The 144,179-nt window shown below is 36.4% G+C and overlaps 4 protein-coding genes, 1 long non-coding RNA gene and 2 pseudogenes across 14 annotated transcripts in view; 2 read left to right on the top strand and 5 right to left on the bottom strand.

The window, feature by feature from the left end:
• The window catches only part of LOC109075091, a 228,828-nt pseudogene extending 228,450 nt beyond the window's left edge, over positions 1 to 378 (bottom strand).
• Positions 379 to 12,647: 12,269 nt separating this feature from the next.
• On the top strand, positions 12,648 to 58,171 carry LOC109104613 (trafficking kinesin-binding protein 1-like). 7 transcript variants are annotated; one of them, XM_042740483.1, is made up of 17 exons: positions 23,183 to 23,423; positions 27,949 to 28,143; positions 42,115 to 42,191; positions 42,523 to 42,639; positions 42,945 to 43,045; positions 44,022 to 44,130; positions 44,808 to 44,886; positions 45,143 to 45,273; positions 46,742 to 46,816; positions 47,036 to 47,173; positions 47,346 to 47,422; positions 47,625 to 47,849; positions 49,222 to 49,553; positions 52,126 to 52,461; positions 54,316 to 54,418; positions 54,855 to 54,943; positions 55,586 to 55,723. In XM_042740483.1, the coding sequence occupies exons 1-16, from the start codon at positions 23,420 to 23,422 to the stop codon at positions 54,925 to 54,927; spliced, it is 2,172 nt and encodes a 723-aa protein (XP_042596417.1). In that variant the 5' UTR covers positions 23,183 to 23,419; the 3' UTR covers positions 54,928 to 54,943; positions 55,586 to 55,723. The 7 variants fall into 7 exon arrangements, with proteins under 7 accessions (XP_042596416.1, XP_042596412.1, XP_042596417.1 ...); XM_042740482.1 differs by lacking the exons at positions 23,183 to 23,423; positions 54,855 to 54,943 and adding an exon at positions 12,648 to 12,857 and having other exon boundaries at positions 55,586 to 58,171; XM_042740478.1 differs by lacking the exon at positions 54,855 to 54,943 and having other exon boundaries at positions 23,179 to 23,423; positions 55,586 to 58,171.
• A 7,337-nt stretch (positions 58,172 to 65,508) lies between these two features.
• Positions 65,509 to 67,639, bottom strand: LOC109104617 (cholecystokinin). Its single transcript, XM_019117897.2, has 3 exons — positions 67,490 to 67,639; positions 66,260 to 66,502; positions 65,509 to 65,942 (listed from the first exon to the last, which is right to left on the bottom strand). The coding sequence occupies exons 2-3, from the start codon at positions 66,498 to 66,500 to the stop codon at positions 65,812 to 65,814; spliced, it is 372 nt and encodes a 123-aa protein (XP_018973442.2). The 5' UTR covers positions 66,501 to 66,502; positions 67,490 to 67,639; the 3' UTR covers positions 65,509 to 65,811.
• Positions 67,640 to 96,754: 29,115 nt separating this feature from the next.
• On the bottom strand, positions 96,755 to 100,256 carry LOC109084149 (annotated as a pseudogene).
• Positions 100,257 to 102,528: 2,272 nt separating this feature from the next.
• LOC122140087 lies at positions 102,529 to 103,775 on the bottom strand. Its single transcript, XR_006156803.1, has 3 exons — positions 103,660 to 103,775; positions 103,351 to 103,557; positions 102,529 to 102,671 (listed from the first exon to the last, which is right to left on the bottom strand). It is a non-coding gene; the product is annotated as an uncharacterized LOC122140087 (long non-coding RNA).
• A 7,753-nt stretch (positions 103,776 to 111,528) lies between these two features.
• LOC109084152 (CCR4-NOT transcription complex, subunit 10) lies at positions 111,529 to 123,844 on the top strand. Of its 4 annotated transcripts, none has more exons than XM_042740489.1 (19): positions 111,529 to 111,707; positions 112,051 to 112,145; positions 112,232 to 112,393; positions 112,478 to 112,628; positions 112,797 to 112,936; positions 115,270 to 115,347; positions 115,606 to 115,689; positions 116,447 to 116,564; positions 116,744 to 116,893; positions 117,051 to 117,256; positions 117,736 to 117,857; positions 118,169 to 118,345; positions 118,509 to 118,589; positions 120,935 to 121,048; positions 121,515 to 121,645; positions 121,734 to 121,769; positions 122,691 to 122,815; positions 122,963 to 123,038; positions 123,192 to 123,844. In XM_042740489.1, exons 1-19 carry the CDS (start codon positions 111,689 to 111,691, stop codon positions 123,356 to 123,358), a joined length of 2,232 nt encoding a protein of 743 aa, XP_042596423.1. In that variant the 5' UTR covers positions 111,529 to 111,688; the 3' UTR covers positions 123,359 to 123,844. The 4 variants fall into 4 exon arrangements, with proteins under 4 accessions (XP_042596423.1, XP_042596421.1, XP_042596420.1 ...); XM_042740487.1 differs by having other exon boundaries at positions 117,054 to 117,256; positions 122,688 to 122,815; XM_042740486.1 differs by having other exon boundaries at positions 111,530 to 111,707; positions 122,688 to 122,815.
• A 6,183-nt stretch (positions 123,845 to 130,027) lies between these two features.
• The window catches only part of LOC109084150 (E3 ubiquitin-protein ligase TRIM71-like), a 36,733-nt gene continuing 22,581 nt past the window's right edge, over positions 130,028 to 144,179 (bottom strand). The window contains exons 2-4 of the mRNA XM_042740490.1: positions 140,954 to 141,121; positions 135,120 to 135,254; positions 130,028 to 134,995 (exon numbers count right to left, since the gene is read on the bottom strand). Coding sequence (XP_042596424.1) covers positions 133,544 to 134,995; positions 135,120 to 135,254; positions 140,954 to 141,121 — 1,755 coding nt within the window. The 3' untranslated portion in view covers positions 130,028 to 133,543. The remainder of the gene's footprint in view (positions 134,996 to 135,119; positions 135,255 to 140,953; positions 141,122 to 144,179) is intronic.

Below are 144,179 nucleotides of genomic sequence, written 5' to 3' on the forward strand. Positions count from 1 at the left end.
AATTTATTCATACTACTATAAGAACCCTGGATCTCACCTGTGCACATCTCCGCCACCAGCCACAGATGGTTGTTGGTCTCATACCATTCATAAAAAGACACTACATTGTCGTGCTTAACGTCATGAGCAAGTCTCACCTGTGGAGATAAGGTGACATTTATCAAACAGGAGTTCTGTGTAAGGTAAACACTTTAAAGTGCATGCAAAACATTGCTTAAAACAAACAGCTTAACAAGTGTGCTTGTACACACGTGGTTTGTGAGTTCGGGTCTCTTGGATTTGTCACTGCAGATGATGGCCACGAAATGTGTGCTGCCCTTCATTCTTCACCGATCTGCTACCTCTGCCGATCTCTTCATACAAAATAAAGTTCTCCATCTGTGCTGTGATGGAAAGCATGAACATTAAAGCCAAAACAACCATCTAAAACACATGCCGGTTTTAAAATGTAGTTTTCAGATGCAGAAACACACCTGAGACTCGTGAGATTGAGAGCTCGAGCTCACCGGCGGTTTACAGCACCAACGTTAACTACTAACACAACTTCCTGACCATAGGGACACCAGAACAGGTCAGTATTACAGACACGGATCGATTAAAACCATATTTTAAACATTTAAACAATATATTGGGTTTAAATACAGGGTAATTGTCTTTTGCATAAATTTTCTTTCGCGCGGTAGACAACCGACAAACGGACACAAAATTGGAAGCGCAACCAACTCGCATGAAGGGGAAGTCACCTCAGCCATAAAAACAAACCATTTTAAAATGGCATTTTTCATTACCATTGTATAATATAAATGCATTTTTTACATAAAATATATATTGAAATGTTCAATATGTAAAAAAATATAAAATATCCAAGTGCCATTTTCTCATCTATTTTGAACTTTGCCGTATTACACACCCCTACTATTGGACGGTCCCTCGTTGCTAGGATACAGAAGAGGACGCATTGTTGCGTTTAGGAAACAGTAAGTTGCACTGACCATGCGCACCAAGAGCACCAGGCATTGGTTGAACACCAAAATCTTATCCTGTTACATACACCTGCTTCATTTTTAATGTTTGCATTATTGCTAAAATATTTTATTAATTAGTTTAATATTATGTAACCATATATATTAATTCGTTTTGTAGTATGACACAGAATATTGAGAATGGAATGTGTGTACAGTAGACTTAAATGTGCATTAATGATATTATGAAAGCTTATTTGAATTTATTCGTTTTTATTTTTTTGTTATTTTTTTGTCACTGCGTGTATGCAAAACCAATCATATCAATAAACTAACCTATTTTTAAAGCTAAAATGTAATGTCCACTAAAGAGAATGAATAAAAAAGTGGAAACGGTGTAATAAGCTGTCTTCAGTTGTGAAAGAGTTGCAAATGGGGAGTGGCGTCACGCTGAGAGAGAGATAAACACAGAAAAATATATACATAAAGAAAGAGATAAGCTTGTTAAGGGTCCAGTAAACGTCTGTCTGGGGCGGAGACCGTGTAGCGTGTGATACCGGCTTTTCGGATGAGATTCTGGGCATCATAGCGTCCTTAACATTGGAAAGAGTTCACCTTCTTTCGCCCAGAGCTTCGTTGAGGTGAATCAGGCTACAGATGCTCAGATCTCCTAAAGAACAGAAACACCAAACTGGGCAGGATCGCTGTGCTACTTTTCATACAGCAGGTCTTTCGAAAGTGAGCCGGTGATCACTGGCTTTGTTTTCCGATAATTACGAAATAATGTCAACTACGTTACGTCGTAAAAAGTTAATCTGTTAAATAGCCTACCGAATAATTTGGTTCAAAACTAGCTGATTTAGAAAAAACGGGATTGTCTCCAACGACTTTAACGACTTTTCAAGTAAACCTGCATCTGATCTGGACTGTTTACTTTGGCTTAAAGGACAACCTTCGTTTTATGGTAAGATCATGCATCCATATATCCCACACACACATCGCTGTTTATAAATATGTTTAGCCATTGCAAATGACCAACATTGTGTAATAAGGCTGTCCAATAGCCTACACCTCCTGGCTGTGTCCCAAAATCTAGTGAGCTGCCTAGCTGACCGGAACTTGTCTAACAATGGCCAAACGCGTTGCACTCGTTTATGAAGCCGGGTCATATTTTTTTTTTTTTTTTTTTTTTTTTTTTTTTTTTTGAGACACATTAACTTTAGCTGATCCAGGACCAGCCTGGTTTGTTAGCTTGTTTTTGAGGGACTTTTAGGGCACCTTTCAGCTGACAGGGAAGAAGAGAAAAGAAACACTGTATGCTGCCTTATTTTTTTCCTCTCCATGGAGAAACATTTATCCTAATACTTGACTTCAAGCCAAACTATAAACTTAAGCAAGCAACTTTTAATAAGATCATGATACAACTCAAGCAGATTATAGAATCTGATTGCATGAATCTAATTTCTTTAATACTTTTAAGACTTGATTTCATTCATGTTACAGCAACCCATGGTGAAACTGTGACCATATTTGACCTTTCGAGTAAATGAGTGACAAGAAGCATTTCTTGTCCTTCATTTGTCTAGAAGTTCTGAGTCCAGATTTGCTTTTGAGAATATATTGAGGCTCATCAGATGGAAAACATGCACTTCTAAATCTAAAATTAGTTTTTCTAGGTAGTGTAGTGAAGAAAATGACAGTGATACCCTATACAAGCAGATGCAATAAAGTTCATGACCCCTTCATCCTACTATTTTGGTGATGATATCACACAAGTCATGTGCCCATCAGAAGACAGCGTTACTGCCCATGCAAAAATAAACATGATGAAATGTAAGACGTGAAACACTATTTTACATATCCCAATGGACTCCTATAAGTATCTTACCATAAATATTTCTAAAAGTACTGTTCAGTATGCTGCTTAAAAGTTTATTTGCAAGTCAGTGATCCAAAACCATGTCATATTGTAGAAATTCCACTGATTTATAATGTTAACAGCTGAATAAGTATTATATGTATAACAAAAACATAGTGTTCTGTCTCATAAAACATTAAGTTTCTTTCACAGCTGACTGTATCCCAAAGTTCTGATCTCAGGTCAGATTTAATCTATGTCATGCATGTACTAAACTTCAGAATATCATTGCTTATGCTCTGCTCATATACACTATGTTGTAATGAGGGTCATGTAGAAAACTGAAGTGAAACAGAAAGTGCATGATTTCTAATCCTATCACAGATTAAATTATTGCCTAATTTCTTCTTATTGCATCAAATGCCTAAATATAAGAATGTCTCACTTTGTTTCTTAGTTGTACGAATTGCAGACAGCTGGGTCTTCCCTAGAGACCAAGAAAGCATCTGTAGAGAGATGCATGAGTGCACGCTGTCCTCCAGGGTTATTTGTTTCTGCATGTGTGGTTTGCTTTCATGAGCACATGTGCTTGAGTTCATGCTGTAACCGCCGAGATAGATACGCTCAGTCATATGTCCTCTCTCACAGAGGTCAAGATCTCTTTTGCTCACAATAACTACATCTTGATTGATCTTTCTATACCTTTTCTGTATTTTTGGTATGGGAATGTTTTCTTTGCTCTTGTCTCTTCTGACTTAGTGTTATTTATTTATTTATTTTACACTGACGTTATTAAAGTATGTACTTTTGAGTGGCATGTACATTTGCAATGCAAATTTTTAAGAAATATTCAAATTCTAGCGATTCATATAGGCCAATAAATACTTTATTTTGACCATTAACAAATAAATGTTAAATATTACAATTTTGTGCTCTTTGGTACAAATCTATTTACAAATGAGACACAAGTCAATTTAAATGCTACAAGTGAATTTAGTCTTCACAACAGAGTGAAAAAAATGATATTGTGAAGTTTGCTAAAGATTACATTTTATTTTTAAATATTGACTTTAAGTGAGTATTAAATGTTGGCAAAAGGTGATCTAAATGTAAAAGTAGGGTAAATGCATGTGCAATTAAATATCCAATATTTGCTGATAACTGATAAATAAAAAATATATAAAAAAAATCTAATATCGCCTGATCTGTATCTTAATATATCATATGTAAATGACATTATAATCCATGGCATGTATTAAAGTACCATGTTAGGTTGTTTATTAATTTTTACCCATTCGTGAATTACGAGACATTTTAGAATTATCCATAACCTATTTGGTAGATAGACATCAACATTTTTTTATAATGAGCTGCTTTTAAATAATATAAGCAGTGTAAGTGATAACATAGGTAATGCCCCTGTCTGCTCAGACAGCATTGAGAGCCTTTAAATGCACTCAATTGATTTTTCTTAACTGGATGCTCATTGTTTTCTTGATTGTAGTCTCATGAAGGGCACATGTTATCTCTATAGAAACTCTGCTCTTTCTCATTGTGAATCTCAATCTAGAGGGAATTGAGTCACTTAGTGTGCACTTAGACAGACCTCCTCCACTATCTGTTGTATGATATCTGCCATTTGCTTTGACAGCACACGATAAAATGCTGGATATTGGATTTGTTAGTATGTGTAATCTTGTTATATTTGTGGCTTTTCAAACATCACATCATGCTGGGGTCTGTTTTAGATTTCAGAATCTCATTTGTCTGATGGTAGTTATCATAAAAATTGTATACATCCTCACACTCGTGCACCAGACCTTGGTTTGATGGAATTTTTTGCTTTATCAAAGCAGCTAGCTAATGCATGAACAAAGTCATAGCAACGCGGCAAAAATACAGTCATGTGCTATTAATAGAGCTTACTTCCTGTTCCTGTTCTTGTTCCGTTACTTCTCAGATGATTTAAAGAGTTTTAGCTGAAGAACCATAGACTAGTCACACACCATTCAAAGGTTTCGGGTCAGTTTTGTTTTTATTCATTTTTTTTATTTATTTATTCATTCATTTATTCATTCATACAAGGATGCATAATGCAATTTCTATTCATGAAAAGACTTCAAATCTATAAAAATATTTCACAGTAATACTATTTATCTATTTATACTTTTAACTTAACTTTTGAGTTCACTTTTTTTGGGGGGGAGGCATCTTACCTCATTGTAATTTTTATTTTTTTTTATTTTTATTTTTTATATATAATTATTATGTTTCTCTCATAGGGTCTTTGGATTTCTAAGACATTATGACACATTTTGGCAGTCTAACCAATCAGTAATTCTGGGTAAATAATCTGTAGTCAACACTTATCTTTTATATTTCCTTCAATCACATAGATTAATCTTGAGAGAGATTTCACACAGGGATGTTTGCAGATGATAATAGATCCATTAGATCTGTGAGACTGTAGAGATACATGCTGAATAAATCAGGAATTTGTTTAGTCAAGTATCCAGCTGAGGTCCCTTACAGTGGTCTCCTAGCAACCGTAATCCAATCGGAATATTTATTTATTTATTTTCTGTAATAACATGAGGCCTCCTCATGTTTGCATTGTCTGTCCCGTTATGAATAAAGGAAATAAGCCCAGATCTGTGTTAAATGGACAGGATGAACTGTTGTTTCTACTGTATCTATTGAGCTTTATTCATGTTTTCCAAAGATTCGCTTTTGTGCTGAAGCTCTGCTTTACTGTGGATTCTTTCCCAATCACAAAAACCCAGCAAAAATGACCTAACACAGAGTTCACGCCATCCCCTCTCTCTCTCTCTCTCTCTCTCTCTCTCTCTCTCTCTCTCTCTAAGCAGTTGTGAAATACAAGGCCTGAGTGGAAGCCAACAAAGGCTTGAGGAGGAGATCTGAATTTTGCAAATATTTTCCACATCATTTGCTTGTTGAATCAGCATGCTTGGGAAATTAAGTGGCAAAATGACAAGTTGAGGCAGCAAGGAGGGGCATTATTGTGATGGAGGTTAATAAGCTACAGTAAGCCTTATCTATTTATCATAAAGAGTACTCCTTTGTGTCAAGTGAGAGGGTGTGGAGGGGGTAGGGCTTTAGCCTCTGCCCCGTGGCCTCCCGCATGGCCCCTGCTTTTAAAGACGTTCCCAGAAACATAATGAGAGGAGACTGCTTGCCCGAGATAGAGTTTGAGTATTAAGGTTAGGCTCTGTCTCACTTGTTAAACTTTGTTGGAGCGTTAAAGCTTTTATGGCATTATGGATAAAAGAACAGCTGATTCTGCTGTGAATTGAGTAGTCACTTTATTAATAGTTTATGGACATCTTTCTGCACATGGATGGTGGATAATGTGTTGTTAGGTCATGTGATATTCCCGAAACAGCCTTTTAGTTTTTCTGTCGGGCAGATTATTGATTCCTGCGTGAGTTTCAGTTAAACTGATGAAAATTGAATATTGTTGCATTATACGATATATCTCAATTTTAGTCTTTGATCAATTTTATCAAGTTTATTTAAATTATTAATAAAAATAAAATCTTTGTGTCTAGACAGGATGATTTTTATTACTACACATTACTATATAAAAGATAATGTCACAATGCAAAACATCTTAATAATCCTAAAAACTGTCATTTTATTTATTCAATATATTTGTAAATAATTAAATATATTTTAAACTTTTTTAAATGTTTAGGGTGAAATATTTGATCAAATTATTTATTAATTAAATGTGGGCAAAGACGGGGAAATATTCAGTCATTTTCTGTAATGTATATTTTTAATTTAGTATCTTTGGAAATCACTCGAAGTTGCTTAATTGAAAAAAAAATATTAATTTCACATTATTATATTTGTTAGTGGTTTTTAAAATGATAATATAACTGTTTAGTGAATTAAAAGTATTATATTTGCTTTTAAAAACACTGTGTTGCAGGCATCATCAACATCTAGAATGATAAAGTCTGAAATCCTGAAGTCTTTATTTTACCTATTAAAACAACCTAGCCAACAACATTTTAGCGGAAACAGTGGGTAGTTATGGAGGAGATAATGCAGTCTTCTGGTTGTCATGGGAACTAAAATTCTCATGTGGCGTCATTTCTGATCTGTGGTCCTGTTGAGTCAGCAGGTGTTTTGTTTTGAGTATACACTGCTTGTTTAATAGAATTTTTTTGATGTGTTTTTCATTTGCCTGCATCTGATCTTAATAGCTGGGCTTTACAGACAGATGAGAGGTTAAAAGCATCACATAACCCCTTTAGAACATGAGACGGGTCTGGGCCGCAGGGTGTGGAACAGTGGTGTTGAAAGGAGACCGAACCATTGAGCCACCTCAAGGGAGCTGTGGTCAATATAATCCATTACTCACACATTGACTGAATATCATATGATATTCAGAAAGATGCCAAAATGTTCGTTGAAAGATGACAATGAGATTTTCTAATATACTGTAAATGCTGGTGTGATGAGAGGGGCGGGGCCGGTGGAGTTGATGTTAATGCACGACACCTGCGCCACTCACCGGTCTCGAGTCCCACGGAGGAGCTCTGGAAGGATAAAAGGAGCCGTGACGACAGTGAAAGACGAGAGAGGACCAGGCCTGGACTTTATTTTGTGTTTTGATTTCATTTGTGTCAGCCATGTAATAAGTGAATATAAACAGTTGAGAATGAAAATACTGTACATGCGTAATGGTAAATTGGATCCGTGCAGAAAAAAACTGAAAAGTCCTATACATTTTTGCTAACATTTTACGCTGGACTTCCTCACAAATGAGGGTCAGTTCAGCGCTGGAGTTGTGCAAAGATTGCTTCTGAAAGAGGGATCGATACCAGGACTTTGTGCGCAAATGTCCAAAGTAAGCATCATTTGTTTTCCAAAAGAGCTTCTTGGCTCTCTGTAAGGCTAATGTTGCTAAAGCTACCATTGTCTGCCTGTTTTCACTAATGCTGCCTTCACGTGCTACCAGAATGATCTTAAATAGGAATGTGGTAGTTAAAAATTGCATTTGGAAGCAATGTGAGGATCAGTAACACGGCCACCACCAGTTAAACCGTAACACCGGTGGTATGCCCACGAGCATGAGCTCTTGAAGCTCTGCACTCTTCTGAAAAGGGAGGCGGGAGCACCAGCTTATTTTCATTTAAAGGGGACAAACACAAAAAACAGTGCGTTTGGGCTCATACTTAAAAGTGGCAATTTTAGCAAGCTATAAAAATTATCTGTGGGGTATTTTGAGATAAAACTTTGCATACACACTCTGGGGACATCAGAGAACAATTTAAAATATTGTATCAATGCATTCTATGGCACCTTTAAAGTGACAGCAGGCTAATATTCCTGCTGCGGACAGTGTGCTTAATATTAATCAAACAATAAAAGACAAATTCAAAATCGCACTGTTTTTGAGTGAAGGAATTTTGTAGCTTTAATAAGAAACAAAGAAAGTTTAAATCTTACTCCCACTATGCTGTTTTATTTTACATTTGATTATTCATTTCTATCAACTGAATGAAAAAACTTTTAGGCACAGATTGTTTCATTTGTATCTTTTTATTCTATTGCATTTGTCTTTTGCTTTTTTTTATTACTGACAGTTTAATTATTTTCAATAATGTTGAGGACTTTTTCTGTTTGTTTGTTACTAATATCAATTACCCTAATACTCTGCTGTGGTATTGAGAATTGTGACACTTCTCTGGTCTCTAAAACGTAAATGTTAACACTTATTTGTTTGTTTTTTTGCACAAAAGACTTCCAAAATCACTGGATGGCATGACCTTTTTTGGTGCATTCACACGGGGCATTAGCACTAACGCTTCTCGTTTACTTTAAATGGATGGCATCATGCGTTGCCAAACTAAATTGTGGATCCGCTGCATCATGTCACTGGTGTTGCTTGTGGCAGAAGTTGAATTTTTTTTTACATACAGGCATCAATCAGATCACCTATATGCAAATAACCCATTGTATCGCATTCATGCAACAACGGAAAAGTAATGTGATTGGTACCAAGCTTCAGGCACACCCCCCGTCAAGTGTCAACGCGACGCCCTGTGTGAATGCACTGTTAAGGCAAACACATAATAGGAAATGTGCTCTTTCAGCAAGGGGTGTCTCTGTAAAAGTACAACATTGTGCATTGTCAACATTCAACTACACAGCCCAGCATACAGGAAGTCCACTTTACTGTAGTGTTGTGTTTTATTCTGTTCCCATGCGGTTCGACAGCAGGAGCTGCTCTGAATGGTGTAATCAGCAGAACCACAGGGTGGTCCAGGCCATTGTTTAGTCCAAAATACAACAGCAAATCTGATTTAGAAATTTAGGGAGGTGCAGTGAAAGATCATCCCTCCTTATTAATGACTAAATAAAAAACTATTCTGAAAACAAACCCTACATTTACAGCATTGGTATTTAAGTAGATTTTCTTTTTTGGTAGTATTATAATGGCAGTAGTTTGCACAAAGGCTTTAAGCGCCAATGCTTGCCCATGGCAGTTGATTTATTATGATGTAATGTCAGTCCATTCACAGTTTCTTGGATTCGTTTACGATTCTTTGAAATCATTGCCGTCAGCATGATTAGGCAATGCCTCTTTGTAAAAGTGTAATCGCTTGAAGACAGACAATTTATGGCCTGTAAGGGGTTGAATTGACTTTGAAATGAACAAGCAGAATCCTGTTGCTGCAGGCACAAAAACGGTTTTGTAATCCTGTATTTTGTTTTCCATAAGGTTGGATTTTAAGGTGAATGTAATTTGCTCATGTTGAGGCAGGTTTGTTTGTAGAGCAGATTGCATTCACGTGTTTTACAGCGAGCAGTGCCCATGTGACCACAACGCAAGACCTGCCCCGGGCTGATGATGTCATGAAAATAGTCCTGACAGATGGATGACTCTATGTGCTCTTAATTTTTTTTTTTTTTTTTTTGGGGTAACAGAACATCTTGATTGCAGTTGTATTATTAGGGTCAGGTTTAGGGGTAAGTATTATTGTCAGTATGTTAAACATTAATATGCATTTCCTGTGTTGAACATGGATGGCAAGGAGGATATGGGAGGTCAAAAGTACCATTGATCTATAATTTGTTGCAGAAACGGAGCAGTTGGTTAGGTTTTATTTAAAATGATTATAGTTGTCAGATAGTGGTGAAAACTAATTGGTTTTGCATTTCATTATTTGACTTTTTTGAGTGCAATTTTGTTACAGTATCTTGATGCATTTCTTAGTGAAATTTGGCATTGGACATACTTAGGGTCTAGTCCATTATTTTATTTATATATTTATTTATTTTTAAATAGCCAGCCAGTATAGCCAGTTTCTTTACAATTATATCACACATACAACCACAATTCTTTTTCTTTTTCTATTTTAGATGTGTTAAATTTATTTAGTTTAAATTTAGATAAATTTTGTTTAGTTTAATTTTTAATGTCAATTGTGTGTGACAGGTTTCCTTTAGATCTCTTCTGCAATGTGAGGTTGCTAAAGAAGCAGCACTTGGTTCGGCTGCCAAACTGAAATGATTTTACAGACGATCTCACATAGATCAGAAAATCTCTTTTATTAGAACTAGAAACAAACTGTATGCACATTATAAAATAATGAAATGAAATGCAAAGACACAAGTTACAAACCATAAAACAAATACAGATTATATTTAAATAACTGCACAGCTACTATAGGCCTATTTAACCACAGCATCTAAGAAATTGAATAATGAAATGTAAAAATAAAAATAAAGTAAAGGCTGTGTAGTCATTGCTTTACGAATTCTCATTAAAGCTACAAAAATTATTCAGCTAAAAGCAGTGTGTGTGTGTGTGTGTGTGTGTGTGTGTGTGTGTGTGTGTGTGTGTGTGTGTGTGTGTGTGTGTGTGTGTTTTACTGCCACCTTATTCACGATATTCAGAAGGTAAACTGTTTTCATTCATTCATTAACCTGTTAATCATGCACTTGACCTTTGCACAAAGTTTGACCACCTCATCATGAGTCTTAGTGTCGATTTACAGTACCTTAAAAGGACTCAGTTTTGATTCAGAATGCTTGTCTGAATTTGGAAGCCCTCAAAAAAATAAATAATAAGTCTAAATGATGCATTAGATTGAAAATCCATGTTTCCAGAGAGAATGTCCACAGTAGGATGCACTGTTGAGTATCATTAGGAAAGGCTAGTTATGATTGTGGTTCTGTCAGATGGTAAGAGTGAATGCCCCCGTCATGGTCGTGTTCCTCATGGCATCATATTGCATATGAGCTCATAATTGGCAGTGATTAAAGTAAAGACTAAGAATGGACACCAGTGTTTTCTGTATGGAAATATCTGCTTTTATGGGTGGTTTCCTGCCATCTGAGTCACATTTTAATTCTTCCAGTCTAGCCTGAAATGAAATGTTATCGCAGTTCCACTTTTTTTGTAACACTAATGGAATTGAAGTTAAGTTTGCCAGAGCCATTTTTAAGAAGGTGTAGAGGTTCTTTGAGTGTGTTTTATTTTTCAGATACCAAAAATAAGTGTGATGACCTTTTAAAGGGATAGTTCACCCAAAAGAAAATCCGTCATCATTTACTCCCTCATGTTGTTCATGTAAGACTTTCTTCTGCGGAACACCAAAGAAGATGTTTGTAGCCAAAGAAGAATGTTGGTAACCAAACAGTTTTAGTCACCACTGACTTCCATTTGTATCTAAAAAAAAAAAAAAAAATATACTAAGAATATATCTCCTTTTACTGTTCCAGAGAAGTAGTCATACAGGTTTGGAAGGATATGAGGGTAAGTAAATGATAAAATATCTTTTATTTTTGGGTGAACTGAACTGTCCCTTTAACTAAAACGTGTTCAATGAACTTAATGAACTTACAATTAAAGTTTAATGAGAAAGGCATTCATTGGGTCTGGTTTGTCTTGCCGTTAAAGCACCTAAATCAGTAGAAAAAAATGTTGACCGTAAAGTTGATCTATAAAGTTCGAACACCTTTTTTAGCTGGAAGTATGTCTAGTAATGCCTTATCAGTGTAATTCCTGTGGGTGGATTTTTAGATGTAAACACTCACTGCCAGCTTCTAAAGCCAGCTTGTCTCTCTTTCTCTCTCCCTCTGTGTGTGTGTGTGTGTGTGTGTGTGTGTGTGTGTTTGTGTGTGTTGGCTCTGACACTAGGAGTCTGTGCCTGAACATTCTAGACCATTCAAAGATACATCAACAAACTGCATCATGCTTTTATGTTTATTACACACATTATGTTTCTCTGGCATATCCATTTAGTAAGCTCAGTTGTAACTTTATCAGCAGTAGTCTTTGTTAGCGCTCCAGTGCTTTGAGTGAATCGTGTTGTGTGTTGTGGCCTTGGTTGACCAGGGCTGCGATTGATTGCTGTATCGTACAGCTCTGGCAGACATGGCAGTCCTAATGGCTTTGTCTAGTGCTCTGCTGGTTTGGGGTTAAATGATGATCCCAGTACAGCAGTAAATCAGAACTGATTGAATGGAAGTGCGTGCTGAGAGCAGACTGGTTTTATTTTTTATTAGCAAAATGAATTGTTGTATTGATTTGAAGGCTTTTATGAGAATCTGTGGTGTTTACTGAGCTGAGTTTTTAGTGGTTATGTTTATGCAATTTTCAACAAACATTTAAATGTTATGACAACTAAATGTAATTGGCTTTGCGTTTCTTACCTCCCTCTTCCTCTCCAGATCCGTCCTATCAGAGATGCTCTTGTTTTGCTGACGTAGAGCTAACACCTATCTGCCCAGTTGGACTGTTCTCTCTGGGCGCTGCCCTATGGCTCCTGGGGTTGACCTGTGAAAAGCAGCCAAGCTGGACACCGCAGTATCGCCCACCACTGCCACAGCCTCAGCCCTGCCCATCCCGCTCTCCCCCCAGAACCCTCATCCTCACTGCCAGCACCTCTGGAACCCACCCACCACTGCTCCAGACCACCAGGAGAAGCAGTATGTAGGCGAAGCCACTGGCAAAGATGCTTTCAGGATTTGCAGAGATGCAGAAACTATCACAGGTAAGAGTCTGCAAAGTTCAGGGACTGTACAAACTGCATGGGTTCAACTGTAATTTACACTTTTTGTGCGCAAAGAAAACAAAAATAACGACTTTATTCAGCAATTTCTTCTCTTCCGTTTAAGTCTTCAACACATGTTCACAAGTCAAGAAATTGTTGAATGAAGTTATATTTGTTTGCTTTGCACAAAAGAAGTATTCTCATAGTTTTGCAAAATTTTGCAAAACCACTGATGTTACTACTGTACCTCTCTAGGCCATGAACGTTTCAGTAGCATTGCTGTCTATGCAGAGTCAGTCTCTCTTATGTCATCAAAAATATCTTATAAATATATTTGTGTTCCAAAGAGAAAGTAAGTAAATTTTATTTATATAGCACATTTAAACATAGCAAAGCTATCCAAAGTGCTGAACAATGTAAAAAAAAAATGGAAACACAGAAAAGAGGCAAACAAGACAGACATTAAAACAACAATGAAATGAAATTAAAATGCTAAGGAGAAAATACACGTTTTCAACCTCGATTTGAAAATGGTAATGGATGGTGCAAGGTGGCAGTCTAGAGGCAATTGGTTCCACAGACAGGGCGCAGTGACTGAAAAGGCTCTGTCACCCTTAGTTTTCAAACAGGAACGAAGGACAGATAAAAGAGCCCTGTCAGCGGATCTTAAAAGTCTGGTAGATGGCAAATGGATAATAAGATCTATAGATAAGATGGAGCTTAATTGTTAAGAGCTTTAAAAACAAAGAACAGAATCTTAAATTGAACTCTATAATGGACCAGAAGCCAGTGAAGTGAAGCTAAAATTGGAGTGACATGGTCATATTTCTTTGCCCCAGTCAGCAGCCTTGCGGCTGCATTTTCTACCAACTGGAGGCGAGAAAGCGATGACTGAGGAAGACCTGAGTACAGTGAATTACAGTAATCTAAACGTAAGGTAATAAAAGCATGAATAACCTTCTCCAAATCCTGAAAAGACAAAAATGATTTCAGTTTGGAGATGACCCGTAATTGATAAAAAAAACTGTTCCTAACGACAGAATTAATTTGTTTGTACAAACTTAATTCTGAGTCTATGATAATGCCCAGGTTTATAACCTGTGAGGAAATGGAGGGGAAATGATTGCCCAGCTCCTTAATAATATCCATTCTCATTTTTTTGTTCTCATTGAGTTGGAGAAAGTTATTTGATAACCATTTTTTAATATCTGAGATACATTCCAGCAATGGTTGAATGGAATCACCAGCTTTTAGCGGGATGTACAACTGTGTATCATCATATAAATGAAAATAAACTTTGTGCACCCTGATAATATCCCCCAGAGGGCGCATATATAAGTTAAAAAGAAGCAGTCCCAGAATAGAGCCCTGAGGTACTCCACTAATAATAGGGGCAGATGATGAGGAAAACTTGTCTACAGTAGCTCTACAGAAAAAGACCTATCTTTGAGATATGAGCTGAACCATCGTAAGGCTGTGCCTCTGATACCGATCAGATGTTCTAAACGGCAAATAAGAACATTATGATCCACAATATCAAAGGCAGCTGTAAGATCCAGTAGAATCAATACCGCATTTTTACCACCATCAACTGCAGCCAAAATATCATTGAACACTTTAAGCAAAGCAGACTCCATACTTTGATAAGTAGTGAAACCGGATTTAAAAGGTTCTAATAAATTAGCTGTATTTAAGAATGTGATCACCTGTAATTGCCCAAGTTTTTCCAAAAGCTTTGACAAAAATGATAACTTTGAGACAGGCCGAAAATTATTAAAGCAACTTTCATCCAAACCTTGTTTCTTAAGCAAAGGCTGTACAACCGCATGCTTAAAGCAGTTCAGATCCACACCAGTGTCCAAAGATGAGCTAATAAACACTTGAACACTGGGAACAATTACTGGAAAAGCTGCTTTTATGATCTCGGAAGGAACAACATCCAGTGAGGAGTTAGTAGACTTCATTTTGTTAATGAGATTGGTTATTGTGGAGAATAAAACCATAAGTCTATGACAGTGTGCAGTAATCAGTTCTGAAAAATATTTTGATCTAGCTGACTTTGCAGCGCTCTGTAACTTAACCAGAGAATCTTTAAAAATCTCAAGAGACACAGTAAGACAATCATGCTTCCATCTCCTCTCTGCTTTACATGCCGCCTGTCTAAGAGTGTGAGCATTGACTTCCAACCAGTAATAAGATTTTATCTTTGGTTATTTCATTTTAAAAGGAGCAATAGAGTCTAAAATATTAGAACAAACTGTGTAAAACAAAACGTCGCGACAGGTGAAGACCCTCCAAGCTTATACTATCCAGAGAAAACTCCATCGAAGACTGTATGGAAGACGCAGTTGCCCTTCTGATTCTCACACGAACACCACCATGATTACCTCTCTTCCTGCGGCGCTTCCTTAAGAGAGGAACACAGCATGGTAACTGGTGATCACACTCCAGCGGGGGTTGTTTGAACGAGGATTGAGAATGAGAATGCAGAATGGGGCACAATCCATGGTAATCTCCCATACAACTTTTGATATTAAGCAAAGCTTGGCGATCATAGGTGAGCCATGAGACTCCATGAAACCAGTGCAAAAGCATGCATAAAACGAACTGCACAGATGTCAGACAATCAGGTACACCAAACTTAGACAAACATGAGACAGAGAGATGGCAAGCCGGGTACACTGAATTAACAAAGCTTTTACAGGTTTTGAAATGAAATGGGGGTAAGTGATTAATGACAAAATTTGCATTTTGGGGTGGAGTATCCCTTTAATTACTTTAAATAAAAGGTATGGTTCACCCAAAAATGAAAATTCTGTCATTAATTACTTGTTACTTAATTACTGCACAGAAGAGCGTAAGCTGCTTGCATTCAGCTCAGTTTTGGGGCGGAGTATCCCTTTAATTACTTTAAATAAAAGGTATGGTTCACCCAAAAATGAAAATTCTGTCATTAATTACTTGTTACTTAATTACTGCACAGAAGAGCGTAAGCTGCTTGCGTTCAGCTCAGTTTTGGGGTGGAGTATCCCTTTAAAGGAATGGGTCACTCAGAACTGAAAACTCTGTCATCATTTTCTCACATTTAAGGTGTTCTATACAAATATTCTAAAGAATGTTAGTAACCAAACAGTTGCTGGTAGCCATTGACTTCCATAGTATGGAAATAAATACTATGGAAGTCAACAGCTACCAGCAAGTGTTTGATGAGGAGCCAAATACTGTATTTCAACATGACATCACTTTTAGGCCTGTTTGTGGAATAAGACCATTTTTTGCATAAATTTCCTCATACAGATTATTTACACACACAAAACACATTGTGTTTATGTTTGGTGGTCCATATATGCACATAACTTTTGGAAAAAACTGAGAAATGAAAAATGTCTTACTGAAAAGTAACCTGTTGCCTCTAATAAGCCTTTCTGAAAATGACTCCTACAGTAACTCCCCAGTTTTTCAGCATGAGTAATGCTGTACGGACAGCCTACACACACACTGGCTCTATTATTTATGAAACTAGGCCACTTCAAGAGTCATAAAGTTTATTATCTGTGCTGTGTAATTCTAAGCCATTGCTGATGCCTGGGCTGTGCTGTTGTTAGTCTCACGTTTCTCTAACGTCAGTGCTGGATTCTGTTCTTGTCATCTTAATTATTATTCTTATGTGACACATTCAACCGGTCTAGGTCATCAGTAGAAGACTCCTAAATTTTTTCTCTCAAGACTGACACAAACCCTTTTTCCCCTTGGTCATACATTCGGAAAGAGCCGACCCACTAATTCTCTCTCTCTTTCTCTCTCTCAGAGTCAGAAGTTTTCCACTTAAGAGTGTTAAAGGTAGCTGTAGTCTGGCTGGAATTGTGGCCCTTTGTTCAGTGATGATATGCAGACTGTTCTGGCTCCACTTTGTCAATACTGACATTTAAAAAAAAACGTAACAAAACCAGCTTTTTCAGCTGTACAGTATGAAATATTGAGCATTCTAGCCAATTGATTGCATGAAAGCAATGGTCAATCAGAGGTGTTTAAGTTAGTCAGCAGTCATCATAATAATAATTAACTGTTTTTTATTTATTTATTTATTTATTTTCAAATGGGGAATCCTGTAAATTGGTAATATCGAAGGTTAAAATCAACAAATTCTTTTGCCCTTTTTTATGTAATAATCAGCACTCAAAAACAAAAACAAACATGTAAATTGCACATAAGGCAGTTTTAATTGTTCCTGTTGGATTTGCTTTTTTATAGTTATGGTTTTTAACTGACTGTCTCTACAGTGGTGGTCTAATCTAATCTGGTCTGAACCAAGCTTTTAAAGTTCAAAGATCTTGTCATGTGTCAACGTTCATGACTAGCATGTTCATCTGGACTGCTATTCATCATCTCTTTTGCAGTATGGAGTACTCATCATTTTCATTGTAGAAGTACATTTTCATCAGGTAAAAGCTTCTCAATCCATCTGCGCAGTAATGTATGTGTGTGTGTGTTATACTGTGGATATATATGGGCAATAGTACAGCAGTGCATTTGAACAGGACTGCACATCCAACTGCTTTCATTCCATTCACTGGAGATAAATGCCTTACTCCAAATTAACGTAATTGGCAAGTGTAACTGAATTTTTGGCACCAGCTTTAGGCTGTCGTAGTTTTTCTGTGTCGCCTCCCTGGAGCCCTTGACAAAGAGGCTCTCATGAATTTTCACTGCTCGTCTTTAAGGGTTTGTAGTTGTGTAACCCTATTATAATTATGTGTGATGAGAATTTAGACTAAATATGACTGTTTTTGGTCACTTCCTTAGTTTGCAATGTCCCCAGATAGAAAGAAAGGGTGGGAAAGAGACCTCGAATCGGTTACTTTTTTAAAAGTTGTACCAGTTGTACCAGTCTTATTTGTTTTAGTTGATCCCACAGTTCAGTCATGTACTGTGAAAGCACCTTTATTCTAGAAGAATGAAGCATTTTAGTGTAACTGTCTGCTGGAAGATCATTACATTTTATAATGTTATTTGTTAAATAAATAAATATTATCATTATATTTAATGTAGACAATTGTTTAAACAATTATACATTTAATTATTTAGACATTTACCAGTATTTGGCAATGACATGAAAATAAATATCAGCTTATCGAAATTAATTTTAATATGCATCCATTATGTTGACTGAGATCCCATACATTTAAGTTTCTTTTGTGCATTAAATGAGTTTGGTGGCGGGATGGTTTTATCTACTTGAGCTGTAATCACTAACTGTGATATAATCCATTCAAGGCCTTCCTGAGATTTCCTCTGCTGTTATCACAGACTCTCAGTTGCCTGAATTTGCATAGTGGAAATACTAGGCTGCCACTACCTCCTGCTCCTGACACATTGTCTTTAATGAAACAGTGCGAGACTTCCTACGCACTGCCTTCTTAAATGTACCATTTACCAAGATTTTAGATTCTTCCATTGTTTTACCGCTGTAATCATAGTTCGATTTAAATTGCATTTAATGGTCTTGGTTTTAATGACTGTGCTTTAATATTTGAACTACAGAAAGGCTAAATAAAACTAAATAAGTTTAAGTGTGAATTGTTTATTTTGTTTCTATTATATACATGTTTAATTTAAAGTATATTTTTTTTATGATTTTAGCATTAGTTTTAGTAACTGTGGTGCCTGGTTAGGGTACTCTATAAGGTAAATAATTATGTCTACATCCAACTTGATAATACATTGCTTTGAGGAAATGTGGAAGTTTGGTGTGGTTTGGATTTTGTGACCAGCCCTTCCTCCACTGAAGGACATAGCAGATGATGAAAGAGTGAGATAATCGCCTCACCCACCTCACAACATTGTTTCCAGTGTTTTGCTTTCACATGTGATGAGATACAGTATGTCGGTTAGAGTGTTGTAATGCTACATGCAGCTCATAAGCATATGAAACGCTTTAGGTCATCTAACCTACTTTTTCTTTAAACTGGATGGACACAATATCGTGGCATGCTGCCATCTAGTGGAGGTCCAGAGTTAGTTGCATTGCATTTTCAAACATTTTTTTTACAGCAGTACTTAAACACTGAACATTGTAACCTTTGTTTGCTTGCTTTATTTAGTAAGTGTGAGATACAACAGTTACACTTGTCTGAAGAGCAGGCTTGTATTTGATCTCTGAGCTGGATTTCATTTATGAACTTTGACAAATATGTATTAAATAGTTCAAATTGAAGATTTGAAGTTCAAATTGAGTTTAAATAGAAACATGTTTTGTTTGTATGGTTCAGACAATTTGCTAAGGACTTCTGCATAAAATGGAGCTTACTGTTTATGAAATGTTACTTTTGAGCTGTGTAACATTTTAAAACAATATGCTTGTGTTGCTATTGAATGTCAGAAATAGGGATGCACGATATTGGATTTTTGCCGATATGCCGATATTTTTCAACTCTTTTGGCCGATAGCCGATACCGATATATCTCCTTTTGCTTGGAAACATCACCAAGGGCCCTATCATACACCCGGCACAAAGCAGCACAAAGCGCAACGCAAGTGTTTTTGCTAGTTTCAGCCCGACACAGGACCCGGGGGAGGCTGGTGCTGCTGCCGCTGCAAGTGCTGTTACTGTTTCACACACTGAATGCGTCATTCTGTACATACATGCTCAGTTTAAATGATCCAAATCCAAAACAGTGAATCTAATCACCATTCAGGCAAAACTTCAAAAGCTTTAAAAATGAGTCACAATGCTGACATGATCTAATCGTAACACACCCAGAGCACATGTGAGTTAACCCATTCCTCTTATCGGCAAGACATATCGGCATAATTTTTCATATCGGGCCGATGCCGATATGTACATTCAAAGCCATTATCTGCCGATTCCGATATCAGTCCGATAATATTGTGCATCCCTAATATCATATTTTGAGAAATAATCTCTGACGATCTCTGTAACGTTATTACTTATAGCTTTTAGTATTTTTTTAATTACATCATCAAAAATTAAAATCAGGTGTTTTTAATTCTTATGCGAATGTCTTTTGTGTGGTTTGTGTCACATGATGTACAACAGTGAGATGTTGCAACATTAAATGAACCTGTGAAGCAGTTTGTACATTGCTCTAGTAACACCAACATTAGTGTTGCAGTGGAACACTTTACATGTCAGACACCAGTTATTGTGCCCAGACCACATTTTCAAGTCCGTTTTAGTTTGTTTACTTGTTGAATTACATTAGTCTTTGAATTTTTCCACTATTGCCAAGGTCAGGTTTGTGTACATGTGCATGTTTGAGGGTTAATACAGTTGTATAGTCAACTTTAGTTTTGATGCAGTCGCTGAGGTCACTCTGCCTGTTCTGACTCACAGAAAAGATTATATCAGATTTTCCAAAACAGAGAGACTGTTTTACTGTCATTGCCATAGTAATGTACCACTGTTTGTGTGGTTTGGCAAGGCTGTGCAAATGTTATAGGGAAGTGCAATATATCATATTGGTTATTTTTTATTTTATTTTGGCTTTTTAGGCTTGATTTACATAGAAAAAAAAAAGTGGAAATGGGATATGACCCTAGACAAATTTAGCATTGTTCCCTGTGTATTAACAGCTTGTTTGTTGAGAACAAGCACTTTTGTGCCATGACTCCATCAGTAACTGGCGATTTTATTGGCAAATCTTCAAAATGTATTAGAGATTTACAATGAGATGGTATTACACTTTATTTCAGCAGCTGTCGTCTGCCATCTGATTGGCTCTTTCCCAAAGATTCCCGTTCATCTCCTTATGCCAGTCATCTGTGCATGTGTTGCAATGCACGTTGGCCTTTCCCACATGTCCTCTCAAGTTCTTACCGCTGAGTCATGAAAACCTTTTGTTCTCAAATGAAAAGAGAACCCAGGTACTTTTGGAAAATAACCATGCAATTAAAACTGGACTTAATATTATATGATTTTATAGACCATATTAAAAGTCCTGTTTTGACTTTGTTCATCTAGCTTGTAAATGCTGTCATTGCTTACGGCTTTATAGTTTTATAAGTAATGAGGTAATAAGGTAATTACTTTTGCTTGGGTAATGTTCTCTATCAGGTAGCTTTCTGAATTGTGTGCTTACCATCTGTCGACCATGTCAGTGTCACGTGTGAAGCTAAAGCACTTGTGAAATAACTTTTCATGAGAGTATCTACTAAAAACTGTACCTTGACTGTAAAAATACATAGTTTGAAGTTGGTTGTGTGCGTGTGTGTGTATGTGTGTGTGTGTGTGTGTGTGTGTGTGTGTGTGTGTGTGTGTGTGTGTGTGTGTGTGTGTGTGTTTGAGTGTTTTCAGCTGTCTAAGAGTAGTCTGCAGCTTGTGGCCAAAGGTTTCACCCAGTTCTGAACTTCAGTTCTAACTAAAGTAGCAGCCACTGACATTAAAGCACCTTGATATTCTCTGTTTGACTTCTGCTTGTACAGAGAAAGAGAGAGAGAAATTCTAGTCAGGTAAAGTCCTTGCTGCAAGTTTTTGTCACAGTTCATCTTCAAAACTTTTTTTTTCTTCTTTTGTTTACTCACATTTACGTTTTATGTTTTTATATTTTTATATTTTTAAATTACATATTTATATTAAAGATATAAAATGTAAAGTTAAATATACCCTGCCGTTCAGAAGTTTGGGATCAGTAAGACTTACTGTAACAGTAAGTAATGTTGTTTAAAGAAGTCAGAAGAAGACTCTTATGCTCATCAAGGCTGTATTTATTTGATTAAAAATACAGAAAAATAAACGTAATCTTGCAAAATGTTATTACAATATAAAATAATGGTTTCTATTTTAATATCCTTTAAAATATAATTTATTTCTGTGATGAAAATGCTGAATTTCCATCAGCCATTACTCCAGTATAAAGTGTCACATGATCATTAAGAGTTATTATTAGAATTATCAATGTTGGCAACAGTTATGCTGCCAACAATTTTTTTGGAAATTCCTATACTTTTTTCAGAATTCTTTGATGAATAAAAAGTTAAAAAGAACAGCATTTATTCAAAATATAAAACTTTTCTAACAATATAAATCTTTGCTATCACTTCTTAGTAATTGAACACATCCTTTCTGAATAAATGTTTCAATTTCTTTAAAAAATTTACTGACCCCAAACTTTTGAACTGTAGTGTATATTGTTAGAAAAGATTTCTATTTTAAATAAATGCTCTTCTTTTTAACTTCTTATTCATCAAAAAATCCTGGAAAAAAGGTTACAAAAAATATTAAGCAGCGCAACAGTTTCCAGCACTGATCATAAATCAGCATATTAGGATAATTTTTGAAGGATCATGTGACGCTGGATACTGGAGTAATGATGCTGAAAATGCAGCTTTGCATCACATGAATAAATTTGATTTTTAATGTATATTAAAATAGAAAAATATTATTTTACATCATAATAATATTTCACAATATTATTTTTTTTGTTTGTGTATTTTTAATCAAATAAATGCAGCCTTGATGAGCATAAGAAACTCCTGTAAAAAAAAAAAAAAAAAAAAAAACATTAAAACTCGTTCTGATCCCAAACTTTTGACCAGTAGTGTATTTTCAATTTTTCCTGCATATATATGCTATTGATTTTCATCTTTGTATACTGATGCTGCTATTTTGCTTTTTCAATATTATCTTTTATATTATCAGCATAACAATTTGAGTGAAATGTAATTTTTGTTTAAATGTAAAAATTTCAGTAATTTCAGTTTTGTTTAATATTTGATAATATATTATATTATTTGTATACTATTTACAATTTGTTTAATTATAATCAGAATAATAATTGTGAGTGTGTACTGCAGATTACCCTCTGTGCTTGAAGGTTAAGGCCAAGTTGTTTGTCTTTAGGGTTCATTATTAAAATATTAAAATATTCATTGTTTAAAAGTTTGTTTATTAATACCATAATATTTGAGCATTTTATTATTATTATTACTATTATTATTATTTGTTTATTATTATTATTAGTGTATTATATATTCAGCTTACTTTAGATTTTTTGACCTAAATGTATTTTATTAATAAAAAAATAAAAATAAAAAATGTTTAAAGTACTGTGTACATTCAAGCATGCATTGTCGAGATAGTGTTGCTTCTCTTTCTTTCCCTCTTTTGCTCACTGACAGCTGTTAAACTACTAGACTTATCTCTGAGCCAGTTCCCCTGAGGCTGTCTAACTTCCTGCCTAACACACGCCCCCAAAAACCCCTGATCCACAGCCTGTTTTGCATGAAGTACTGTAAGTCACATATGTTGTTTAATAAAAAGAGAAAACTGATCCAGGGTCAGGTGGACAAGAACAATGAGCACTGAAGCCGACTGGCCTGAGAGAAATTCAGTCTATGTTTGGTGAGGGGCCATGTGACTGGTGTCATCAGCATGCCAGACATGGCAGGGCTGTGTCCGCGTTTGCTCACTGCCTCCTCCCTCGTTTTTCACTCTTCCTCTCTTCCTCCCATAACCACTCGTTCTGTCGACGCCGTGTCTGATCCTGAAGACGTGGAAAATGTAAGTTTGGGCGAGTGAACAGAGAGCCCGTGGCTGCAGCACCATGAGTGAGTACTGCTGTTCTTCACGCTCACTGAACTTTTATCAGACTTTTTATCAGCGGTGTCCAACTGTAGGCAGAGATTTTGTGTAGATGACCTTCTGTGCTTCAGGGTTAAGGCTAAGTTGTTTGTCTTTAGGGTTCATTTAACTGTGTGTTTGTAAGTTGGCAGTTTGTACTGCCTTGTATCAAAAAAAGTACTAAACAACACCCTTTGAACTAATTTATTTTTTGTTTAAATGCCTTCAGGTTTTCATGATTTTAACTTGGATTAGAAAGTTTCATTCATTTTCTTTGTGTAATTTTTTTTTAGACAGTCAGTGTAGTTTTTATTTTGCCAACATGCACACACAAAGTGTGATTCAAAAGTCTGTGATTCAAAATCTAAATTAAAACCTTGAATTAAACTACCACTTATTTACTGTTTAAAACAAAAAAGAAAAAGAACAATATTTTAAAAAATAAAACAAGCATTTGAAGCATTGCCTATGTTGCTTACTTTGTGTAGAAGGTCAGATTTGCATGCTTCCATGGAAGCACAAGATGCTCTTTGGATCATTCTCAAATCATGATAAATTATGTTATACAAGCTTGATATGCATGCAGCTTATGCAAACCAAGTACTAATTGTTTTTATAAGGTTTTACACAAACTTGATACATGCAACACACAGTATAAGCCAATTACCTGACTAATTTCATAATATTTGCATATATATATATATATATATATATATATATATATATATATATATATATATATATATATATAATATATATATTAGTATTTTGATAATATATTTTATTTCAATAAAATTGAGCATTTACAAATTGTTCCCCACTGTACATACACTTGTACAATCGAACTGCAATTCAAAATGAGTTAATAACTGAATACACAGGTCTGTTACTTTCTGTAAACCAGTGTATTTCGTCAGGTGTCTGTAATAGATCTTCTGCTAATGTTCTGAGTGGAACAAAGGCTTTAATGGTGAAGGAGACTGGAAGGGCAGCATGATTTGGTCACTAATGTTGTAAAATACAAGCCTGAAATAATCCCTCACACATGCAGTTGCTTTCCAGAGCAGACGGACACTGTTTCAACACAATGCTGTCCCCTGTCTTCAAAAGAGGAGACCAGTATAGGATGTGCATATGTTTTCTTTGAGGGTTAGGTTTAGAAGTAGGGCTGGGGAAGTAGGGCTGTTTTAACAAGCTCTCAGATTTTTTTTGCCGGTTGGCTCAAGATAAACAAAGTGTGTGTGAGTGCTCTTTAGTCAGAGTTTAACTGAACAAAACCTTTACCCCATACCTCTATACTAAAAAAACAACATAATCTACACTTTTTTTTCCTACTGTCTGAATAAATGTAATTTTTTTTCTCACTTGTAAAGATGTGATATTTATTCTCAGTCTATTTATGTGGCTGATATGTGTTGATGTCATTCTGTATAATACAGAGTAAGTTTCCCTTTCAGGGGCCTCATGCTTTCCAGTGTAGAGTAGAGAAGAGTGCCTGAGCTATACAGGACTATTAGGGAAGTTAAATCATATTAGTTTTCTAAATTATTCTTAAATATTTGTCAACAAACTTTAAGAAAGACTTAAGATAAGATCAGAGATTCATACAGTGGCAGTATCGTGTTTAATTAAAAAAAAAAAAAAAAAAAATGATGAAAAAACTACACTACCCACAATCCTTGAGTGAGCTCCACCAATCAGAGAAGTCACTGTTGCTGTAACGTGGTTTAGTCCCATAAAGCATTAAAAATGACAGAATATAATTTTGTTTTCCTGTGCTACACACACTACATAAATATTTGTTTATTGGAATATTTAGCAATAAATGTGAAATATATTGTGTATATTAATTGTTTGTATGTTGTTTTTTTACACTTATAACCAGTGTTTTGTGTTGTGCCATTTGCAGTGCTTCTTATGTCATTATTTTTTTTTTATTTTTTTTTATTTTTTTTATCTGGTTTTAATGCACATTTTTTCTAAAAACCAAAGATGTTGGTTGGTCTGGTTTATGGCTTGTATTTTGAAATCCCTATAGAGAAAATTATTAGGAACAGTTCTGGACAAAGGCAGTTAAAAATGTAAGCAGGCACGATTTTTCTGTTGCACTACCTGCTACCCTTTAACACACAGCTGAAACTGTTAGTGAAGGTATTCATCGTTTAAAAATTACCATAAAAATCTTGCCATTTTTGGAGTTCTTTAACTGTTACATTCCTAAATCGCCTCTATTTTTTTTCCGTTCCGTTCCTTTCCTTTATTTATTTATTTATTGATTGATTGATTGATAAATAATGCTAAAAATAATAACAGTTGGCTACATTCACACAGAGAGCATTTGGAACTGAAGATCATGTTTCAATCTCAAACTGTCTCATTCCCACAACACCTGTAGTATTCGAGTTGCTACAATGAATTACCCAGAGTCAGTCCCTGTTTCTGTTTGCGTAATATCCATATTGCAGTGACGAAAGTAAATATCAAAGATGAAAACGTGTGTAACACTTAAACTTGTCCAGGGCTTTTCCGTTCACACAGTAGGGGTTTGATGAAAATATGGTTGTGAATCTGAAAATGTACAAGTCTAAGTTTGGTTGTAGAATGTGATTCTCTCTCTTGTAAGTAATTGAACTCTGTGTGAACCCAAAGCTGAAATACACTACATGACTTTTGACCAGATTTTTCCCCCGGTTTGCAGTCTGGAGAAGTTGACACTAGTTGCTGAAAGTCAGAGCCAGTCTGCAGATTTGAGCTGACAGATTTCATCAAAAATTTTGATTTTCAGAACACATGGTTTTCATTTGTCGCACACAACAAAGCAAATGTTTCTGTTTGATTTTGTTGTGTTTGGAATGACTTTAAAATCTGGTAGGGTGTGATCCTGTCATGGGTTAGTTAGGATGAAGCACACGGCAAAGGGTTAATCCAAAATAGAGTCTTCAATTATAAACCCAAGAGCAAAACACTGGAGAACATAGGAGACAACTGCCTCTATACAACTTCAACACAAGACAAGGGAACTGAGGAAAACACCAGACTTCTAAACACAGGGAACGTAATCAGGGAGAACCGAAACAGGTGTGAAACTAAAAACCATGGAAACAAAGCAGGAGAACAGAAAACTAAACCAAAACAGAACATACATTTGACAGATCCTCAGTTTATAACTATTTACATTGTCGGCAAGTGCATTATGTCTAGTGTCTCTAAAAGTTGTGTAGTGTATTCCAGCTTTTACCTGTATTAAGCACTCAAATACTGAACTGTAAACTACATTCTGCTGCTTCATCAATGTAGCCATTGTGATACATGTGTCTTTTCTTTAAATTGATATTTATCTTTGAAATCACAAATGACAGATTCAAATTCATGCAAACTTCATGTGGAGTTGCATTGAATCTGTGGCGCAAACTTGGTGTCCTTGTATAAAGGTGAACACTACTTTTATCCTTGCTCAAGAAGCCAGCACTGTGCCACATGCCATTACAGAACTCAAAGTTCACCTAGATACTCCCTCACTCACTCACACTCTCTCTCTCTCTTTCTCTCTCTCGCTCTCTTTTTTTCTGCTGACCATCAGTGGTTCATCTCTTTGGCATTACAGCTGTAATGGGAGCTGCATTGTTGTTGCTTAGTTAAACACAAGCATGCAGCTTCCGTCACACATGGTGGTCGACTCTCTAATTTGCCACACATTTCAGCCCTACAATTCTGCTCGGAAGCTATTTAGTCATTACTGTACAGAAGAGAGTTGTTAGAATGGTATTGGTGGTTTGGAATAAGGGCTGTTAGGAAAGGCTGCTGTGTTGAACAACAGTATGTTTTATGAAGGGAGGGTGGGCAGATAAACATATTCTGGTAAGACAGTGGCTGCTTCATAATTTGCTTGAACATTGAATCTCAGTATTTTTCCACCATCTATGTGTTTTGTCATTCCAAAAACATGTGGATTGTAATTTGCCATTTATTTGTCAGTTTATTGATCAACTGTTTTAAAGGGTTTTGTGCAGAAAAAGTTCCACTTGTATTGAGTAGTGTAGTTGCGTAGTTCTTCATCAGACCACTAGAGGTCAGCCTAAACTCACACTTGATGCATTACAATTTATAAGTGCTTATTTCCGTCCCAAATGTCATCCTTTGTAATGATAGTAAATTATCATATTATTACACTGTTATTATACAGTTATTACAACCATAAGTTGTAATATACACATTTTTCAGTATTTCAGTATCAAAATTCTTCCTTTCCTTTTTTTATTTTCAAAACTTTGATTGGAAAGCATCCTTGTGCCTTGTCTTTTTTTTTATAAACATTTAAAATATTTTTTAATGTGTTTTGTTGTTGTTGCACATGCATTAACTTCTAGGCACTTCAAAGACTGTCATCATACAAAAACGTAGTTGTACCTGGGTTATTTTTAGTAATGTGTTTAGTAATAAACATACATGTATGCTTGTGCATGCCCAACATTTTTCTCACCATTCTCTTTGCATTCTCTCTCTCTTTGTCAGATGTGTGTAACAGCACTGATCTTCCTGAGGTGGAAATCATCAGTTTGCTTGAGGAGCAGTTACCTCATTATAAGTTGAGAGCTGACACAATATATGGCTATGACCACGACGACTGGCTCCACACGCCTCTCATCTCACCCGACGTCAACCTCGACCTGACCACGGAACAGATCGAGGAGACCCTCAAATATTTCCGTAAGCACAGAATCGCTCTGATATTATTCCTCTACTTTTCTCACTTTCATTCCCTATTTTTCCTGCCTCTCTTTCCTGTCACTCATAATGAAGTTGTCTTTTCCTCTGGTTATATTATCCTCAAAATAGTAACAACAAATATCTCAGACATGCACTGACACACATAAATAAGCATATATATGCATACACTCTCATAATCACCATTCATACACATTTAAACAAAGCTTTAACATAAAGATGTGTTAAATAAACATTTGCTCTATGATTAGTTTCAGTAAACCTAGAATAAAGTATAAAACCATTTAAATATTTCTGGTATTTTTTTCTTTCAATGCTGCATTTTTGTACCCTGCTTATTTGGAAATATGTGTGTTTTATGTTCAAGTTAAATCAGAAGGTTCTTTTTATGATCCTTATTTCTATATATATATGAAAAGTTCTTTTGAGACTTGTGATACTTAATATATAATAATTTGGTTAATACGTGTACAGTTGTTCATATGTGACAGCTGTGTTTAGTAGCCACAACACTGGGTTGCCAGGTAACCGTCCTACACTGCTGGTCATTGGCTGAGTCTCCTGTCACTCAGTGTTTATGGGAGCAGCTGATAGGACTCTTAGATCAGTTCCTTATGGCATGATCTGTCCTTGAGTTTGATTGAGGTCGTCATCGTGACCACATGCAAAACTTTATTTTTATTCCGTATTTAACAGACAGATCTGCAGTCGACCTCACATCCTGCCAGACTTGTACCCACTGAGTTGAAATAGTAAAATGATTGCAGTCAACAATGTAGAGATCACGTTTTGGCCTCCCTTGAAAATTATTTTACATAAATATGCAAATATGTTCCAAAATGTCTAGTTCTAAAAATAGAGTGAAAAAAATAATATTCAGTTCCCTTGTACTTATTTATGGTAGATTATAATATTATTTCTTGCTTTATTTGAAGTTGTTCACCCTTCCGGCATTATAAATGCTGTTTTTGATAGCTATCTTTCAATATACAATAGTCATCAGAGTTTATAGATCATAGGAGTTTTACAGTAGAGTGTGTTTGACTGATACTGATTCATTTTGATGCCCTGGATCTTATGAGCTGTCATGCAGGTCTTTCATATATTAGCTAAAAATAGTTCAAACTGAGGCCCAGCTCTGGGTTGGGGAGGGACTGTGGCTAACATGATTTCAACCAAATCTCTCACAGTGCATGGCGTTGTTATGTAATTTATGCAAGCCTTAGTTCCAGTCCTCGAATTGGCAATGTTTTTCTCCTTGAGTGGCGTTTCAAGAGCGTTGATTTAGAATACAACAGCATTGGTAAATTTCATTTTTCATTTTCATTCAAAAAAGTATGTCCTTCAGAGCACATAAACAATATACATTTTGGAAATGCCAGGTATGTGATGTTCATTTATATATTTCAACATGACACATGAGCCTGCATTTATTTGATCCAAAATACAGAAAGTTGCATTTGCTAAAGCAGTAATATTGTGAAATATTTTTACTATTTAAAATAACTGCTTTCTATTTGAATATATTTTAAAATTTAATTTATTCCTGTGATTAAAGCTAAATTTTCAGCATCATTACTCCAGTCTTACTCCAAGTGTAACAATATACTCTATAACATTTAAAAGATGGGAGTCAGTGTGTGTGTGTGTGTGTGTGTGTGTGTGTGTGTGTGTGTATATATATATATATATATATATATATATATATATATATATACTTATTTAGCACACAAGTGATGATAAATACAATAATCATGTTAGAAACGATGCTGTTCCTTCAATTAATCAAAAAAAAATCTCTTTTCAAAATTAATAATAATAATAAATGTTTTTTTGAGTAGCAAATCAGAATATTAGAAGGATTTCTGAAAGATTGTGTGACTGGAGTAATGATGCTAAAAATTCAGTCAGTTTTGATTGTTCCTAATGAACTGTTTAACTGCACTTGCAAGTGAATCTCAAGTTATTTTGTGGGATAATTAAATATATTCTAAATAGACTACAAACATAAAAATATATACATTTATTTTGTCCTCACATTCTTTCTTATAACTCTTCCCTCTCAGTCACACACCTGGCTGAAAGGCTCATTATGCAGCTCATTATGCGGGCCTTTGTCTTCTCAGGTGTGAATCACACAAATATTCATGATAGTTGACGCCTGCTTGCACATGCCCTTTTGAAACAAAAAGTGTCTTAGAAAATTTTAATCAATCTATTGTTTTCTGTGAGCGAGTAAACAAGATGATTTTCACATCATATTGAAGCAAAAATTCTAGGCTACAAGCTCCAGGTTTGACAGTCTTGTGAACAAATGTTCTCTAGGTGTTTTATGACCTTATTTCAGTGACTTCAAAATTGTAGTTTTTTTACTAACCATGCATAAACGTTGTTTTCTCAAAAACACAATCATGTACATACATGCTATTTACATATTATTGTAGCCCAGTTTGTACTGAATACAGTGTTATTAGACTTTAGCCATGTGTCTGTTTATAAGCAACTGAAAAAAACACAAAGGTCAGGGGATGTCAAAACTTCTCCAGGCCACCAAAACCCCTTAGACCCCAGAGGGTTAATGTGAGTTACTTTAATATTTCTAGACAGTCTGCTCTTCTCATCTCCCTGTCAATGAATGTCAAAGTCATTTTTCACCACAAAAACACAAAATACGAAATTATGTTTTCATAGAGAAAATTAAGCTAAAACATTAAGCTTCATTTTTATCACACTATGGTGTGGTAATGTCATGTTACAACATTATTTAGACAGTTTGGCACACACCCCCATTGTCTTTATCCTTAAATAATAATTTACTTTTTCAGTAATGAACCTAACTGGTTTCTTTTTAACCAGTACTTAACTGTCATGACAAAAAAAATCTCTCTTAATTATTCTTAAAAATCTTAATTGTCCTTTGCGCATTTTTTTTCTTTTAATGGAATGGAATTCATTGTGACATTACTAATCGGGTCAGAGGTAATTCCTTCATATCACTTCATATCACACAACTCCATAAATCCATTGCCCCACCAGCATGATGTCATCAGTATGAGCCTTTCACCAGTGAGCCGATGAGCTGGCAACTGGAAAGTCATCAGCAGCAGGTCCACGGCACCGTAAAATGACTTCATAGCTGAACGCAAGCTTGTGATTGGATCGTTTACACCATTCAAGAACTATGGTGTTGAATAGAATCACATAGCCAGTTTTATCAAATTAAATCAGTGTTTAGTTTTCAAAGAGTATGAATGACAAACAAAGCCTTTGTATAGAATACTCTGTGGTCGATAAAAATCCAGGACCACTGCAGATTAAGTGTGTCTCCTTTTTTTCCACCAGCCTATTTGTAGCAGTTCTTGGCAGTGAATTGCAGAGAGTCAGCTGCTTCTTTTGGCAGGCAGACAGAAGCAGAACACCTGCAGTGACTGTACCAGCTGCTTACATGTGAGCTGACTACCAAAATCAAAGATTCCACGCATGCATTGCTACCACTGGCAGAAAACATCAATGGGAGAGTGATGGAGAAATACAGAGGGAAGTTAAGCAATAAAGCATTATACAGCCTGGAGTCAGAGCCAGTTGCCATAGCAACCTTTCTAAAGGAGACTGGGTCGGGCTGTGACGAAGCAGCTGATGAAGTGCGCTCTGATTGGCTGGCTTTGCTGGTAGGCCCCGCCCTCCAGAGTGTGATACAACCTTGACTATAGCGGTACAGTTTCCTGCGCAACTCTGCTGGCATTTAGAAACACTGCAGTTTTCCCTTCATCTTCTCTTGTTCTTTGACCTTGTATGTGTAGGATGTCTTGTGACTAGTTAGTGGCAGATCAGTAGATCAGGCTGCCGGGCTGCTGGGAGAATGGGCAGCCGTGGGTGCATGTATGTGTGTGTGACCTCAGACGCCGGACGGGAGAGGCTGCAGCTCAAGACTGAAGGATACTGAGCATGCAGAGGTTTGTGGAGGCTGATTACTACGAGCTGGACTGGTACTATGAAGAGTGTGCTGACGGTAAGACCATGGTGGAAAAATCTCATCGGCTGCCACTAAGGGGGAGAGAGGGGGCAGAGGGGTGGGGAGAGGTACCCCAGGGAATTAAACCCTTTTAGAAAGTTGGTTAGTAACATGGTCTGCCGTTGACAAGACTGGGAAAGGAAATTGAAAAAATATTTGGGCCGAGGCATGTTTACGACAGAGGTAATGTGGAGAGTGACTATAGGTGGCCTCTTAGCTCCTGTGTTGCATCAGACTCAGCACCAATTTACTTTGGAGGGTAACTTTTTAAAATGCCTTGGCTTGCATTAATAAGTCACAAACTTTATATAGTGTGTAAATAATACTAAGTTCATATGCAGTGCATATATAAAAAATATACAGTGGGGTCAAAGTCTGAAACAAATGTTTCTATGTATTACAGTATATTATTCATTTTTAATAACAATAAATAATAATTTAATAATAATATTTATTTATTTTTCTCGAATTGAGTGAAAAGTTAAATTGGAAAAGGAGCTTAAAGGGGTCATATGATGCGATTTAAATTTTTCCTTTCTCTTTGGAGTGTTACAAGCTCTTGGTGAATAAAGAAGATCTGTGAAGTTGCAAAGACTAAAGTCTCAAATCCAAAGAGATATTCTTTATCAAAGTTAAGGCTCTGCCACAGCCCCCTAAAACAGCTCGTTCTAACATGCCCCCACATCTCTACGTCACTATGTGGAAATATTTGCATAATGCCGCCCAAATGTTCAAGGAAAGAAAGAAGGTGTGGTTTCAGTAACTGCAGTTAGTGTTGAAGCAGCCATGTCAGGGAGATGCTGTGTGTATCTAGGCGGAAAAAAAAGCACTTTATTTGGTCTTCTGAAAGTAGATGCATTTAGGAAGCTTTAACATTACTTACAACAGAACAGCAATGCATTTTATGGGTGACCGTTTCGTGAAGCTAGTCACAGTCATCACTGTGTCTGTCACGTGACTTTGTTCCCCTTTTGGGCTTGAACTGATGGTAAAACTAAGGACATTATTAACTGTCTTTACATTTATTTTGAAAGATGAAGCTCTCGATTGTTCGGCTAATCACAATGCACTGGGTCAGTTGGCCAATCAGAGCAGAAGGAGTGACTTTGTAGAAAACGACGTGTTTGAGAGAGGCGGGGCATAGAGGACCTACAATAATGTACATTATTTAAAAAAATAATGTGTTTTTGAACATTAAAGCATGTCAACATATTCTGTTACTCCAAATACACAAAATAATGATCTTTAAAAAAGCATCATATGACCCCTTTAATTTTTATGATGTCCTTTGCCTTAATGATAGCACCACTCAAACTGAAATGCAAAACCTGATGATCATGTCATCCGAAATGTTTCAAGAATGTTCCAGACAGCATCTTGTGGGCAGGCAAAAAAATTACATTTTACAAAGGAGTTCACATTCACATACATTACTTTTTTATTTTTTTTATTTTTTTAAGTATGACCTAGAAATTGTTCAGTCTTGAAGAAATTGTAATCATTTAATGTCAGTATTTAATTATTTTATTTATTTATTTATTAATTTATTTATTTATTTATGATGATCATCAGGTTTAAATTACATTTTAAATCCAAAATTTGCAATGTAGTCTCAGAATTTTGGACCCTCAAGTCATGACAGTTCTTGCTATTTGAATGCATTATATTATGAACTGCATTGTATTTGTTATGAACTTTATCAGTAAAGTGTAACCCATAAGACTTCTAACAAAGTGATTCCTAAATTTCAGCAGAAGTGTCTAAACCATAGCATTCATTCACTCATTTCATAGACTTAAAGCAGAGAGACAGCAATTTATTACTGGATAGATCCAGGTTTAAATTGCATTCATACCCCAGTCACTTATATCTGAATATACATAGACATCAAATCTCGTTTGTCTGTTGTCCTTTCAAAAAAAAAAAAAAAAAAAAAAAAAAAGTAATATACTGTGCAAATCAGTAAAATTATTGTGCACACATAGTCTCAGCATTCGCCACTGATGATGCTCATATTTGTAGACATTATGAAGTCACAAGCAGCAGGTTATATCACAGCACTGCACTCTGATCTATGTCTGCTGGTCGCTGCCTTATCCTTCCTTCCTTCCTTATAATACTTCTCCTTAAAACTGGGATGCTTACGTAATCCTGCATGAAACTGCTCTGTTTTGATCCCAGTCATTTACTGCAATGTTGTTTCACCATGCATATATGCAATCAATAATCAATTAAATCATATATACAATGAATATCTATTTATACAAACACTACAACTAATCTCTCCCTGTCTCAAAATGTTATCAAAATTAGGGTAGCAAATAGAATAAAACCTCAACTGAGTCACAGAAGTGGATCATTTTAATACAGTGTAAAGACAGTGATAAACAGTACAGAGGTGTTAGACAGATGCGTACGTGTTTTCAAACATGCCGACTGTTGTAGGCTGTCACTCTTGCAATCAATACGGGAGTCTCTCAGGCTGAGACAATGCTGTGAAAGAGGAGTCAGAGACATGTAAATATTGTATGTGTGTAATGGCTTATTGGCCAAATATGAATTAATGATTCTGTTTCAACACTCTATACTACATTGACTCATGTTATTTTGTACCAAACACTTCATCATAGCACTTAGACATCCCATTATTAATAAAAATGAACAAGCTATCAGTTACGGATCATGAGTGCAGAATATAAGCTCTGTTTGTGGTTGATTCTCACAATGCATGTTATATGTTATGAAATGTACGTGAATATATACTATTCAGTTTTCGTTGACCCACATTCTGTGTTGTGCTTTGGGTCTCTATTCCTCTCGCACAGCATATTGATTTCTTAAGTGGGGGAGCAGAATTCAACACACACACACATTCTTTTTTTTATTCCCATTCAACCTGTTTTGCATTTCCCACTCCCATTCTCACTTTCTCCTCCCCTCTCAGAGTTTTCCCAGCCCTTTACCATATTCTTCACCATTTTCAGCCTGTCTTTTCTTGCTTTTCCATTTAGCCTCTTCTTTCCATTTAGCCTCTAAAGCACAAAAGCTCAGCCATGGTTAAGCTCACACTAAGGAGAAAGCTGCCTCCTTCACAGCCTCGGCCATTGTGCCATCGTCTCATTCCTGTCACGCTATTGTGTTTCCATAGGAATGAAGGCCCTCAACAAACCTTTGCGCTGCAGACTCTATTGCAATTATAAGCAATCTGCATTTGCTCAATGAAATGAAAAATAAGTGATAACAAAACAAACCCAGACATTGTTAATGTGTGATTCATGAGACGTTGCTAGACGAGTTGCAGAAGTGTAGAAATGTAGGTGTTCTTATCAAACACCAGATGTCTTTACACTCCAGTTATCAAGCTGTTGAGTTTAAAGGGTAAAGTTTGTTACCATATAACGCTATCGTAAACTAAAAGGATTCAGCACGTTTTGATTAGGTTTAAGTTTTGTGAGGCAACTTAATAATCAGACTGGTCTAAATTGTTTACTCATTGGTACTTACAGGTACAAAAACAGTTTTTTGTAAGCTTGGGTAGATGCTTAAAACGTGCAATAATAATATATGTACAAATGGATGTATGAATCCTTTGCTAATCAAAATAAAGACATTACATGATCAGTAATTTCTAAATGATTACAAGACATTTTAATAATTCTAAGGTTTAAAGTGTAGCTTGGTTTAAAATAATATAAACAAACTACAACCAGAACTCAACCAGAACAGAACAAAAGTTATTTCAGTTAAATAAATAAGCCAACCGAGTTAAATAAATGTGATTGATTATGGCTACTAATTAATTAATAAAAAATGAATACAGGTTTGTAAACATTTGTATGCCTGTTAAGTTGTTCGTTCATAAATTATTTGAGTTTTAGATGATTAATATTGTAAGTTTTAGGGTCTGTTCAAACTTAGGTAAGTGTATGTGTGACAGAATCACATTTCAAAAATACATCAAATAATCATGAGATCAGATCAGAATTTGTTTTCTAGTTTTCTAACAGAGTACATCTCAGAAAATATATCATTGTATGTACAGTATGTGTATATATATATATATATATATATTATATATATATATATATATATATATAATATATATATATATATGTGTGTGGTGTGTGTGTATATATATATATATATATTATATATATATATATATATATATATATATATATTAGTTAATTTATTTACTTATGCAAATTGTTTGTTCATAGAAAAATCTATGTATTTTAATGGAATGTTTTTAACTACCCTTATCAAAATTAGTTACATTTTGTATAAAAATATTTATCTCATTTTTAGCAATAGGTGAGTCATTTTATCCTTTGTTTGGCTTCTCTATGGCTATGTAGAGTCTTTTCATCAGGGAATATGCATAGGCTCCACCCACACAACAGGTGTAGTCAAACATGTTCACTCGGTCACGCCTTGATAGGTTGCCATGGTGTGTGGAACGTACCATTCTGTCCTCTGCAGAAGGGGGGCCAGAATTTCTAATTTCTAGTTTTAAGTTAGTCCAATCTTATAAAACCTAATATAAATCGAATATAAAACATTCGGTAATTCCTTATAATTTTATACATAAATGCATGTTAATTTACAAAAATGTAGTTGGGTCGTTTTCTTACTTAAGTGACACATCCCCTGCTTTTTCTTATGTGAGTAGCATCCTACCATCAATTATTCTGCTACAACAGTTTTTTCACAGTCAGAGACGCTCTATCTGATCTTTAAGATAAGGTTATATGTCCAGACCAACATCATGGTCTCACAGATGGCTGTGGACGTGAGACGGCTGAGCCAGGGACAGCATGGCAGTGACTCTTGATCACTCTAAAGAGGAGTACTTTGAGTTTGACTCCTCTTCAGAGATCCTGGAAATATCTAGCACATCTTACTTTAGCTCAAACAGTGCTGATGATGAGGATGATGAGGAAGATGCAGAGCCATACACCCTGGAGGAAGGTACAGTACCTGTGACCTGACATTTTGATCCCTTTAAAAGTCAAAAGTCTTTGGCACGTGCCATCACAGTAAGTCAGTGTCTTTGGCCAAGTGTCTTATTCTGAAATCTTAATGATCTAAACAGGTTTTTCCATCCTTGGTTGGGGATGACGTACCTGGTTAAAACGTTTAAGATGTACACAATACATCAGATTCTTCTTCTTGTTGGGTTTCATCTTCTCTCTGATCTTATCACTATTTGTATTTTTATATAATTTGGTGTGAGTGACACTTAGGCTGTCATTAGTGTTACTAATGTTAGTGCTGAAGGAAATTTGTGAGTTACACAGTTTGAATCATTAAGTTTCTATGTATTAATCATACAGCTTCAGGAACAAGTATTAATGTTTAAGCTTTTATTGTGACTAATTCATGTCATGGCCTGCTGTTTGGATTTATTACTAATTTGTAATGTCCCAGAATCTTCCATAAGGTTGATCATGTCAACACTGCACAGACCTTTCTTATATTGGTGCAGCATGCATGGCAGCATGCACTGCAAGTATGCCATTATATAACTAGAGTAATAATTAACTATATCAACCATGTTTTGTTTTTTTTTCTTGGCGTAGCATTTACTTTTGAAATTTTTTACTCAGGGATTGCCACTAAATTTACAAATAATTACGAAGAAATGGTATGCACCACATTAAATTAAATATCAAATTTTGAAGTAGAAAGAAATGGTATATTCTTGTAAAACATACTCAAATAATCTTTATACTTTATTTATAGCTATGTTTTTTTTTTTTTTATACAGTATCCTTTGGTGTTAAATTCAGTATTAATAATAGAGTAATAATAATAACAATATCTATTATTATTATTATTATTATTAATTGACAATAGTAAAAAATTGAGTATAGTTGGAGTATAAATATAAACTAGTAGCATCTTAGTTGAAACCTGAATATATAATTAATTATTTATAAATATTTTATTTTTAAATATATACACTACCTCTTGAACAGCAAATGAGCATATTAGAATGATTTCTGAAGGATCATGTGACAATGAAGACAGGAGTAATGAAGCTGAAAATTTAACTTCGATCACAGGAATAAATTACATTTTAAAATATATTCAAATAGAAAGCAGTTATTTTAAATAGTAAAATCTAATTCACAATATTACGCTTGTGCTGTATTTTGGATCAAATAAATGCAGGCTTGATGAGCAGAAGAGAATTCTTTAAAATACATTTTACTGGTAGTGTATATGTAACCTTAATTATTACCTACCTAGTCACCCCACATCAGTTTTAAGAAGGTACAACACACTCAAATAAAAAGTTTTATAAATATATAAACATGATTTATAAATAAAACCAAAATGATTATTCTAGGGTAAGTATGTTTATTCTAGGTAAGGTTAGCTGTGCATTTTAGGTTAACATTTTTATAATCAGTTGCATGTATTAATAATTGTGACACTGTTACACTGTAATATAAACTTACTTTATTAATAGATATGCTTTAGTACTATTCTTAATGCAGTAAAAGGAGGAGTACCAAATTTCATGGGTTATATATTTCATATACTAGCTATATTGCATTGTTCTCTATAACAGTGTAGCAGTCAGTAGGTAGATTATACCTGCAAAGTTACATTACAGTGTTCATTTTAAAGCATACTGTATATAAAACAAATAGCTTTATAACTCACCAACAATAAATGTATAATGCATTATACATACAAGCTTGATTAAAAGTGCTATTCAAATGCTGGGAATTGACTTTTATCTAAGCTTATTTCAAGTCCAAGAAAGTCACCTTTATTAATGCACTAGACAAGACATGTGGGAGCGATTACTGCCTGACTGTGTTCTTTGTGTCCACTATACGCTTAGGGAACAATTGTCTCTGTGCAGTGGGAGCTGGTCTGATGGCAGGTCATTGTTTACGGTTGCTCTTAGTTTGTTGTTTGGTCTGGTGGTGAGCGTCATGGTACCGGGGTCAATGAAGTGTGTGTGTACCCATGCTGGTGGACGGAAAACTTTGTTATCAAGTGTGAAGCACCCTGTCCTGGGAGCTTAGACCAGCAGCTGTTAATAGTCTAACCTGGCCTTTAATGAGTGTTTACCCATGTAAATAAACCTTGCAAAGGAGGTTAATTAATTTGTGATGGCCATTGAACTATGAAAGGTACATAATGTGATGTCTCTCAAATGTGGTATATACTGTATGTGGTATATATTCTGTTCAGTGAGGTTTTTAGTTGTCTCTATTACATTTGTAATCCATAACAACATGGCATTTATACTGTCGGTCAATAATTTAAATTCTTTAATTTAATTCTGCTAATCCTTTCTTTACATTGGCTGTTTTTGAATAATAGCAATTGTCTAAATATGTTAAAACATTTATAAATGTATAAAATGTTATTTATCTACCTTATATTATTTAAATTTTTTGATTACATAGCTTTCTCCAAAATAGCCAACCATTAAAAAAAAAAAAAAAAATATATATATATATATATATATATATATATATATATAAATATATATATATAAATATATATAAATGTGTGTGTGTGTGTGTGTATATATATATATATATATATATATATACACACACACACACACACATATATATATATAAGAATAATAATAATAATAATTCATATTATATATTAATTATAATTATTTTTTAAAGAAATTAAGGCTTTTTATTCAGCAAGGATGCATTAAATTGATCAAAACTGACAGTAAAGACATTTACAGTGTTACAAAAGATTTCTATTACAAATAAATATATATATAGCATCACTACTGTTTTAAACATTAATGTTAATAAATGTTTCATGAGCACCAAGTCAGACTTAAAATTCATCTTTTCCATCACGGAAGTAAATTACATTTTAAATTATTTTAAAGACAAAACAGTTACTTTAAATTGTAATAATATTTCACAATATTGTTTCACAATATCTATTTTTACTGTATTTTTTATCAAATAGCCATCCCCAAACTTTTGAACAGTAATGTATGTTTTATTATGAAATGAAATACCATTTATTTTATAAAAAATAATTTGAAGCATTTAAGCCATTAGATCAAATCATGAGAAATAGTATCATTTAAGTGACCTTTCTATCTGATATTAAGTTAGTATGGAAAGCTTAAGTGAGACTATGATTTTTAACATTATGATTTTTTATATTGATTTTGGTGGTTGAATTATTAAAAACTATTGGAGGCTGGCCTCCAACTTTTAGGACTTGTTCAGTTTTCAGTTGTTCGCAGGAACATTAAGAATTGTTCTTAAATGAGAATATTCTCACACAGCAATAACACTGCTGTAGTTTGAGATGCATTGGGTGGGTTTGTTAGGTTTACCATTCAGCCGTATCCTATCAGCCATTGTTATAGTGTGACTCACAGTTCATAACAACATCTACAAGTCTAAGTTTAACCTATACAGTACAATATAATTAAACCACGCGTCAAACTCCTCGATAAATATTTTCATCCTTAATCAAATAATATCTGTATTATTGCCAGAGTAGATTGTTTAAGAGAAGAGTACAGTATGGAGCTGATGTGTGTTTAAATGAGTCCTGCTCCAGGAATGTTTCTGTGTAGTTTATAGCTGGGTGTTGGATTCAGGTGCTGGGTAGAGTCTGTACTCTCTCTGTACTGAGTGTGACGCAGATGGAAATGTCTGCTTTGCATTTGATTCTTTAACTCCTTAGTTAACTCAAAGAGTTCTTTTTTACTTTTTGAACAGTTGGAAGCATTATCATGTCGTCTAGTGTCCTTCTCACCAGCAGTACAGCGATTATGCAAATGTAGTGTTTACTGTGTATTGCTTATTGCCCTAATGAAAAAGTGTTTAATTGTCAAAATACTTTATTTTCTATACTTAATATATTATACATTCATTTTTAAAAATAACTAAGTTAAGCCATTTGAGTTAGATTACCTTCAAAGTGTAAACACTAATAAATAACATGGAAGTTCCCATAATGCATATTTAGTTTATGATTGCTCAGTGTTATTTGTAAAATTGGTCATTTCATCTTTGGACCACATTATTGCACCTTTATATTTTAATTGTATTATATTGTACTAAATATGCTTTGCTTCGAACACGCAGGCAGGGTGGATCTGTTAGATGTGGCTATAATACATCCACTGAGATATTTATGAGCTGCAAAATGCTGACCTGTTGATAATGAGAAAATATGATGGTGGTAACGGTAGTGTTTGATCTCCATTGTTTTCCCTGGAGAAGAGATCTATTAGAGCAAAAATTAGATTCAGGATGAAAGTTAGTTAGACCATGTGAACAGTGTGACCTGGAAAAGAGCCAAAACATTGGTTTAATGTCAAGTCATCTCATGTAGGTCATTATTTGATCATTTTTTATTCATTGGGATTTTGGAATCAATGCAAAGAAAATCAGAATCATGTCATCCCTTGTGAAAAAGTAGTGCACTTAATTGTATTGAATGCATTAAATGTATTTAAATTCAAGTACAATAAATTTACTTGTAATATGATATTAATGAAGCAAAAAGGCCATTTAAGAGTACTTAATTATTTATATTTATGAAATAACATACAGTACCTGTATAAAGATTGGGTATTAAAAATAACTCTAAATTTAAGTTGCATTTAATTTAAATTTAAACTATAATATGTTTTCTTTTAACTGTAGTTAATATGCAGTTAAGTGTGTGAAAACCTATTTGGTAATGTTATATTCATTTAAAGTATATTATTTTTTATAATAAGTGCTCTTTTTAAAAGTATGTTCAAGTTTACTTCTTTTTTGCAAGTAATAATTATCCATATGTGTTCTGAGAATGTAGGCACCTCTTATGTTACATACTGGTACTTCTGTGTTTTAACACAGTGTACCTTTAACTTCGAAATGTTTATTTTGAGTTTGTCATATTCATTTTTTATTCCTCTGTTCCCACAGTTCTATGTGCTGATCGAGTGGGCCAGATGACTAAGACATATAATGATATAGATGCTGTGACACGTCTCCTGGAGGAGGTAAGCCGTGGGAAGTGCGAGGAAGGGTCATAGCAGTCATTTAAAAATAAAAAATAGAGTGGAAGTATTTTTTGGTGTAAAGCATGGCCCACATGTTGTGATGTAGGTCTTTCAGCGTACCATAATAGTTCACGATTACATAAGTATCATCCACAGAATCTTGATGAGAGATTATAATTATTGTGAACTAGATATAATATCCAGGATTCTGTAAAATGTAGTCTCTGAAAGTCTCAAGCTATCCAAAATGAACACAGACTAAGGAATTATTTGATTGTGAATGTGAGCTAAACGGAGAACATATAGGGTTACTTTGTGTTCCTCAATTCAGAAAGAGCGGGATTTGGAGTTGGCGGCTCGTATTGGCCAGTCTCTGCTGAAAAAGAACAAAACCCTCAGCGAGAGGAACACCTTTCTGGAGGAGCAGGTGGAGCACATACGAGAAGAGGTAAGAGAAGAAAACCGAAAAGTGAGACAAGCCTGTAGGCTAATGTCATTTTTGTAAATGAAATTTAGTGCTGAAATGACACTGGAATAAATAACTTTAACTCAAAAAATCATGTCCACATAAAATGTTTTTTCAGGACGATAAGGTTCTAAAGTATTACTATGTGTAAAGAACCTTTAAAGAACATTATTTTTTTAGCAGCATACTGATTTAATCTAAAAACATTCTTATACAAAACGACAGACTATTTGAGTATACAGTTATTGTTGCGTGCAAACTGTGAGGGTTTGTATGCTTCCATGCAGGTGTCTCAGCTGCGTCATGATCTCTCGATGAAGGATGAGCTCCTGCAATTCTACACAAGTGCAGCTGAGGAGAGCGATGGAGAATCTGCTTCTACCACACCGTGAGTCCATGTATTAAAGGGATAGTTCACCTAAAAATGAAAATTCTGTCATTAATTACTCACCCTCATGTCGTTCCAAACCTGTAAGACCTTCGTTCATCTTCAGGACACAAATTAAGTTATTTCTGATGCATTTCAAGAGCTCTCTGTCCCTCCCATAGACAGCAAGGATCCTAACACAATCAAGGCTCAGAAACGTAGCAAGGACATCGTTAAAATAAACCATGTGACATCATTGGTTCAACCATTATTTGATGAATCTGCGAGAATACTTTTTGTGCGCAAAGAAAACAAAAATAACTAATTTATTCGCCTTCTCCGCATCACTCTATAGTGCCATTTTGGAGAGTATCACATACGTAAATAGCATATGTTGTTTTGTGTCAGCAGCACCGTAGGCGGATACGTTGTTTACGCTTTGATCTGAACGTAAACACTGTATCCGCATACATACATTGCATACGTTGTTTATGTATGTGATACTCTCCAAAATGGCAATATAGGATGACGTGGAGGAAACAAATTGTTGAATAAAGTCTTTATTTTTATTTTCTTTCCGCACACAAAAAGTATTCTTGTAGCGTCGAAAAGTACGGTTGTACCACTGATGTCACATGGATTATTTTAATGATGTCCTTGCTACATTTCTGAGCCTTGATCATGTTAGGATCTTTGCTGTCTATGGGAGGGTCAGAGAGCTCTCAGATTTCATCAAAAAATATCTTAATTTGTGTTCAGAAGATGAACGGAGGTCTTACAGGTTTGGAACGACATGAGGGTGAATAATTAATGTAATGAACAGAATTTTCATTATTGGGTGAACTACTGTATTCCTTTAAGTTTGAATGATACCTCAAACTGTGGAGTTCTATAATGTTTCTGTTTTGCCTGAAAATGTTACAAATAGTTCTTTTCAGTGAGGAGATTTCCATGTACTAAAGTAGGCACATCTGTCTACGATTTTTTTCCTTTGCAGTATTCGCAGAAATGACTCGTCTTTCATGGTCCCCAATTACCTCCCTCTGGATTCCCTACAGAAGAAACTCAAAGACCTGGAGGAAGAGAACATCGTCCTGCGATCAGAGGTGAGAGAGTGAGGCCTGACCTCACATCCTTCAGCTGCTCATAACAAAGCTTTGCATAACATTATTCAAAAAAGCCTCCAATCAAACTTATCAGAGTTTCAGGCAGGCATATATATCCAAGACAAACACATATGAAACAGCTTCATTCTCAGATAAAGATATTTGCAAGTTATCTGTGCACTTTAGTCAAATAAAACTAAAATACTTTAGTAATAATAAAAAGCAAATATACACACATCCACATAGATATGTTGTTAGTTGAAATATAACTTAACTTTTAGTTAAGTCAGAAGTAAATTCATACTATGAAATCTACATCCACAACTTCACAAGATCTATTCAAAACAAAACATTTTAGAAACTTCCATAACAATAGATGAATGCAAATCGTGAAGACATCACAGTACAGCATGACATTTCTCGGTTTATGTGAACCCTGTTAAACTGGGCCATGACATGAAAACAACAAGCTTGTGTAACAACTCCATATCTTTGCTTTTTGCTGTAGATTAAATTCAAACGTGATTGTTTTGTTCTAAAACATGGGCACTTTAGACTTTAGACCTGTTCTTCTGACAAGAACACTGAAACAAGTAAAATGATGCCTCCATTGTTTATTCAGATCACGTGTGTGTGTGTGTGTGTGTGTGTGTGTGTGTGTGTGTGTGTGTTTATAGGCAGATCACTTGGAGACAGAGACCATCTCGTATGAAGAAAAGGAACAACAGCTTGTAAATGACTGTGTTAAAGAGCTCAGTGAGTAGATCCACCTATTACACCATCAACGATCATATTCCCTCGAAATGTAAACTGATATTACATAATCATCCTACACTAGTTAAATTCATGCATGCTATTCATTACCTTATTGTTCCTTCCTTGTAGTTTAACAGTTTAGTTATAAATGACACGAACTGCACATACTGAGCGGCTAATCAATAACTTGCTTTGAATGGGGACTGGGGACTTTCCATGGTTTTTGTTTACCAAGGGTCTATCTCTTCCCCCTTAGGAGATGCTAATATACAGATCTCCACCATTGCGGAGGAGCTGGCTAAGAAAACAGAGGATGCCTCTCGCCAGCAAGAGGAAATCACACACCTTCTCTCTCAGATCGTCGACCTGCAGAAAAAAGCCAAATCTGTGAGTTCTCCTCACTGTACTGTAGACGTGATTAATACACAGATCTCTGGTTTCAAATTGGTCATATAACACATAATGTTATAAATCTAAAACTTTATAAAAAACTTGGCAAGGTTACTTTAGAAATGTAATCGTTTACATATTGCAAGTTACCCTATTTGAAATGTAATAAGTAATGTAACTATTTCAGTTATTTTATTAAAGTAATGTAACTGATTACTGATTACATTTCTAATCAGTGTTTTCAACTGTTAATCATTTTAAAACATTTAATCATTTTAGTACTACCATCAGACTTTCCAAATCCTTCAACACTCGAATTAAGTTAAAATTTTAAAGCACAGCTACCACAAAATCAGACTTTAGAACCTCTTTATACTTTCAGATGCTTCAGAGGTTAATACAGACTTAAAATTATATTAGAAAACGGATAGTTCCGGTCCTTGATTCTGATTGGTTGAGCCGCATTCGAAGCTGTTGTAAATTACACTACAAACATACACCTTTGTTTCCTTCTGTGTGTTGCTCGGCAAACACTTTGTTGCAACCACAACTGTTTCTGAGGAACGACATTGTTTGGTGGAAGAATACTGTTTTTATTTATATCATTACACTTTATTTGCTCTGTTTTATTTTGTGAAACCTTGCTACGTATATGGAATAACCGTTATATAAAAGCAATAAGCCCTGTGAGGCCGTGGTTTACAGTGAATTTATAACAGCTAAGTGGGTTTTAGGCACTCCTAGCTGTTATAAATTCACTGTAAACCACGGCCTCACAGGGCTTATTGCTTTAACAAGAAATAATTTAATAGCTATGATACTGTTGTTGTTTTTTTTTTAATCTAATCACTGCATAGCTATGTCAGGAAACACTGGCATCTAACAATGCCTTGGAAAACAACAGTTAATCATAAAAAAGCCATTGGAAAAAAAGCCTTTTTAATAGCAGAAGGCATCATGCACAAGAAAAACAGGCAAAGCAACAAATTAATATTATTCAACAGATTACAGTTACTTTTAATTTGTAACTAGTTACTCCCCAACACTGTTTGCAAGATACAACCATTTAACACAGCCTGCTAAGAGAGCCAGTTATGATTTTTAAGGAATTCATCACCTGCTGTTTATTATTATTATTATTATTATTATTATTATTATTATTATTATTATTATTATTGGTACATTTTAGTAGTAATAATATAAAGATTGTTTAAATATGAATATTATTTATTTGTTTGTTTATTTATTTAGCTTGACAAATTTTCTGTCGCGTGATACTGTATAAGAACCAAAATAAATGCTGCAGTGTTCAATATTTATTGCTGCTAAGAAATGTATTAGTGAAACATAGTCTTGACTGTTTTGTCTTTGGTTCTCATTTCAGTTAGTTTGTTGTACTGTCAGTTATAGGAAGCATAGTTCTGTCTTAGTAATCAAGTGTAATATTATTATGTTATTTGTTCAGTATGCACTAGAAAACGAAGAGCTCACTCAGCATCTGGGAGCTGCTAAAGACGCCCAAAGAGCACTAACAGCAGAGGTAACACGTGCACTCAAACGCACCAGCATATTCACATGCTGTAATTCAACTAAAATGCCACCATATGACAGTTAATGATTAACATAGGTGTGTATTATAATCCTTTGAATTGCTTGATTAGAATTGAAACCCTGATCTGACTGATTAAAATTAATTTTACTGCTGTTTTCACCTGCTGTCAGTCTCTGTATCTCAGTCTTTATCTGTTTCTTTCTGTAGCTGAGGGAGCTGGAGGATAAGTATGCCGAATGTATGGAGATGCTTCATGAAGCTCAGGAGGAACTGAAGAACTTCAGGAATAAAACGCTGCCTCTCAGTACACCGCGACGATTCCACTCACTCGGCCTCTTCCCCATGGTGAGAAATGGAGATCAACAAATTAATCGAATGTATTATTAATTTTCACAAATTGTTCACTTAGTATGTATTAAACAGCAATCAGTACACTAGTATGCTAAATATACTAATACACATACAATATCACTATCATTCCCTGGCTAATGGTGTGTTTGTGCCTTGTGTGTAACAGGACTCTTTAGCTGCTGAAATTGAAGGAACCATGAGGAAAGAGATTCAAATGTCTGATCCAGATGTAGAGGAACAAAGGTGTGTTAGTGTGTCATATCCTGCATGAGTAACGAATTTGCATGCTGAGTCCGTTTCAGAGGGATATAAAATATATTCTAGTCTCTGTTATAAGGCCTTTATGTTTAATTTTTTTAGAGATCTAAGCTGAGAACAGAATGGTTGTAGGTTCAAATCTTCTAAGGATGACACTAACCTCTGCTTGTCTTCTCCTTTTGTTCAGGTTGCACCCTAAACGTGTCTTTGCGACAGTGCGTAACATCAACCAGACTGTTCGGCAGCGCTCCATGGGCCCGTCCCCTATGAACATCCCGGGGTCCAATCAGACATCCAGTGTGAATTCCAGGCGTTCTAGTTGTCTGAGCACACCCAGATCGAGCATGTACGGAGGGGATGGTGTTGAAATGGACAACCGCATGCTGATGGAAACCCAGTCAAATCAGGATGGGTAAGAGCATCAAACGTGCTTTTAAACCATAAATGTTTAAGCAGTATGATAGAAATGCGTTGTGTGTGTTTGCTTACTACTGTTTGTTGACCAATTTTTGTATGGGGCTTGGTAAATGCAAGTATATCAAAAATACTATAAAAACATATTGTAAACTTAATATTTATATTGTTATAGTTTAAAAGAACAGGTTTCTATATTAATATATTTTCAAATATATGAACAGCATTTACTGTATGTGAACTTTTTTGTCAATTTAACGCATCCTTGCTAAATAAAAGTATTATTTTTTTTCTTTGGAGAAAAACAAAACAAAAAACTTTTGAACTAGCGTATATACTGTACACTAAGTGTAGTTTGTCTGTTAACCTGTAGTAACTATAACTACTATATTGCTTATTTATTCAGCTTTAAAAACTCTAATAACTTAAAATGGATAACCATTTTTCCATACCTGTAGATTGTCGTTAGTGTAACTAGTGTTCTATTTATTTAAAAAATATATATATAGAATATAAGCCTTTTGTCATGTATTGCAGTTATACTGTAACATGAAAATAATTATCAGCTTACTGTCTTTGTTAAGGCAAGAACATTAATTGATTTATTGGTTCTATTTATAGTGCCTCTATTATGGGTGATGAAAGGTTCATATTTTGGTTTTGGGAGTCCCCAACATCAGGTTGCATGCATGCAAGGTCAAAAACACTTTCATTGTCTTATAATATGCATTTATTTTTACCTTACTTGCTCAACAACTCCCAAACGATTCGCTCAATGATTCATTTATTCCAAACCCCTCCTTTGCATGAAGCTAATCTGCGGTGATTGGTCCGATTGGTCTCATTTTCATTTAATCATGCCTGAACTGTCTGAGATAAAGCGGTGTTTGTGAGCGCAGTGCGGCTTTGTGTACAGCGTTACCGGGGAAACCACTATTTTTACCACTCCATAAGCGACACCTAGTGGCAAAGTATGAATTTGCATTTTTTTCATTCAGAGCAATGTGAAAAGACCAAGTAGGCGGGCAATATGCTAATTTTTCATGTTGACATGAAATGGCTTGGGATTCATTTTAAAAATGACTCGTTTCAATGATTCAAAGTTGACTCTTTCTTTTGATAGACAATAACTTTATACACGGAGCACTTTCAGATATAAAACTTTGCAGGATGTTTTCATTCACGTATAGCTGTGTTACACTGCATAAAAGGTAATTTTCAAAAATCCATAATAGGGGCACTTTAGAAACAATAGAAATTGTTACATTTAGGGATGTATGTGTGTGTGTTGGGGGGGGGTGAGTTCTTTATTAGTGGATATTGGACCACACTGTATTGTTTGATTTTCTTATCTGTAATATTTGTTCCAGCTCTGATGACTCCAACAGAAAGCCTGGCACGCCTGGCACACCCGGCTCCCGTGACCTGGAGGCGGCACTGCGGCGTCTTTCCCTTCGACGGGACAACTACCTTAGCGAGCGGCGTTTCTTTGAGGAGGAGAGAGAGCGTAAACTCAACGCGCTGGCAGAAGAGAAGAGCGACTTGTACGAGGAGAGAGATGGTGGGAGTGGCAGTGAAGACGGCGGCCCCCTCACTCCGGCAGACAGCATCATGTCTCTGGGAACCCTGCACTCGGTTTACTCCATCTACAGCACCCGATCCTACCTGCCGGAGAAACTCCAGATCGTCAAGCCTCTGGAAGGTGACCGAGCCCAATCCAGGCCTTTCACCCTCTTATTGTTTGATGCTCTGTGGGTGTTAATGCACCACAGTGCTGAGGACCTGTCTACACAGCACTCCTTCTATTTCAGACACACACAACCTCGCTGCTGGTTTGAGATTTAGATGCGTCACACTATATATACACACTAATGCTCATAAGTTTGGAATGAAGATTTTTTTTTTTTTTTTAAAAATCAAAAATAATAATAAAATGCTCACCAAGGCTGTGTTTATCAGAAATGCAGTAAAAAACAGTAATATTGTGAAATATTTAAAATACTAGTAATACTCACAATTCTCACTATTACCTAGTTGATTAATAGCATGCCTGTTATTAACATTTTGGCTGTTTATTAGGGCTTATAAAGCACATATACTGTATGACCATATTCTACATCACTAATCCAACCCAGTACCTAAACTTATCAACTACCTTGCTGACTATAAATAAGCAGCACATTAGGAGTTTAATGAGACAGTCGTAGTTAATGGTTTGCTAATAGCGAGAATTGGACCTTAAAATAATGTGTGACCCTACTTTCTATTTTAATATATTTTAAAATGCAATTTATTCCGTTAATTTTCAGCATTCCGTATATTTTTATATATATATATAGACACACACACACACACACACACACACACACACACACACACACACACACACACACATAATAGCATTTGAAAATTTGGATTTAGTATGAAAAGCACAAATCTATTCATGATGCACTTTATGGTCTCTCTCTCTCTCTATGTATATATTTTTTTTTCATAAAGGTACTAAGGTGTATTTTAAAATAGTGTTTTTCAATCACTAAAAGTTATAAACATGCTTGCTTCTTCGAAGCATATCTTTGATTTTTTTTTTTTTTTTTTTTTTTTTTTTTGTGAGGTCTATTATCACGTCAACAACAGGGTCACTGAATTCATTTAGTTTCGAATATCACTGCTGCAAAGATTGTTTGTATACTGTTTTTTAATATTAGGTAACTGTTAACCAAACCAGTCACCGCCTTATGGTCCATAATCTTATTTTTAGCGACCTCTACTGGTTATAGTTAAAAGATAAACTAAGCAATGTGACATGACTTACCCAATAGTAACGCTTATTAGGAATTGCAGAAAACTCAAAAGCATGCTGACAAATTATCAATGCTCTGATTTCATTAACATCTTTGAGTATGTTTTACATACAGGATATCTGATAGATTAGCTCCGGAGAAAGGATTTGTGAGGGATAGTTGGCGCAAAAAATAAAATTCTGTCATCATTTGCTCACCCTTATCACATTCCAAACCTGTATGACTTTTCTCCTTCTGCAGAACACAAAAGAGCTTATTTTAAAGAATGTTGGTAACCAATTTATTTCGGTTACCATTGACTTTGATTGTATGGACAAGAAAACAAGAGACATTTCTTTCTAAATATCTTATTTTTAGGGCTGTCAAATGATTAATCACATCCAAAATAAAAGTTTTGTTTACATAATATATGTGTGTATACTGTGTATATTTATTATGTATATATAAATACACACACATGCATGTATATATTTAAGAAGAATATGTTATGTTTATATATTAAATATATTTATATATAATATAAAATATAAGAATATAAATATATAAATGTATATACATGTAAATATTTTCTAAATATATAATTTATGTATGTGTATTTATATATACATAATAAATATACCCTGTACACATACATATATTATGTAAACAAAACTTTTATTTTGGACATGATTAATCGTGATTAATCATTTGACAGCCCTACTTATTTTGTGTTTCACAGAAAAAAGAAAGTCATACAGGTTTGGAACAACATGAATTTTCATTTTTGGGTGAACTATACATTGTTATATCTGTTTACTCCCAACATCTGTCAATTTTAAGTTTGTGTGTTTGCATCCTTCTTTTGTTTTCGTACCTGTCTGATTTTAGCTCTCTAATAAACACAACTTTAATTTCCCCCTCCTTCTTTTCTCTTTCTTTGCTTTAGTCTGTCCACAACAAGAGTCAAAAGAGTATCACAGCTTTGGGTATATATCATGATATCTATTTCTGAGCCATTTTCAAAGGAACACATTGTATTTATAATAAAATGGATTGATTAAATGATAAAATGATAACTACAAATTAATTTAATCCAAGACTACACACTATAATCTGAAAGGAACCCATAATTTACTCAGTTCTTAATATTATATAGTTATGTACTGAATTATTTTTTTATGATCATGTTATCAGTTAAACATGTATCTGCTGAACATCTGAACACATACTGTATATAATATAATATAAAAAACATACTGAGTAATCTGTTATTATAATTTGATCCCTAAAATGTAATGCAATGCAGGCATGCCTTAAATTACAAAGACTCTCATATCAGTTCTAAGCGTTGAAACTATGTCTTGTATCTCTTGATATTACAGAGTTGCTAAAGTGTTTCTGGACTAGCCACTTTAGCAGCATTTAAAATGCTGAACAGAAAAAATATAAAAAGTATATCTGATCTCCACTCTTGTTTCCTCTACTTGTCAGGTTCGGCGACTCTGCACGCATGGCAGCTGCTCGCTCAGCCCCACCTGGGCGGCCTCCTGGACACACGGCCGGGTGTCGTGACCAAGGGCTTTCGACCCCTGGAGCTGGACCTGGAGGAGGTGTACCAATTCACCGACCTGGAGGAAGATGAGCCAGGACAGCATTCCCAATCCTCCATCTCTACCTCTTGCCTGGGCTCTCTGCCTTGTTCACCTGCTTTGCGACGACCTCGTGCCAACAATCCTGATAACCAGGAAGAGCAGCCCAGAGAAAATGGAGGGACCCCTGGAGTGGGGCCAGATCAAATGGAGGTTGGAGAGGAGGTGGTCTCATCTGGTGAGGGACCCTCATAACCCCACTAACCCTCCGGACAGGCTTAGGGGAGAGGGAGCATAAAGCCTCACTATAATCCTAGTGGAGTACCCATAAACCCCAGTTGTACTGTGCCTGTGAGGGCCTAGGATGAGCTGGTTCTCTCCTTGTTCAGCTGCAGGCACACACCCACTGCACATCATCCACTCACCCTGAAGACAGCTCCCATATTCTTTTGAGTATAGTCATTTTTTTTTTTTTTTAAACATTTTACTGTCATTCTGCCTGTGACCTGTCAGTCATCTCTCTGGCTCCTCGTGCTGGAAAAAAAAATGAGAATTGAGCCTTTGGAAAGTCTTGAATGAAGTAAAATACTTTTAATAATAATAAATGTTAATAAACAGTATTTTTGAATCAAAATAATTTTTTTGCAATTAAATTTTTATTTAATTACTAAATACAATTTAATAACATAATTCAATAACAACATAATTTAATCATTATATTTATATACGATTTGCATATATGTAATATGCAGCATATATTGTATTGTAGTAATGGGCAATCTGAATTAACCTAATATGCTTTCATTCATTTATTTATTTATTTATGTAATTTTATACATTTATTTACTTTTATTGTAGACCCAGACATGGTCTTGACAGGCCTTTATTCATCCTTTAACAATTCACATCAAATCATTGATATTATATAAAATTGGTAGATGTACTCTAAGATACTTATACTTACAAATATGAGTATGATAATGTGTGATAATTAGTCTGAGCTTCTAGACTCAATTCTCATTTTCAGCACTAGTTCATTTCTGAAAGACTCTTCTTAGTCTCTCTTCTTATCTGCATTACCAGAACACTGTGTCAGAGAGTTTAAGGCCTGGGGGAAAACAACATTAATTCACTCACTCTCTCCTCACACTTGTCACCCGATAAACCCATATGGGAGATTTAGGCTGGTGTCCACCCTGAGGACACAGATTGTGATGTTTGATACTAAACTGTACAACATACATACACATCCCTGGATGCATTTAACACATCGTCACACATTCCCAACAGGAGCCCCAGCTAGAGTTCTGAGTGTGTTTAAAGGATAATGTTACAGAGTTCTATTAAAAACGTGGAGGTGTGAGCCACTGTCATGTGAGTGAACAGAATCTAATGTCACTGGAAAGAGGTCACATTGACACATGTACCCAAACACATTCCACATGCTTTCAAAGTCAAGCTTGTCTACAACACAAACACAGAAAGCCACAGTTTATGTGTTCGACACAATGCTCACATACCTTCTGTGAATATCAGATGGCTTGAGTTCACATGTAAATATCTAAGATCATACAGACAAGTGTTTTTTTGTTTTGTCTTGTTTTGTTTTGTCTTGTTTTGTTTTGTTTTGTTTTGTTTTGTTTTGTTTTTTGTTTTGTTTTGTTTTGTTTTGTTTTGTTTTGTTTTGTTTCGTCTCGTTTCGTCTTGTTTTGTTTTGTTTTGTTTGGGGTGAAGAACCCCTTTAATCATAACTGACCACTTTCTGCTGATAATTATTGAAACAAAATGCCAGCTGCTGCATTCTTTAGCTTGTCTGTAATAATTGAATTCATCATTTGATCTTCCCTCTTTCCCACTGTTCTCTCCTGCTGTTGTTAAGCCATTTAAAACTGCATCAGGATGTATCATATGATTAAAACTTCATAATTTGTATGTAAAGATTTTACTTTAAGCCCAATAATAGCTTGCATTATGCCACATTACATTGCTTAGATCCTGAAACAGTTTTAACTACCTCTCTGTGTTTATATACTGTAAGTGTGTTCGTGGCGTTTTGTACTGATGTTTGTCTCTCCTTTCTTGCTCTCCCCAGTGCATTTCCCTGGTAAATGTATGTCTCACACCAGCTCCACGTATACCTTCACCACCTGCAGGATCCTTCACCCTACAGATGAACTCACCAGAGTCACACCCAGGTAAATACTGTGTGCTCTTTTCACAATACCATCTTAAGAACGTGTTAGTATACATTATTTTATGGATCATATCAGACCTTTTTGGCAGTACCCTTATATCTACCCTTATATCTACCCCTGAAAGGTACTACTATGAACCTTTTAGGGGTAAATAAGGTACAGAGTTGTCCAGTTGATGCCAAGCAAAAAAGAAAAAAAACAATGGTCACGTAAAAATTGGACAAAAAATCTATTCCTTTATGAAATCTGCTGACTTCCAAATGAGGACACATTTATCGAAGGGAGAAGCAACCTTTGGAACTGTTAAGCAACAAATAGGATACCCTATGGTTTATTGGACAGTCTTAAATCTGTAAACCTGTCTGTAAGGGTTCCAGATAAATAGCTTGTATCTATAGCAAACATACTGTACAGCTGTGTGACTGGCTCTCTGCAGACCATATGACGAGGATGATGAGGCGGCTCTCTATCATGTTGTTCTGGTGGCGGGTTTACAGCAGAGTCACTGAGCAGAGCCCCCTGGGGGTGAGGAGATATAGCATGACCAGCCTAGTGCTGATCAGACCTTGTGTCATGGGAGTGTGCTGTTCTCTAACCAAACACAAACCACTCTAACTGACCTGAAGGATTTTCTCAACCTAACACCAGAACTTTTTTTGTGGAAGACTTTATGCAGTAAATGCTGCTATTAGTATTGTAATTTTACAGGTGTATAATATGAAATGTAATTATTATTAGTAGTAGTAGTATAATTATTAGTAGTAAGTGTTTTTTTTTTTTTTTTTTTTTTTTTTTTTTATCTTTTTAATCAGAAAAATCACAATTTGATTTTTCCCCATATTATGCAGCAACAAAATGTGCCTAATTCATATAGTATTAAAGTTTTTTTTTTGTTTGTTTTTTTGCAGCCACTATATATTGTATAGAAATTCAAATGAAACCTGCACCATCAAAAACAGATTTATCCCAATCAAACTGCAAACACACTAACCACATTAGTGAACAAAATTTCCTGCATTTGGATTGACTTTATTGACTGGATTGATTGACGTACTCACAGCGCTGTTGGAATATTTCAGTTTGTTTAATTGCATTCACAGAGTTGTCAGTGCACGGTTTGGCTTATATAACTAGATAACTCAAACTAATAAAGGTTCACTTTTTCAGTCTCTTGTCAGGTCCATCACTAGCTTCCTGTGTGATGTCCAGCAGCAGTCTGCGCTCAACCCCTGTGTCCACCCCCTGCACGCCTCGTCGCCTCAGCCTGGCGGAGAGTTTCACCAACCTCCGTGACTCAACCAAGACCACCAGTACCTCTTTGGGACTAGTGCGCCTCCTACAGGAGAGAGGTATATCTGCTGCTGTCTATAACCCTCTCAGTTGGGACCGGGCGGACCGAGCCCCTCCACCAGACCCCTGTTCATCACACACTGCCACCCCCACGCATCCCAGCCCGGACACGCTCCCCTCCACCCCTCCAAACTCCCCCAGCAAGTCCAAACCCAGTAGTCTTGTGCTTCCTGTAGACTACAGCCCCATAACACCCCCACTAAAAAACCCCCGGCTTCACGGCCAGCCAGCTCGACGAAGGCACAGTGCTTCACGGAAGTGGCAGTGTCAGACTGCGGACGAAAGGGCTCGGACAGATACGCAGTGTCAGACTGAAGTCAGTGTGCAGAACTTGAGACTGGTGGACAAGGTGAAGAAGTTTAGCCTGGCTCCCAGGACTTCGACCCCTGGGATCAGAAGGCCGGGACCGTCGTTCGGGGCCCACGCTGTTGTGACTTCCCCTATCGGGGGACTGCCAGTGCTGAACTCAGGGATGAGAAGAAACCGCAGTTACCCAGCTATGGTTGGGGCTAGTATGGCTATGAAGGGCCCGGGGCCTCCCAGCGAGGACCTCCTGTTGGCCCCTGGGCCACCCAGACAAACTAGCCTCAGTGAAAAGTGAATGTTGCCTCTCTGTCGTCAATTTGGCCTTTATTTAAATTTGCATTGATACAGTATATCATCCCTGCGACAACTCGAGTGCCTGTTAAGATGATATTTGTATAGATTATTTTGTTATAACAGTTGCTATAACAACCTATTTTTGTCTATTTCTCTGTCCATCTGACCAACATATATAGAATACAATTCATTCAGCATTGTCACATGTCTTGGTATGTTCCAAGCTTTTGTCATTGTGTGTAAAAAAAAAAAAAAAAAGTGAACAATTTGCACTTGCTAGCTGCGAGAAAATGTAGCATATGATCAAAGCAGAAAATTAATGCCCTAAAATGACTTTTAATTTAAGCACTTTTTGAATTCAAAAACTTTTTTTTTTTTACTTGTGTAAAACTGGTCTTCCGATGTGACATTTCAAAACTGATTAATTTCATGATGCTAGCAAGAGCACTGGTAGCAGCTTAATGCTAATGGTCGCCCAGACATTAGTGAACAATGAAGTTTTGTCATTTATTATTGATTTTTAGGTCAGAATTTACTTTTTAATGGCCATTGATTAGTGCTTTAAATCAGCCCCTAGTGTGCCAAAAATCTGTAAAACATGCTTTTATAAGCACAAATACCTTCACATAAGCCTTTTCCATCTAGTCCATCCAATTAAATAATTGCAGTGTAATGTTAAATGTCTAAAATGGCTTATTAATGCGTAATATTATAGTAATTACAGTGTAATAACAGAGTTCAACGATATGACTCTCAATAGAGGGCGCTGTTGACATGAATTGGTGATAATTTGCACATTAGCACAAAGTCTCTGCGCTTTACATCCTCAAAAGTCGACTGACTGAACTACTTCAGAGAGAAACCGAGACCACGGGGCTGTGAAAGTCTGCATGAAGAATTGCTGCAGGTTTAAACTTGAAACACAGTCGTATTCATGTTAAGTCATCATGTGACGTCCTTTTGTTGAGACCAACATTATTTGTAAGTGTATGTGTGGATGTACATGGCGTGTGGAATTGCAGTATCGAAGACTTGAGGGGAAAATTGCACAACTACAATTTCTTTGGTCAAAAGGATGTCAGGTTCAACTGAAAATATATACTGTACATCTGCTGTGGTTTTGGAACCTACTGACTGATGTGTGTCGTATGTAAAGCAAGTGAAGTATGTATTATAAGCTTTAAAGATATCAAGGGTGCAATAGGAATTTCTAGTGCCTGATTTTTTGTTTTTGTTTTTTTTTGGACAGACTGTATCATAATGGTTTTGCCTGCCACAGTATGCACTGACATAAATACTGTAACAGTGTGTGATGTTAACTTCCCAATTAAGATATTTGAAGGATATATTATATTTGATATACTGCAGAGGAAGCACATACAGTTGAAAGTGCATGAGTCGTTCTAAAGAAAAGGTCTGTGTTTTCTTTTAGTTGAGGCAAGTTTCATTTGTCAGGTGTAAACGTGTGTGTACTGTATGTCTGTGTGCGTGCATTTAATCAGCATGACATTTGTTGAATGTGTTTCAGAACCACAGAGGTATCTGCATTGACTGAACATTGATTTCAATGGTGTGTTTATTTCATCAGATTACTGAACGGACGTTTTACTTGTACATTGTAAATGGTAAATAAGCAAAGGATTCATACATGCTAACTTTTATATATAAAAGCAAAAAAAAAAAAAAAACTAAACTTGAGGTGAAAAAAAATGGAAAAGTGATGACACTGGTGAAAAGTGGAGTTTTGGTTCATGAATTCTAGAAGCTCCCCTTTGCAGAGGATCAATAAACCAGTTGTGATAATTTTGTGTTGGTTGTCTTATTTTGCACTATTAACTAGATGTTTGTTCAAGTACTGTACGTCCATGAATATCCAAACACATTTTCAAGATTCATGATACACACTAGCCTTGTTGACCTCAAGAGGGCGTGCTTCACCAACACTGAGCTTATAGAAGAGCTTTACATTTGTGTTTGCAACACCAAATCAGTTCAATTCTCATATCCATCTAGATTCAGTAGCATATGCGATTCTGTTCCCTACAATCTAAATAACCCAGCAACTCCATATCAGTCTAGTGTAATTCAAACACAACATGTCACAAAGAAACTGCCAGAGCGGTCACAACAAGGGGGTCCTTAATATGCCAGTTCACGTTTCTGATCTTGAGCTAACAGTAACACTTTAGGACCCTTATCTTGTAAATTTGCATGGAGTGAATAGATACTTGTGTCCAGACTTCAGCTGACTGATCAACAGACCACTCCGTGTGAAGAGCACCAGCTATTTACTAACAATGTGATGATATTCAGATGACATTCTCTAGCTGAAGAGGGTTTCCATAGAAACACTACAATTTTTTTGCAAACACAAATCGAAAACAACTTTGTTCCTGCAAGACTATTGAGTGGGCCTGTTTTCTCCTTAAACTTTATATAGCTTCATTTTGGTTGTAATTTAGTCCTCTTTACTCTAAACTGAACCACTTTTCAACTAAAAAGTTTATAGGCAGATAGTCACAATAATTATCTGTCTATTAGTGTTGTAACAGTACACATATATTTGTACTGAAAATCTTTCCATGTGTACCGAACAAATACAGCATTCTTTTAACCACTGCATGAGTGGAACTTTCTTTGGAAACTTCTAGTTTTTAATATTGTTATTTTTGATAAGGAAAGTCAAACAATAAATGCCATTATAACACTCTTCGACGTGACACAAGAGATGCAGAGTGGCGCACAAGTCGGCCTGATCATCCCTTCCTCTTTACTACTAATTTTAACGCTAAATAAACATGAATGAGCATCTCCTGCCTCATGTAATCAAAGTGTTTTAACCATGGTTTTAACCATCCTGCCTTGTATCAGTGGTTCAGATTGCTGCTGGTGGTGTAATTCTTGTGGGGATATTTTCTTGGCACACTTTGGAGCCCTTAGTATCAATATTTAAACACCACAGCCTGAGTACTGCTGCTGACCATTCCTTTATAACCACAGTCATCTTGTGATGGCTACTTCCATGTCTCTGAGGAAAGTTTCCAGCATCTTGTTGTATACTTTTCTTCAGTAAAGCATGCATCATCGTGCTTGTCTTTATCATGACCGCTATGTTACACAAGGACAGCAAAGGGAGTTTAAAAGCTTTATACAGGGGATTGCAAGTCATGTGACCATGCAGGTGAAACAGAGTGGAGCTGGTAGCACACTAAAAATGAATTGGATAATTGTGATTGCCTCATACAGGTTGCCTTTTACACTTTATGCAACTGTGAGGTAGGGAGAGACAAGGGATGCGTTCCACTTTGCTTTGAGAAATATAGCTACATGCAAACTTACCTAAACACCAATCCCCACCTCCATTCAGAAGTGCATTCCACTTTATCAAGCGCATGAGGAAAGGTTGTATGAACATATCCTCAACCATCGATTTTGATCAAGGAAATGAGTGGACTCATATGTTCACACTTCAGGCAGCTACATACAGTATAACACGATGCAACATGTTTGTGATGTCACAGCATCTTAACGTATTCCTAGCCCACACAACTCTAGTGTTAGATACAGTATGAATTATTTTGAGATTTATACACGTAATACTTGTAGTTACCTTAAGATGATTAACAGTTAGGTTTTGTTGTTGTTTTTACCTTGAAGAAGATTTCAAAATTATGGCTCAAAAATAGACTGGAACACAACCATGGCAGAACGGGAGTGACACTACAAGCTCATTCACAGGTGTTCTGCTTGTTGAGCAGGAAAAATACAAAGAAAATCAGGCAAAAATACTTACAGAATTAGGCTAAATTTGGTTACTTTTAATATTTTTAACTTTCACTCAATATCATGGTAGCCATTTGAGCTTCCATGATCCACACTGCATTTAAATGAGATAATATTTAGTAAAAACATTTTGTTGCAAAACCACCTTTCCAAATATTGCATCATTGCCATAATATCTCAAGAACTGCATAAATAGGGAAGACTCGGGCAAGTTGTTTAGAAAGTCTATATCTAAATAACTGGTTTAAAATCAGTTAAGGAAAACATCTGAAATGTTTAGTATCGTGGGAAAGAGGATTATATTAAACTGAACAGAAACTCAAAAACTAATTTCTTAGAAAATAGCTAATTACACTACAAGCTATGTTTAAAGGGGTAATGAACTGCATTTGTTTTATTTTTTTAACTATTTTATCTTTCCTGAGGTGCACCTATAATGTTCATGTAGGATTTTTACATCATTTACTGTCATAATTTAGAAATAAAATGACATTTTACCCTGTTTTAGTCATTTAATTTCAACTGTTTAAATGTTCAGGTCTCTTTAAAGACATGTAAATATTCACTGCTTATGATTGGGTGACATCTTTGAATATGAAATAAGTATTAATGTGGAACTGTTTTGAAGACTTTTGCAATATTTTTTACAATTACAGCTACCGTGAAAAATCGTTAAAATGCTGATTACAGCCTTATATTAAGATTTACTATATAATATACATATATAAGATGTACAAATATGATGCACATTACTTACTTGCAATGCACAATATGGCTAACAAAAGTTATGTTCTCATTAGATCATGCAATGTGAGCTAACAAACTTCTGTGTTTGTGTCCATTGAAATTTTTGAACTCTTTGAACATTCCTAGGCTTTTTTAAAATAATTATAATAAGTGAAGATGTCCATGAACAATTGTGAGGAATATTGGCTATTTTTTAGAATGTTTGTAGACTTTATGATGTCGTGGAAACACACCTTACTATAACAGTGGTGGAAAACTCTAATTCTGTGTAGTGTGTGAGGAGTTGATCAAGAGCTAATAGACTGTGTGTAGAAAGAGTGGAAAGTCTAATACGCTCAAAGTGATTGTTTTATCCAGCAATGGTTAAAATTGCAAGGGATGTTGAATGTTCTCAGTTTCAAGAGAAACTGGAGAACTGGTTTCCAAATTTTCATGGTAAGAGCACCGAAAATAATTAATTCTGGATCATGTGTGGACATTTGACAACATTTTAAAGTACATTTTATTTATACAGTAAATAAGGACTCTTGAAGTTGCACCATTTAAATAAGTAATTGTTTTTTTTTTTCTTTTTTTTTTTCATTACATTAGCCCTTTTAGTAAAACCATCAGCTAAAGGGAATGATGAGTTCAGCAAGAAGTGTCAGATCTGGTTTCCAAACCTGCAAGGTGAGGTTCTTTTTAAACATTGTCATACAATGCACAGTAAATATACTGGGTAGCGAAAACACAACATGGGAGTAGGACTGACTTCATATATCCATCAAAAACATCATAGAGACTAATAGGTTCAAAAATGTATCTAGGTTCAGAAAAGCAAAGTTTACTTTAATTTGTTTACAGGTGCCAGCTTTTTTATATATTAAAATTTAATGCAAAAAACTTTATAATATTATGTTTTTTAAATGTGGCATTTTAGTCCAAAATTGTCCAAATAATTTTAGACCACTGTGTCTGTATATATATTAGATTTAGTTAATATTAATATTCAGAATACTGATTGGACCCCAATAATCTTCAATAACTTGTTACACATTAAAGTACCTGATTTGAAGCAGTTATCTTAAGGAACTATCTCTAAGATTTCTTATTTTATAATTTCTGCCAATAGCCAACACTAAGCCAAGTACAGAAGAGAAGGCTGAGTTTGGAAAACAACTCCAGACATGGTTTCATGACCTTCAAGGTAAGACTTTCAGGAAAGGTCATGACAACCATCACAAATTCACAGAATCACATGTTCTTTAAGTTTTGCTTCATTTTTTTTTCAATTCAGCAAATAAATTACAATTTTGTCTTAATTTTTTTTTTTCGTTGACCAGTAGCTGACTCTAAACCACCAGAGGAAGAGAAGTTTCAGTTCGTGACAAAGCTCCAGGTCTGGTTTCCTGAATTCCAAAGTATGAACCTAATCCAGGGCCACAATAAATAGTTTTCTCTTAAAAGGGTGGTTGCCTGTGTTTTTTTTTTTTTTCTTTTTCAAGGCTTGATTGTGTATATGGGATGCAGTCTAAAGTGTTAATGCTTATTTTACACATAGTTTACCTTTATTCCACACCACTCTGTCACTTCTCCTTTGAACGCTCTGATGATTTCCTGGTTTTTATGAAGCCCATCCCTCAGAAATACACAATGGGCTCAGATTGGTCAGCTGGCTCAGTATGTTGTGATTGGCTAAACCGTCAGTGTGTGTCTAAACGTCACGCCCCTCACCTCAGTGGCATGTGCTCCGGTTGTATTGTAAACAATGACATTGTCAAGATTGCTTATCAATTTGAGCCCGAGACCCAGAGAATATTAGTGAAGAGGATCGTGCAGAACATGTGCAAGCACGGCTCTTACAGGATGCATGCGGGTCCATGTTTAATGCTTCTCATAGCTATGTGAAACAAATATATGTCTGTGTACACACAGAAAGTGTATAATTGGAACAGTTTATTAGAGCTGATGAGCTGATGATCAGGTGAGAGAAAGAGATGCAGAGCAGGGCGACATCACGTGAGGATTAAGAACCGTTGCTTTATAACATTGATTTTGAAACTTGTGAATCCATTAGAATCGTTAGAAGACAGTATCGTGATTCATATATGAATAGATGTTTTAGTGCACCACTTGTTTTGACAGCATGGCAACAACATGGCAACAGCTTCCTCTTCTCTGTAAAAACTGCGCAATATTGCCTCGCCCCCTTTGTTACATGTTCCTGGGGGCGAGCTTTATGTACATTTCTGGGTTTGTGATGTCACAAACCCGGGAAGTAACTTGTTGTAGTCCATACGAGCCGTTTATGTAGGCATTAAACTGCCAGAATTTTAAAGACGATATCTCTGTTTGCAATTACAGTAACTTTCAGCATTGTAACTTTGCAGATATTGTTTATGCTCAAACAACCACGTTACACACTAATGTTAGAAAAGTCCTGAATTCCCATAGATAGCAATGTAATTACCACGATCAAGGTCCAGAAATGTAGCAAGGAGATCGGTAAAACAGTCCATGTGACATCAGTGGTTCAACTGTAATTTTACGAAGCTACGAGAATATTTTTTGAATGCAAAGAAAACAAAAATAACGACTTTATTCAACAATTTGTCTACTCCGCGTCACCCTATAGCTCCATTTAAGAGAGTATCCACTGAACATACTGTAAACAGCGTATGCTGTTTTATGTCAGCATCGCCATGCGGATACATTGTTTTCGTTCAAATTCCAAATTTACAAATTCCGTTACTCTCCAAAATGGTGCTAGGGTGACGCGGAGGAGATGAATTGTTGAATAAAGTCATTATTTTTGTTTTCTCTGCACACAAAAAGTATTCTCGTAGCTTTGTAAAATTACAGTTGAACCACTGATGTCACATGGACTATTTTACCGATCTCCTTGAACTTTTAAAAAGTTTCTGTGCGTCGATCGTGATAATATCATTGCTGTCTATGGGAGATACAGAGAGCTCTCAGAATGCTTCAAAAATATCTTAATTTGTGTTCCAAAGATGAACGAAGGTCTTACGGGTTTGGAACGACATGAGGGTGAGTCATTAATATCAGAATTTTCATTTTTGAGTGGACTATCCCTTTAATCATTTAATCTTCTTTTTAATTTCCGACTCTTGAGTATGCCCAATCCTGTACCTGGAGATCTGCCTGGCTGAAAAGTTCAGCTCCAACCCAATCAAACACACCTAAACCAGCTAATTAAGATATTCAGGAGCACTTGATAATTACAAACAGGTGTGTTGGAGCAGGGCTGGAAACTAGACTGTCTAGTCCTAGCATTCAATCATGTGGATTCTAGCATAAAACATAGAATATTGAACATATTGACAGCATCTAAAATATTCTATATTCATTATTGTGCAGCAGTGCTTGCTGAGACAAACTATTCAACATTATTATTGCTCATATTTTAGATAAGGGTTTTGAATAAACTCCTAAACAATAAGTAATAAACCTCAGTTTATAATCCATTTCTGCCAAATAATATGTCAGTTCATTGCATACAGTCATCATAATCCATCGTGCCAGTCATCATAATTCATTAAATTAAGTAAATATTTCAAAAGAGTAAGTGAATTGTAAATTAATTATATCAGGATTAATGTGTTGTTATATAATCCAGGAAATTTGGGTACAATGGAGTAAGTGTCATTTTAGCACCAATCTAGTTGCGAAACAACCATTCTGCATTATAGGACTTGAAGTTGTCTTACCTGTGTTCAATAAAGCAAAACCAAACTCTTTAGTATCCGTCGGTGAAAAACACTTCAAAGATGCATTTGTCTATGTGTGAAGAAGGGGGGAATAAGAGAATTAGCTAGTTGGCTCAGACAATGTATCTACATTGCCAGAACACATTTAATTGCCCTGGTTGCAAACCTTTTCATGTTTGGCACTGTGTGTGTAAGCGTGCATTTATTGGTTCACTTTATATTGTCTAACAGAATGAAATCTCTTTCACTAAGGCACACCTGTGGCATAATGGCTCTTTTTGTTTGGTGTAGCCCTTCATTCGCTCGCAATCATCAGCCTACGATTCATCCATTATGTGATAACTCAAGTGTTTTGCGCAATAAACCATGGAGCGTCGTCTCCCTGTCTAACCATCTACATGTGTTCCTCTCTCCGTCTCTCACCCTGTTCTGCAGAATCCAGTATTATTGCCTGAACTCTAATCTGTCCCTCAGGCAATGGGAAGAGAATTGGATTTGAAGGCTACTCGTGGCGCTAGTGCTGTAATGCTAGCCATTCAGCTTCGGGGGGCCAATAAGAGAAAGCTTTCATAATAAGATCATTAACTGTAATCTGTTAGCTTGGTCCCTCAACGCCACACGAATGGCTTTGCTGAGCTGTGGTGGATTCAGCTAAGATAATAAAACCAAAGCTACCTGCTAAGAAAAGCTAAAAGCTAAATGGCCTGTTGATTTAGTGTTTCTTAATCCACAAGTTTTCTTCTTGTTTTTTTTCTTTCTTTCTGTATTGTAATTTGTTTGTGTTGTTTAATGGTCCAAAATGCACATAATACTGGTCAAACTTGAATATTTCAATGCCACACAATTTGTCTTTCTGCATTTCAAGTGCACAGTGAGTTATGATAGCCATGAGACTTCGGATGAGTGAGTTAAGGCAATGATTTATTCGCAGACACCTGTGATTTGTCTAAAATGAGGATAAAATCATATATACATGAGTTATGAGAATAAAAGCAGTTGAGACTACATTCTCACTCGTTTTTTTTCTGCAAAATAAATATATATAGATGGACACATATATTTATATATTGCATTATCTCCATTGTACAAACAAATTTACATCAGACCGAGCTCTCAGACTGTGATTTGATTGACATTAAAATGGGTGACTCTGTACAGATGATTGGCTAATCAGGTTGATTAACATAATTTGTTGAAAAGATCTTACGAGGAGTATTCATACTCCTCTGCGCTCCGTCGGCCAAAATCCATCCATCCCAAGTAATCTCTGTCCTTTATTCTGTGATTGTTGCCCATGGACCTGCTTTTTGGAGAGGGGCTTCTGCGATATGTGCCTGCATGAAATGTACAAAGACATATTAATTTATTTATTTAAGCACAGGAACCTTTGGAAATTGCTTACATGTCTATCTATTTATATGTATAATTCATTAGTAGAAGTATTATTTATTATATTCTTATTATGTAATTCTTGTTGCTGTAGTAGAGGTTCAATAGAAATCTCAAATAGGAAAATATAACTCTAACTGACCAAAGTTAATGCGATTGAAATGCTATTGAAATGGCATGATCATAGTTTTTAAAGGGTATAACATAATATGCATTAGGGACAATTTATAAAAATTCAGTTCATTTGAAAGGAGAATTCCACCTTTGGTGGAGATGATTCTGGCCAGTAGTTCAGTCAAGCTGCTGCGGGGCACTTCATCGTCCTCTGCTTTGGACAGCAGGCTGAGTTGTTCTCTGGAGGGCGCTGCACGGGTGTGGCGTGTGTGTTCCACTATGGTCCCGAGATCAGACTGACCCCCATCTTCTGAGTGTGTGGGGAGAGAAAGGCAACTGCTGGTGGAGAGGGCAGCCAGCAGCACACACACACAGAGACCAGCGTTCATGGCTGAAATAAACACACACACACACACACACACACACATGTTAGAGCTTTAATATTGCTTCATTAAAATCCTATTCATTTGAGCTTTTGCCAAATAAACCTTAATGAGTAAAAAAAAAGGTTCTAAAATTCATGTAAGTCCAGCAAACAGATTTTTACATGATTTTACACCAAACTTCAAAATTTTCAAATATACAATTCCATTAAAAGATCCTCCATCAAAATAAAAAAGATTGCTAAAAGAAAGAAGACTGAGACTTTCCTGCCTCCATGCAAGACACGAAACCCAGTTACAGAGAAAAAGTGTAAATGTGTTTGAATTAAACACCAGATATACGAACTAATTGGGCTGCAATGTGTAACTTTTTTTTTATTTTTTTTTGGTCTGTGTGTTGTTGTTGTCACTGTGTACTGAAAGCTTATGTCACTAAAACAAATTTCTTGTATGCGTAAGCATACTTGTTGGCAATAAAGCTCTTTCTGATTCTGATTCTGAATCTGATTCGCCTTCTGAACATTGGTAGATCTCAAATATGGGTTTTTCTGTTTATTTCACCAGTTTCAGATCAAACCCATTTGCCAAAGAGGTCCATCTAACTCATTTCTGGGTTACAAATTTTGACTTAATGACAGTTTCTCTCTTTCAAGCAATGATTTAATTTAATTTAATTTTTTTTTTTTTTTTTTTTTTTAGTAGAGATATTAATACTTGGATTCAAGCCAAGAAACAACAGCAAAAGGATCTGAAATGGAAATTTCTGTCGAAACTGCATCACTAATAGCGCATCTCATTCACTCAATTCATATCCTTTTTGTTTTATTTAAAATCTACAAACTAAAATTCAAAACCATGGGACATATTGCATATTGCACAATATACAATATTACACAAAATTTTACACAACTGTAGCCTGTGTAAAAAGAAAAAGTGATTTTACACAGAAGCATGCAACACTCCACATTCAAATATAAGAAAGATTGAGATCATACCTTCAGGTGAAACTCTGGCAGAGAGGAGGAGGAGAGAGAGAGAGATGGAGAACACACGCTGACTGCAGAACAAGTGTGTGTCTGAAACTTCGCTGCACTGTGCAAGAGAGGACCTTAAATAGAGCTCTGAGTGGGCTGGCTCTGTTTGACCCACGTAGTGAAAGGCGCAATTCCACTGTCTGTGTATATGAATGAGGTTGTGTATTTGCGCAAGTTTGACGCAGAACCAAGAGCAGCAGGGTATTCTCACAGGATACAGATTGTGACATTGTCATTCAAGGAGACCAGGGGATCTCCAGAGGTCAGACCATCCTAATTCCAATTATGCACAAACCTCCATCCCTATTTGGCCATGGATTATAGGATGCACATTTTGATGTTATGGATGCTGATGTCTTTAATGTGCATTGTTTGACACTCTGTATTCAAAATGTTTTTTTGTTTTTTTTTTCAATACCCAATTTTACATAAGACATACAATTGATGACCCACCAAAGTACAAAAACCATGCAAAGTAAAAAAAATAAAAATAAAAAAATAATAAAAAATTCCTCATAGTAATAACATTTAGTAATATAGTAGTATAGTAATATTTTACTTATGCAAAGAATAAGCCCTTTTAAACCAACTTATTGGTATGAACATAATGATATACTACAATAACTACAGTATCTCTGTAGAAACAATGTTGAAGATTTCAAAGGTTGTACCAGTGCCCAAAGGGTTTGAAAGAAAGATGCACAGATGTGCATTAACAAATATGTAAACATGTCTTTATTGTGTATATATCCCTATTGCCCAGTTTCTTCAAAATATAAGAGCTGAGGTTTACAGTAAGTCTTCTAATTATGCATGATAATGTTTCATTGAAATATCCTTCTGGAAATTACATAATTTTATTTTAATAGCATAATACTCACAGGAGGACAGAATTGAAAGACAACTACCGTAATAATGAAAGAAGGATATGATAGAAGGATTCTTTAAATGCTGTTCTTTTGAGATTTTTTATTTGATGCTGTGTGGGTCTGTCATAATTACATGGTGCTTATTTTTTTCACTCCCTATCTCCTGTCATTGTATGGAAGATAAAGATATCATCAGACATTCTGCTAAACCTCACTTTTTTTTCTTTTTTATTTCCAAATTTTGCCATAATTTTCATTTTTGAGTAACATTAAACAACCCTTTACATAACATTGCGAAGAGCTTTCTAGAGTGTATAAGTAAGAAAAAAAAAGTCAGATACTTGCAACTGATGCAAATGCCTTCTTGTGCTATACTGCATCTGTAGCATATGTAAGATCCTAACACAACAGAAAGTGAACATAACAATAAAGAGAATCAAGAAAAAAGAGAAAGAGAAAGCACTCAGCTGGGACCAAGATGGATAAATTTGTCCGACCCTGCCGATCCTTTGCTCATTGAATTCTGAACACCCACTAAACACCCTGCTATGAGAAAATTCCTCACAATTCTCTATAAGGCTTCAGGCAACCACTCAGTCTGTCTTCAAGAGTACAGATTCCATCATCAGGATGCAGGTAAATGCAGTACCTATAGCCCAGCTCACACGGTCAGCCTCAAGCGTATGTCTCCTTCAAGCTTAGGATTTACCTTTGCCTGACAAATGTTTCACAGCACTTTCAACTGGTTGAGCAATAAAAAAGAAGAAACTGACTTGGCTATTACAGGCCAGATACAAGGTAAACACATATTTTTAAAAGTTCTAAATAAAAGAATGATTACTGGAGCACAGTTTACGAGAAAATACCATTTACAATTTTCTACTTCAACATTTCATGTTCAATTCAATGTGTTACTTGTTGTTTCTTTGTAATTATTTATGAAATTTACTATCAAAGAGAGATCTTTTACAAATCCTGTACCTTTTTTATACTTATTTATTTGTAGTTACTATCATTGATTCCTTGCTGAGTTTATCATCACAGGTGAGTGAACATTCTGCTGTAATAAAAAATCTAACAAAATCTCAATCCCCATAATAATTTGAACACTACTATAGCATATACTATCCCAAATATATTTATGCACAATTACAATGGGTTTAGATAAGGCATCAATTCTCATTATTAACTAGATACTAAATTAGCGTGCATGTTAGCACATTGGTTGTTTATTAGTACAACTGCCCTTACTAACTATAAGCATTAAATTAAGAGTTTATTGAGGGGAAACCCATAGTTAAAGAGATAGTTCAACCAAAAATGAAAATTCTGTCATTAATTATTCACCGTCAAGTTGTTCCAAACCTGTAAGACCTTCGTTCATCTTCGGAACACAAATTAAGATATATTTTATGCATTCCGAGAGCTCTTTGACCCTCCCATAGACAGGAAGGGTACTACCACAATCAAGGTCTACAAACGCAGTAAAGACATCAGTAAAATAATCCATGTGACCAGGTTCAACCGTAATTTTACGAAGCTACAAGAATACTTTTTGTGCACAAAGAAAACAAAAATAACAACTTTGTTCAACAATTCTTCTCCTCCTCATCCAGTCTGCTGTGGCTTGCCTCCATTTTGGAGAGTATCACGTCGCATGCGCGCACTTCCGCTTTGTTTAAACAACGCATGAGCGTGCCGCATGAAGCAGAAGTGCACGCATGCGTCCTGATAATCTCCAAAATGGCTTCGTAAAATTACGGTTGAACTACTGATGTCACATGGACTATTTTACTGATGTCCTTACTGCATTTCTGGACATTGATCGTGGTAGTACCCTTGCTGTCTATGGGAGGGCCAAAGAGCTGTCAGAATGCATCAAAAATATCTTAATTTGTGTTCTAAAGATAAATGAAGGTCTTACAGGTTTGGAACGACTTGAGAGTGAGTAATTAATGACAGAATTTTCATTTTTGGGTGAACTAACCCTTTAATAGTAAGAATTGGTCCCCAAACTAAAGAGTGACCATAATGGTCAGAGTGAATCGTAATTAATTGAAATTGTGGTTACATTGCAAGTGTGAGCTTTGTTTTTGAGTATTTAAATTAGGGCTGCCCCCTGATAGTAGGCTAATCGTTAGTCAACCAGAAGAGGCTTGGTCAACCAAAATTTTATTAGTAGCTTAGTTGTAGAAAAAAAAAAAAAAAAAAAAATCCACAGTCGAAGTCACTCAGTCCATGACGGACAGTATGTTAACGGCTAGTCTATGGTAATACATACATCAGGCAGGACATCCAAACCCTCGCCTGTCATTCATCAACCTCAAATATGGCTTATCATCTGAAATAAGTAACTATTAGCAACTTTACATGGCCGCTCAATCTAATGTTTACCAAGAGAAATGTGTGCTATAGTGTAATAGCGCGCTCACTGCAGGACAGATGGAGGCGCCGGTGCATTACTTGCTCTTAAAATACTCATAATTTTTGGTCATACAGAAAAGAGTAAAACATATTTCAAATCTGTAAAGACGCCAGGTTTATTTGTGAGCACTCACAATAACAACAAAATGTGCTTTTAATGAAAGCAAACATGAAGCGCTGTCTGCCGTCTCGGTCTCTGTGAACTTGAGCACGAAACTCTGTGTATATCTATATCTATAGAGAGTGAAATGTCTACTTTCAAATGAACCAATTCAGATGAAAAACAAATTGCTTATTCTCAGATTAATCTGTATAAAACATGCATATAGGCACCTCCACTACTGCAGAGATGCAAGTCAGTGTTGCCAAGTTCATCTCTTAATATGAAAACAAAGAAAGCACTAGTTTATCAAATTATTAAAATGTTAATGCAGTCTCCTTACTGTTTTTTTCCCTGACAAACTCATAATCGTTACTTCTGCAGTGCACTGTGGCAAACTTTATGCATGTGCTTGAAAGCTTATTAGGCTATGTAGGCAATTAAAGTCTCATTATAATGTTTATATTTACTAATAAACATGCGATTAGTTGACTAATGCTTCAAATGAATGACTACTAGTCGACCGGAAAAACCAGAGGGCAGCCCTAATTTAACTATATTAGCTTTTAGTTTTATTGGACATAAAAACCATTTCTCTATAATATTTTAAATAAAACATTAAATCATCAAGAAACTATTGTCACTGAATGATGCATGTAATTGTGAGTCATAAATGGAAAGGATGACACATTTCAAGTCTCAGTGAGGCTTCGTGTCTCATTTTAAAATGCAGTTCTGTGTGTTTTCATTGTGGGTTTGTCTTTTCTGCAATTTTGCACACTTGACCACCTACTCCTCAAAATGATGTGTGTTTAAACATCCACTTTTGTTTGAGAGTCTAGACTCAACAATACAAATAAACAATTATTTAGAATAAACAGTTATAATGGGTTTCTCTTGAGGGATTATTAGAACAGTTTGAAACATTATAACAAAGACATCTCACTTTGCGAAAGGTTATTCTCTTTGGACTTAGGGGTGAATTCAAGGTCGATTCTGAATGTTGATTTTAATACTGATACCAAGGAACCTGGAATACTAAAATATATCTTACAATTCACTGAGAGAGGTGCACAGACAGATGGTTGGTATGTTTTATATCCTCCAGCTGGGAACAGCACTGAATGAATATTCTGATTCAATAAAGCGCACACTGAAGCCATCTTCTGCAAAGAACAACCATCCTGCATTCCAGATGTCTGACAAACTATGACGAACATCATAACAACTTCCAACATTTACAGTTAATGTTTCAGTTGGTGACTAGGGATGATGAAGAAAAATGATGGAGAAGAAAAAAAAATGACTCTTAGAATACCTCCTGTAGAATGTGGTTTAATATATTACAGTCGATCATTATATACTTTCTTTGTAGTTTTAGAACACTGTCTTTCCATTTCAGAGAGCACTTAAGATTTAGCTAGTGTATAGTCTCGGGTCTATGAAATGATTACCATTCAGTTTAGTTTACTAGCTTTGAAACGTACACAAATAGAGACCATTATGTGTAGTTATGATCATCTCCATAATCTGACAACCAGTGCACAGGATGACGGAACTGAAGAATTATGGGTACTTGTTGAAGTATTTTCTGCTATTATATATATATAATATATATATATATATATATATATATATATATATATATATATATATATATATATATATATATATATATTGTTTGTTATTACACATATATTACACTATGTTATGTGACCTTGTTCTCAGGCAATTGTTAGTTTTATTGTAGTTTTAGAACACTGTCTTTCCATTTTTAGAGGACACTTAAAATGATCAGTTATTCCATTGGCTAAGGCTATTGAAAAGGCTATTGCATTGAATTGCATGAAATGATTGCTAGTCAGTTTAGATTACTAGTTAAGAACTTACATAAACATAGACCATTATGTGTAGTTAGTATCATCTCCATAACCTGACACCAATTGCACAAGATGATTGACCTTATGGTTATGATAATTATGGGTTCTTGCTAAAGCACTATCATTATCCATATATTATATTGTTATTAAACCTGTATTACTTTGTACAATGTTGATGTAACTTGGTTTAAAATCTCTAGCCTCTAGATACTAAATTCGTTAAGGAAATTATTCACACACTAAACAAATTTATGCACATAGTACTAATGAGATATTGTCTTTCTGATTCTTGGGTTAACCTGGTCAAAGCTGCATGCCCCTGAAGCATCTCCTCTCAGCATCTCAACAGAACAACAACTGCATAATGAATAGCAATGAGCTTCAGTCCTACAGAGCGACCAGCGTTCAACACTCCAAAATAATCTCCACAAAAACAGGGCAACACGATTCATTAAATAATCCAATGGCAGAGTCCATCATTTGGAGTGGATATGAGGACGCTGGCGTTTGAGTGTGGCAATTACTTTTGAGTGTGTGAGTCAGAGAAACAGCAGCCTCATTGTCACAACCTGCCCTCTTGCCACAGGGATCCCTCAGAGGCCTCTGGGTTGATGTCTGAGGGAGAAAGTATGAAGGCTTTCAGGAAAACTAGATCTCTAGATCTTAAAAGGACACTAGAAGAGAGCAGTTCTAATAATGATAGTGAGGATGTGACTGATTAATGAATAATACAAACAATTATTATATATTTAATAAACAGTTGATTGATTTTAAATACAGTACAATTAGTAACAATTTAGTTGTTAACAATGAACAACTACCTTACTAACTATTAACAAGCAGCAAATTATGAGTTTGATGAGGCAAAAGCCGTAGTTAATGGTTTGTTAATAGTGAGAATTGGACCTTAAAATAAAGTATGACACACTTTAGTTTAGGGACCAATTCTTACTATTAACTAGTTGCTTGTTACCAATAACAATAATGCATATTACTAGCATATTGTCTGTTTATATACTTATCAGACACATATTTTGCTTAAACATATCTCTTAATTGCACTCCATACTTAAACTTAACAACTACCTTACTAACTATTAATAAGCAGCTAAATAACCTAATAAGATCCTAAATATGGAGTTATATGTTATTCTTCTAAAGTTATTTAACTCTAGCGGTTAATGAATGAGAAGTCTCACACATTTACAGGAAATATATACCTATGTGTTGAAAAAGCATGGCACAAAATATTAATTTGAAGGAAACATTTTTCAGGAAGAAATATCCTCTCCTGTGGAGGAAATGTACATTTTATCAAGCATTTTGCAGACTATAAATACATTTTGTGACATTCTTAATCATTAAAATTAATGAATCACGAATGAAATGAAAAGAATCATGAAAACATCTAGACAAAACATGTTTTGTGACTCAAAATTCAAAAGACAAACACAAGTGCTGACATTATTTTTCACCTGATGAAATGCAACTGGTGTTTGTCTTTCTGTGTAAGAAATAAAACTATAACTTTGGTCATTAAATACTGCATTCTGTGTCACACAATTCATGCACTACACAAAATCAGTCCGGTTACACCCCGCACCCTGCATATTAGCTCATATACTAATAAAATCAGTTGCAAGCAATTGCTTCTTTGCGATTGATTCAGTAACACACAAACACCCATCAGGCACATTACAACACATGAAAAGATTATAATTACTGTGAATACAATGCATTACTGTTGTGGCTTCTGTAATGTTTCTGGGAATGGAAAACAAGGAGTCTAACAATGTTAAGCAAATGAAGACAGTAGAAGCTGTAAAAGCAACAGGAAGCAGAGTTGCAGCTATTATCAGTGCAGAGATGATGCTAATAGTGCAGAAACACTGTATTGATCTCATTGTGAAAGCACTCGGTCTCTTTTGCAACCCCCCGAACTCATATCTGTGATATGCTTGTGGAAAATCTAGCACCTACAACTTGATTATGAATCCAGGTTTATTCAAGTAAAATTCCTATATTTCTGTATGATTTATTATATGATATTTCACAAAAAAAAATCTATTTTTTCAGTGTGTACTCACTCACTGTCATGTTGTTCCAAAATCATGTTGCTTTTTTCTTCTGCAGAACACAAAAGCAATTTTGAACACGTTGCTGTTGTCTTTATCCATTTTATGATCTGTGGGGTCCAAAACTTTCAAAAACCAAAAGGATACTTTCATGGCAGTGTAAAATTAATCAATAGCCCATGACTCAATTGTTATATTCTTCAGACCACACAATCACTTTGTATGATGAACAGATACAAAAATCAAGCCTTTATTAAGCTTATAAACAAATAATTTCAAATCAAATCAAAATACATGCACACAGAAAATACAAATATAGCAACACAAACCCACAATGGTTTTCACAATTTGGTCACGTGATATATACAAGTACAGACAAGGTTTTTACGTTAGCTGATTTTTGAGATTCATGCGTTGATAAATGATTTGATCTGAGAGTGAATAAAGAAGGCTTACCTTTGTCCTGCCTTGTGTTGCACATAGCCCTTTTTCTTCATTTGCATTCATATTGTGGAATGAAAAAATCTCAGAGGAGTTCTAATCCACATTAAACACAGAACCTAAAGGCAAAATTCCAACTTTCTCTGACATTTTGCCCTCTGTATAATCCTATTCCCTGTGGATAACTAAGACATCTATCTTACAATCTCTTCCCCATCTTTCTGCTCAACTTTTGTTCTTCGTTTGTCCTTCTTTTCATCAACTCTGAATGGGAACACAAGCTTTTGGGCATCTGGATGATATACTGTATGTTATTGTTGTGTTTAAGAGAGGATTCCCCTTTCATTTTTCAATACTTATACTGAGTCACTGAGTCAACAGAGATAGATAGATAGATAGATAGATAGATAGATAGATAGATAGATAGATAGATAGATAGATAGATAGATAGATAGATAGATAGATAGATAGATAGATAGATAGATAGATAGATAGACAGACAAACAGACAGACAAACAGACAGATAGATAGATAGACAGAAAGACAGACAGACAGACAGACAGACAGATAGACAGATAGACAGACAGACAGACAGATAGACAGATAGATAGATAGATAGATAGATAGATAGATAGATAGATAGATAGATAGATAGATAGATAGATAGATAGATAGATAGATAGATAGATAGATAGATAGATAGATAGATAGATTGATTGATTGATTCTGAGTCAGATAGAGTTAACACTTTTCCCATAATGCACAACAAAGTCAGAGTTATTGTTTTTCAGAGCAGCGGCAAAAGCCTGTGAAAGACAAACTGAGAGCAGCTGAAGAATTAAAGTCTGACGGAAAGTATATAAGTAAAATAAAGCAGGTGCAGCTGAGGCCAGAGACAGGGACAACTCTTTGCTTTTTGGATATATGACTTCTAATTTTCATTACAGGAAACATTTGCAAATACGTTGGATTTCCCATAAGAAATCCAATGGCAGAATTGTAATCCAAATTTATTACTTCTGAAGGAAATTCTACATTTTGCACCTTTTGGCTTGGGGCTCTAATATTTGTGGTACCATAATCCCATTCTCAGATACAATAAATGTGTTTCTGAACAGTTTTTCATGGCAGAAGGGACACAATTTAGCAGGCTAGACTGACCACAATTCACACAGTAACACCTTCTTAGACCCAGCTGAGTAGCTACAGGGCACTATCCCTCCTTTCTCTCTATTTCGAACCCTCTGCTGTGCAGCAAAGTACAAAATAAGACACATTAAACTGTACTGTTTGTTATTAGTGCAACCATTTTTAAGAATAAGTATCTAGCAGACACAATCCACAAAATAGGAGCTGATTAATATTGATTGCTAAATAAGAGAAGAAACAAAACTTTATTACACTGAAACGATGATCGATAGCCTTTCACATTAATGTTTGTTCGTTCAACATGTAATTTTCCACCTGAACAGTTCTGAAGTTCTCTTTTAAATGCCCAATGGCTGGTCTCACAGTTATCAGACAAACAACGTACCTTCTTTCCAGGTGGCACGGTAAGATCAATTGTCTGTATCAACACGTTTAACAGCCTTTTGCACATTTCCTGTCTGTGTGCAAAGTGACCTTTTCTAGACATGAGTTTAATGGTGTACAAGAGACGAGAGCCTATGTACTGTCATAGTAAAAACTGGAAAAGAAAGTAAATGTGCGCTACAAATTACATCAAGTGATAAACTCAGTCCACGTTGTTTGAAATGTATAATGGTTCTATGTATTAAAGTTATTGCAATATATCCCAAAACGCAAGAAAAATGCTATTACAGATATATACCTGACCAATTAGAACGTAAAGCCAGTTTAAGTTCTTTTTTTCCCTAAACCCACAGAGTTCACTCACCTTGTTTGCACAATGTTGCCAGCATCTGTAGCTTTGCTATAAAGACATGTTGAGTGGCTTATTCATTTTAGTGAGTCATGGCTATTGTGATTGGCACCCATATTGACTTTTGTCCTTTCATTCTCACTGCAAAGGCAAAGTCAGTCCAATTACGCAATGCATAATGCACATTATGCTCTTCCCAAACAAACCGCACTCACAATGGAGGCAAGACCTCTGTGTTATTGAGTGCACAGTATTTCAGTGTTTGGTTTTCAGCTGCATTGCATTTAACCTCGGAGTTTCTGGAGAGTGAAAGAAGTAAATGAAAGATGAAAAAACATTGCGAGGTCTAATGAAGCACAAAGCGCTCATCAGTTGCTCATAGATTGCTCCCCTGCAGTCTTGAAAGAAGCTGCCACACACCGAGCCAGGCTATGGAGTGATGGATTGACTCCAGTGACAAACGCTAAAGTGTCCCCAAGGGAAAGGACAGACAGATAGGAGTGTGAGACAACCACCCACTCACGAGTGGAGTATTGGAGAGGCAGAGGTTTGATAGATTACCGTAATGTTGCTTTAATTGTGCTCAAAACTAGTAGTGAGGTAGGAACCTTTACAGCAAGTGATACATTGGCGTCCCTTTATAAATGGTGTATAAGATAAACACCAAACCTTATAATGTGTCCAAGTTATTGTAAAGTTGGGGTTGTTTAATATGTTAAATATAAATGCAATTAATGCAGACTAAATACTATTGTAGTACTGCAGTATCTTTTTCACCATTATTTAAAGCAAGACACTACAGGTGTAGTTATTTATGTTTCCTTAGGGGTTTGTTCATACATCATTGGCCTGTTTTATATTACATTTAATTCCTAAAACATGGAGATTTTTTTTTCCGACGCTGGATGTTGACCATATTTATTCATTTATGATACATAAAATATATCCAGATTCTCTTGGTAAAAACATTTAACTATAAAATGCCAACAAAAGACTATAGCTTTAGCCAATGTTCAGATTTCTGTATCCTGTATAGTACAGATTTTCTATATATTTCATTAGACAATGCCTCATTTGCATATTTAAATATAACACAAACTTGTAATACAAGACAACTACCTTAGTTGGCTTACTGTGATTAATCAACTGAGCAAGTATTACATTTTAATATTTTTGATTGCACCACAGAGCCATTTGTAAGACTGCTATACTGCTATATATACTCTGTGGGGTCTCAAAGCTCGAGATAATTTTCATCTTTCAGCTGCTATCATGACTTCCAGCGAACAACCATACATTTTGCTTAATTCTGCTTCTGTTGTGTTAAACTGGGTTGCACCATCCACTTGAAATTTCATTGGTCCAAAATCTCAACCACATAACTGTATATATAAAACATCAAATATGGCTGTGATTGTGTTGCCTTTCCCAGCATTTCCTCTTTTAGTATAGAAAAACAAATGGCATCACTAGAAACTCATTTTTAGGATGGTGTCAGTGATTCCAAAGGATCTGCGCTCAGAGCTTCAAAACCAATATTTATGTTTTCACATGTTTCATATCTTACCTTTATAGTATTACTTTTTAGGTCATGTATAATGCATGTACAATGTGTTCTATGCATTTTAGTTCAGTGTTGTGTTTTTCCAAAGAAAGTCTCTCAGGTGTTTCATTGATTTGATGCTTTCATATTGGCGTGTGTGTTCTGCCCTGATTTTAATTGTGTCCTAAGCTGATAGTCTGAAGCAACATGAGCTCTGACACTATTATTAACAATAACATTTATCTGAGTGATAATTAGAGAAGGCACTCTCATATAAACAGCTTCAAGTGCAATAATTATGTGACAAACATTTTAGCGACAAGAGCGCATGGAGGTTGGCAATTAAGAGTTCTTTGACTTTATGAGAGCCTCCTAATATGATTTGAAACATAAGCAATGATTTGGAAAATAAGCGAGGTCACAGGCTTTTACTGCTTGCAGCTCTTTTTCTCCAGCTGCTCTTGATTGGAGCTACGTGTCTGTTGGCAGAAAAGACATGCTATTGGTGAAAGGAAAAGTCACACGTTTTTTGTTGGAGGTGGAAGGATGAATATAAAACACTGAGAGTAGGAGGTGGTTGTGGTGACCTTGAGGTCAACTAGATTCACTATTTGTGCAGAAATGTTTTTTGTTAAGGCAAGCCTGTCTATTGCTCATTCTTTGGGCAGTGTTACTCTCATCGATGAAATCAATTACTAATCATCATGTTGTTCCGCATACCTGTATGACTTTCTTTCTTCTACAGAACACAAAAGAAACTGACATTTTTTGTTAGTCAGTGGGTTACTAAAAAAACAACACTGAAACATTTTTCAGAATGTCATCTTTTGTCAGCAATGCCAGGGATTGACCTGCTTGAGCTAAGGCTCAACAGTGAATCAACAGACAAAATTAAGCTGTTTTCTAGCAAGTTAATTAACTCTCCCAAACTGAATCCTACACATATGAGATGAATCAGATGTATACACAATGATAACATAGCATTACATTAATGCTACATACATACAATATTATACAAATGCAATGAGTTAAATGTGTTACATGCTACTGATGGGTGGATTTCCTTAAAATCATCATGTAACTATGGTCACAAGTTCCATCATTACTAATATAGTTCAATAATTCTGTGATTCTGGAAGCCATAGTTCAAATGAGCATTTGCAAACAGTAAAATTGTGTGAATGGAACTGCAGCTCCCAACCTGTGGTTAGAAGCATCGATTCTTTTATGACATATGGACTTGCATAGATTATGCTCTTGGGCACAAAAACAAGCCAACATGTAGTGAATTTTATATGCTTCATCCCATTTAAAGGTGCCGTATGTAAGATTTTGACTCTACTAAAGCATAAAAATACCATAATATGTTTGCAGATATTTAAGAAACATGCTAAGTTAACATACTTGTTTATCTGAAAAACAATGCTACAGTCAGTTTTTCTCCTTTGAAAATGTGTGCTCTGGGCCGGAATGTCAATCTTTGTTTTAGTTTGTGAAACCCGCCCACTGACAGTTTACCCAATTGTATTACAGCACCCCAGGTTGCCAGTTTGTGGAAAACACAACGTATTTCATTTCATTCATCATCAAATGCACTCGTTCCTGTTTGTGTCATCAATCTGGCAACCTGTGAATGTGTCGAGTCTGAGAAGGAAGGGCTGAGTGAAGAAAACCCTCTCCAGTATTTTGAATTTGGACTGCAATACTTAGTTCAGCCACTCGGTGTCAATCTTACATACAGCCCCTTAAAATATATATATATATATATATATATAAGGTAACACTTTATTTTGATAGTCCACTTTAGACATTCTATTAACTGTAAGTCACTTTTCAACTTAATTTTTAATATTCTAAATATACCAAACAAACATTCTAATGACTGCAAGTAACTTTGCAAGTACATGTACACTTGTTCTTTTAACCCATACCCTAACCTAACAGTACACAAATACTCTAATGAAAGTTAGTTGACATGTAGTTGGAAATTAATGACAGTTAGTTGACGTGCAGTTGCAAAATTGTATTGCATTTGTGTATGAATTATGCTGTTTCAGAAGGAAAAAATTTTCCCCCACATTTTTTATATTATGTGTAATATTTAATAGAAAAATGTATTAACGTTAGGTTTAATATTGCAAAGGTTTCATCGACTAAAGACGCCATTTTAGTCTGAGCAAAATTTAATTTAAAGGTTATTTTCCTTTAAATATTCTATAGTTTTTGGCATTTTGCATCACTGTACGGTACACACTTGGACCATACCTCAGTATGTTAAAGTTGATTTATGTGGAAAGCTCATTTACAACACATTTCTGTGATCTCTTCGACACTGCAGAGAGGAAGAAAGTATGCATTTTTGAATCCTGCAGGCGTAATGCTGGCAGTCTGAGAAAAACACTTGAGTAGATAAGAACAGATCAACGAGACAAGGACCCAACAGACCAAAGGCAAAATGGGAGTTCGTGAGAATGTCCCTGGAGGCCTTAAGTGCTCTCATATCTGCCAGGATAGAAAAGGAGAAGAACGTCATCAAAAGTCAGGTACATTTCAGTCAACAAAATTTGCCGACCGAAACGTGTGTGTGCTGGCATGCAAATGTCAAAGCGTCTGGGGAGATATGAAAGCAGCAAACAAAACAACAACCATTTCTGGTAATACAGAGCTGACACATGTCACATGGGTTTAATCAGAAACAATTCCTGCCTGTTATTGGTTTGTGTTTCTGCTGTGCTTAAAGATGTATTTCTATACCTTATCTGCCCTTTAACATTACTTAAATTGTTACTTATTAAATATTCTTTTTACATTTTAAAATTTATTTAATTTTTTTAATGTACGGTTTTTATGTTTTATATTTTTCATTTATTTTATATTGAACTTTTTAAATTATATTTTTACAGTGTAGTCACAGTTTGGAACAACATCTTTACCAGAGCAAAGCTCAAACTCTTCTTAATACATATTTACTTTCTCCTAAATCACAGAAAGTCTGATTTATTAGGGTAAAACTGAGGTGAGATCTGCTCCAGCAAGCAATTAGTTTAATAACCCATGAGCTAAACTGACACTGTCTGTCGCCGATCAATTGAACAGGCAGCATTATTAGAGGTGATTAATACATTTATCAGAGTCACCATTGATAAGTACGGTAGCCTACCTCTCTACAGAGGAAATGATGTCAGAAGGCTACGTGTTTGCCCAAGGGGGATGGAATGTCAAGAGCTTGTTTTGCCCAAACAAATATTGGATGGATTTTATATTATGTTCAGGGAACATTAGATTATAGGCAAATATGTGTGCAAAACCAAGCATCTGCCATTAAATAATCCTGCAGTCATATGTCTAAATATAAAATCACGTCATTGTAGTTCTGATTCAAATTTGATTCATAAAAGGGAGAGAAACAGATTTAGCTATTAGCTATTCCAGTATATGTTTTCATATTTCAGAACAGTTTTCAATTGTTTTCTCTCCAGCATCACCTGCTCTGGTCGAGGTGGAGATGGAGATCCGTTTGGGTCAATAATATAGCCTGGCTGTTCTCAGGAGCCAAGAATAGGAATAGTCTTTGCTTGAGATGCAGAAAACTGATTTCTGTACTACGTCCATAGGAATTAAATCACTGTTGAAAAAAACAGGAACGCAGTGTGTCCCTATACTCCTGACCGGTGATGGAATCTTGCTTGACAGAACACAAAGACACAAAGGTTTTTGTCACAGCCTCAGACACAGACAAATACACTGTTAAGAGTTAAAAAAACAAAAAAACATTTCAGCTACATTTTCGAACTGACGTAGCAACATGAGAATTTATTTACAAAAATGATTACAATATATATATATATATATATATATATATATATATATATATATATATGAAAAGGTAGTTCACCTAAAAATCACCCTCATGTTGTTTCAAAGCTGCAGAAGACAATTGAATATGCTTTTACAAAATGTTGTTAACAGTTTTGGTGACCATTTCGAAAAACATTTCTCAAAATATCATTTTTTTATGTAGTCATACAGGTGCGGAATGACATCAGGGTGAGTAAATGATGACAGACCTCTTAAATCAATACCCTTAATCATTCATATTCATCATTTGATTAATAATATTGTACAGCTTCCTGAGGTACAATTCATTCGCAGACTGATAAACCTGTAAAAAAATAATAATAATTATTCCGACATATCTTACAAGAATCTTACAAGAATCTTTCAGTTAATGGGTTCTTAATTTAAATTGCTATTGATATTTTGATCTTGGCACAACATATAACAAGCTTTTTGAAGGTGTTAGATTTCCCCAGTGCACCACCATCTTGAGTCTTTGATAACCAAGTCATGAGTTAGAAAATATAAAGTGAATTTAGTTAAGAGATAAATCTCCTTTTGTGTCAGTTTTTCAGATGATCTTTCATCACTCCCCAGACACAGAAAGGGAAGAACCACTGGAAACAAATTAAAAGTAGTATCGACATTTCTCAACATTATTGTATTTGAATATCATTTTCTTTTCCATATATTAGACATGTCATTGTCTTTCATCAATGACTTTTGAATGAAGGAGGAGGGTATCTGACTTTCAGTAGAATATCCCCTTTAGCTGATAGTTTGACCCGAGGGCTCTGCTTGTTAAAGAGATATTGGCAGATCCTGAAATGAAGTGGAACGCTCTACTCCAGCACCATGCTAAGGATGACGTGGATCAGGTTTAGAGTTAATGAAAGACAATATGTTCATGGTTAAAATGATCAAACACAAAATTCACACGTGTTTCAGAAAGACACCAAATTTGGATGATAAAGCTACAAACCATTAAAGATGCCATGTCTGTTGACAGATGTGTTGGAATATCATTTAAATAATATTCAGTCTTGGGTCTCGGATATAAGGATTTGCATACATTGGGCATAAACTGAGTAGTGAGAGCAGTTTTTCAGTTTAATGAGAATGCAGAATCTTCAGTTCATCTCTGACCACACTGTAAAAAATAAGCATAATTTCCTTTTTCTTTTCTTTTTGAATGGCAGCAACAGTTTGAATGGACTTGAGCTAAATTTGTCCTAATAAGGGATGCTTGTATAACACAGTTTTAACACCATCAGTTTAACCACTTACAGGACCAGTTATCAAATCATTATAATGCCTTATTCTTTGATGAAAGTAGAAATCTAAAGGATTTTAAGGTAGTGAGGAATCAGCATTTATCACTTATTCATTTAGCAGATGGTTTTATCCAAAGTGACTTATGAGTGCAACAGTTAAGGAAAACTTAATGGATGTTTAAAAAAGTGACAGGACTGGATCTCATCTAGATCTTCTTGATGTGTCATGTTTACTTGTTATTTTTACCTAAATGAAAGTAGAAAAAAAGTGAGAAAAGAAATGGCTGGGAAACCATGGAGGATTACCTTTACCTTCCCCATTTACACAAGTGCACAAATTAGGACAATATGTAAGTCAACATTTGAAAACATTTTAAATAACACTAGCTCACGCTGTCATTATTTTTCTTCTATTTTTTTATTCTTTTTTTAATCTTAATTTTTACTTGTTTGCTGAAATAAAATAAAAATTGAATTGGTTTTCTCTGTTTTTTAATTTTAATTTTAATTTTAATTTTTTATTATTTTTAAATGTAATTATTAAAAAAGCATTTGATTAACAAAAAGCAATACATTTTTGCATGTCCATATTCTCTATGTTAGGGATGAGCAGGAGATAAAAAAAAAAAAAAACTATTTTGTAGCAGATACATTTTTGTTGAAAATTATATCAAGGTAATAACACTGATCTACTGACATTAAAGCAAGAAAAAAAAGAAAAGAAAAAAAAACTGTTATCCCTGGTCTCCTCTAATTGTCTTGACTGTACTTGAAATGTCAAGTTGACATGACTTACATTTTGTCATCATTTTTGCCAGCAATTTAGTTTACGTAACTCCAAGATTTATTAAGCTGTATAGAAGCAGCTTAATGCAACTGTTTCATTTATTTGTCTGATTAGCATTAAGACTATTGATATTATTTATGTATATTTTTATGTTTATATTAATTTACATGAATTGTTCTATAATCACATTTTTACATGAGAAATAAACGTCATAGAGAGTAAAATGCATCTCTTTAACTATTAATATCATACAAACACATGAAAAAAAAAGGACAGTAAAAAGTCAGTGTTAATATTTGGGCTTTAAAAAGGTGTTAACAGTGTGATAGCTGGAGTTCAATCTTTCTGATTTAGTTCTGTCTTTCATTTTTATTTTTTTTAAAGACAATTTTCAGCAGCATCAGATTGCTTTCTTCTAAGTGCTGCACAAAATCAGATAGAATTCAATCTACAGTGGTTCCATCCACTTATTACAGAACTTCACATCCTCTTTTATCTTCACAGCACCAGTGTCATAAGTGAGGTCTAGCATGCGTTCTGAAATGAGACCGTGGGTGAGTAAGGCAAGCATGACTCATTACAGCCAGCAGAATTTCATGAATGACTGAATCGCCAAACCGATTTGTCTCCAAATTGTGGACTCAACCCATTTCTGGTGACTATTCTTTCAGTTATGAAAGAGGGAAGTAAAATTACCAAAAACAATTGGAAAAGGAAAGTGGTGTCTCAACTCAGAAAAGGGAGTTTGGCCTTTAAATTAGCACACTGTAAAAAGTGGTAATGTGATTGTTAATTTAAGGATTAATTTCTACTGATCCTTAAAAATGATTTTCAATTGTGTTAACCTGTCCTGGAGTACCCCCTGCCCTGCACATTTTGTATGGGTACTTCATGGAGGGGTCTGGTTGATTCACATTAAATTAAATTTTGCACTTGAATTATTTTTTATTTTTTTTTTTTTTTATATATTATGTCAAAATAATAACTTCAATAACTAAAAAAATTATTAGAGTTGTAATATGTCTTCGTGCTCATAAAAGTAAGATGTTGGTAGTGTTGGAACTCTATAATGACTTGTGAATATACATTGGAATTGGAATTTAATTTGATTTAATGAGATAAACAAAATAGAAAACTAACTTACTCTAAAGCAAAATTTTGAAAGACAATATTTGGAGAAAACAAAAAATATTTCCTACTTTTTGGCCAATATGACTTTTATTATTAATAGATAATTGGTTTCTGGTAAACATTGGTCACGTTGATGACCGACGAATTGGGATTTCGCTTAGAGAGACCAATCTACTTTGTGTGTAAACTAAACAAGTGATTATTGCATCCAGCTGCCGGCTGCTGATCAAAGCATGAGTACAAGTAGGCAGCCGGTGCAGCGCATATTCAGCTTTTCGCTTTAGAGCAGCGCGATCACATCATTCTGCTCCTGACTACTCTACTGAGAGAAGAAGACTGAATGAGTTCAGCGCACTCTTTGAGAGCTCTTCGTGTTGGCAGTATGGCGCTTCAGCAGTAGTGGTTTCCCGCGTCGAGTGGGTTGCACACATCAGGCTGCACTACCCCCTGTTTGTGTTGCAGGTGGCCATCTCCACTGTGTGCTTCAGCACGCATTCACGCAAAAGAGCATTTACGGGTGCGTCTTTTTAAAGACTGAGGTCCCTGTCAACCTGGCGGTGAGCGGAGGAGCCAGAGGCCTCGGAACGGGCAACCCAGAGAGAGAGGGCTGGGTGGAGAATTTGGTTACGACCGATCTTGGACCTAGGTATCTTGAACTGAGCCCTTCACCGGTAACTGTTGAGGATGTTAAAGCAGGAACGCATTTTTGGGTGCATCTGTCCCTGAGATTGGTTTGCAGTGATCGACCTGAAGGATGTGTACTTTCATGTGTCGATCCTTCCGCACCATAGTATCTGTATCAGTATCTGGCAGTATCTGTAGCCCGCACCACAGTATCTGTATCAGTATTTGGCAGTATCTGTAGCCCTTTGGTAGGGATCCCAATTTGTCGGTTATCCGACATGACGTCGAGAGTGACTGACTGAAAGGGAACGTCTCAGTTACGTGGGTAACCCTCGTTCACTGAAGGAAGGAATGGAGATGTCACATCCCGTACCACCGATGAACGGCTGGGTTACTTGCTCGGCTCCTCAGGGAAAACCTGAATATGCACTGCACCGGCTGCTTACTTCTCATGCTGTGATCAGCGACAGCTGGATGCAATAATCACCTGCCAATGTGCATTGGCTCATTAAGTTTACACTCAAAGTAGATTGGTCTCTCTAAGCGAGATCCCAATTTGTCAGTCATCCGATGTGACGAAGGTTACATACGTAACTGAGACGTTTTCTTATGAGCAAACATAAAACACTCTTTTAGCAGAATGCACTCTTTTTAGGCATTCATCACTGTACAGGAAACACAACCCTGAAGAGCACTGATCCTGTGTTATTTATTAAGAAGTTGAGAGAAAAGAAGTTAATTAGTTACCAATTACTTGTTATCTTTATTACAAATGCTAACGCTATATCATAGTATCTCTCAAAATGTAAAGAAAAAAAAATTTCTAACAGTGTAATGAATTCTTCCACATTTCTCAGTTATTGGGATGAACAGAAATGTGGCAGCACTAGAGCGAGGTAATTAAAGCAGTCAGATTGGCTCTCTTCAAGAAGATGGAAGTGTGTGTCATGCTTTGATGTGCTGGATTAAGAGAAAAGCTCCTGGATTAGTACTAGGAGCAAACACAGTACGGTATTTCAACATCATTAAAGAGACTAAAATAATAATCATGATGAACAGAGAATTGTTACCTAAAATTGTTTTAGAGATCCTGTCATTTTACTCTTATATTTTATAGTTACATAATTTTATTAAACTAAACTTTATTGGTTATTTTAAACAACCAGCATCATTATTTAATAGCATCTCTGTGAATCATTTTGTGTCCTGACCATTCAAAACTCCCATATTTATTTTGTAATTTCTGAATGTGGTTAGCCTTATTATCGCTCATGACAGATTCAAAGCAAATAAAGTTGTTTGTTAATGAGGCTTATCTGGTATAATTGTATGAAGGAGCATAAAAAGATATTAATTATCCATTTGCTTGGTATGGCTTTACTTCATTGGGTGTGGGGGCGGCTATATATAGGCCTATATAGAATTGTGTTTATTTGTCTATAAAACATTTTTCAATATTTAAATGAATTTTGTCTAGAAATTGATTATGTAATTAATTTATTGTGTATCAAAAGCTCCAACACAGTAACCTAAAAAAAAAAAAAAAAATTGCGCACACACACACACACACACACACACACACACACACACACACACACACACACACACACACACACACACACACACACAAACACAACAAATCCACTCACTGGAAGAATGTAACTTTAACTTTTGTCACTTTTGTAAAGAACAACTGTTGTAACACGTCATTGCAAGGTTTAATGATTTGTCATAATTTTAGAAATTGATAGATGCCTTGTTTCCAAACAAACAAGTAAATTAAGAAAAAAAAAATTAAATCAACAATTACCATTATGAAGTCTCAGTGTCATGACTGGATGCATCATATGCTCCTTAAATATCCCGTTGGTTGCAGGGCATGTCAGGCAGTTCCTGAGAAAGTTAAGCTGCACACAGTTGAGAAAATGAACAGTCATAAGAACATTGATGTGTATTTTCCATCTCAGGCAAGTCTTTTGGTCAGATGGCATAGAGAACAGTTCTAAAAACACACTGATAAATAGTGCCGCCTTGTAAGGCTGCAACAGAACATGTGAAAATTCAAATCATCATACATTTTTGGTAATTCAGGCCACAATGGCTAAGTAGGATGCAACATAATCTCTTGCCTATTCCAAAATAATTTTATTCCTCTCCTTGAGGGAACAAAATACTCTCATTTTGAGTAGAACATATTGAATACTTATTTCACCTATCCCACACTGTAAAAAAAAAAAAAAAAAAAACCCTGCTCATCTTGCTAACTGTTGCTTGGAAAAAAAAAAATATTTTTGTGCTGAATGGAAGATATTATATTTTAAGATATTATAACTCACCACTGTAATTACAATTCACAAAATACAACCTTATTAGTTAGGTGGCAAAACTTACATTTACATTTAATCATTTACCAGACGCTTTTATCCAAAGCGACTTACAAATGAGAACAGTAGAAACAATCAGATCAACGAGAGAACAACAACGGTATACAAGTGCTATGACAAGTCTCAGTTAGTCTAGTACAGAACACGTAGCCAGGGTGTTTTTTTTTTTTTTTTTTTTTTTTTTTACATATAATACATATAATAATTACAGATCTGTTACAGTGTAATAAAAATAATAACATGCACAATGCAGCATTTGCATGTATATAAATTCTTATTTTTTAATGCATAACTGAAGAAATAAAGTGAGTCTGACTGATAAAACAAACAGTACATTGTCATGCATTATATTGTCCCAACGTTTTTCTCAACATTCACTCAATGCACCTGCATTTTTATGTAAGAGCCATTATCTGACTGACTGTATACAATCTAGCTCCATCTTATGATTTAAATGACAATTACTGTCTATCAAAAGAAAAGTGTTATAGATCAAGGTCTGTATCAGATTTCATTTGCCTTCAAAATCTTTAACTGAGACTCATAAACTGATTTCCCTGTTGGATAAGTCTTAATTGACTCTGGACCAAATGAAGCCCCAAAGCTTATTTAAAATAGATGAACAGTCTCAAAGTCTTAAAGCTATTTTGGTTTCTCCAAGGTAGGAACTGTTTGAGAGAGAGTGATGAAGGTCTGTTTTAAAGTAATCTCTCTCACACACATACATGCACATCTGCACATGGTCGCATAGAACTATCTGTTATAAATAAAAGAAAAGAAAGTGTGGCTATCTTTAGAGCATTGGTATATCTGATGTATTTCTTTTCTGTCATGATATTTTTATTTTTTTGCAGATAATTTATAGGTCCACATTTAGAATAAGAAAAGGAATATGCTCACTTTAGCCTTCGAGGAAGTGAGTAAATGAGCAGAGTGAAATAAGGAGGTCTGAATTGTGTTTAATGGCTCCAGATACCTAAAGATGTTGAGAAGGACCATATATGTTATACACCAGTTAGAGAAGCCTCTTATACCTATGGTCTGAATCTCTTAAAAAGCCATTTTTCAAGTAAAGCATCAAAATAAATGTCTTTCACATGTCTGTCAGGCTCTCCACCTCAATCCATTATCCACTCTCACTCACCAGTTTTGATCATCCACACCTGCAACAAGATGGCTTAAGGACAATCTATACTCTCCTTGCTGGTTGAATCTCATTGTTTAATCTCAGCAGAAGTGTTACTATCACATAAACGTACCTATTGGATTCTTTACCCTTCATCTTCTATTGTTTGCTGTCACTGTTCAACTTTCATTGCATCTTCCTTGACAGTTTATCCAGTGCTACTGTCTCTTGTAATAAAGCCTCTTGCATTAGGGTATAAAATCTAAATGTGTGCACGTTACCCTAAATTATGCTATTACTGGTTTAGGGCTAAGTATAAATATTTTTTAAATAACAAAAGGTGCAGAACACCAATGTATACATAAGAACATTCAGAGAGTCTTTGCATTGCCTAAAGCAACATCTTCTCAATCTACCCTGACATCTATCTAACTATTTGTGCAGCACTGGAGAGAAAAAGCACGAAGTCTGACTTTTTTTTTTTTGCATTTATGAATTTATTCATGAATGTGCTGTAAAGGGAAATGTGTTGTGTAATTAAGAACCAGCCATTATAAATTATTTATTCCCTGTTATTAAGATTTTATGATCAGAATCTGTCCTTACTGTTTGTGTGTGCATGTCTGTTAATGAGTCTCTGCAAATGTATTTGTGGTCACACTACTACCTATTAACTATGACTTTTCCCTCAATAAACTCCTAATTTGCTACTTATTAATAGTTATTAAGGTAGTTGTTAAATTTAGATATGGGGTTGGATTAAAGGATCTAAAATATGGTAAAAAAAAATGCTAGTAATATACATGTATGCATTTTAACATGTATTTTTGTAATGTTTTTTGAATGCTTAATTTATTTATAAACAAAAAGAAAGCAAGATAGCATTTCATGACCATACATGAAAAAATATAGAGTGATTGTTTACTTTGCTTGGAAGATAGAAAGATATCAAATTTTCCATCCCTCCCTTATCTTTTGTAGTAGAAACACTCACGCAGCAGTCTTAAACTCACAGTTACAGTATGTCAAATGTATTTTATTCTTCAAGTCTAGATGAAGTCTAGAAGTCTGTGCAGGATGTTTGTTTACATGTATGCACATTCATTTATATCTCAGTTATACATATTATGTTGTAAATAGATTTTAATGAGTATTATTTACAGTTTCTTTGTGTTCTGAAGAAACCCTTTGGAGCTTTATGTAAACACACAACCTTCCTGTACGCAACAATTGATAGTGTAACCACAGTAGCAGATTCACAGGTCCAACTACAGGGCAGCTTGAAGCTGTTTGCCTCCACACAACCACACATTTAATGGCACACTTTATCAAAGAGGTCAGCACTCATATCCTTGCTCTCATCTGTCTCTGAATGCCCTCTGAGCCCAATAAAAGCATCTCCTTCACTCCATAATGACTTCCTACTCCATTGCAAATGACAGTCGCTCAAACTAATTGTCCACATTATAAATTACGAGTGGTGAAAAGATGGTTACATCTTACTAGAATGTTCATGGCAAAATGATGGCTAAGTGAGCTTGGCGATGAATGGATCTATCATTGTCTTTGACAAAAAAGAGCTGGTTGCCAGGTAAACTAAACAACAACAAAAAGCAAATGAAGAATGGGAGCAGCGGGGTATTATGGGCAATGCAGAATGCAAACTTTGCATTGCTTTCAAATGGTTATAAATGGATGAATGATCAAACATACACTGAAACAAACTCTTTTCTTGATTACTTAGGCATTTTCATTGATATGCTATGTTGGTCCAGTCTAAAACTGGATATGCAACGTCAAAAGAACTGCAACAGCAAAGTCCCCAGAGTCGTCCTGTATATTTTTATCCTCTTCATCTTCCACTGCTTAAAATGTCTCAATAATGTTATTATACCTGGAATGCTCCCATTTCCCCTGTGCCTTGCAAGTGGGATCAGTCATGATTACTTGCTCTTTGAATAACCCGAAATTCTCAGGCCATCAGTCATTATTCTTCTTTTCCATTCGTCATTCTTTCTCTCTCTGTCCCATCTATATGACAATTAGAGAGGAGGTTTTAGGCTTTCTGCTAATAGGCTCATTTAGACAAATTGTAGTGATACTGGCAAAGTAGTTCAATGTCTCTCTTTACCACTTTAGATGTAAAAATATTCCAATGTTTTTAGATACAATGAGATTTAGTTGTGCTGAACATTCTTCGATAAAAAAGCATCAAGGATCAGCCAACTTTCCAGGTGCATAGTGGATGTTTAGAAGGTGATGGGGTGAGTTTTAGTGCCATCTAGTGGTTTAAGGATGATATCTAGTGACGTGACATACAGCCAAGTATGGTGACCCATACTCGGAATTCATGCTCTGCATTTAACCCATCCAAAGTGCACACACACAGCAGTGAACACCCACACACCGCATTTATGCTGCGGCGCCCGGGGAAACTACAAATAAACTACAAATACATTATTTTGTATGGAAGTCCAGAGTTTTGTGACTTTAGGGAGTGTGATGGATTGTAGTATGGTAGAAGACTAGTTAGGTACACAGGAGCTAACCCATTAAGGGCGCTATAGGTAAGTAATAATATTTTGTAACTGATACAGAGCTTAATAGGTAGCCAGTGCAGAGACTGTAAAATTGGGGTAATATGATTGTATATTCTTGACCTGGTAAGGACTCTAGCTGCTGCATTTTGGACCACCTGTAGTTGTTTATTGAAGATGCAGGACAACCACCTAGAAGTGCATTACAATAGTCCAGTCTAGAGGTCATGAATGCATGAACTAGCTTTTCTGCATCAGAAACAGGTAACATGTTTCATAGCTTGGCAATGTTTCTAAGATGGAAGAGTGTTGTTTTTTTAACATTTCAATTCAATTCAATTCAAGTTTATTTGTATAGCGCTTTTTACGATACAAATCATTGCAAAGCAACTTTACAGAAAATTAAGTTTCTACAATATTTAGTAGTAGCTTATCAGTGGTGACTCTCAGTTTATGTGTATACGGCAGAAATGTTCAGAAAAATCAATAAAAGACGTAAACAAACAGACGATTAACACTATTAACAGCAATTATGCAATCAAACTTACAGCAAAATGTGGTAGTTTCTGTATGTTGTCTCTGGGTTAGCATCATCTGAGGTCCTCTGAGGGGTTGGCATCATCTCTTCTCAGGTGTTCTGGATCCAGACTGGAGCTTGTGTAAATCCTAGTTACCACGGGATGTAAATCCCGTGGCAAAACAGAGAAACAAATAGAAACATAATTAGCGTAGCTGCTGTTCCAGCCAAGTAAAATTAATTAGTTTAACCCAAGTTAAAGAATAATAATGTGCATTTGATCAGATATAACTGCAGTCCAAAATTATGAGATGCATTCTTTGAATGCTTGGTGAAAGAGATGAGTTTTAATCTAGATTTAAACAGAGGACGTGTGTGACGAGTGGGGCGGGGCCGAGAGCCGTGGGAACGGAGCGAGGCCGGTGGAGTGATTAGGAAATGAGCGACACCTGCTCCACTCACCGGTCTCGAGTCCCACGGCGCCAGACTGCTACGCCCTGCTCCACGGCACCGCGGATTCACCCCAGAGAAAAGAGACCTTAACCAGCGAACACCCAAATAAAACTTTAATAACGCACCAGTGTAACACTATAAAACTCCATAATTACGGGAAGAAAGGAGGCGGGAACCGGCGAACACTCAAATAAAACTTTAATAACCAAAATAAACATAAAATAGCGCGACAGCCCCTCACGGTCGACTGCCGCGCACAAATAAAAACCAAACACAAAATAAAGCCCAGGCCTGGTCCTCTCTCGTCCTTCACTATCGTCGCTCCTCTTTTGTATCCTCCGGATCTCCTCCGTGGGACTCGAGACCGGTGAGTGGAGCAGGTGTCGCTCATTTCCTAATCACTCCACCGGCCTCGCTCCGTTCCCACGGCTCTCGGCCCCGCCCCACTCGTCACAACGTGTGTCTGAACCCCGAACATTATCAGGAAGGCTATTCCAGAGTTTGGGAGCCAAATGCGAAAAAGCTCTACCTCCTTTAGTGGACTTTGCTATCCTAGGTACTATCAAAAGTCCAGAGTTTTTGTGACCTAAGGGAGCGTGATGGATTGTAGCATGATAGAAGACTAGTTAGGTACGCAGGAGCTAAGCCATTAAGGGCCTTATAAATAAGTAGTAATATTTTGTAACTGATACGGAACTTAATAGGTAGCCAGTGCAGAGACTGTAAAATTGGGGTAATATGATCATATTTTCTTGACCTGGTAAGGACTCTAGCCGCCGCATTTTGGACTAGCTGTAGCTTGATTATTGAGGATGCAGGACAACCACCTAGAAGTGCATTACAATAGTCCAGTCTAGAGGTCATGAATGCATGAACTAGCTTTTCTGCATCAGGAACAGGTAACATGTTTCGTAGCTTGGCAATGTTTCTAAGATGGAAGAATGCTGTTTTTGTAACATGGGAAATATGATTTTCAAAAGACAAGTTACTGTCTAATATAACACCCAGATTTTTGACTGTAGAGGAAGTAACAGTACATCCGTCTAATTGCAAATTGTAATCTACGAGATTCTGTGTAATGTTTTCTGGTCCAATAAGTAATATCTCTGTCTTATCTGAATTTAATAGGAGAAAATTATTGGTCATCCAATCTTTTACATTTTTAACTTACTCAGTTAGCTTAGATAGTTTAGAAGTTTCACCTGGTCTTGTTGAGATATATAGTTGAGTATCATCAGCATAACAGTGGAAACTAATCCCGTATTTTCTAATGATATTACCAAGGGGCAACATGTATATTGAAAATAGCAGAGGACCTAGGACAGATCCTTGTGGCACTCCATATTTTACTGGTGATAAATGAGATGACTCCCCATTTAGATAAACAAAGTGGTAGCGATCGGACAGGTAGGATCTAAACCATCTTAAAACCTGCCCTTGGATACCTGTATAGTTTTGTAATCTATCTATGAGTATGTCGTGATCTATGGTGTCGAACGCAGCACTAAGATCAAGTAAAACTAGCAATGAGATGCAGCCTTGGTCTGACGCAAGAAGCAAATCATTTGTAATTTTAACAAGTGCAGTTTCTGTGCTATGATGGGGCCTGAAACCCGACTGAAATTCTTCATAGTGATAATTTTTTAATTTTTTTTTTTTTTTTGCAGGAAGAAGCACAATTGCCTGGGGCCAAATTACCTAAAGGACATGTCTATCCCCTATCGATCCCGGAGCGCGCTGCTATGGAGGAGTACATCAAGGAGGCATTACATCAGGTGTTCATCCGTCCTTCCACCTCTCCTGCAGCATCCCGTTTCTTCTGTGTGGTGAAGATGAATGGAGGCCTACGCCCTTGTATCGATTACTGAGCACTCAACTCCCAAACCATCAAATTTTCCTATCCACTCCCTCTGGTGCCAGCCTTGTTGGAGGAGCTCTGTGGTGCCCGGATCTTCACGAAACTTAATCTAGGCAGTTCCAACAATCTAATCCGCATTTGAAGAGGAGATGAATGGAAAACTGCATTCATAACACCATCCGGGCACTACGAGTACCTGGTTATGCTGTATGGCCTTTCGACTCACTATCCATCTTCCAAAATTTCATGAATGAAATATTCCGTGATATGCTCAATCAATATGTAATCATCTACATAGACGACATTCTCATTTACTCACCCACCTTCCATGTGTCTTTGCTGAAACCTTTCACTAATCCACTTCTCCCTCCTTCTGCAGAGCATGAGATACCTCCTCCTCCCGAGGTCGACCCCAACAATACCATCTACAGAGTACAAGAAATCCTAGACTCCTGACTGCGGGGCGGCCGGCTCCAGTATCTCGTAGATTGGGAGGGGTATGGTACCGAGGAGAGATCATGGGTGGACAAAGATGATATTCTGGATCCGTCACTCCTTTCCAAATTCCACCAGTTGCACCCAGATCCTGCTCCTAGGGGTCGCAGTCGTCCTCGCTGTTGATCATGGGTGCCAGGAGACGCCCACAGGGGAGGGGGTACTGTCACAGATTCACCAGCCACCTGCACCCGTTCACAATCACCAGAGTACTAATTACGAACACCTGATGTCACTTACCTGAGCACTATATCTGTTCACTTACTTCAGTATCTCACTAACTGGTCTCAAGGTTGCATACCTTACCTCAAGCCTCTCCACATCACTCTGGATCTCTGTGTCTCCCACCATCTTGCTGAATCTTTCTAAAGAGAATTAAGATAAGGACTGTTACTCTTCAGTTTTACGAGTCTAAAGTTATGTTTCAGCTCTAACACTTGCTGTTTGGAGCTCTCCTGCAGTTCGTGTAAATAAAGAAGCTCTGAATCGTTCTTCCTGTGTATGCCTCTCTATCCAACCGTGACAATAACAAGGCGCTCTGATTGTTTTTTGTTGTAGAATGTGATAGGGGATGTATTCACACATTATAGAAATGAAAATGTTGGTGTATAAAATTTATTTTAAAATTAAAAAATAGATGATAAAGAATTAAGTTGACAGAGCTCAAACTCAAAACATGCAGCAGCAACAACCAGGAAGTGATGTGTAAAGTGTAGTAACTGCGTTTTTTTTTTTTTTTTTTTTTTTTTTTTTGCAGAGGAAGCTTGAAAAATATTTATTATTGGTTACACAATTTGATTATACACCAAGCAGAAAAAAAAATTAAAGGTGAAAATACATTTCCTTTGTAAGGCAGTATCAATAAATAAAATAGCTGCAAGTAACAATGAACTTTATGAAGAAAGAAAAAAGGTACACAAGAAATACTGAAGCATGGCTTCATTACTCATATCAAAAGCCACTGCTCACATCATTATTTGCTTATGAGCAGTTGGCCACCTGCTGATTTGTCCATAAAAATGATGTAATTGCCATGCCATTGGTCCAGGTGTTAGCCAAATTGAGGTCTCTCTCCCATATTTACACACAAACGCAGGTCTTCCGAGATGTGATGCAAAACTTGACGAATCTGCCCCTGCCCGGTGAAAGACACCTTCTCCATGGTAATGGATATCCTGCTCTCACCATTTCTTGTTCCGAGGCTTCAGTTCCTCAGCACCATTCCTCAAGAAGATTTACTGTAATTCTTTTTCTGGGGATTGTAATATTCAAGTCCCTTAGATCAGTCATAGCTGGAAGCATAGGCAATTATTTTCCCATTGGTACTGAAGCAACAAGCTGTTATTGGTTGATCTAATTGTTCAGAGGTCTTTAGCTTAGTGCGGGCATATTTATCCCAGAAACTGAAGCGCCCATCAGATCTTACTGTCAGCAGAATGCCATGGACAGGGTGAAAGGTGAAACTCGTTCCTCGATACTGCCTAGTGCAAAACCAGTAGGTTTACTCTGCTTGTCCTTAAAGATAGCCACACAGCGTGCCGATGCTTTATAGGTGACTCTATTCATTGAAACTCTGAAGGCTGATTTTCCAACTGGTAAACAATGAGACCACGTTCTGCAGTGGCTACAACGGCCATAGGATATACCACATCTGCACAGTAACACCTCTCTGGCATTTGCAGAGACATCATGGGATTTGGGGAACTTGTATCCCAAAACTTCAGTGTTTTGTCTAAGCTGTCAGTCATAACACAGCTGTAGTTTGGGGCTTTAATCCAGTGAATTGTCCTGATTGGGTCTTCATGTTGTGCTATCTGAATGGTCTGATTGCTGTTCAGATCCCACATCTTGGTAGTTTTGTCACAGGAGGCTGTAAAGACTTTACTGCCATCATCACTTCAGCACACATCCAGCACTGGGCCTGTGTGCATCTGCTGGACTTTAGGGACAGTCTGACCATTATCTTGAACCTCCCAGCACTGCATGTCATTGGCCCACGAGCCGCTGATGAGAAAGTTTCCAGGCATTGTAGGAGGACTGAATGGCAAGCAGCTTATGCTGTCATTGGGTGGCGATGTTACTTCATCATCCTTCATTGGATTATGACTGTCTGTGGTGGTGTTGCCAAATACTCCTGTTCCCCCGGACCCAAAGCCCTGTTCATCCCTAATAAACTCATTTCAATCTGTTAAGAGTAACTGCTGTAGAAATATTTGATTATTCCCATAAATCCACTTCCCACTTCTGAAACGATACACACACATGCACTGCTATAGGCACTTCTGCAAATATGATTGCTTTAGTTTTGTCACTATTCAAAAATTTGTATTTTTAATACTAGATTGTCAATGTTTTAGAAGTTTCAGCACCACAGTATTTGTATTACAGATATTTTTTATTTAATTATTTTTAACTATATTTTCTTCAGTATCAGTAACATGTTGAAAAGTGATCAAACCTTTGTGGGATTGACATTGTTTAGGAAGTTGATGGTGTTTGCATCAAAGGGAATGCTGTAAACACACTGAATCATGCTTGGTTGTATAGAACCCTGGATATTGTTTACATTGGGCTGGAACAAAAAAAGGATATTGTTCCATATATCAATGCATTTGGTAATTCCACACTTTTGTAAAAATGGAAAAGATATGTAGAAGTGCATAAACAATACTAAAAAATATTATCCTTACTATATTTGTGAAAAAGTGAAAAGTGAAAGTGACATGACATACAGCCAAGTATGGTGACCCATACTCAGAATTCGTGCTCTGTATTTAACCCATTCAAAGTGCACACACACACTTGCTCAAGGGCACCTCAGTTGTGGTATTGCCGGCCTGAGACTCGAACCCACAACCTTAGGGTTTGGAGTCAAACTAACCAAACAAAATGTTGCAGTCCGGAAGAAGAACCTGCCATTATTATTGCCACAGACAAAGATGATATTGAGGCCCTGTAAAAAATGACCGGTGTAATCTGTTAAGTGGACATGACACTAAGCAGACTGCCTCAGTAATTTGAAAACAGAAAGAGGTGGTTGGATTCCAACTAGAAAAGAGAACGTTTTGGTTACGCATGTAACCCTCATTCCCTGAAGGAGGATACTGATGCCCTGTAAAAATTGATCCATGTAATCTGTTAAGTGGACATGGCACTAAGCAGACTGCCTCAGTAATTTGAAAACAGAAAGAGGTTGTTGGATTCCAACTAGAAAAGAGAACGTCTTGGTTACACATGTAACCCTCATTCCCTGAAGGAGGGAACGGAGATGTCATGTCGATACCAATGAAATTGGGAACCTCGCTACAGAGACAAATCTTATTCAAATGTAAACTAAGCAACCCAGCCACTCAGCGGTGGTACAGCAGCTGTGGCGATGGGACCTGATGTCCCCGTTTCCTCATTCAGGAAATTTGCCAAGTAATTTTTGCCAAGTAAGACATGTTCCTGGACCAACATTGTTGTTCAAAACATAGACCTAAGCCTATCCCTACCCCTAAACCTAACACTACCCATAATTTATCCCTAAAGCACCTAAGTCTGGTTGTAGAGCTAAAACTGACATTTCCTGTAAACTTATTCCTCAATACTGATTGATTGCTTGGAATGTTGTTCCAGGATCAACAAGGATGTTGATCCTTGAACATTTTGCACTCGGTGAAATCATATTAACCTGAGGGTTACATAAGTTCCCTTTCAGTCAGGCACTTTCAATACGTGCAGTCAGTAAATTCCAAAAACTGTACATAAAAACGAATAATGTGATTATTTCCAATAATTAGCGTAAGGACTTAATCGCAGTATGATGTTTACATGTCAAGAGCAAAGCTCTTCACTCCCATATACAAACAACCACCATTATTAATAATATCCAATAATAATTGTTAATAATTTAATGAAGTCATTCACACACACAACCCAACAGAAAAAAAAAATAATGGACTCAGAAAGAGCAGGTGTGTTACTGGCCGCTGTCCTAATTCAAATATCAAAAAACCAAAACATGGTTATATTCCATGTTTTTTCGGCACTTTTTTCGGCACCATAGAAATGCAATGCTTTCTTCCCCGCCATCTTTTCTAATCTGCATATTACTGTGGGTGTGTGTCATGTCTCATTTATGTGCATCACAAGTACATGCACATTTTGGTCAGAGTGGCAATACTGTGATTAAGATGTTTACATGCCTGTATATTTAGATTAAAATAAGCGTATGCCACCTATGTTAATACGATTATGCTTGCTGCAATTATGAGCTTAATCACATTATTTAGATCGAAGTATTGTGTTTACATGAGGTAAAGTTTAATCGCAATATCATCAAATTCTCATTATAACCGCATTAAGAGGGTGCATGTAAATGCACTGAGTGAGATTGGATAACACTGGGAAAACTTACCTGTTCCACTTGGAACAGGAACGTTGTAGAAGCCCCATTCTTCCCAAAGGAGGTTTTGGAAGCAATTACACAAATGGATAACTGTAGGTACATGTGGTAGATTTAGAGATGGTTGTAACCCTCTTGAGTAATGGCAGAGAAATCTAAAACACAGGCTTTAAGCTATACACATATGGAGAATACACATATGGGATCCATTTAGGTCACTACATATAGCACCCAGCCCTCTAACGTTTCTCACGAATTCATTGAGTGAGGGCCTGGTGCCAGAAGCTCTGCCACATCTGGCTGCTGAGGGTGATGGAGGAGCTTGACAGGGTCTACAGTATGGACACTCTGGAGCAATTTAGCAAGCCAACACTAAGCTGGGGCCTCTCTGTGCTTCTACCCATTTGAGGTGAGAACACAGGAGGATACCAGATAAACACAAAGGCTATGGAATGTAGCGTCGTGTTGGGGGTTGCCTAGCCCGCAGCTCTACAAATATCTTTCAGCAAGGCACCATGAGCCAGCGCCCAGGAGGAAACAACACATCTGGTAGAGTGAGCTTGCAACCTGTGTGGGCAGGGCACACGCTGTACCTGATAAGCCAGGGTGATGGCATTCACTATTCAGTGGGCCATCCTCTGCTTGGGTATGGCATTCCCCTTATGTCGGCCTCCGTAACAGACAAAGAGCTGTTCTGAGGTCCTGAAGCTTTGTGTCTGGTCTACGTACCATCATAAGGCGTGGACAGGATGGAGCAAAGCTAGGCTGGGTCTGCCTCCTCTGGGGGCAGTACTTGCAGGTTCACTACCTGATCCCTAAATGGGGTAGTAGGAACCTTTGGCGCATAATTGGGCCTCAGGGTTACCTGGGAGTCAGCCTGACCAAACTCTAGGCACAGTTTGGCTCAACTGGTGCTCTGAGCAGCAGAGTCAGGTCCCAAGAGGGTATAGAGGGAGGATGAGGAGGGTTCAACCTTCTAAGGAACCTGATGACCAGGTTGTGTTTCCCTACTGTCTTCCCCTATACGGGGTTGTGGTTGACAACTTTAAGGGTGGAGAGATACAGCCTTCTCTCCAGCACTTAATAATAATAATTTCTTACATTTATATAGCACTTTTCTGGGTACTCAAAGCGCTTTACATAGAAGGGGGTAATCTCCTCAACCACCAAGCTGTCACTTGCTGCAGAAAGGAAAGCACAACTCTGATTAGGCATCTCCGGGGGTCCTCTCGGTGAAAAGAACACCACTAGATGAACAGGTTCCACTTCAAAATGTAAGTGTTTCTACCTTTGAACGAATTCAAGCAGTTCAACAACGACTGAGCACGTCCCTGTGTGAGGCATGTTTTCTGTTAGACCGAATCCAACTCCATACTGAGAAAAGAGATCCTCTGCATCAGGGAGAGTTGCTCTTTTCCCAATTGACCCGAAGACACAACTGGCTGAGATGCCTGAGCACCAGGTCCCTGTGCTCACACAAATGATCCCGAGACTGTGCTGGTCTGAGCCAGTTGTAGAGATAATTAAGGAATTAATGAATATAGCCGAGTCTGATGGTCCAAAGGAGCCAGCAAGACGAGCTGGGCAGCACTAGCCAAGCTCCCAGAAACTGTGCAAGCAGGACCAGCAGAACCACCAATGTACCCGCAGTGAACCTGGAATGCATGAACCTGGCTTGGGCAGCTCATGGGCAGTCCAAAGCAGGGTCTGAGTGCACAGTGGCACACTTACCTGGTTCCACTATTGGCCAGAGGCTGCATGAGAAGGGCCTTGATAGCATTCTCGAACCCCCTACTACTGCCCGCTGGTGACAGAGGAGGATGAGTGTGGTCTGGGTTCGAACCATCCACAACTCTCCATGCCCTCTTGGGACCCAGAGATAGAGGAAACTGCTCTTTTGTCGAGATTTTGGGCACTGTTGACCGTGAGGCCGATGGTGGGACAAACAATACAAAAGACTCTTCATCTGGCCCTCCTCAGGGGGAGGGAGTGGTGTTCACCAGCTCCCGACAGCAGCTCTCTCCATCTCTGGGTCACCCGTCTCAGGGCCTCTTGCTCTTCCGCTTACCGCCAGGTTTAGCAGGGTCCTGGACAGGCGGGGGGCCCTGCAACCAGCTCCACAGCACTGCTTGGCTGAAGGCAACTGCACGGGAGTGGGAGCAGAGGCAGGAGACTGCTCTCTGTGATGAGGAGACTAGCTCTCGCAAGCGAGATTCCCAATTTCATTGGTATTGACGTGACATCGAAAGTGACCGACTGAAAGGGAACTAAACAGCTTCATTGCTAAAGTGAGTCCTTTACTGTGAAGAGTGCTGTTGAGATTTGGTTAGTTAAGAAATTCATAATAAATATAAATAAAGCAAGATGTTCTGTTGAAATTTGTGAATTATTTGTTTTATTTAAATTGCAATGGTAAAACATAGTGACAGTGACATAGTGACAACACTTCCACATAGTATACAATTGCATATCTTCTTTCTCTGGAAGCTTTCTCGTTCCTTGTTCCTCATGTCTTCGCAGCTGAATGACAGAATTTATATGTCCTTAAAGGCAATAGTATTATGGAAATACACATGAACTCTCAGTTCAAATCCGATTTTTTTTTTTGTGCCTATCTGATTAGAATCTGATTATATGTAACAAGTGTGTTAACTGCAAAAATATAATGGTGGTACATTTGAATTTGTACAATTTCACTGATACAATTTTAATAGGATCTGCTTACAATTTTTCTTTATTTTTTCAAAGAACTGTACGTTGCCATTGTCATATGAAACAAATTCATTTGATATGCTTTGTAAAACTCGTAAAATAGTTACTTTTACTCATGAGATTGGGTTGGAATAATGAAGACATGATTTTTTTCACACACAATTCTGTCTGAAAAGGTCAAAGAAGTAACTGGATGATGATCTTAACCTTCCCTGTTAAAAAAAAAAATATAAAAGAAAGAGACTTCACATTGCAGCTTTATACTAGTCCCTACTTTTATGAAGGAAATTAGGCTGGTTGGAACATCAGTATTTTCTAGTTTAATCAATGTTCCTGTTGGTTTAATGTGGACCTGTGTGGTTCTTGTAGTTGTCAAATCATTTATATCCACAATTTGTCTTTAAATTTTATTTTCAAAACAAGTTATCTGCTTTGCTTTAATTATGGTCCACACAGGCAAGTGTGATGTAAAATGTGCTTTGTATACCTGAGCCACACTAGATGTCACTCCATCTGCTAAAGCGATGTAACCGATGGAGTTGCCACAGAGCTCAACCATCAGATTGAAGGTAGACCTACTTAAGATAATCTGTACTGAGGTGAAGAAACACTGAGAGCTGCCTGAAGGCTCACATCCTTAAGGGTTGTCCAAACACAGTTTGGTTCTTCCACACTCACTGTGGGTGATTTTGGACTATCAGTAAGAAAAATAATAAAGAAATATCAGATATGCATTTATCATCATCTACACCATTTGCTTTAATAACAATAGCATATCAAGAGGATCATAGCTTACCAAACCTAACTCCAGACCTGTAGAGCTTAGCAACAACCCTAATTAAACACACCTGACCCAGCTAATCAAGGAGTGCTAAAATTTCCTAGCAGGTGTGTTGGAGCTAAACTCTGCATAACAGTGGCTCGCTAGGAACTGATTTTGATGTGGATTCTAAACAAATTACCTTTTTGTTCAATGTTGTTTGAAAGTGAAGTAATGGTTCCTTGGACCAAATAATAGTGGAAAGGCTTTAATGGTATTCTCACAGTAAAATTTGTTGGCGTTGTTAGGTGCCCATCAGCCTTAATGCACGACACTGCACAACCAATCACACAAACCACCAAAAGCAGCAGCTTACTCTCCATGTCTAAAGGAAAGTCTATATATGCATTTAATCAAATTCATCTGAATAAGGATGAAAAATCTTATATTATACGCATTTACTCTATGGAATTAATTCTAAAAATAATACAATAAAATGGGTTACAATTGAGATAAACATTAAACTAAATAGAAATATAGAAAACAAATGGCATACTACAAACAAGTATTTTTCACGCAACAGTTATAGAAGTAGTTATTTAAACTTAAAAGTCTGGTTTAAAATGTAATTTATACTTCAAATAAATAAACAAATAAATAAAGATCCTCCATGGCTGTAGCTGGACATACTAAAAGTTCATTGATGGCCTCCATGACCGTGAAAGGACAGACTTTGAGTTCATGGATGGCCTCCATGGCCGTGACAGCAGAAGCCACCACCAGTATTTAGTCCTGGCCCAAGCTCCGCATCTGCATGACATAATCTGGCTTTGGTTTGGCAGACATGACGTGAGCAAGCTCTGGAGTAGCAGGCATGATGTGAGCAGGCTTTAGCATAGCAGATATAATGTGAGCAGGCTTTTGGGAAGTGCTCTGTTCCTCCTCCACGACACTCAAAGTGAAAGCAGAGCCACGCATCCTCAAAGCAAAGTCAATATTTTGCTCTAGAGACCAGTGTGGGCTTGAAACGTGAAATTCCTTTAGTTAATCTGAAATGGAAAATGTCTTTGAAAGCAATATCATTAAAGCCCACCTGGTCACAAAGTCCACAGCATTCTGCTACATAATCATCAATTGTATGATTACCTTGACAAAGGTGAAGCAAGGAAACTGCTGGGTCCATTGTTATGGACATGTATCTTTCCTTTATATTCTTCTTATTTATCTTTAATTTTTCACTGTAAATCAGTGAACAGACAGCATTTATTGCAAGCTTTTTGAAAGGCTACAGCTTTTGATAGAAATAAATCCATTCTACAGCATAACTTTCAGCTTCATGCTATTCCTTAACCAGGTGTCCAAACTTTTTCCTTGAGGGCCACTGCCAAAAATTTGAAGGCCACCTGATGTTACCATTGGCTTGTAGGACGCTTCTTTGGGCTACGTTTAATGAGAGCCATTCATGTCAACACAGAAGAGGATCATCTGTCCAGGCAGGATCTTTTGCTAAGAGAATGGCAAACCCTCAGATTGTGAAGCAGTTTTGGAAGTTCTTCAGCAGAGTGAAGGTGGACCTGTTATGTTGAGTGAAATGTTGTATTGTCCCCTTTGATTCTTTCTGTTGTCACCGCTGTCCCTGGGTATCAAAGCTCTATCTACAGTTTGACTACGACATGTTCTGGTTAAGGCATGTCTGTTGTTTGCTTGCTGTGATGGTATATAATTCCCATTGCATTATGACGCAATGTTGAATTCCTAAGGGAAAATCTATGTTACTGGTGTAACCCTTGTTCCCGAGTGGGAATGAGACATTGAGTAGCTGGCCATGCTCAACGTTTCTACATAGGTTTGTGACCTTTTGCAGGAAATCAGGTACCAAGTGCACCTATGTACGAGCTGTGATGCAGCCCTTTGTAAGAATAGCTTTTGCACCATCAGCCAATTAATTGGTATGATTTCAAAGGGATTTAGACCACATGACCACTGACCTGTTCCCACTGCATTATGACATGGTGTTTCGATCCCACTCATAGTTAGACCAGTAGACCATTTAGACCAGCTAGACCAATGAAGGAAATACATTCTGAATTTGCCAATCCCTGAAAAAAAGTCACATTTGAAGGTTGTATTTGGAGAGCTTTTCTGAAATTGCTTAACCTACAACAGGGGTGTCAAATTCAGTTCCTGGAGGGCTACTGTCCTGCAGAGTTTAGCTCCAACCCTAATTAAATACACCTGAAACAACTAGTCAAAATCTTCTGGATTACTAGAAACTTTCATGCAGGTCCTTCTTGGAAAAAAAAATAACATATGCTGGAAAGGTATGTTTTGAAGCATGGAAGCTGGTTTAAGTTGGTCATTAGTTGGTCATGAGCTGGTTTGAGCTGGTCCTGAGCTGGTTTAATCTGGTCATGTGCTGGTCCTAAACTGGTCCTATGCATATGCATATACTGTTTTTTTTTTTCAACAGGGGTGTTTTGGAGCTGGTTGGACCTATGCTCAGCAGGACAGTGGCCCTCCAGAACCAGAGTTTGACACATGTGGGATACATGAAAAATACAAATGAAACTTCTCGAACATGCAACATTTGAAATGTTGCAACATCTGTTCAACATCTAATTTGGGACAATATATTTGTTCGGCGACAAATATATTCAGTATATATTTATACTTTAACAGTATTGCTGTACTTTGAAGCTAAGGCCATGTTCACACAGCAGGAGATTATGGTTGTTGTCAGCTCTGTATTTGAGTCTTTAATACAGTTACACTCACTCACAGTATGGTTATTTATGAAAGCGACAACCTAATTCTACAAACTAACTCACACTTGTAAATTTTCAGGCCTGCATTTACAACTGCATTCACAGAAAACCTGCACTGTGTGAAGTAGGGATGCACCGATGATTCAGCCGCCGATATTTATCGACCGATTTTTGATTATTTTAAAGCCATCGGCATATCGGAAATAGCATGAAAAGGGCCGATACCGATGGTTTATTTATTAACTGCATGGAGACAACGAGTTGCATGACTGTTGCATAATCCAACGTTTTTCTCTGGCCAAAATAATTAAATACTTGCCAAAACAAAATAAAATATGTCCAAAATATAGTTTGTCAGAGTATGGCCATATGCATATGTGACGCTGATGCATCCAACGAGTGAAATGCCCACTATCAGCTGTAAATTCATCATAGGAAAGTCGGAATGGCAATGCACCGGCATTAGAGTTTATCCGAGGATGTCACGAACTATATAGGCTACATAAAAAGGAATACACTGTATAGGCCTATACACAAAATATATTTCACTTAAATCATTAACTGATTAACAAATGAAAGAAATTTGTGCTGAGTTTCGGTTAATTCGGTTAATTCGGTTAAAGCTCTTCAGTTCACAGAAAAAAAAACAAGACAGTTTTTTTTTTTATTTTACAAAAGCTTTACAGTTTTGAATGATGTGTTGCTTCTATCGGTTTTACAAACCAGCGTTGGTATGACCATAAATTATGGAGTAACAGTTGGGAAAACAATGCAGTGAAGGCGTCAGTGCCTCACACGCACATACAACAAATTATTATTATTAAAATAAAATATAGTTAAAGAAACATAAAAAGTTACACTGCTCAGTTTAAATAGTCCGTAGTACAGTCTGTGCCATTCAGTGTGACCAGCGCCTCACTGCTGATATAGCCTATATGTGAAGGACGATGTTTTACATAGATAATGCGAGTGAAGAACAAAGCCTATAGTTTAGGTTACATAATAAATTATTGGTTAGCATTCAGATACTTTGCGAATATGGAAACATTTGGATTCATGCAGCATGAGAGAGGTAGGCTTCAGTTTCATTTTTAAATTAATTAGTTTTGGTATATTTAGCCTAAATACAACTTTAGGGGATTTGATGTGGAGAGAAGGGAACTAAAATAGCCTAAGTGTGTTTGTAATAATAAAATTAAACAAAATTATTTTAGCCTACATCAAAACTTAATAAAAAAATAAAACGCAAAGCACAGTAATTTATATTGGGTTTTTTTCCCTCTCCCAAAACAAAAAAATTATAAGAGTATTTTTTTTATCCATGCTGAAACATTTTTTAATATCTTGAAAAAAATTCTTTAAAGGTGCTGTATGTAGGATTGACACCGAGTGGTTGACTAGGTATTGCAGTCCAAATTCAAAATATTGGAGAGGGGTTTTTTTTCACACAGCCCCTTCTCCTCAGACTTGACACACACGCAGGTTGCCAGATTGAGGACACCAACAGGAACGAGAGCACTTGACGATGAATGAAATGAAATACGCTGTGTTTTCCACCAACTGGCAACCCAGGGTGCCGAGATACAATTGTGTAAACTGGCAGTGGGCATGTTTCACAAACCAAAACAGAGACCACCATTCTGGCCCGGAACGTACATTTTCAAAGGAGAATAACTGACTGTAGCATTGTTTTTCAGATAAACAAGTATGTATCTTGGCATGTTTCTTAAATATCTGCAAACATATTATGGTATTTTTATACTTTAGTAAAGTCAAAAACTTACATACAGCACCTTAACTGTTTTTATTGTGTTGACAGTTTTTTCTTTTGTTTAATGCATTTGGTCTTTGGTAAATCTAGAAAAGATGATGCTGTATTGGCTATGACTAAGAGAGATCATTGAAGACTCTCTTCATGATTTTTGTTTTTTTTTCCTTTTTGAGTAAATTAAACGCTGTACTTTATTATTTTTATTATTATTATTATTATTATTATTGGCAAAAAAAAATAGTGTAATTCACCGGTATGTTTTGTACTCAAACCGGTTTCACAGAGGAACGCAGAAACAGAAATGTTCAAATAATGATTCTGCTTGGAGTGAACCAATCTTTTTTCTCTCTCTCTCGTTTTTAAGCTGTGCTTTATGCAGTTGACCAATATCAGTATCGGTATCAGAATCAGCCAGTAGTTGTCTGTTAAAATCGGTATTGGCATAGGCCAAAAAAAATTATATCGTTGCATCCCTAGTGTGAAGGGAACCAGACTGGCCAACTAGTTGTCTGTCATGTCAAACAGTGCAATAGAGCCACTCCAGAGCACAAACGCATATCTAACATGTGTGGGTTATCATGTGTGGTTTTGTAACTTAGAGAGCACAGATATGAGCTGTTTGTCATCTGAAGTTTTACATCAGGGCTCCTCAAATCTTGCCCTGGAGGGAGCCAATACCCTCCAACCCTGATTAAACATTCCTATGCAAGCTAAACAAAGTCATCAGGATCAATGGAAATCACAGGTAAGATTGATCAGGGTTTGAGATAAAGTCTACAAAGCAGCAGTCCTCCAGTAAAGGATTTGAGAAACCCTGGTTTACATCCAATCACTGTTCTCCACCGGAGCTGCCCCAGTCAGTTTGGTGTTCTATACGTGACTTAAATTGCCTTCTCTCCACCCAAATATAAAAGCTGCTTCCGATTATTGAAGATTTGACAGGTGAACTTGTGGCATGATAAGTAGGGTGGCCATATGCACCGTTCAAACGGGACACGTCCTGGCCAGGATTTTAATATTTCCTAAAACAACCAAAGCAGTTTGACCAATAACATGCAGGTATTGTACATAACCAATCGTGGGGCTGTGCGTGAGAAGGTGATATCTACAGGGAACAATCAAAGCGATGCAAATATGTGCATGTGTCTGTTCGTTCATTTGACTGGTCGCTGCGCACCAATCATAAAAATATACCAAAGTAGGTGCGAGAGTGATTTGAAAGCATGAGGAGCCATCTGCTTTGCTCTCTATAGCTCTCATGAATGTCACACAACGATAGACCTGCACAGTGCAAACAGCCAAAACCTGGACATTTTAGGCAATATTAAAATCCTGGCCGGGTCGTGTCCCATATGAACGGTGCATATGGCCACCCTATTGATAGGACCCTCATCATGTCAGAAAGTGAAAAGCCTGTTCAGTTTTATGGATGTTGCAATCTTTCATATTACTTTGTTCACTGTTGCTATGGATACTGATAAGGAATACAGGCTTCCCTGTTGAAAAAAAAAAACAGCATATGCTGGTTAGGTTTGTTTTGAAGCATGGCAGCTGGTTTGAGCTGGTCCTTAGCTGGTTCTAAGCTGCTTATTAGCATGACTGAAATATATCAGCTCATGACCAGCTAAAGACCAGCTTAAACCAGCTCAAACCAGATACCATGCTTCCAAACATATACCTAACCAGCATAGTTTGTTTTTTTTAACAGGGTTGACTTCCGTTGCACTTTCATACAGACAGACCATTTCTCACACGGAAGGCTGCATCCTCCGGAGGTCGCATTTGCAGTTTGCATACGTCATCAAGCCTGGTTTATTTCAGTTAACTGAGCATTTCATTCACGAGTCATAAGCATATTACAACAATTTATGCTTAACTAAGAATAATGGTCAAATGTATAACTGTTAATATTCAAAAATAAGATCTTCTTTATGACGTATGCAGCCTACAAATGCGACCTCTGGAGAATGCTACTATAAGCTGTTGTGTGAAAGGGAAATTTAGAGAAATGTCATGTGAACGTAGCCTAAATTTAAGCTGTTGTCTCTTGGGGGGCAGGTACTACCTTGGAGAATGTAATAACATAATAATCAATAAGGTTGGGCACACCTGCTATACACTAATGAAATACATAGCAGAATAATGCCTTAACTAAAAACACACCTTGATTTCACATGGCTTATTGCTTTTAATAACAGTGGACAGAGACAGAGTGGTTAAATTTCTTTGATACTGTTGACATCTAGTGGTTTCTACATGAATTTCATATATGTTCTAAGGCCTTTGTAAAGAAAAGTGAGTCTCTGATGTTTTCAGTAATAATCCTTCTATAAATTGGGTCCAGGTTTGCCACCAAAGATGAGTCAGAATGAGATTATCTACTTATGACATTTAAACTTTTGTCTCTTTAAAAACATTCCAAAGTTGTTGTGGTTGAAATTTTGGAAGTTTGTAACTCACTGTGGGTGATCCGAGAGGGAAATCAAATGCAGGTGTGTGATGAGGCCAAACTCAAAAGCTGTGTCTGAAATCTCTCACTCGTTCACTCGTTCACTCGTTCACTAATCCCTATACAGTGTATGGCAGTTGAGTGGACTATATCAGAAAGGAGTGAACAAATAAGTGAACGGATTCGGACGGTGACTTATACACTGCGCGTGAGACTTGGAGCTGTTGCAAAAACATTGCCATATTTACTTTTATATTACATGTACCTTATTTTAGAAAATAAGGTTAATAGCAATAATACTCAAAATAATTTTATATTGTAATTATACATACCTCCACGTCAGCATGGTTTCATGGATGGTATATTATTAATTTTTGTAATGCTTTTATGTTCATAATCATTAAATGCTATTAAAATACTCAGAACAAAAATAAACACACATTAACACATAATTGTATTTATTATTTTTAGTATCTTGAAACTCTACCAAGCAGTGTTTGAGCTCAGATTGCTTTAATCCTTTAATTTAATTTCTTTTGAAGTGATTCAGAAATTTAGGTCTAATTTATATTCCCATTTAAATAAACCTCCCATATTTGCAAAGTCCTTTAATATGAAAAATATTATTATGTTTGGCAAATTTTTCATCATTAAACAAAAATGTAGTATAGGATTACTTCCTACTCTTTCACAGTTTTTGATTTTGAGGTAGACTCACTGCAAAGCTTTTTTTTATAGCAATAAAAATGTAATAGATTCCTGAAACAATATAGACTGTTGATTTGGTTCAACAAGCATATTCTTTCATTTATTCGCCTTAGAAAATGTTATTCGTTGAGCAAGCGTTAAGCAGCGATCAGCTGCGGTTCATCCTCCAAACCGCTCGGTGGCGATCGCAAACATAAAAGCCGGTTTAAAAAAAACACTCGCGCGGCGGTTGTGGGTAATATTCATGGCGGACTTCTGAATCTGCAGTGGAGTGACACACCTGCTACTCTTCTGTCTGGATATTCAAATAAGCGAATTAACTTACATTTTTACCTCTTGTAAAAGTAAATTAACGTCCATACATTTAAAGGAATGGCTGAAACAAGCTCAGGTGAGCGGAGTGTGTAATATTCAGTCAAGTCTGATAAACACTGCAGCTGTTATTGAGCGTTACCGGGACTGTAAACAGAAGATTTTTCACCAACAAATACGTATTTAGTAGTTATATTCGTATACATGTATCTTATTAAGTTAAAAATGTGCAATTTGGGCAATAATGAGTAAAGAGATCCAAATAGATAGCTAACTGCGATGCATGAACTGGCCTAATGCTGATTGTACATGCGTGTCATTTTGTGTAAGGTGTAGTTTCCAGTCATATATAGTGGTTAATGCTGTCGGTAGGTATTGCATGATTTGAGTCTGTCACTTAACTGCATCTGTTCCCTCTCAAGATCAAGCTGGCGACATGAAACATGACAGCATTTCCTCCCCGGGGATCTCAGATCAGGAGAAGGAGATGGCATCCAGTGCGTTTGAGGCTTTTAAGGTGAATAACTATAATCTGAGCATGCGATTGTATCCATGGTTGTTTCCGGAGGTCATTGTTGACGATATAATGTGATGTTTCTTTAGACTGGAAGCTATGATGAGTCCCTGAAACACCTTGACAGCCTTCAGGAGCTTAATAAAGAGGACTACAAGATTACAATGAATAAAGCGATTACTGAGTTTTATAAAAGTGGGCAGACAACAACGAGCACCCTGAAGCAGACGTTAATGACCTTGAAGAATCAGGTTTGATATTACATCTCTATCGTAATTCTCATTGTTATAAGCCTTGTCATTAGAGTACTGATGGTAATTGATCGTCGTTTGCAGATGCACACAGCTGTGGATGATATTGATGGTTTGGATGATGTTGAGAACAGTATCCTCTACTACAATCAAGCGGTGATTCATTACCACATGCGACAGTATTCAGAAGCTATATCCATCGTGGAGAAGCTCTACCAGTTTCTTGAACCTTTTGGTATGTTTCAGGATGCAAATGAAAAGATCTTGTATAGTGTTGAGCAGTTTTTTGTTGTTGTTGTTGTTGTTTTTTATCTGCACCTGGACTAGCTCCAAAAGTATTAAGTGTTTTAACTGGTCTGGTGCAATAGTGTGGCATGGCTTGATGGGTTTCTCTGTCCTAGAGAAAAGTTTGCTCAGGCCGTTTGTTTCTTGTTGGTGGATCTATACCTGCTCACCTTCCAGCCAGAGAAGGCACTACACCTGTTGGCTGTGCTGGAGAAGCTCGCTGTGAAGGATGGGAACAGCAAAAATGGCAAAGGAGAGGTCAGAGATATTTGGCTCTTCCGATTATTTACATTTTTGATTGTTTTACCCTGTCTCACTTGTTCTCACTACAGTTGTTAAAATGTTGTTACAGGTGTTATTACATCTGTAATAAAAATTTGCACAAAGTGCATTTTAACCACTGCTAAATCACTGTATTTTATCCATCATTGGTATCTTCTTAAAAAAATAAAATAAATATATATATATATATATATATATATATATATATATATATATAAAATATTAGCATTATTTACCATGAGAGTGTTATCTTATGTACCAAATTTACTTCTTTCGAAAGTTTGGGGTCAGTAAGATTTGTAATTATATATTTATTATTAAAAAAATTTTGCGCTTGTTTTTGAAAAAGCATTGTATGCTCAGTAAGGCTGTTTGATCAAACAAATAGTAAACCCTAAATATTAATAAATAATATTATTGCAATTTAAAATAACTATTTCCTATTTTAATATATTTCAAAATGTAATAATGTATTCCATCTCCAGTCTTCAAGATCTTTATATGCTTCACATCCTTCAGAAATCATTCTAATATACTGACTTAGTACTGAAGAAATATATCAGTAATGAAAACATTTTTTTTTTTTTGGAAACCATGATATTTTATTTCCAGAGTTATTAAGGAACAAATATCAAAGAACATAATTTCTCTTAAAGGGGCATATGATGCTGCTAAAAATAACATTATTTTGTGTATTTGATTTAATGAAATGTGTTTACGCGGTTTAAGGTTAAAAAAACTTTATTTTCCACATACTGTACATTATTGTTTCTCCTGTATGCCCCGCCTTCTGACACGCGTCGATTTTTACAAGGCTCATCGCTCTGAAAAGCGAGGTGTGCTGTGATTGGCCAGCTATCCAGCGCATTGTGATTGGCTGAATGCCTCAAGCGTGTGACGGAAATGTTACCCCTCTTAACATATTGTGATGCCTTGTTCGGCCAGAGCGACGAGACAAAAACATAAAACCCATTATAAACGTGATATAAACAGGACTTCTAGTCGTGTTTTCTTTTGGAAGGCAAAAACAAAGTAGTTTCGCTTTCTCAACAAAACAGCGTCACACACCGCGGCCTTGAGTGAGCAGAGGCCGGAGGTCTAGAGTGAGCCGCGGCTGTCTTGAATGAGCCGCAGTCTAGAGTGAGCTGAGGCGGGTGGCTTGAGAACGGTGCGGCAGGCGGATTCTACGAAAGAGCGTAGCTTGGTCTTGCAGCTACCACATGTAACGACCCCGGGCTGGACGCCGCTTCGTTTCTTGGTGAAAGCCGATTCAGCGATCCACAGTGCGAAGTCGATGTATTTCCTCAGCGACCAGCACGGATCAGCCCCAGGCATGACGAAGCGGATATCGTCCTCTTTTGGAAGGCCAAACAAAGTAGTTTCGCTTTCACAGTGAAACACACAGCGTCTATACGACATGGCGGTGGCTGCAACAACAATACTACAACGAGAATAAAAGGTACGCCGCCTTTCTTTGCGTGAACATCTGGGCGGCGTTATGCAAATCTTCCCACATACTGATGTAGAGGTGTGGGGGCGTGTTAGAACGAGCCGTTTCAGGGGGGCGTGGACGAATCACAACTTTTATAAAGAATATCTCTTTGAATTTGAGACTTTAGTCTTTGCAACTTCACAGATCTTCTTTATTCACCAAGAGCTTGTAACACTCCAAAGAGAAAGGAAAATTTGAAATCGCATCATATGACCCCTTTAAATAAAATAGAGTTTATGTAACACATTTTTCTGTCACATTTGATCAGTTGGTAACACTTTAGATTAGGGAACACATGTTCTCCTCAGTAAGAGTTTTCCCTCAATAATCTTATTTGCTGCATATTGATAGTAAGTACACTAGCTGTATGTTTAGGTACTGGGTCAGATTATGGGATCCGGAATATTAATTAATATGTGCTTTATAAGTACTGATAAACAGCCATTATGATAGTAATATGCATGCTAGAAAGCAACTAGTTAATAGTGTTCCCTAATGTAAAGTGTTTTCGATTAATTTGTTGTATCCTTGCTTAATAAATATTACAATTTCTTTCAAATATAAATCTTACTGCTTTCAAACTTTTAAACAGAAGTGTACCTTATTATTATTTAATGGTCTGCCAAAGTGATAGAAAGCATTTTGGATTGTAAATCAGTGTTTGTAAAATTTGGCCTCTGGCTGTAGCTACCAGGTCATGCTCTAGAAAGTAAAGAATGGATTAATATGTCAGTTTTGTGAGATGAAAAATTGCGAGTTGTTGCTCCAGATTCTGTTTCCTTGACTTTTAACTTTTTGGATCATGTGTCATGTACAGAGCACCAACAAGGAATCTACTGCTATGAAAGCAGAGTTCACGGCTATGATCGAGGCAGCTAAATCAAAGATGCACCAGGTGAGAGCAGTGAGCATAATGAATGTTAAACTTGTTCAGAGCGTGCTGCCAATTTACAGCACTCAGATGAAAAATGTAATACTAAAGGTTTGCAATAGAGTTACACTGTTAATTAGTTCTGTATCTTCAGAAATAAATCTGAATCTAAAATGCTTCAATGTATGCTGATCCGCTAGCAACCATGAACAACAACGTTTTGTCACATTTTGTCAAAAATTGAGCTGTTTGGGATGTGTGTGTGTGTGTGTGTGTGTGCAGTATAAAGTACGAGCCTATATCCAGATGAAGTCACTGAAGGCCTGTAAACGGGAAATCAAATCTGTGATGAACACATCTGGAAATGTGAGTAGATTTACACATACTATAAACGTTGGTCAGGTACGTCTGCTCATGTAATACACTTGTAATTTATAGTGCCCCTATTATGGGTGATGAAAGCTTCATATTTTGGTTTTGGGAGTCCCCAACAGCAGGTTGACATGCATGCAAGGTCAAAAAACACTTTCATTGTCTTATAATATGCATTTATTTTTACCTACTTTCAAATGGTTTGCCCATTGATTCATTTTTCCAAACCCCTCCTTTGCATGATGCTAATCTGCGGTGATTGGTCGATTTCATTTTCATTTCATCATGCCTGATAAAGCAACGTTTGTGAGCGCAGTGCTGTACAGCGTTACCGGGGAAACCGTTATTTTTACCGCTCCAAAAGCGCCACCTAGTGACACAGAATGAATTAGCATTTTCATTCAGACCAATGCGAAAATCGACAGATGGTCAAGTTTTCCCAGATCTGCGTGCCCAATAAGTGGGCAGGGAATATGCTAATGTTTCATGTTAACGTCATGTAAACATGTTAACATGTAAACGGCTTGGGATTCATTTTAAAAATGACTCGTTTCAATGATTCTGAGTTGACTCTTTCTTTTGAGAGCAATAACTTTCTACACGGTTCGCTTTCAGATTTAAAACTTTGCAGGATATTTTCATTCACTTAGAGCTGTGTTACACACTGCATGAAAGCTCATTTTCAAAAATCCATAATAGGGGCACTTGAATGCATTTTTTGGCTGACTGTATTTACACATTTCTCCCGCAGTCTGCGCCCTCACTCTTTCTGAAGAGTAATTTTGAGTATTTGAGGGGAAATTATCGTAAAGCTGTGAAACTCCTCAACAGTTCAAATATCGCAGAGCATCCAGGACCCTTGAAAACAGGTACACAGTTAAAAACCCTCATGTGAGATTTGGACACTATAATTATTTACATTTTTGATTCCAAGAAGTGGTACTAGACATGCAAAATACACCTTAGAAATATCAATAGGCTCAAATGTTTTAAGTTTTTCTTTCCTGGAATATATTTACTCAGGCTTGTCTTTTTTCCCTGCTTAAAGGTGAATGCGTGAGATGTATGTTCTGGAATAATCTCGGTTGTATCCATTTTGCCATGGGGAAGCACAACCTGGGTCTTTTTTACTTTAAAAAAGCACTTCAAGAAAATGACCACATATGCGCCCAGCTTGGTGATGGCAGTAATGGGCAGGGTAAGAGTAACAAGAACTTTTACATGCCAGATCATACAGCAGAATTTGGGATATACCATACTTCTCAGTGTGATAATAGATTATATTATATACAATTTATTTATGAATATTTTGCAGCCTTGTTAATTAAGTGTTTTATTGCCTTTTTTCCTCACAGCAGCTAAGAAGTTCACAGGCATCCCCATGTGTGCTCTGCTAGCTAATAAGCGCTATGAGCTGCTGTATAACTGTGGGATACAGTTACTTCATATCGGTCGACCGCTGGCAGCGTTTGAGTGTCTGATGGAGGCGGTGCAGGTGTATCACTCCAACCCTCGACTCTGGCTCAGGCTCGCTGAATGCTGCATCACAGCTAATAAAGGGGTACAGACATTAACCAACATGTGTAATTAAAATTTAGAATGAAAGACCCTTGAAAAAACTTGGTGTACTTCTACAGGTATTTAATCATTTAATCAGCTTAGAATGATTTCTGAAGGATCATTGGAGTAATGGCTGTTTCAGCTTTAAATTGCATTTTTAAAAATTTTTAAATATAAAACAGTTTTAAATTATCATATTCCACAGTATCACGTTTTTGTGATTTTGATCAAATGAATACAGTCTTGGTGAGCTCAAGACACATATTTCTTGGTAAGAGACTTCTTTCAAAAACATTTAAAAATCTTACTGACCCCAAACATTTGGACGAGTGTGTATTTCTTTGTTTAAAAGCCTGTTCCCATAAAATGCCTAAATGACACCAAAGTGTAAAATTGGCCAACAATGTTTCCACATCACTTTACAGTATAATTATTTCAGATGGTGATGCATTTATTTATGACCTTTTTTGTTTCCTTCAGAGCTCGGAGCAGGAAACAAAAGGTTTGCCCAGTAAAAAGGGGATTGTGCAGGCTGTTGTTGGGCAGGGCTATCATCGCAAGATTGTTTTAGCATCACAGTCCACGCAAAACACCATTTACAGGTGAGGAAGGGTGATTCAATCTAACAGGTCTTGACATTTGCTAGCGTAGTATAATGATGTTAGAAAAGTAGCTGTGTGAGATTGGTTGGAGCAGTGTAACTAGATTTCAAATGGCTGAAAATACTGTAATGTCACAGTGTCTCCAGAAGGTGTCATCCTGTTGCTTTTCTTCCCAGAAGTAGCATTTTAAATCCTTAAGTGATTTCTGAGAGCAGTATCTTGCCTTGTAGGTTTCAGTCGTATTAAAAAGTCATTCTAATGCACTTGGCATGCTAAAATGGATTTACACACATACATGTGTTTGTGTGCAGTGAGGGCCAGTCAGCAGCAATCCCAGTGGCCAGTATGGAGTTTGCAGCGATCTGTCTGCGTAACGCTTTGCTCCTGCTCCCAGAGCACCAACAGCACGACAGCAAACCTGACAACGGCTCAAAGAGCTGCAGTCTGTCAGGCAGCACAGAAACCAGCGAGACCAGCGATGCCTGCAGGTACATGTATAAACATGCATGCACCACCAACGCTGGCAATAACAGATCCCAAACTAGATCCAATACAGCAGAAGATTGAATTTTCTGAACACATTAAAGAACACTCTTTCAACCCTTTGATGCTGATAATCTGGTGATGTGTGAATTTTTCTTTGACTGACAGTGGGAAGACTCAAGAGGGAGACAAGTTCATTCCTGCTGCCCCCTCATCGCCCTTGAGAAAGCAAGAGGTGGAGAATCTCAGGTGAGGTTACAGGAGACTTTTCTGGAATTTATTTCTCACACGTAATAAAAATGACCTGAAGAAGATTTAAATGACTTTAACACATTGATTTGACTCAGTGTGGCAAAGGCTGTTAGCCAGTACACTGCAAAAACAGATTCCTGTTTCCGATGCGAGACACGTCGTCTTCCTCAAGAGGGCACTTGCCGGCTCAGAAAGGGGAATCCTTTTTTTTTATATACATGTTGACATGAGAAATGCAGAATGCAATATACAGTACATGTTTCAAGCAGTAGCATGCTACATTTTTCACATGACCTCAGCATGTTAATTTTGTTATAAACAGCTACCTTTATTTGTAGCAAAACAACTTTACTTTTGCAGAATAAATTATGAGCCAAGAAGAATAAATGAAAGCTGATAAGTCTTGCGGTTTAATCATCAGACTGGTCAAGAAGAGCCTTGTGCAGTATTTCAGACTATGTATTCTGTTCAAATTTAGTCACAGATGGTATTATGCTATTCTAAACATGCATATATGAACCAGTCCCACTTTTAAATTTCCTTTACAAATATGCGCATATTGATTTAGAATTAGATTCGCTAAATTTGGGACTACTGTATGCAAAATATCGATATGGCAAATGCTCTTGGCTAAATCCATTAACAGCATAAAATGCAACAATTGCTAATAAGAGTGGTAATTAGAGTAAAGCCAGTTAACCTCCATTATTTTAACACATACAGTCTCTGTTAGACATATAATTGTGAATAACTCTCCCTCGGCTAGCCCACCTCTCTCTTATTTTATGCGCCCACTTCATTCTCCCTCGCGTTAGTTTTGCCTCAGGAACTGATTAGACCTTCTACCCCACCTCCATCCCACTCTCTCCCCTTCCCCCCATCTTTGATCCAGCGGGACAGTCTGCTCCGGAGGGCTGGCCGGATGTGGTTCCCTGTGAAGGGAAGAGGTGTGGTGTGTGGATTGTGTTGACCCTGCACTGACACACTGATACACTGACACTTTTACGAGCCCAAGCCCCATTTTCTCAAAGGGCTCTTCCTGGAATCCTGCAGGCTATTGTGTCACAGGCAGTCACTCAGAGCGTTTCCCCGTCTTTTCCTTTACAAAAATTATATTCAACATTTTTATCTTTAAAGTAAGTTTTAATGTGATTGTTATGGTCTGTTCACATCAAAACTCAATTTAAAAGCTAAACAAGTTGCAAACAAAAGTACTTATGAAAAACAAAACCCATCTGAACTCATTCTCATTCTGCAAGAATAATGGTTTAAAACTCAGCAGACAAAGACTGCACTTGAGACTTATTCAAAAATATTACATGACATAATCGTTTTTGACAAAATGTAATAAATTGTTGCTGGATGTAGTTAAAGTGACCAGATGGGACTGTCCCCATTTTAGTGAGCCACCTGATCACCCGAGATATATACATTTAATTTATTACCTTTTTGTAAATGATTGCTTTCCGTAGTTCTTTGTACTACACACAAAGCTCCACAGACAGGTGTCTGTGTTTTTTAACTGGCTGAAGAAATATGACCTGTCACCAAAGACAGTCTTTTCATTGGACACATTTTTGTCCATTGCATTGCAAAATGTTGTTTTAAGCTAATATTGGTAAAATAATATGTTGGGGATCGGATTGATGGCTCAATCAGAATCAAAAAGCCATCATGTAAATGCTACAATTTATCAGATTATATCATATTGGGATATTGGCACGCATGTACAGTATATGCTGAATAAAACATCTTAAGTATGTGGCAATTTATTATTACATTTAAAAATGAATGTAAAATATTGATAAATAAAACAAAGTTTATGAGCATATTTTATTTTATTTAAAAATTAAACTGAAATGCTATATAAATAAGCTTAGGTTACTTCTATTGTTTGGCGGGAATCCAGATGTGTGCATGTTTCCTGCGTGTTATGTTACTTTGCTATATAACTCACAGCATGTTTCAGATAATAAAAAAGTGACATTCTGGAAAATACTGGAAGTAAAAGAATGCGAGATACAGGAGTTATTTTGAGATTGTACGGGTTTGTTCTGTATGGACACTATTCATTTTAATTTGTGCAGGTTAAAAAAAAAAAGTAATCAAGTCTTACATTTTATTTTAAAAACAATTTCAATACTCTTACTACATCTGAAGGTGTTTTACTGATCTTTCATCTTTAAATGATTTGAGAATTTGTGAGGCAGTTGACACATTTCCTGTACTTGGGTTTGTTATGGCTGCTGTACACTGATTCATACAAAGAGTGTTTCAGTAATAAAACAGTTTTGTCCTTGTGTTGAAAACAGTTTCATTAGCATGCTTCTCTTTCCTCACAGGTGCTCAATTCTAGCCTGCAGTGCATATGTGGCTCTTGCTCTTGGGGACAACTTAATGGCTCTTAACCATGCAGAAAAGCTCCTGCATCAGACTAAGCTTTCAGGATCGCTCAAGTGAGTCAGTCTTTCTTTTTCTGGCTGATTTATATCTTTTATGGGTCCTGCACTTATAACACTCACATCATTCAGCAAATATTTGCCCTCCTAAAATGGCCAACCCTGAGTGCTTAACATTTGGTTCAACCTGTTAAACAAAAAAATCATACCTATGCCTGACCACTCTCGTTTGTCCTAGGGGAAAAATAACAAACAAAAAAGTTACCTTATTTATTTATTTATTTTTTTTTTTTTTGTAGCAAATGCTATTTTGTAAAGGTCCTGTTATTCCAAACTGTGATACTTACTGTAAATGGTTTGGTTTGTTTTCGCTATATTTCCCAGACAGAGATGAAGCTGAGACTAAGTGGGCAATACACAATGTGAAGCAGTCAGTTTAGCTTTAGTCTTTGTCGGGGGAAGTGGCTTTAAATAATGTATTCAGCTCCATTTTTGATGAGTTGTTTGGTGCTTGTGTTCTCAGGTTCCTGGGTCACCTGTATGCAGCTGAAGCCCTGATCTCTCTGGACAGAATTTCTGATGCCATCGCACATCTTAACCCAGAGAACGTTACTGACGTCTCGTTAGGGGTGTCATCCAGCGAACAAGAGCAAGGTATGAAAATGCACTCATAATCAAAACATACAGATGTCGAAGGGCATGATGTGCGATTATTAACATATGTCTGTGCTGTTATTGACAGCTTCTGATAAAGGAGATCTGGAGCCTGTGGAATCCTGTAAGTTTTAATTATTATTATTACTATTTTAAATGTATTTCTTAGATAAATAAGTAAAAATTAAATAAGTTAATTCCTCTTCTACGATGAACATGTCTGAACATTTCAGAATTCAAAAATTCATTTTGATATTTTTAGGGTATCTAAAGTAAAAGTAAAAAAAAAAAAATATATATATATGGTAACAATTTACTTAAAGCCTTTGTGTAATGCAATATAAAGGGTTATTAAAGGGTATAATGCATTAATTAAAGTTGTAATATGTTATATCTTGTCGTAAATAATTATAACCCAATTTAAAATGCATAGTGTAACAATGAATTAAGTGTTATGAATAATTGTAGTAACAGTTAATACATTATGAGTTTGTACAATGCATTATAAGGTGCATTACAAGCCATAATTAATGCATTAAAACTAATTTTATAATACATAATACATAAAGGCTTTAAGTATTACTAAGATTATCTTTTGTCATTAAAAGATCAAATACTTGAAAAGACAAATTTGACTTTTTTTCTATAAAAAGGATTACTATTTCTGTTTATATATATATATATATATATATATATATATATATATATCTATATATATATATATATATATATATATATATGGAAAATCTGACGCAATTTTGTAAAAAAAATATATATATATATAATTTGATAATGCAATGTGAAAGATAAAAAAAAATACTGGCAGTTATAAATTTTGGTTTCATGATATTTGTTTAAAAAAAAAAATTACACTCATTATGTCATTTTTATAAAGATGATTTTATATGTGTATATATAATATTTCTTTAGAATAACATGCCCTGATTAATCGTCCACAATTAGAGCAGAGATAAGTTGAGGAAGACAATGTGTAGTCTTATTTATTGCATATTTATGTATTTAATTTTGGTTTGTGTTGCAGCAGGGAAGCAGACACCTTTGTGTTACCCCAGCTCAGTAAGTTCTGCCCGGGCCACAATGCTCTTCAATCTGGGCAGTGCGTATTGCTTGAGGAGCGAGTACGAGAAAGCCCGCAAGTGCCTCCATCAGGTAAACACTCGTCTCATGTGAAGCTGTCCAATTTCAATGTCCCTGTAACTAAACACATAAAATGACAATAATGCAATTATCTTCTCTGGACACTGGATAGATACAGTGCTTAAACAGTCTTCAAAAAATTTGTATTTCTGTTTCCAAGCTGCTTCAATGGTGAACACTAAGGAGATTCCTCCAGAAGCCATTTTACTGGGCGTCTACTTAGAACTGCAGAACGGTGAGTCATGCACAGAGACTGTAATTACACAGTGACTGCTGGGAAATGTCACTATATTTTCCGGAGGGTGGCCAGTCACCTTTCCTCACCTGGAATCAATTGACACTTCATTTTTTGAGTAATCGTTTAAAACTGTGATTGTTGCTTTGGCAGGAAACACACAGCTGGCGCTACAGATCATCAAACGGAACCAGCTCCTCCCGTCTGTCAAGCCCGCCTCCTCCCCTGACCTCCGTAAGAAACCACTTCCCTTCCAGTCATCCCAGCCTGTACAGCCCATACAGACCCCCTCCTCCTTTACACAAGTACAGCGCAAGTGATTCCTCTTACTCGGACCCCCAAAAACATGCACAAACACATTTTTTTAATGTTATTTATGAGGCTGCAGCAACTCATGATGGATGGGAAAAAACACGCAAGAAACGGTTGTCTGTTAGAAATATGTCTGTGTTTTGGGGTCTATGAAATTATAAATAAATTTTATTTACACGTATTAGTGTTGTGACATTTATGCGGTCAGTGACACTGCCATATATGAACTTATACAGATTATGAGTAAATTATTTCTGGAAAGTACGATTGAAAATCTGCATGGAGCCCTTATATCGCGATGAGAGAGATCATGTGGTTGTCAAAAATCAATGGACCAAAGGTCACTGTTCTAATTTGCGTAAAATCATGGACACTTGTCTGACATCAGTTGTGGCAAAAACTCTTTAAAATGTAGCTTTTAAACATCTCAGTTGTATAACTTGATTCCTTCTCTACTGGTGCATAAGACTCAAATAAATGTCCTGATTTGTGAAGGCTCGTCTCTGGCGTGGGTGGACAGATGTCGGCTTTCTTTCATGTGTGGTCTCTCCTCTTTTTGCCCTTTTTCCTGAGGGTGGCCCATCACCTTTCTCATGCTGGGTCTTTCTTATGCTAAATCTCTCTGGCCCCACACCCACTCTTTTTCCACCCACATCTCTCCCCATTGTTGCACCGATCTGACGTGCTGTCAATGATGCCTTGGAGAAAAAGAGCTCTTTTTTAAGCCATCTGACGCTAGTTCCAAATGCAGCTCTTGTTCCCCAAGAGGCCTGTCATGTTTGTAAAATCAATTTTTTTTTTCTAGAATCATGTGTACAAGTAAACAATACTATGCCAATGCAGGCAAATTACAGAGGCCAGCTGTTGGTTTCTTATAATAAATACAGCTCAGCAAGTGTTTTTTTTTTTATTTTTTTTATTCATAGCCATGCTTTTTCATGCATTAAGGTTAAATTGGGATTTTGTTGGTGGGCGACCCCTAGGATCAGCTGAGGCTTGGGTTTCATAGAGTTGTTGAAAAGCAAATAAATACATGAAATGGAACATGAAAACGGGGAACAGCAAAATTTTAAACCTGATCTCACAGGTAAATGTAACTATTTTACAAGGTGCTGGTATCATATGAATTTGTATAATGAAAGATTTTTAGGGGAAAAAAACTATGCTTTAAAGGGATAGTTCACCCAAAAATAACCGAAGACTGATGCGTAAGAGAAGAAATTGTTAAATAAAGTAATTACTTTCGTTTTCTTTGTGCACAAAATGTATTCTTGAACAACTGATGTCACATGGACTATTTTAACAATATCCTTGCCATGTTTCTGGGCCTTGAACATGGTAGTTGCATTGCTGTCTATGCAGGGTCAGAAAGCTCTCGGATTTTATCAAAAATATCTTAATTTGTGTTCTGAAGTCTGTTACGGGTTTGGAATGACATTGTGAGTAATTAATGACAGAATTAAAATTTTTGGGTGAACTATCCCTTTAAGGTCCACTAAACCCCACTTCTAAACTTAACCGTCACCGGGGTGTAAGCAGATAGTATGAAAGCGTACAAATTCATACACATTAGCAACCAATTTGTCAAATATTAGACATGAGATATGTGAGAGACATTGGTCACTTTATTTTAAGGTCCAATTCTCGCTATTAACAAACCACTGACTGAATTTTGCCTTCGTAAACTCCTAACTTGCTACTCATTAATAGTTAGTAAGGTAGTTTAGGTATTGGGTAGGATTAGGGATGTAGAATATGGTCATGCAGAATATGTGCTTTAGAAGTACTAATAAACAGCCAGTATGTTAATAATAGGCATACTAATAAGCAACTAGTTAATAGTGAGAATTGGGCCCTATACTAAAGTGTTAAGGCATTTTAATATAAAATGAATGAAATGGTATACTCCAGTTTAAATGAATGTAATATATTTTGTTTACTAACGTCATGTGAACATTAACCGACATAAGACAACAGTGAACGTGCAAATGTTATGATAAATTGAGATATGAGCTTAAAATCTCAGGGGGTTGGCTGACAAAACAGTTTGGGAACACCTGCCACAAGCAGATGTTTGTTGATTGACCCTGGTCTGTGGCCAACAAAAGGAAGAATAGAAATTTGTGAACAATTTTACTCATTAAATGCTGCCAGAATGTTGTGAATCAAACAAATATCAGACTTGATTAAACATACAAACTGGAATGGACTCACAAACAAACTGCAAATGATTTTGTCTTTGAACTAAACATTCCAGTCCAGTATAACCCCTTCTTATCACTATTTACACCCAGCTCGGTCCCATCTGCCAGACAACAAACATTTTCCTGCAGGCTCAAGCTGACCTTCTGGGCTACACCCCGCCCTGCTCTGACCTTTGACCTGTTGGTATGCAGAAACGCCCATTCCTTAAACAGCATTGGTGGCCCTAAAGAGGCTTTTGTTAGGTAATTTAGACAAAACAAAGACTCCTTGTGATAGTACACTTTAAACAGGATGACATATTTTACAGAGTGCTTTAAGGAGCACTTACCATAACCTTCTCTTTAAGCACTTATCAGATGAAAGATCATTTTTTTGCACCCTCTCATTAAGGTAAACAAATAAAAGCTACGGATCTCAGAGATGTAATGTTATTCCTCCCTTCAGTCGTGAAATGAGCATATACAGCATCCTGAGGTTGCTTATATCAATCACGTGCTGGAGGGGACACACATTTCTAGAAGAAAGCTTACTTGCAGTCATTGTAGCTATGAGGAACAGAATCAGGATTTATTATTTTCTATATAAAAGTAGTAAGTGAGATTAGTATGTCCAAATTCACAGTATTTATTAAAAAATCCCAGATGACCAACTAAATCCAGAGATTTTCAAGTGCATATCCATAGGACACTTTACTATCCCATAAGGCTTCCGGAGAAAATTTGTAAATGGCTAGGAATTGCAACTGACCCCGTCGACTGCATGGTTTCTTTTTTCCCCCCAAACCAGTTAAATGCAAATCCCGCCCCGCAACCAATTGGAAATATTTCATTGGTCACATCAATCACAGTGCTTAAACGCTGTAACAAATACTAACCCCTAATCTTAGCTGAATAATACATCAAATTTGACCTTTTCTTGATAGATAGCTGCTTGATTAAGTTGAGCAATGAATTTGGCTGTAGGGCTGGGTTTGTGCTTAAATGGTTTGATGAAAAAAAAAAAAAAAAAAAAAAAACACGCCTGTAGGTCACATGACAATGGCACTCTATGGATGTTGTACATCCAGACTGAATTCATACTACATGCATATGTCCTTGATAGAATGCATTTTATTTACTTTATTAATGGCCACAAGGTGGTAGTTCATTGCATGTAGAAAAAAAACAAAAACAAATGGGTGACTATCTTGTACAAAATCATTTTGAAGTTAATTTACAGAATTCATTTTGGTTTAAAACAACTTACCAACATATACTTTTCAGAAATCTTGCACTGGCTGGTAGAGTTGCAAAAAGGTGGAAAATTTCAGTAAATTTCAGGAACATTCCAGAAATTTTGGAAACTTTCCAGAACTTTCGGAATATTCCAGGGATTTTTGGAAAGTTTCGGAAACTTACCAGAAATTTTCCACCCCTGTTGGTTTTGGACACCTTTAAACTGCTATATGTCAATGAAAATTAGATAAGTCAGGTGTGCTCTGGGGCGCCATACTCTGAGTATCTTTTAGGTTCATTTCTTTTTCTTTACTCAATTGGTCACGATCAGATATGATTAAAATGCTGGAGTGCTGAATTGCAGAGATGGTGTCAATGTATCCACACCGCTATCTGGGCCTCATTTAAAAAAAGGTTGCAAAGAAACCATCCTAAATGTGATCTTACAAAATATCTCTCAAATATGCGTACATGTAATTCAGAGAATGAACGTACGAAAAGAAAACGCACGTTCGCCTCTCTGTCAGATGTGAAATCTACGAATCGCAAATGATCTTGAACTTGCACGCAACTGAATGGTTTCAGCTCTCTGCCTTGTAAACGACTCCTAATAAATGTCATTAACATATAAAAGATCACCAGTCATCGTCCAAATCCTTTAATTCAGAACAGCAAGCTGCAAGAACAGCTTACATTTCCCAAAACCTGCAGTACTCCGACAAGAAAAAGTATGTACGTCTGCTCACCCTGACGTGACGCTAAGTACTTTTCCACGTCAAAGGCAGTTTATACAAATATTGGATTTAAAGGGATAGTTCAGCCAAATTAAAATTCTGTCATTAATTATTCACCCTCATAATCGTTCCAATCCCACAAGACTGTTCATCTTCGGAACACTAATTAAGATATTTTCAATGCATTCCGTGAGCTCTCTGACCCTTCCATAGACAGCAAGGATCCTTACACGATCAAGGCTCAGAAACGTAGCAAGGAAATCCATGTGACATCAGTGGTTCAACCGTAATGCTATAAAGCTACAAGAATACTTTTTGTGCGCAAAGAAAACAAAAAAATAATGACTTTATTCAACAATTTGTCTCCTTTGTGTCACCCTATAACACCATTTTGGAGAGTATAAATAATAAAGTTATTTTTATTTTTTTGCACACAAAAAGTATTCTCATAGCTTTATAACATTACGGTTAAACCACTGATGTCACATGGATTATTTTAATAATCTCCTTGCTACGTTTCTGAGCCTTGATCGGGAAAGGATCCTTGCTGTCTATGGAAGGGTCAGAGAGCTCTCAGAATGCATCGAAAATATCTTAATTTGGAATTACAGGTTTGGAATGACATGAGGGTAAGTAATTACATTTTTGGGCAAACTATCACTTTAAGCATTCGCACACTCTAAGATCAAATCTATGCATACGCACACTTTATAAATGAGGCCCTTTGTGTCAAGACGTCAAAATTCAGCGATGGAAGTACTAATTCTGGCTATTTTTGATTTCTAGTGATGGACATTCCAGCTATATTTGTTGTCTTATTTTGAGAGGATAGTGTATATCGTATATTCATACTCTAAACATGACCCCCAGCAGCGTCAAAATGTCAGCAAACACTACCCACCTACTTTTCAACACACAAGCTGTTTCCTGTGAATGTGCAAGACTTCCGATTCATTACTCTATAGGTAACTAACAAGACCAGTAAATGGTACATTTGTTTGCACTTCAAACCAGTGTTTATGATTATATAGGATTACAAATTCCAGTTTGCATCAAGCAGCATAACACTTTTTGTACAGCTAACGTATAAAATAAATAATTATCTGTAATTTGGTGCCGTTGCTATTATTTGTATTACCAAAAAGTAAGATAAAATTCTGATAGTTTTTAATGTATCTTTACAACAGTGTAGCAGACTACTTGCATAAAAATGCATATAATACAATACGGATATATGATCAATCGTGTAAACATAAGCTGCTTCAGTTCAGCAAGGGTTCCTCTTGAAACATACTAACAATGTTATTCTTAAAATTACTTTACAAAAATCAGTAGGTTTACAGGAAAACGATGTGAACCCCAACCTGAAGGGGGTTGTTAGGATTGTTTTTAGTTGTTACTTATACTTTAATAAAGTAAAAACACTCACCACAAATACAGGATCCAAAGAGATACAACTTTATTTAAATCGTAAACAACAAAACATTTATTTAAAACAAAACAAAATGCATAGGAAATGTTTAAAGTCCACAAAGACAACTGAACAAGCCTGCAGACCACTGCATATTTCATATAGTCTCATCAGCCTTATTCAGAAAGTAATAAATGACTGTTCTGTTGCTTTGGTTGAGGGGGTGATAGATGGTGGGATGGTGCGGGTTCTGAAACAGAGAAAGAGATGGAGAGACTAGTGGGCCTCTTAGAGGGCTCCTAAACCAAAATCATCCAACCTGAGAGAATAACTGACCTGGAATCAGCATTTGCTAATTTGATTCTACCCTAATCATTGTATTTTAAAAGGCAAAACTGATTCCAGCTCAGAACTTTGAATCTCTTCACACCTCTTTGCTTAGCCTGTCCCACAGCCAAGCCTTATTGAAGCACTGCGACTTCAGGGGTTTGGAAAATATTGATGTAAATATCACATTTCAGTGCTGGGACATGGAGTCTAAATGTCTATTATCACTATAATTCTAATTTTGAGACAGACTGTTGCCCTCAATGTTCTTAAAACCCTATTTTTCAAGCTTTAAGGCATTTCTGATCATCAAAAGGCAATAAATTTTGTAGCAGCCTTTGGATGCAAACACATTTATCATAATATGAGCAAAACGATACCTTTAGTTAAGTGAGGTTTAATTGAATAAAATCAAGTTAGGACTTTGTGAAGACTGCAAAACTGAGACATGCTGGTGTAAAGGCTATGAATTGTTCACCCCCTCACTGACTATTAACTGAGACATGGTTGAAAAGGATCCAATGGAATTCAACAACAGCATTTTTACCAACAAAACAACACACAAAAGCTCATGAGGTACTAACAAAGGATTCACTATCAAACTGTATGAAACAAATATTGAATTTTAATCAAATTTTAAATCTCTACAAAGCTACCTGAGTTGTTTTAATGTGTGTACACATCTCTTTTTTTCCATAAGATAATACAATCATAAAAGGGTCTATTCTGTTTTTCCCCACAAGGAAGAAGTCATAAGCTGGAATTACACCAGAAATGGTGACAAAACCCCAGTAAGGAAGAAGTCATAAGCTGGAATACACCAGAAATGGTGACAAAACCCGTACAATTAGAGACCGGAGGTCCAAAAAAAAAAAAAAAAAAAAAAAAAAGGAACAAGGAAGAAAGACAGACAAATTCGCAATGATCTGAAATTCAAAGACACTGAGTTTGATAACATTGACTTCAATGTCCAATGAGCCAGATAGTATCTAGATGACATACAGTATCAGTCTTAAAAAGTGAATTGTCTCTCAAAGTAGAGCTTACACTTTTAATAGTGTCCAAATCACCGCTAAAGGGGGTTTTACATAGTGGCTTTTTCTGTACTGATCTCTCTTGGGTCATCACAACCCACAAAATGGCTGTCTGACTCCTTTTTCAAATAAAACTCTACCACCACACAGTCAGAGATCAGTTTTCATTGGGAACTGTGGGAGCTGGATTCAAACGTTTCTCCATCTTTGGTCCTGTAGGGCACCTGCTCAAAAACTCGTGTTACACACAAAAGCCAACGTCCAGGGGCGTGTTCTAGGAGTGTTTCGCTTTTATGTCAATACATCGACAGCTTGTCGAAATACAAGTATGATCGATGCCTAATGTAGAAATCTTTGGGCAAACGTGAAAAATCGATTTATAAACATTCACACGCTGAGGTTTCATTTGAATGAGGTCTTTGGCAGTTTTCCAGTTCTGATTCGATTCCAAAAGCTAAGGAGCTGTGGTAAGGCATCTGAATGGAGCTCAACGAGGTACCTTACTCTGTAAAGCTATCTAGAAATAATACAATCATATAGTCAACCACTCACCACAAGCTAACAAACGATATATGCTCCCTTTTTTTTTGGGTACATTATAATTTTTTTTCTTTCTCCCTCCTCTTGTTTTCCAACATCCATATTTTACGTCCACCCGTCTATAAGGACCTTATCAGCATGCAAAAATATACATTTAAAGTTTCCTCTCAAAGAGAGCAGGGATTCAGGGAGAAAACTTTGCAGCTAAATATTCATCAGATCAAATATGATATTAATACTGTATGACAGGGAAGATCTGTGTTGGTGGAAGCAGCAAATCTTTCATTCTTTATTGCATAAGCTCATCAAACGGGCTTCCGTCACCCATGCTGGTCCTTTTATTTGTCTATTATCATCATCTAATGTGCAGATGTCTATCAATTTTCAGAAATCTAACTGCCTACTCTCCACTCTTACCATGCGTAAAACGCAACATTATCATAGTTAACATATCTCCAACATAAATATGCCTGATGATCCACAATTTAAAGTCAATATTTTGTTTATAATGAGGTAATATACATAAAGAAAAAAGACTGAGAAAAAGATCCATGCTCAACGCATCCGTGACTTTCAGAAGCAGTTTTGGCACATGCCTATTTCCTATAGTCACCCATTGGCAAAGATATTCAATTCCCATTAATCTAACATCACACAAGGCACAGGTAACTACATGCAAGCACGTTAATACTCATGAAAGGACAAGATAACTGCAGCCTACAAGAAAACGGCGGGGCAAATCATCATGACCACTTTCAATTTTCAGATTTTAAATGTTACCTAAAGTGTAAAACAGAAACAGTCCCGCAAATGAACCCCAAAGGTTAATATTACAATACTGCTTCTGTAAGTGGGCCTGCCACACATATGTACGAACAAGGCGGTACATCACACATTCAGAAAGAAGTTTGTAGAAAGCTCACCCACTTCAAAATATCCAGAAACACACGCATGGTGCTTGCAAGAACAGGAACATACAAATTCTCATGGGCCACTTAATACCAGAAAGGAAAAACTTGTATTTTTGTTATTAATGATTCTCATATTGAGTTACGACACAACATTGGTGAGATACGCTTTCCTGTCGGTCATAAACAAACTTAAATGAGAAGTTCAGGCAGACTATATTGGGAGAGCCATGTGCTTTTGTTCTGCTGTATAACAGTGCTTTATATTTATATATTATTTTTTTCTTTTCCCCAAATGCTTTGCTTCCTCTTTTTTTCTTTTTTCTTTTAATCAATTGAACTCAGAAGCAAACAACACTTTAAAGTGGTTACCCACAAGTCGGCACAAACTATCCAATTTCAAACTGGGATCAATTGATTCTAAGTGTTTTCAAATGATGTTACACTGATAGAGTGAATAGTCTCCCTGGGGATCTTTCTTAAACGGGCACAGGAAGTACTGTAGGCCATGCTGTAATCAATAGAACAACAAAAAGCAACTTGTGATCTAATGCAGCTGGTTGTAATGAGACTCTTATGAACTTGGCCTCAGTGTATGTATGTGTGTGTGTGTGTATATATATATATATATAAAATAAAAAATTTAGAGTCTGAGAGGAACTGGATTATATCCTTGTTTGCCAGTTGTGTCTATCAACTTTACCTTGCCTAAATACTGTATATGAAGAAGTAAACAAAACTGTAGAAACTCAAAAATAAGGGCTAGGCCATTTAGATATTCCATTTAGTGTCTACAATCTTTAAATTTTTCCCTTCCCAAAAATAAAACAGATCTGAAGATCTTCTCTAAAGAACTGTCCAATTCACTCTTGTATCATTTAAAATAATCACAGGTATATGTTCTTCTGCAGTTGCATTTCTCACAGTCAGAGGAAAACTCTTGATTACATCATGAGGGCCTTATTAAATTACTAAGTTCAGATAATTTGCCTAATTTATCAGTCTCTTTGATCAGTTATACAGCATTCATTTTTGGTAACTGCTTGCATATTTTCAAATTCTACAAAGACCATAAAGTGAAGTAAATGTGATGAGGCTCATGGACCCAGAGGTATAATACGGTAAATGAGGTATAAGGTTTAGATGAGGTACGAGAAAAAGATGAAGTCTGATTTAAAATGTACACAAAATAAAATAAAAAAACATAGCAGTAGATATATCAAAACGTTATCCTAATGTTTCCGCCAAAACATGCAGCTTTGTTTTTATCAATCGTTACGAGAAACATTCAGGGATATAACTTGCGTTCTATGCACAGTAACAATCAGGAAAAAATTGTGCGAACTGTGCAAATACCCAAACATTGCTTCATTTTGTTTAGTTTTTTTTTTCTTTTTTTTTTTTTTGTCCTCACAGTTTACGAAAAAAAAAAAAACACTGAGGTAGACGTTTCTTTATAAAACTTCACGGACTAGGTCTCTGCACAAACGTGAGTACATTCATACATAAGCTAGATGAGGTAGGTGTAATACAGAGAGAAAATATTTCAAGAATGCAAGAAATTCCCTGAGAAAAAAAAAAAAAAAAAAGATTTGAAGACACATACCAAGAGCAAAACACTCTCAGCTTGCAGCAGCCAAAACTGTGTGCTGTAACGGCAAGCATTTGGAGTTACACGATCACTGAGAATCGTACAAAACTATCAAGTCCACACAGCTCATCACCTCGCTAAATCAGACTGCATTTGCTCCTGACAGATGTGCAAAATCTCCTTTTCCATTTGTCCACGCCTACAGTTTTGTATTTCAAACCTTAAAAGGTCAGAACATGAGGATTCGGTTGTTTCCAAAGTCCACAGCCACGATCATTCCATCTGGGGTAACCGCTATACCCGAGGGGCGATCCATTTGCCCGAAGCCGTTACCGTGTGTCCCAAACTTGCATAAAAAGTTGCCGTTGGGTTCAAACACCTGAATGCGATGGTTGCGGGAGTCGGCCACGATAATACGATCCTCCTGGTCCACAGCTACGCCTTGCGGCCGCAAGAACTGGCCATTTCCGGTTCCCTCGGACCCGAGGAAGCGCGCTGACTGGCAGTCGGGCCTGATGACAAGCAGCCGATGATTGTTGAAGTCGGTCACAACGAGGTGGCCTTCCTGATTGAAGGCCACACCACGAGGCGAATCAAAATGTTTCCAGAGGGCACCTTCGAATCCGTATTTGTTGAGGAAAGTCCCATCTGGTCCAAAGAGTTGCACGCGGTGGTTGCGTGTATCCGAAACCAGGATCTTGCCTTCAGAGTTGACGGCCACATCCCATGGATAGTTGAACTGTCCATTTTTGGTTCCCTTCTCACCAAACTTGAGAAGAAACTGACCCTCAAAGGTGAAGATCTGGATGCGGTGATTGTCCTTATCTGCCACAATGATTCTCCTCTGGCTGTCACAGGCGACCCCAGCAGGGCGGTCAAACTGGCCCGGTCGTGAGCCCAAAGTGCCAAACTTGTGGTGGAACGTGCCACAAGGCTTGAAGATCTGCACACGGTTGTTGCTTCGGTCAGCGACCACCACATAGCCCTCCTTATCCACGCAGATGCCCCAAGGACGACACAGCTGCCCGTCCCCATCGCCCTCTCCTCCGAAAGATGCAATGGGCAGGCCTACACCGCCGTAACTGCGACCGGATTTGACCATCACTTTGAAAGGACTTCCCTCAATGTGCTGATTACATATAAGCACCGAAAGCAAATGCTCACCCTCGCTCTTGGGCAGATAGCTGACTGTGTATGTTCCATCTTGGTGGTCGGAAACATCTGCACTGGACAGATGACCATCTTGACTCATAAGCACAACCGAGACGCTGTCACCACCGGACAACCGAGGCTCACCATCATGATCATACCCTACGACGGTAAAGGAAGCTAGCTTTCCTTGCAGCGCTCTCTTTAGGCCTTCACCATGAGCTTTGGAAGCTGTGGCGAAGGCTCCGCTGCTGATGAGGCCCATGGACTTGATGGCAATCAGAAGAGCCTGGTCTGGAGGGGTGAACATGATGCGATCGTCTTCTTGGGGCTGTAGGATGCAGCGGAGGGATTTAAGCTCCTGTAGCTGATTTAGCATGTGCTCTCGCGCTAGCAGGACATCTATGCTACGGCCCTCTTCTAGAACCTGCGTCACTGTGGAGATAGTACTATCCAGCTTGGTGAGATTCTGGTGTAGTTTCTCAACCTGCAGGTAAAGTGATTTTGCCTTCACCTGGCGAATCTTCTCCACCTGTGCAGGAAACGAAAAGAGTTCCTGATGTTAAAAAAAGTGACTTTGTTCATACTGAAATATACAGACAGACTTGCAAAAGGTAGATGTTACTGCATGAATTAATGTGTGTTCTTTCATTCACCTTCCAGAGCAGCTCACACTCGCGTTCCTCCAGAGCTTTCTTATGACGAAGAGTGATGGTTTTTACTTCTGACTGAACAACCTTAGCCTTCAGCTCTACCTGTTCAGCAATGGCCTGGGCTTTCTCGATGCTCAGCTGAAAGAAAATTTAAAGAAAGGGCTTAGACACATGCAGTCTTGTGAGGACATTTCAGTTCACTTAGAAATGAGAAGAAAAGAAAAAAAAAACATTATGACTGCATACAAAATAGACGATTGTGCAATATAGTTGCAACAGCGCCACAGACTGTGACTTAACTTTACCAAAAGGGCATAAATACAAATCTGCAACAATTTATACATAGTAGCAAGAGAACCAAAAACTTTGTGATGATTTATGGATTCATTAAGGTTCTTCAGGTAATTTGCTGTTAGATGATTACAACTTTAGAATGTCTACCTTCACCAGTTTTCTTCAAAGCTCATTTCGTCTCTGCTGCGCATGGCGAAATGAGCAAGGAATGGGAGAAAAGCACCGAAATGGAAGATCTATTGTAGAATTGTTAATTTAATTTTTGAGCAATTCTAGACATCTGATGAACATTCCTGTATTTCTACACATCACAATATATAGCACAAAAAAAAAAAAAAAAAAAAAAAAAAAAATCACAATGTCATTTTTTATTTATTGTGACAATTATCTAGACAACTTAAGTAATTTCCCTTCTAGTACACAGTTTTCGGAGCCAGTGGCTACTAATACATTTTTAGTTTTAAATTGCAGGATAAAAAAGGATATAAAATTACTGCTAGAAAGTCTAAATATTAATAAATAAAATCTCTCCTGCATCAAAAACAGTTTGTGTCTTAATTTGAAAGGATCCAAGAAAGCATGAGGGCTGATGTTACACAAAAGAGGGATAAAAGGTCTATCTTGAGTACAATGACATTTGCTTAAACCGCGATTTGTAAACAGCCCTACCTATGCTTGTCAGCTGACATCTAATCTGCCCACTAATCTAACAATCAAAATCGTAATATGCATCTAAATTAAATCGTGCTTTCATGGATTCCACTTTAATCTATTTAAGTGATCTTGAAAGCTCAAAACACAGCTGTGCCCTCTTAACTTGGAAGTATCTTTTTTCTTTTTTTGTCACCATTAGATCCACACTTGTGTCACACTTCAAAGATTACAGATGATAAATTACACAATGAGAGGAAATAAAGGACTTGTTGCTCTTATGACCTGGGTCAAGGGTTTATCCATTAAAAGGAAAAAAAGGTGTGGGAAAGAATGCCATTTAGTGTGGAGCAGATTACCTAACCTGAGCCAAATTTAAAGTTCAAAGGGTCCGGGACTCTTCAACCTATAGCATAAATAAAATCTTTAGCATAAAAATAATCTTTAGTGCATTTACAACAATGCAAAATCGATCAACAATCTAATTTCCCAGGCTTTTCAGACACAAATGTAACTTTGCCCAGACCAATTATTTATAAATCACCAATTAATTTGAGTCCCTGCACTGAAATCTCTCTGGTTTGCTAAATGCTGCTACATTATATACATTACATTGCCTTATCTAAATATTTAAAAACTATATAGAGTCCCTTAAATGGTTAAATGGTAAACTTTTTGTTAGAATGTACTTGTGGTACAGCCTTTTAATTTTCAAAATTGCATTCCTTTCCCACTGGTTAATAATCAATTGTATAAATTAGTGCTGGGCAACAATTAATTGCATACAAAAAATTTTTGTGTGTGTGTGTGCGTATATATTTTTGTGTGTGTGTGTGTGTGTGTGTGTGTGTGTGTGTGTGTGTGTGTGTGTATATATATATATATATATATATATATATGTGTATATATATATATATATGTATATATGTATATATATATATATATATATATTGTATATTTATTATGTTTATAATATATATATATATATATATATATATAATATGTGTGTGTACTGTGTATATTTATTATGTTTATATGAAGACACACAAAGTATTTATTTAGAAAATATTTACATGTATTTATATGTATATATTTATATTCATATAATTTATATTATATATAAATATTTAATATGTAAACATAACATTTTTCATAAATATATACATGCATGTGTGTGGATTTATATATACTTAAATATACACAGTAGTACACGTACATATGTGACCCTGGACCACAAAACCAGTCTTAAGTAGCACGGTTATATATGTAGCAATAACCAAATACATTGTATGGGTCAAAATTGACAAATTTATTTTATGCCAAAAATAATTAGGATAAAGTAAAAATCATGTTCCATGAAGATATTTTGTAAATTTCCTACAGTAAATATATCAAAACAATTTTTGATTTGTAATATGCATTGCAAAGGATTTTATTTAGAAATTTTATTTCAAATAGTTGTATCTCTGCCAAATATTGTCCCATCTTATACCATACATTAATGGAAAGCTTATTTATTCAGCTTTCAGATAATGTATAAATCTCAATTTTGAAAAATTGACACTTATGACTGGCTTGTGGTCCAGGGTCACAAATATTATGTACACAAAAACGTTTATTTTGGATGCGATTAATCGCGATTAATTATTGCCCAGTACTAGTATAAATGCATTTCTTGATAAAGAAAAAATATATATAATTTTTTAATTAAAAAAAAAATAAAAAATACTTTGATACTTTGCACTGTTAAGGTTCTATCCCGCTTTCATATTTACAAATGTCCTCTAACTAAAATATTGTCCCCATTCTGAGATTGAGATGTCAATCACAAAAGCACAAATCAATCATGAGACACAGAATGGGGTAAACTGGAATAAGCAGCTGCAAAATGACAGGCTAAAATGCAGCAAATGAGATTATGCAACGCTAAGAAAGACTAAGCTGTCAGGGGCTGGTTGTGGAGCAGGCCCTTCATGGGCAGCGTGCTTCCAGAATAGAGATTACGGCCCCAGGCTGAAGCCATTGTTAAAATCCTGCATGTTCTTTCAAACCTATAAACGTTTAGAGGCTTCCCATTTACACCATCCAGTAACAGGATTAGAGACACACTAGAACAAGCAGCCAATCAAGCGCATGGAAACACAGGTCAGGCTCTTTCAGATGATGCTGTGTAGCCGATGAAGCTTTAGGACTGGACAGGTTAAGATAATTGCCGTGTAAAAGCATGGACCACGTTTGGAACAGAATATTTGCACATAACTTACCAAATGTATCATCATATGTAAAAGACAATTTTATTTTTTTATTAGATTAGACATTATCAAAGGACATGGGGAATGTTTTCCAACTGTCCATTTATACCTTAAAGGACACAAATGTAAAAAGAGAAATGAAAATCAAATGTGGCAAGACAGTTGGGGGCTTATTTAAATGTAACCAGTACATTTGAAAAGCTGAGGGATTTAAACAGCCATTAGAATTCTTTTTTTTTTTCAGTGCCTTCCTTGCCAACCGACTCCATGTCACTGGAGAAGGATGGATTTGAACAGCCCTAATGGGTGCTGTTCTCTCCCTCATCCCTCACCCGTAGAGCCTCTTTGAAGGGTGACAGAGAAATAGAAACATTTCCTCTGTGTGCGACTAATGATCCGCCCTGCTAGGGCCATCAGGACGCTGAATAGAGGCAGTAACCGAGCACTGGGCCAGTGCTCCTCCCTCTCTTCTATTCTCTTCATTCAGACTGAGTGGGGGTGGCACGCACAGTGATGCTAATGGAAAGTCAGCTTGATTCTACAGCCCCTTTTAAAAAGCCTTTTACTTCCACAAAGCAAAGGGAAGGACCCTCACTCACAGTCATGTAGTTGCATCTGTCCGAAATCGCAGAAATAATAACTTGCTTTACTATTAATGCACTTAAGTTATATTTGAAAAACAAGTGTATCGCTCGGTAAATTTACACAAACTGTAAAGAACCACCTTTCCAGATGGACAAAATACTACAATTTTATTATTTATTGTTCAATTTGAAAAAAAAAAAAACTTTTTTATTGTAAAAGCAGTGCTGCAAAGGAAAATAAACTAAAAAAAAAAATAGTCAAAATTGATTGTAGTAATCACAACATGCCACGTCAAAAGAGCTTAAGTTGTATTGATCCGGAATATTCCTTTAAGGGTCAGTAGTAGATAAAGAGCTCCTGAAGCCTAGGACTGGTTTGTCATTTTTCTCATTATAACATAATAACAGCATACAATACAGTACAAAAGTCTGGGAAAAACAACAAATCTCTTGCATGAAATAAAAAAAGGAGTATTTTGTGAAAGGGTTACAATTTAAAATAACTGTTTCTTTTAATATTCTAAAACAATTTATTTCTGTGATGGCAGAACTCCAGTCTTCAGTGTCACATGATCCTTTAGAAATCAGCCCTTGTGGGCTGCGTGCCAACATACAGCGTTGTGCTTCAGGCGTCCCGAGTTCGAATCCCGGCTAGAGGACGTTTAACAATCCTGCCCCTACTTGGCTTCCTGTCGGATCTAAACTGTCCTATCATGAAGCCAAAAATGCCAAAAATAAATCTTATATTCTAATATTTTGACTTGATGCTTAAGAAACATTACATATCAATTGTGTTGAACTATTAATTATAACTTAAATAATTATTACTAATTATCAAGTGTTCAAAACCGTTGTGCTTAATTTTGTGAAAACAGTGCTCAGGATGTTTTTTAGGATTCTTTAATAAATAAAAAGCCCAAAAGAACAGCATTTATTTGACACAATTTCTGGGTAACAATGTAAGAGTCTTTGTCACTTTTAAAGGGATAGTTCAAGCAAAAATGAAAACTGTCATTGATTACTCACCCTCATGTCGTTCCAAACCCGCAAGACCTTCGTTCATCTTAGGAACACAAATTAAGACATTTTTGATGAGTTCCAAGAGCTCTCGGTCCCTCCCATAGACAGCAAGCATACTACCACTGTAAAGGTCCAGAAACGTAGCAAGGACATCGTTAAAGTAATCCTTGTGACATCAACAGTCCGTCTCCTACACGTCACCCTGGCGCCATTTTGGACAGTATCACATATGTAAACAATGTATGCAACGTATGTATGCGGATATGCGGTTTATGTTCAGATAAAAATGTAAACAACAAACACCTTATCCACATACATATGTTGTCATACATACTCTAAAAAATGGCAATACAGGGTGACACAGAGGAGAAAAACTGTTGAATAAAGTCATTATTTTCTGTTTTCTTTCCGCACAAAGTATTCTCGTAGCTTGGTAAATTTACAGCTGAACCACTGATGTCACATGGATTATTTTTCTGAGCCTTGATCATGTTAGGATCCTTGCTGTCTATAGGAAGCTCAGAGAGCTCTCGGAATTCATCAAAAATATCTTAAGATGAACAAAGAACATCAACAAAAATCTTACAGGTTTGGAACGACATGAGGGTGAATAATTAATGACAGAATTTGAATTTTTTTAATAAGCTATCCCTTTAATCAATGTAATGCCTCGTTGCTGAACCAAAGTTTTATCATTCAAAAAAAAAAGGAAAAAAATACCCCAAATTTATTAGTATTTTAACCCAAAGACAACAGCTCAACATGACACTGAAGCATTGACAATGACAGGGGACTGAAGACACCACCGTAAACATCAACCAATGAATTCTATTTGTTAATCTATTTATTGCCCGTCTTTATTACTTTTGTTATTCAGAGTAAGAAAAATAAAGTCAGTGGAAGTCTTGTTGCACCTGGTAGAACACACTAAGGTCCAAGTAAAACAGCGGGAAGGATAAATAAAGAAATATGTTAAAATACCCAGCAGGTGTTTGTGCTGATGTCTGTTTATGAGAGACTGCAGTTGTTCACTAACCTGTACAGCCTGTCTGCCCTGCTGTGCATCTGCGAGCAGCTGGATGGTCAGCGCTCTGGAGTCCTGCAGTGCTTCCTGCAGGTAGGTGAAACTGTGACCCGCATGTCTGCCCAAGCTGCACTCTCTACAAATCGGCACGCCGCAGCTGTCGCAGAAAAAACGTAGTACCTGTGAATGAAAACAAGAGAAATTAACGGATTTGTTTTCCAATTTATTGACTGAATGATTGTGAAGTACATTGCATGTAAATTTTCCTAACCCTCAGGAGACCTTACAAATGACATTCATTATCAGTGATGATAATCATCTTCGAAAATGTCTTTAGGAAGACTATGACTAGATATAAACATTACGGCAACACCATGTAAAATGTGGCGCTCTATCAGTTAATAAACAGAACTGCATGCACCCCATGGAAGAACATTCTAACCGGAGCTACTTCTCCTAGTTTATGTCTATGGTGATTCACGATGGTATCTGCAGCGGTGACGACCTGAACAGGCTACAATAGTCCAAAAATAATCACTTATTATAAATGTACCGTAGTGATTTGGGATAAGACAAAAAGGTGGTTTGGTAAATGAATTTATGATGAACAAATTTTCAACACAGAAAAAGTTACATAGTGTTGCTTTAAAATGTTTGGGCATCATATTAAAGAAGTTGGAAATTGATAAAAACATGCTTGGAAGTGTGTGTGTGTGTGCTGACATGCAGGTTGATCCAAATTGTAAATGTGTTCCTCTAAATAAAACAAAATGTAACAGTTAATTCAACAAGTGTGAAAAGGAAGCAGTGAGATTTAATCAGTTTATGTGAAAGGAAAAGGGCACGCTTACACTAAAACCACTCTATAATATAGAGCTCATAAACAGTTACATTGGTCAACTGCCAAGACTATAAATGTTTACAGTATCATGTAACACGGAGATGTGTTTATCACATATAAGCCTACGTTATATAAGCACACTCAAACCCAGAACATGTAACTCTGACAAGAGACAAAAAACAGAATATTTTAATGAATGGTTTTAAGGACCACACATTAGACAAATTTGACAGCTACTAGAGATCGGTCACAAGCATCCAACAACCAACAAATTGATCTATTAAATTTAATTGATTCATTTAACTAAGATTAAACTGTTGACATGCTGTGCTTTAGCTGCTTACATGGTGTTTTTGTCAAGGATAGATATGGAAGCCACTGAATAAAATAAAGGTAACTTTGTCTCACAATTCTGACTTTTTTTCTCAAAATTTCCTAATAAACTTGCAATTCTGAGTTTGTATCTCATAATTCTGAAAAAAGTCTAAATTATGAGAAAGTCACAATTAACTATTTATGCACTGCCAGAAATGGGCTTCCATATCTTTCAGAAGGCAGAACCTTGACAAATACACCCTTGCAATTCTGAGTTTATATCTGTCAATTATGACTTTTCTCAAAATTGTGAAAAAATAAACTCACAATTGTGAGTTATAAAGTCCAATTCTGAGGGGAGAGACTGATATGTTCTTTTTCTAACAACTGCAAGTTTATATCATGTAATTTACACACCTACAAAATCACCCCAATCATTGATTTTTTTTTTTCGTAATATATATTGCAGAAAAACAAAAAATAAAAAAATTTCCCAATATCGTACAGCCCTAGTTTCTGCCAATAAATATAAAATAAAAAAGGTAATTGTGAGTTTGTCTCTCACAATTCAGTGTATTTCCTCGCAATTGCAAATTTACAAACTTGCAATTCTGACAATTCTGACTTTTGATATAATACCAATACTTTTTAAGGCCAATAACGATACTTTTTAAGGTCAATAACGATACTTCTAAACTGAACTTTAAAATTCTGAAATTTAGGCTATTACATTATTAAATTACTAACCGTAAAATAAGTAATGATACCCACTCACCAAAAAAAAATAAAAAAAAAAAAAAAAAAAAAAAAATCACAACTGCGAGTTTACATCTTGCCATTCTGACTATTGATGGGTGTATCGATCCTGAAGTATAGAATTATTGATACAAAGGTGTGTTTTATTTACCAGTGCATGCAATGAATTGGACAAATAAATTATCTGTTAGTGAATAATTGTGTAGGATAGAACTATTCTGCTCATCTGAACACAAGCAAATGTTGCAAGACAGAATCAATCAATCACAGAGAGAGTGTTCACTCACTTCTGAGTGCATTCAAACAGGGCTGCATTTCCCAAAAGTGTCATATTAAGAAAGCATTCATGTTTTTGGAAATGGCAGTCCCTAAAGAAAATGAACCACATGGTTTTACTAAAGTGACCATAGTTCAATTATAGTATATAGTAAACATCAACCATGTGTAAACAAATATATAACCTAATAAGTTGAATGTTAAAATGTGTTTCAAATGTAAAGGTAAGTGGGTATCATTACCTATTTTACTGTTAGTAATTTAATAATTTAATAGCCTAAATTTCATAATTTAAAAAGTATCGTATCGGTATCGACGATACTGGCCTTAAAAATTATCGGTATTATATCGAAAGTCAGAATTGTCAGAATTGCAAGTTTGTAAATTTGCAATTGCGAGGAAAAACCCAGAATTGTGAGACAAATTCACAATTACCTTTTCTATTTTATATTTATTGGCGGAAACTAGGGCTGCACGATATTGGGAAAAATTGCGGTATTTTGTTTTTCTGCGATATATATTTGGGAAAAAAAAAAATCAATGATTGGGGTGATTTTGTAGGTGTGTAAATCAGCATAGCAGATAAATTACAAGCATATCTAAATATAATAGAACAAAAAAAAAAGAAAAAAAAAAGTGCTTTATATTTTTTCTTAAGTCTAACAAACTGTTCAGGTGTAGAAACTGAATAACCAAAAGTAAAACACTACTGCATAGTCTTCACTGTATAAATTAAATCTAATAAATGTTGAATCTACAAAAGTGATTTTTATTTGTATTTTGTTGTTTGATTAAAATTCATGACAGAAAGCAACAGGAACATTAAACTGCTGTGAACCAATATACTCTTACACATCCATTTTTCTTTCTCAATTGAATACCTTCACCTAAACGATAAGCAACTGTGTTTACAAGGATACTTGCAGAGACTATTATAGATCGTTTGCATCCACAGATCACGATAAACTAAGGAAAGGGATAGCTTTTAATAATTAAGGGAGTTTTCAAATGTGTTACTAATTTAATACAACACAAGGCCATAGCGGGGGT

Source organism: Cyprinus carpio, chromosome B16 (genome assembly GCF_018340385.1).
Source record: "Cyprinus carpio isolate SPL01 chromosome B16, ASM1834038v1, whole genome shotgun sequence".
Classification (NCBI taxonomy): Eukaryota; Metazoa; Chordata; class Actinopteri; order Cypriniformes; family Cyprinidae; genus Cyprinus; species Cyprinus carpio.

What these genes read in the sequence shown, in the direction of transcription:
- LOC109084152 (XM_042740486.1), top strand. An exon ending in ATCCAGCGAACAAGAGCAAG is followed by an intron (nt 121,646 to 121,733) that starts GTATGAAAATGC and finishes TGTTATTGACAG; the next exon opens with CTTCTGATAAAGGAGATCTG. An exon ending in TCTGGAGCCTGTGGAATCCT is followed by an intron (nt 121,770 to 122,687) that starts GTAAGTTTTAAT and finishes TTTGTGTTGCAG; the next exon opens with CAGGGAAGCAGACACCTTTG.
- LOC109104617 (XM_019117897.2), bottom strand. Translation starts at nt 66,500, where the DNA reads ATGAACGCTGGTCTCTGTGTGTGTGTGCTGCTGGCTGCCCTCTCCACC. An exon ending in CAGAATCATCTCCACCAAAG is followed by an intron (nt 65,943 to 66,259) that starts GTGGAATTCTCC and finishes CATTTCATGCAG; the next exon opens with GCACATATCGCAGAAGCCCC.
- LOC109104613 (XM_042740478.1), top strand. An exon ending in TGACACGTCTCCTGGAGGAG is followed by an intron (nt 42,192 to 42,522) that starts GTAAGCCGTGGG and finishes TCCTCAATTCAG; the next exon opens with AAAGAGCGGGATTTGGAGTT. An exon ending in ACCCAGTCAAATCAGGATGG is followed by an intron (nt 47,850 to 49,221) that starts GTAAGAGCATCA and finishes TATTTGTTCCAG; the next exon opens with CTCTGATGACTCCAACAGAA.